This window comes from Oreochromis niloticus, linkage group LG16 (assembly GCF_001858045.2).
Source record: "Oreochromis niloticus isolate F11D_XX linkage group LG16, O_niloticus_UMD_NMBU, whole genome shotgun sequence".
In the NCBI taxonomy this organism is placed as follows: domain Eukaryota; kingdom Metazoa; phylum Chordata; class Actinopteri; order Cichliformes; family Cichlidae; genus Oreochromis; species Oreochromis niloticus.
Window position 1 is genome coordinate 3146089 of NC_031987.2, and position 118410 is coordinate 3264498.

Here is a 118410-nt window from a genome sequence, read left to right on the forward strand (position 1 = left end):
ACATCAAAAGCAGCCAGCTGAGGCGGTGTGGGCATCCGAACCATCCGTCCCAGACTCCCTGGAGTGATTAGGTGTCTGGGGAGAGGGAGGTCTGTACATTCCATTTAATTTTATTTATATAGTGCCAAATCCCAGTCACCTCAAGGTGCTTTATATTCTAAGTTAAAAGACCCAGAGTAATACAGAGAAAACAGAGAAAACTCAACAATCAGATGACCCCGTTTGAGCAAATGCTTTGGCGACAGTGGGAAGGAAAAACTCCCTTTTTACAGGAAGAACCCTCCAGCAGAACGAGGCTCAGGGAGGGGCGGGGCCATCTGCTGCAACCGGTTGGGTGAGGGGAGGGAGACAGGACAAAGACGAGTAATAAATCCTGATGGGTGTATGTGTTACTTTTCCTCACACTGTAAAACACAAAAGCTACTTTAGTTTGTGATGAAACTAAAACTGAGATGTGCCAGATTTTCAGACATTTCAAATTCAGACAGACGACTTTTGTTTAGATGTTTGTTTGTTTGATGATGAAACATCTTTAACGTGACTCACAAAGGAAATGATGCGTTTGACACCGGTGGGTCTTCTGTTCTTCGGTTCTGTTTTTTTTTCTTACTTTTTTAACTCAACTTGTACTCAACTTAAAATATGAATAAAAAGTGTGAGCTTATACAATCACTGATTCTTTTTATGGCAAAAAAGAACACACACATACACACACACACTTGTGCGGGTTTGCTATCCTTGTGGGGACATCCCATTGACATAATGCTTTCCCTAGCCGCTTACCCTAACCCTAACCATCAAAAATGAATGCCTAACCCTGACCCTTACCCTAAACCTAACCATAACCTAATTGTAACCCTGACACTAAAACCACATTTTGAGTGTGAAAATTGCTTTCAACCCCGTGGGGACCTGGACTTGGGTTCCCACGGTGCAGAAAGTCCCCACCAGTATAGTAAATGTCAGGTTGCGGTCCCCACCAGGATAGTAGAAACACACACACACACACACACACACACACACACACACGTAAATCAGATATAAAGACATTTCTTTCCCCCCTTCAAATCCAAATAAGTTCTTAGCCTCAAGACATTGTTTTGAGTTTCTTTATGAAGTGTTGCTGCCAGTTAAATATCATTAAGATCACCTGATGCTGCCTGTTCCTGTTTTCGGTAAACTTGCATTACAGATTTCAAATATTGATAATTTCTAAATACATATAAATACTACATACATGATTGTACAGAACACATAATTTGATGATAAATGTAGTGGTATGACTGCAGGGTTAGAACAAAGTATGTTTAAGGTTATCCCAGGACCTGATTTATCATTTATCACTGTAAATATGATGCGATCTAATTATAGATTAAGTTTTTAGTTTGTTTCCTCCCCACAGTCATGATTTATGTTGAACACACAAGGCTTGTCACACCGAACCCCTGCAGTTATCGTCGGGGTCAGTCTAGTACCAATTCCAAAAAAGTTGGCATGATGTGTAAAATTTAAATAATGATCTGCAATGATCTGCTCGCAATCCCGAGTTTTATTCACAGTGGAAAATGGAGAACACATCAAATATTTAAACTGAGAAAATGTGGTATTTTAAGGTCAGGGTTCAGGCTGATGACAGAATCATCAGTCGTGTCTTTGCGCACAGAGATTTCTCCAGATTTTCTGATATTACATACATTTTTAACATTTTTACACCGTGAACATTATTTTTGAAATTCTTTCATAATTTAGTAGCTGCCGATTAACCCTTTATTTTTCAGCCTTTCCTGGAAATTTGTTTGAGCTGTATTGCTGCGTGAAACTGAAAATGAGCTCATATTTTAAACGAAACAGTAAAATTTCTTCTTCTCGGTTCTAATATTGGTATTGTTTTCTGTGTTCTAATGTGAAAAAAATATGGATTTATAATATTTGCAAATGTTTTATTTACATTTTACACAGCATCACCATTTTTTGGATTTGGTGTGCGCGTCTGTAATATAAATAACGAGCCAAAAACGCATTATGACAATTTTGTATGATAGCAGTAAGTTATACTGAATTTATGGATTTTACATGGAGTGAACCATACATCAGTAGTATTTACATAATACATTATCTTACATGAGTACTTGTTTTAACCTAATGTCATTTTAACAGTTTTCCATATTTCTGCATTTTTGCAGAATTTAAGCTTTTTGACCAAATTCTGGCACAAAGTGACGCAGAGCATTCCCTGTTTAATGCTCGGTGTTTCCTGGGGGAGGATCTCAAGTTTGCCCGCCTAATGAATGCCCCCCAGTGTTGACACCAAACCCACGCCCTTGTAAGCAATCAGCGCCCTGCTCCTACCCAGGGCACTGAATCAGTGTGCGAGGAGAGGGAAAACATCTCCTTGCTGCGCGTGTTTACGACAGAGGATGTTTCAGAATGACACCACTTGTACATGAACCCCACCTCCCCCCCCCCCACGGCTCACATGTCGGGCGCTGCGTGTTGTGCTTGAGCGTCACATCACTGACTTAACGGGAATCTCGGGTGTCTGCACCGCTCCTCCGGGATTATGCCCGGGATGACTCCGTGGTGATTTCTGAGTCCTTTCTGGAAACATTCATGGGTGCGCGAAAGGATTTCCCGAGTGGGGAAACGTGGGATTTTGTCCACTACCGCTGTCGTTTCCACTGCGCGGACGGCTCAGGTTTTGACCACAACTTGGGTTAAACTTTCCCGAAATGCTCCGCTGTGAAGAAAGAAAACAGGATTTACAATTAACTATTTAAACCAGGTGTTGTCTTCACACTGCCGGGGATGAAGGCAGATCGACGAACTATGAATTTTCTCTTATGGATATTAGTCCCAAACTTTTTCCTGTGTTGGCTTGCGGTTGACGCACAGGTAAGAAACGTTATGCTCTGCACGCGCCACAGCACGCGGCATCTTTGTGCTGCTGAAGTCATATTTTTGAGCAATCGTTTCCCCCATTGAGCCCAAAGAAGCTCAACAGAAACATGAGAATATAAACTGTCATTATATAATGTTAGACCAGCACTATGCATCATTTCCCCTGTGTGCAGACACAGCAAGCAATCTAAAGAACACCAGCCATGCATGCAAGTATAGTGCATGTGCGCATTTTTCTGTTATATATATATATATGTGTATATAATGTCTGTGTGTGTGTGTCTGTGTCTGTGTGTGTGTATAGTAACTAACGATAGGAGTCAACAACGAGCGATAGATAGATAGATATAACAGTATAAGTGTATAAGTCATATATTTTGTTATTTTGTGCTGTAGACCTTTGCGACCACACACACACACACGCACGCACGCACGCGCACTCCCCATTTCATCATAAAATCAATATCAATACCAGCACAGCAGATAGACACTATGCATTTGTTATGAGCTTAACTTGCCAGGAGCAGTTTGTTCCACATCTGATAAGTTTTGTGTTCTAAAATAACCATCAGCTTGCCCACATCAGTTGCCTTTCAGATCACATTGTGATGGGTTTGTTAAGCATCACTTTTAAAGTAATGGAGCAAAACCAAACCGAATGCTTCCTAGGAACAAGAGCAGTATGTTGGAGTTTAGATTATTTGTCTTAAATTGGTTTTTTTTTGTTGTTTTTTTTTTAAAATAAGATGATGTATGTGAATAGAGTATTTTGCATGTAACTCGAAGCTGGGCTGAGTAAAAAATTGACACATGAATCACCAGACTTGATGTACTATTAGTCACTGATGAGTCTCAGTTGTTTATAGTGAAGCATAAGCTGCAGCATGTTGAGGGCAGGAGAGCGTTCCTGCATTAACAGCACCACGGACAGCGGCTCCAGCACTGGATCCTCTGTGATGATGAAGGATCTGAGTGTATGTAAAAACCAGAAATTAACATTTCTGATGCCAAGGCATCATTTCATAATATGAATATCAAATAGCAACAATGGAATAATGAATAGTGCCGGCCATATGGTAGATTCAAATGTTGTTTGTTTTCTGAACCTGAAATATGAATCAGTGAAAGTTGGGATTGTATGTTTTTGCTTCACTGACAGATGCTAATCCTTCTGTTATTTGTCAGATTAAAGCTGTTTTTTATACATTTTCCAGGTAAAGCTGTTGCCTGCTAATCAGACTCAAGTGTTTGCTTCAGTTTGCAAGTGAAGTGCAATCCTCCTCCTGCACAGCTGCTTTAATTTCATCCATGTCTGCCATCAGGTCGACATGCATTTTTTTTATGAAGAGAGATATTTAGCTGGCTAAGACAAAGATGTGTGAAGATAACACCTTTCACTCTTAATCCCACAGATTAACCTTTACTTAAACTTTCATCAGCGGGTTCAACATCAGATCTGTTGGTATTGTTGGACAAATTGCGGGGATTAATTCAGAGTCTGGAGTCGGATTAGGTAAAGCCCACCAAGGCTCACTGGCTGAACTCTGAGTCAGTGATGAACACGTCAGCCTGATTTGCAACATCAAATAATGCGTGCACATATTAAACAGCAGCTTCAGTTTACCTTAGTTTTAAAAATAACACACTGACACGCTGGGAAGTTTTAGGGTATGAAATAAAGAAGAGAGCTTCTTTCTGCATCTAACAAACGATCCACGAAGGAAGTTTCAGGGGTTTAAATATACTTAATGAATTGATTCTGATGCCTGGCACTATAATTATTTATCCCAAGACTGAAAGTCAAACATCTGCTGTGTACCAACCAACCACCCTCAGTGAGATGGCTGGGCTTAGGCTGGGTTGTTTGGCTCAGGAAGGCGTAAATCTGGAGTCCAATTAATGGAACAAGCCTTCAGGTGTGGGATACAGACACCTTCTATTTATAAATGGGAGCTGATTTAGTACTGTGGCTACCTTTGACAAAACCGGGGCCCAGTTAAGATGATTCAACTGCAACACAGGACATATTATTCTCTAAGGTGAAAAAAGAAGGGTTGGGTAAGGGCTTTAAGTATCAGGAGAGCTGCTTGTACAAGAAATAGAATAGATGTAGAGATACTGTCAAATGACGTCAAGAGAATAATCCCCACCTGAGCCTTGTTGAAGCAGTTATGGTCCTAAATGGCTCTAAAAGGTTTTGAAGGTATAAGCCGCTACAACCGGAAGTGCTTTTTTGAGGTTATTGCTGCTAGAAGAGTTTTAACCAGTTATTCATTGTAGGGATTCACTTTCTCCACCAACACTGTGATTATCTACACCTATGACTCAAGCGTTATTTGTAGCGCTGTTTATATCCGGCAGAGCAGGCAATTAATTTTCCCCAAGGTGCTGCATTAGAAACTGGGACAGCCGTGGCGGGCCGCAACCAGAAGGGAAAACTGAACACCCACCCTGACCGTAGAGCCTGATGGCATAGGATTTTTAAGAACAATACTGATCTCTGGTGATGTTAAATACACTTTTTTCTTTTCCAACAGATGTAACACACATTTTGTTATCATTTTGTGGTTCAAAATAGGTGTGCCCTCTGGTGGACAACATGTGCAACAGCAAAACAGCTGATAATGTCAGCCTGCTGATAAACTGGTCAGCTTTCAGCAGACATGTGCCATTTGGTCATCCACGTGTAGATACCAGAGGTGGGCTTTACCAGACACTGCATGATATGATATTATTGCAATTATTTAGCATTTTGTGATATGCCGAGTGTTGCAATAAAAAAATATATATAGTGATTTATCACCAAATTATGAACTCAAAGTTAAACTTTTTCAGTATCTGTTTTATCCAATAGTATCTGTAAGTTTTGTCTCTTCAGTTATTTTTTTTGCCGCAAAAAGAAGAAATGTGGCGAAAATGCCACAAATGCTGCTGTAAGATGGATTCTGTCTGCATCTGAATGGGTTCAATTTGGTAATTAAATGCAATATTTCTCTGAAAATACAGCAGTTAACTGTGATAAATCATTGTAAGTCACATGTTTCTGTCTACAGCAACCTTCCTGTTCTACTGGCATTGCTAAATTAGATAGCAATTATTTGCAAACCTTCACCAACCTCTCATAGAGTGGCTGCACTCAGTCCAAACCTGCAGAATGTTTTTTAATTTAACCTTTATTTATATAAATTTACCTTGATAAAAGTAATCCCATTGAGACTTAATGTGTTATTTATAAGAGAGACCTGTTTCGGTTGCCTCCTATCAGGCGACATGAGCTCTCTTGTTCATGGTATTTATGGTTCAAGTATTTCAGTTTTTTAAATTAAATTTGAATATTTCATGTTCCTGTATCGATACAATATTGGCGCACAACATATTGCAATACTATGCTGTATTGACCTCCCCATGTAGTTGCTTGTAATTTCTTCCTTTTCCAGCCTTTAAGTAAAAGTAACTGCTGCTGGATATAGTTCGACATGATTGGCTCAGTTTGTTGCACCAGTAGACAAATATAAATGCAAATGATCAATTATGTAGGCTCCAGATGCTCCAGATGCTTTAGATGACCAGTTACAGCTCGAGAGGTTTTTCTTGCAACTACATGTAATTTGATTTACAATAATGGTCTGGGAACAATGGCTGCAAAGTCAAGACTGTTGTTTAGGTTTTAAATATTCTAGCTTATAATTTTTAACCTGCCCCAATTTGTACTTAATGTACAAGTTGTTAAAATTTAGTAGATAAACATGGTGGGAATCCTTCTTAAGCTTCTACCAAATGCTTTGTGTTAACTCAGCATTATAACGCTGCTGAGAGTTGATTGGTTGGCTCCTCCAGTACCTTTAATTTATACATGCATATATCAAGAGTAAGTCCAAGTTTCCTACCACACTCCAGATGCAGCTGTAACATATTTCTGAAAGTATGTTAACTATAATTAACTCTACTGGGAAATGTTAAGGCTTCAAATCTGAAACACAGACATCTTAAACATGATCTACAAAGAATATTAACTCTGTTTGACTCTTCTGCTTAATGGTCTGTTGGATATATGATTGTACATGGGTCTGTAAGCTTGACATGGTACAATAACCACACTGTTATTTTCCTGGACAGGCTGTGAGATGGCTTAAAGCTGTAATGACGTCTTTTTTTCAGATTTTCAGTGAATGTCAGGCTTGGGTTTGGAAAACTGGAATAATCACATAAAAGGATGTTAAAAGTTTGAGGAGTACGTCTGAGAGGTCTTAGATTTCTGTAAGAAGTGAAGCAAATTATGAGAGTGGAAATGAGACATTAACTGGAAGTGAAATGTATGGAAATCAATGTGAAAAGAAGCCAACAGAAACAAACAAACAAAAAAAGAAAATCACTGAAATAATGTCTGGAACCCACTGATACAGGACCTTTTCTTACGTTTTGAGGAATAAAGCAAGCTGTTAATATAAAAGTAAATAAAGGCAAAAATCGATTTTTCTTTTTGCTCAGACTCGTATAAGAAGTCAATCAAAACTCATGTCAGGGTTTTAAAAGATGCTTTTAGGAAATATATGTGAGTGATATGCCTGTTTTAGTCATGTCAGAAGCATCACTTCAGAGACAGCTCTCTCTCTTTGGTCACTTCTTCACTTTGGTCCAAACTATAATACCACAGCCTCGACTGGATCGACTGAAGTAAAATTTGTAAGGACAGTTACGCACCCCAGGGACAAATATTAAGCCACTTCCAGACATGCACCCTGTTATGCAAATCTGATAGCAGTTTGACATGTGAGTGTGATGTCTGAATAACAATCCTGGTCACGTTTGGGGAAGAATCGTGACAGCAATCTTACCAGGTCACATGTATGTTTTCTGTATCAGTCTCAAAATGGAAAGCGTGTTGGATTTGCATAAAGAAAAAGTCTGTGGCGGAAAGAGAGCAAAAGAAAAGAAGAAGGAATGCAAATGTTTTACATTAAAAAACACTAATAAATTTGTTATCTCAGTCATTTTCACTTATACAGAAAGAAATCATTTAAATAAATTAGGAAAAGCAGTGTTAAAAAAGGGCGATTGAAGTGTAAGTCGTTCTCTCAGTGTAATAATCTCACCAGAACGTTCTTTATATATTTTTCATTTTCATTCATGCCAAGTGTTAAATGTATAAATATGCAAGGCCTAAACTTTTGGCAACGTGTGAGTAGCTGAAGAGTGAATCTGCATTACTGCTCGTCTCCAAGAATTTATGCACCACAAAAAATCTGCTTTAAATTCTTGATGAAAGTGAGGCTAAAATTGAATCGAGGACTCGCCATGAGAAGAGGAGATGTCACCCAAAAGTCTCCCCACACTAGGTCTGCAGGGTTGGGTCTCCTCTATCATCAGCACTAACTTGACCCACTGCTCACTAATCTTGTTAAACTGTCTCTGACCTCTTTTGGCTCTCGTACAGTATCAGTAATATTGTATATTCTTTCCTTATTGTTTGCTTTACTCTTAAAATATCTCCAATTTCAAAAACAAAACAAAACAGTTTTAGAATCTAGCAATCTAAATCATTTCAGACCGGTTTTGAATTTGCCTTTTTTATTCCACAATTCTTTAAAAAACTGTTGCTTTACGGGTTCATAAACACCTTACTGGACATAATTTATATGAACAGTTTCAGTCTAGTTTCTATTTGTTCCATAATAAAGACACAGCTCTTGTGAAAATGACAAATGATCTTTTGCTTGCAGATGATTTTGCTCTCATCACTGATCTAAGTTTTCTTGGTCTTATTGCAGCTTTCGATACATTCTCCCACCACACCGTCCGCTATAGATTAGTCTCTAATGGCATAAACAGTATAGCACTCACATGGTTTACCTCGTACCTCTCCAGCTCTTCAGTTTGTGCAACTAAATACACGTATTTATCAGTATAATTCAAATTATTGTGGTGTGCCTCGAAGCTCTGTCCCGGGGTCTTTGCTCTTCATTATTTTTCTCCTGCCTCTCTGCAATATTTGAATGAGATATAACGTTCAGTTTCACTGTTACGCAGATGACACTCAGTTCTATTTATCTTCCAAACCCACTGCTTTTCTCCCACCATGTCTCTTTCTGATTGTTTAGTTAAAATTAAAGTTTGGTTTACTCATAATTTCCTTTAACTTAATAATAATAAAAATATAATTTATTTTTATTTCCATAAAATCGATGCGGTTTAAAACTATTAGTTATTCATTAACTATTAATTAAGAACATTAAGAGCTGGATGGCCTGAAAGCCCTAATCTGCCATCTATGATCCAGTTCTGAGATCCTTCCCAGACGCCTTAACGCCCACTCACATCCTGGGCCATTTGACCTCAGAAAATCACATGATAGGGTGGGGCTAGTTTTCACAATGGCTGATTGTGACCCACACCTGTTTTCACACATTGGCTTGTGGCATTAGGTAGAGGACCAATAGGGGGTCCATGTCCATCCTGGGAGACACTCCCATAGGTTTAAAATCTGGGGCTCTTAGAACTAAAGAAGCTTCTAGGGTGAGAGGTGAAACGTCTTCAAGGAAACTTAAACAAGTCCAGACTCTTTTTTTTTCAAGCTCTATAGACTAATCTGCCCATTATTTTCTGCATCATTCCCATGTTAGAACATGTGGCCCATTATACTAGAGCTTCACTTGGTAAATGTAACAGCCGCCTTCATCCTTGATTTGCAGATCTGGTTAAAATATTGGTGACGCAATGCAGATGACAGGAAAGCCAAAGTAGATTGTTTTCTTCTTCTGATAAATAGAAATCTACTGTGGCAGAATATTTATAATTTCTTAAATTTGACGTAATTTTTTTTTTTTTTTAATATTGAAGTTAAATGGTTACAGCTGGCCAAATAACAATAACTGAAGTTCTTGCATGTTAAACTGTTTGTTGCCTTTGACTGGATCTCCAGTCAAACAAAACAATGTAAACCAGGGGAAACATGAGACTGAGAACATTGGACATATTCATTTTTTTTAGAAAAGGAGATTAAAATATTCTCCGAAAGGTTTTCGTTATACGTCTAGGTTCTGACCTTGTTTAAAGAGTAATTATGAACTTGAACTAAACAGCAGTAAAATACAATCAATACGCTAACGAGTATTTGGAGCCACTCTGGTTCACTTATTTTCATGGAGAACAACAACAACAACAAAAACCTGACTAACAAATAAAAAAAACTCCTATAAACAGCACCCTGCACATCACCCACATAATAATAATAATAATTCATTTGTATTCCTGTAGTTGATCTGTAATGAAAAAGTTCGGCAACTACACTCAGTATATAAGTATAATCGCTGTCCTGTCATCAATATGTTCTTAATGTTAAAATTCACATAATTTTACATATATTCAAATCAAGATTATCTTAAAATCAAAGACCTGGGGCAGAGCAGGTCTGGCCCAGAGCAGGCAGCAAGATGTTCCCAGTGTTGTTGAATTTTCAGGAAATGGTGACTTACAGTCATGTATGCACAGGGTCAAAGATCTGATCGTGTTTGCTGTGCTCCACAGATGGGGTTTGATGGGCCGCTCTCTGCACAGGAGCAGATGTACATCCTGTATGAAATCAAAATGCAGTGCTACCAGAATCTCTCCAACACTGAACCAGGAACCACAGGTACAAACCATACACGCAGATACGCACGCTGCAAAACAACACACAACTCTGCACATTTGAGCTTAGCTGAAACATCAACACTTTAAATTGTATGATGAGGGAAAAATTAGGACCATTCCAAAAATAATGGAATCAATACTTTTGATTAAACATATTTTTCCAACTGTCAGTAATCAGGGAAAATTAAAACAAAAGGAAATCAATATTTGATGTGACCACAAACTCTTCTGCACTCCTTATCTCAATTAAGGATGCTCAGTGCACTTAGAGCAGAAAGGAGGGAGTCGTATTTGTATATGGAGCTTCCACTTCTGCTTGCAAAAAATTGAAGTATCTAAAAGTGATTCTTACAACCTAAACCCAGGATTTAAAGCACAACCTGTGGCTTCTGTAACCGGGGTTGTGTTGGCAAACGGTAAAAAGGGGGATGTGCTCAAACAGTCCATAACATAAAATTTTTTGCTACATATGTGATAATCTGTTGTAAGATCTGTTTGCATTTAATTCAACTTTGCAGATCTGATAAGAAATAAAATTGGGAAAATCAAAGGATGTTTCAAGGACATTTGTCCTTTATTATATATAGATCAATTATTTATATAATCTTATGTTTTAAACGTGAAAATCTCATCTGTTCAACTTTCATAACCAGTGATTATGCAAGTATTTAACAGAATAATAGAGGCTAACATTTCTGTGCTCTTTAATGAGTAATTTCAATTAAAAGACCACATGTTTGGAATCAATTTGAAATCAGAGCTGCAGCAACAAATGAGCCAGCATGCTCCATCAGAAGTGGGTGCAGCTTACCCCACAGCCTTCAGCACTAGACCTGGGCAGAGTGCAGGGTGTAACTTTCTCTCTCTGGATGCTTTTGTGCTTTTTATCTCTTTATTTTCCAGGTGGCAGGTGCATAATCACTGATGGACAGTTGGTCTTGTCTTCCAGAATACATAAAATATTAAACAGCTGATTTTAAATAGTTTCTTGAAAGAACTCTTTTCTTTTTGTTAATGTCACCAACAGCAGCTGTGAGTGTGCCCCGAGTCTGTCCTATAGGTATCTCTCCTATAGGTCCTGTGGGCTGACATTGATTTATTGCCCCAGATGTTTAGCACTGGGCTCAGACTATTTCTGTTCCACAGAGCTGCTATTTCAATGAAACAGAAGAGTATGACTGTGTCTTTTAATATTGCACATTACAAGACACATACACAGGAAGTAAAGCTGCTGTGTAGGGAGCCTTTTTCAGTATTTCAGGCTCGTCTTCACCCTTTTGCACGGACATTGATCCAGAATGTAAATCAGAGGGCACAACAGTCTCAGATTGTGTTGAGGTGCACGCACACAGAGCTCTTCAACATCCCAAATCAACTTTCATATAGTTTTGCTTTTATATCTCGCGTCACCCGTATTACGTGACATCTTGAGATATGAGTGAAAATATAGTTTTCAATGCAGATGAGGCAGATCTGAAGGTGTTAGATTAATGCCTGACTCCTGTAATGTTATTTCAGCCAGTGTGATTTAGGCTCTAACAGAAACATCAGCAGACTTTCTGATGTCCTGGTTGATTCCCGCATCTGGCTTTGTGTCAAATTCTTCCCTTTGGCTTTAATTGATGTCGTTTATAATATGCACCATTATCCCCATATCTAAATGATTTCGTCTCACGCCTCCCTGTGATGTCAGGAGCTGCCATTAAACCTTTTGCCTTCTAACACATTCAGAAAGTGTTGTTCCATCTATTTCCTTTCAGATCTAAATAGCAATTAAACGTGTAAGTGGCTTTTATTGAAGGATGGTCAGTGAATGCGGTGTTCTGTTTTTTTGGCTACTCGCTGAATAAACAAGTCACAGATTTTGTTTCCTGTTGAAAGGATGTTTGGAAAAACTTAGTGTTCACATTTTGCCTGCTGAGGCAGTAATTAGATGTCATTAAAAAAGCAAGACTGAATAGTTTGAGTTGAATCCAGGCTCAGTGACTGTAATTGAAATTATACAGCTCAAAAATATTACAGGAACTCTTAAATCACACATCAGGTGATGACGACTGAAACGTTCGAGCTGCAAACCTCGACTCGTGTCTGTAATTTGATTAGAACAAAATGACACAACAGCAGTCAGTGGAAGCTGAAACCATCAACCCTTTGAGGTGTGGATTCAAAAATCACACCAACGTTAAAAGTTTAGATGATCAAGTGTTCATTTAATGGTTTTCTTTTGAGCCTTATGGCTACAATCAGCAGTCATTTCATTAGGTACACCCTGTTAGTACCAGGCTGGACCCACTTTTGCCTTTAGAACCACTTTACAGTTTTTCTCAGTTGCTTTGGTGCATTTCTCACAACAGAATTAAACTTTGCACAATAGTTAGTTCAACCTCCACAACATGTAGTCGTTTTGGCACAACCTTGTGGCGGTTTCATGTTCATTTCGTCCAAAGGCAAATGCAGTTGAGTAAGTACAAATATCTAAAGAATGGTCACTTGTGACTTGCTATTCATCACTATCTCCTTGCTTTTATCATGAATGTCACAATTATTTATACTTGTACCGGCTGAATAGTCATTGTCCATACAACTAATAGTCTTCATGTCATTGCTTGTGTCAGTGCACTCAAAATTGTTGAACATCTTGTCAAACAATTTGTACACCCATCTTGAAAACCCTATTTTTAAGGAGTTTCCATGAAAATCTCCATAAATTACTTTTCTCAGGTGAACCTTATCTCACACTAATGAAAATTGGTGCGTGTTACTCTTACTTGCAACCAATGAAAAGCCTCTTCTACCCAGTCACAGGTGAATCGCGTTACAGTATCCCCTACTCTACAAGTATATATATAATGTAAACCAACAGACAGGATTGGCATGAGGTGCATACTGAATCTACAAAAGCTTGTGATGACATCACAGCAGAGTCCTGCAGAGGGTGGATTCGACACTCCAGAAGATACTTTCCCCGATGCAACGATAGAGCTGACATTCGCTGTGATGTTGATGCAAATATGTGGGCAGACAGACGGGAGCGTCTAGATATCAATGATTGATATGCAGCAGTGTCTGTTTTTCAGGTTTTTTTTGTTTCATAACTACTGCAGTAAGGTTTACTGTCTAAGTTATGTTTGCTGTAAAATGTTTGATTTACTGTATTTCCCCAGTTGCACAATGCTGTGCACAGTTTCAATTGAATATTATCAAGAGTGCATATGAAGTGTCTTGAGTTTCCTTTACAATTTATGGTTTTCAACATGCCATGCATGCTGTCCAGACTTGACATGTCATTGGGAAGCACCTACAAAGAAATCCGTCACAATGAGAACATGTTCAAACCATTTGATTTTGTGACCAAAGCTGCTGGTGTACTGACGTGTAATTGTGACAGCCCTGACACTTTGATTGATATAAGTACTTGCTTTTGATGAATATATTATCTGTTTTGATTAAGGGACTTGCTTTTGACTACTTATTTTGAACAACTGACTTTTCTTTTTGATGAAGTGACTCACTTTTGCAAGTTATCCACCATGTTTTGCAGTTTGCACTAATTGTTTTCAGAAGAGCCTTAGTAGTGGTGCAGAGATCAATTCTGTTGTGAGAAATGCACCAAAGCAACTGAGAAAAACTGTAATTCATCATGGCTCAGATTCAACAAGCTGCTGGAAAGATTCTCGTCATATTAAGATGATTTTCCTGGCTGCACATTCCAATGTGGCTCTGCTGGATTGATTTACTACAGTGAACTCGTTTGACTTATTTATTAAGCACCTTTCACAGACAAAGAGAAAACAAAACAAATAAAATGATAAAACAGAAGCACGGACACCACAAAACAGGGTCAGACACATAATTACCCAAATGTCTGTTTGGATAGGAAGGTCTTTATCGGTTTTTAAAGCCTTCTCTGAATTCATAACAAAAGGATGAGGGCAATGAGGAAACTCATTCTGGAGTGTCCAAGTTGTCATCACCAGCAAAGGCCCGACTCTTTGTGGTGTCGGGCCTTTAAAACTGCTGTTTTAACCTCCTAGGACCTGGCATCCACATATGTGGAATCACTTTTTAGGTTGTCTAGACCAAAATACTAAGTTTTGCTCTACAACGGCCTGATATCCACTTACGGGGACATTATACTGCCACTGTTCTATTGAAATTTAAAACGAATGTCCTCATATGTGGATCTCATTTTTCTCAGAAACAAACATCAGGTAAAAAACACAACAACTGTTAATTCTTTGTTTTTACATTCATCAGGTCCCAATCAGCCCAAATAACAAAGAAATTAAAAGTGCACGCCATGAAAGAGTTTGGGTCTTAGGAGGTTAAAGGCACAGCAGTAATCTCTGCTCTGAAAACTAAAAAGGACCCGTGGGAAGAGGAGACCAATAATAAAAGCTCTGAGATCTACTGGGGAGAACTAATTTTCATGTTTCATAAACCAGTTTGAGATGATTTCATCTTTGTGACACGGAGCGTTATCCAGCCATCAGGTGATGGAAACGCTGTGGATGTAAATGGACGGACATGCTCAACAACGCTCAGGTAGGCTGTGGGATTCAAACAGTGGGTCCAAATAAACATCCGCCACATCGTTACACCACCAGCCTGAGCCGGTGACCTGGGATAGAGCCACACTTGTTTGTTTTTAAATTAAATTCTGAGTCTGAATATCGCAGCAGAAATCGATATTCAGATTCTATTTTCTTATTGTGGCGACACCAAGTTATAACCCGTTTCCTGTTCTTAGCTGTCAGGAGCGGCCCCGGTGTGGTTTTCTGCTTTAAGGTTGAGTGTATTATATTCAGAGACACTTTTCTGCATACCTCAGGTGAAAATAGGGGCTATTTGAGTTCCTGTTGCCTTCCTGTCAGCTTGAATCAGTCTGGCCATTCTCCTGACATCTGCGAGACATGTGTGCAAGAGAACTGCCGCTCACTGGATGTTTTCTACAGACCTTTGTGTAAATCCTTGAGATGCTTTTCTCAGGAAATGCCAGCAGATCAACAGTTTCTGAAATACTCCGACCAGCCTCTCTTGAACCAACAATCATGCCACATTCAAAGTCACTTAAATCCCCTTTCTTTGCTACTTCCATGTTCACTTTGAACAGCAGGTTGTTGTTACAAAGTCTACATGGCTAAATGATGTGCCGAGCAGACATTTGCATTAATGAGCAGCTGAACAGGTGCACCTAACAAAGTGGCCTGTGAGCATACAAGCCTATTCACAATGTGAATGGATATATATGATAGAAGTCCATATTCTTGGCATATAAAACAAACAAGCACACATAGAAAAAACAGCTGGGTATCATATCGGTGGCATGTTGACTTCTTCATCTTCTCACTGCAGATGAGGTGTGCCCTCCAGACTGGGACGGTCTGATCTGTTGGCCCCACGGCTCCCCCGGGCTCATCTCCAAGGTTCCCTGCCCATCGTACATCTATGACTTCAATCACCAAGGTTAACACTTTTCTTTTCCACCACTGAATTAGAACTTAACATGCAAAGAAAAACTCAAACTGTTCAGCGAACATGTAATACAAGCATTTTCAGCACGACCCGTTATATTCTCAGGTAGCACGTACAATCCGAAAAAGAGTTTTGAGGATTTTGAAGGTCTTGGACAAGATGAAAGTTTGCTTTTTGAGAAATTTTGCTCTGATGTGTTCTTCACAAAAACCGAACCACAAAAAAGTGGGACATCATACTGGGTGGATAATTAGTGAAACTGTGTGGTCCTTACAGCAGGATTCTTGAATAATTTCAGCTTCAAAATTAGGCCACAAAGAAAAAAAAATTAAAGAATTAAAGTGGAACAAACACGAGCATCAACATTACTGTTTTAAATTCAGTCATTAATAGTTTGATTTACATCTGTTCTTTCCCCGATGTGAAAGTCACAATGAATTGAAGGTAAAAAGGTTTTTTAAGGAATTAAACATGATTTTTTTCTCTTTTATACACGACGCAGAACTAAGAAGGTGTAATTTTTATTATTCATTGTGATTAATAATTTCAGATCACCTGTGTAAGAATAGATGTGTTTGGGCCATTCATGCATTAGTTACTTAAACCTTTTTAAAGGTGTTTTTGTTTGAGTGAAATTATTTTTATTTTTTATTTTTAAAATGGGCATTTTGTAGGACATGCTTACAGGAAGTGTGACAGCAACGGTTCCTGGGTCTTTGTGGAGCACTGGAACAAAACATGGACCAATTACTCAGAGTGTTTACGCTTTCTCCAGCCCTTCAGTGACGAAGATGGGAGAGTAAGTATCGCTATAAAATATTAAAGTTGCAGCTGTATTTGTTAAATATGTTTTCTATTGTGAGTATACAGTAAAAGTCATTTTGCTTCCAAGCAGCCAGACTTTCTCTTAACTTAAGCCCGACGACCTTTCCAGGGTGCATCCTGCACGATCACACCACCTCACCACCTTTTTTCTTTTCATTAAGGAACTTAACACTGGCTTTAAATCATTCAAACAAAACAAAAAAAGGGTCCTAAATCAAGAGATGAAACAACTAGATGTGTCTAAAACAGACAAGAGACAACAAAGAACCAAATTTAAATTGTATCTTTTGGCACTTTATTACAAGCAGCCTGTTGCAAAGAAACATTTCTTCCTGTTTCTTTAGCTGAAACCATGAAAAATGCCAAAGATAACACAGTTTGACAGGCATGAAATAGTATTTTTACACCTACACGCTGCAATAAGCTGAAAACTTGGCATTGATGCCTCTTAAAAATTTTAAGGACACTAGACAAGTGGAGAACAAAAGAAGAAGTGACAGGCCTAAAAATGATCCACGGCAGATGAACAGTGTCTGAGAGCCACAAAGACCCGACACAGGAGCTGAGAGATGCACCTGAACCTTCAGCTGATCCACCCGCTGTTCACCGAAGCCTCATCAGAAATGGAAGGGTGGCTGTCAAGAAGTCATTATTAAAGAAGGGAAACGGGAGAAACGGCTGATGTGTGCTAGATTAGACAAGAGACAACTGGGCTGGAAGTCAGCGGCAGGGTGGAGTGATGAATCTAAATTTGAAATTTTTGGTTCAGATCTTCATCGGTATGTCTGTAGGAGGTCTGGGGAGGTACACTGAGTGTCTACACTCGTCTGTAAAACACTCTGTGATGGGTAGGAGCTGGATTTCAGCCAGTGTTGCTGGAGAGCTTGTTAAAACGACGGAAATTATGAACACAGAAAAGTACCATTAGATTTAGATCTACAGTGTAATCCTATCTGGAAAGCATCTGACTTCAGCATTCAGGATGTGCTGAAGAAAAAAGCAGCCATACAATTTCTTTGACTTTTAAGCTCTTTTAAAATGTACAAACTGTGCTTTCACCTCACATACTGTTTCCATGTTCCAATAAATTGCGGCCCTATCTTCCATTTTCCTATCTAAATGTAAATAAACGAGGGGTGAATCAAGCCTCGCGCAGTGTTGCACACAGGTCAATGAACATACATAGAGCAGACCTCTGTGAATAAGCCTGGATGTTCTCTGCTCCATCTGCTCCATCTTACCCAAACATCTGTTTTGTGGTACAGAGCTTCATATTCTTACCTCGAGTGTCTAACAACCAAACAGCTCCTCATCCTCTGAAGCTCACGTTCCCACCTTTTTTTCCTTTTTACTTGTTATCCTTTAACACAAGGCAATGTCAGCTTTCAGGCTCTCATCACAGGCTGCATATCTAGCTGTTAGCTGTTCATGTGTTCCTTCTCAGGTTGTAGAAGAAAAATGATTAAAGGAAATCTGAAATACTGCTAACTTTTGTACAGCAGGATTATGACTGTCTTATTTTCTGCTCAGTAATCAGCTCCAAAAAGCATTTCTTACATCCTCTACGCTACCGTCTGCCCAGATATGCTCCCCCCCTCCTAATAAAATACAAAGCAACATTTGATAAAGAAACCAAACAAAGTGTTCTCAGAAGCTGGTGGCTAATCATATAGCAGAATTATTTCAGGACAAATAAGGACACTGTGCTCCAAGCAACCAAAAAAAAAAAAAAAATTTAAAATCATGTAATCATGCAGACAGTCTGCATCTCTTGAAGATCAAACATATTAATCAATAAAGCCTAGCATCAGCCATAGTGATTAGTGCACTGCTTGGTATGATTCATTATGAAAATATCAATTTTAACTGCAGATTTTGATATTTTAGCCATTTGAAGACAGAACAGGATACAAAATCGTAATAATTGGAGAAATTTCCATCTCTCCATCCGTCTCTTTACAGCTATTTAAATTCTCATATTTTATCTAAAAGTTACTTTCAGTTACTTTTCCCCTTTCCTTGTTTTGCCTGCTACACATATAAAGACCCAAAATGTTATTCAATTCAATTTTATTTATACAGCACCAAATCACAACAACAGTTGCAGCAAGGCACTTTATATAGTGAGGTAGAGCTTATAATAATACAAACAGAGAAAAACCCAACAATCATATGACCCCCTATGAGCAAGCACTTTGGCGACAGTGGGAAGGAAAAACTCCCTTTTAACAGGAAGAAACCTCCGGCAGAACCAGGCTCAGGGAGGGGCGGGGCCATCTGCTGTGATTGGTCGGGGTGAGAGAAGGAAGACAGGATAAAGACATGCTGTGGAAGAGAGACAGAGATGAATAATACATGGATTATCCACTACATTAGTGACATTAATATGCCTTCACGGCACCTTTTAAAGCAGCTTTTGTGGAAGTGTACTCACACAGCAGACAGAGAGATGGAGCATCATTAGAATTTGGACTTGGTACCATGTGGTTTTTTTGGTCTTTGTGTGTGTCTGTAACAGCCCCAGAGGGAAATGTTTGACTTTTTAGCTGCTAACTGCTGCTGTGTTCACCGGCTAATTGCCAACTTTGGATGCCTCGTGTCTGGAGTGGGTGTACTGTAGTAGGAAACAAACAAATAGTCGACGTGCTGCAGAGACTTTGCTTTACTGAGACACTCGAGTTTGGAGGAGTGACAAATGTGAAGAGTGAGCTTCATTTGCAGCCTGAGTGATAACAGATAACAAGCCATTCCATTCAGTGTTGAATTACATATTCATAAAGTTGGGCTGTTCCCTTAAAAAAAAAAAAAAAAATAGTGACTTTATAAATAAAAAAGTTTGTGTCTCCAACCTGCTAAACGCTCTGCAAAAACTTGCTTTAGATAGAAGAATCAAATCTGCCTGTAGAAGCAGTGCAAACATAAACTGGAGATCCTCCGAGTCCTTCATCCAGCTTGGCTCAATTGCAGCTTTTGTGAAATCACAATTGACTTTGAGAGACTGGTACAACTTTTTAACGATAAGCCTAACATGTGCTTAATATCTCAAATGTAGTTTCAGGCATGTTTTACAAAAAGACTTCCGGGTCTGTCGCTTTAAAAATGATGGATCAGCCCAATCGTAATTTCCCTCCATCATCATTTTTCTTTACAAAGAATTAAAATCTTGTCAAGAAAATTAATAATTCTCTTATAAAATTAGCATTTTAATTTCATTCCACACAGCTTTTCATATTCAACCTATTCATCTAAGCAACCATACTCCCCCTGGGGATGGAATCTGCTCTGAAAATAAAACATTACCAGGAAGAGAGACTTATGGCCATCTTTTGTTTTTGGTATCAGCTGGATCTTCTGGTTCTTTGAGCCTAAACAGTCCTCGAAGAGATTACATTATCTTAGATTTCTGGGGAATGGATTTGTCGCTAAAACTCCTGAAGTAATTTCTACTCTATCAAAGATTAGGGATGTAATGCTGACTCATTTTTCTGTTTTAATTAAACTCCATTCGTGATGGGCTTTCATGTTCTCATTGAAGCCCCGTTTTTTCCACCATACCATTGTGAGTCATGCTTGTGTAAATTGTACGAGTCTTGTTCAGGAGGAGTTGACTAAATAGCAAATGTCTCTCTTTCTTGTCACAGCAAGACTTCTTTGAGCGGCTGTACGTCATGTATACCATTGGCTATGCCGTGTCCTTCAGCTCTCTGCTAGTGGCCATCATGATCATTGGATACTTCCGGTAAGAGAGCAGTTTTTGTTTTTGCTTAAATCATAAATTTCAGTTTTGACAAACTGCAGTTTAAATCTGAGCTTCTGCAGATAGAAAACAAACATCAGTGGAATAACAGAGAGGGCCGGACTCCTGCTGCTTCTGCACATCCTACTTTGTATTCGGAAAATCGGCAGTGGCAGGAACTTAAAAATAACAGCAACATTTAATGCCTTACTGACTTGAACTTTACAGTTTATGAAAATTGTCCAGCAGCCGGGGATATTTATATTCTTGCGATGCCTCTGTCAGCTCCCTCGTCAGCTGGAATATTTGTGTCCTGTTGCCTCATGTACCGTTTCTAACCACATCTAGACGATGCAGAGTTGAGTATGCTTCAAATGGCAGAATGCTAATTAGTCGAATTTAGAGTGTGGTGTTCGGGGACGCTGCCGTCTCACACATCTGCATATGGAAATGTAAGATGTGCTCATTACAGATCTAAACTAAAACACATCCACTCTACTGGACATGTTAGAGATTAGCAGAATCAATAATGACTCATCTGTATGTCCACATCAGACAAGTAGAGATCATTTTATGTCCAGTGTTGACATTCAGCGGCAGTGCAGCAGTAGATGTAGCAAAACTGTCCTTCAGAAGCCAAGATTTTCCCTTAGCAATTATTTTAGAACCGCAGCCACATTTTTGAAAGAGTCGACAGTTGATGTAAAATTTTTACTTTGTCCTGTCGTATTGGAGCGTAGAGATGAGTACAGTATGCAGCTTTCAGAGGCAGAATGGACAGAACAAAAATGTGAGCCGTGTCTGAACAAAGCCCAAAAATAACAAATCCAAAAGAAAACAGAGTCCAAAATGCAAAGTAACTAAAGCCAAGAAGAGCAGAGAGGGAAACAAGCAGGGAGGCTGATGGGCACCAGAAGGAACAGGTGAGGGGGGACTACACAGGTGAGCTCAATCATGATAAACACAAGGTGGAAGTAAAACCCATCAAAGCCATGAAGGGAAATCAGGCTTCAAAATAAAACAGGAAATAGAAAACTACTAAACACAGATACTGACACATTAAGAGCATGGGCGAACCGAGAGGACAAATGTATAAGCGTAGGGAAATGAGACGAACGAAGGACCAAGAACGAAAGACTGAAGGAAGATAATGGAAAATTTTAAGACCGCTGCTTCTCCGTGTCAAGCTGACCGTGCCGAATGAAAGGCTCTGACATGCTGTCATATTCTGTCTCCATGTAATCTTTCAGAAATACCACGTGTTGATGTACGAGTTATCTTTTATTACACAGCGCTCGGACCATGGCAGAAGGATAGCTTGTCTATATAAATATTCTAGGCTTGCAGTCCCTCTTGGTCAAAAAGCAGGCTACTGTCATGTTGTTTGACCCCTTTGCAAAGGTAAATGAAACTCACAAAGACATCCTGGTTGTGTGCACCTCGATTTCCTCAACAGGAACGGTGCAAGAAAAACTCAAAATAGGAACTGACACTTATTATAAGCCAGGAATAAAAAACTGGACAAACACAAACCAACTAAGAACATGAAGAAATCAATCAGAAAATACCAAAAATATGAGAACATACTAAACAATATACACAAGGACACAGGGAGCCATTCTTATCTGGCTATGAGGTTAACATACAAGTCACATCCTGTGCAGTGTCATGCACACACATCCCTAATTACCAGATCCCAGGCTTCAAAACGAAGCAGTGCACACTTCCCCTCCAGTTCGTCATTCCCTGTATCGCCATCTGCACAGAGCTTGGATCCTGGTAAGCAGTCAATACCATGCCAACTGTTGCATACAGCCTGGCTGGAAAGACTGAGAATTAGATTTTGGTGGGACTGAGTGTGAAAGGGGCACTCTCTCTGTTGATACGGTGTACTGTTGAAGTTGTAAATACGCTGTGAACATCGACTGACTCTGACCAGAAGTACGGCATTTATCCGTGACTGCTACAGTTTTTTACATTTGTGATCCAAATAAAGAAAAAAAAAAAATCCGGCCGTGTAGATAAAACACAAATAAATAAGAAAGATGTCATCCAAAAGAAATTGTAAATGGTGGCTTTGTAGTAGTTTTTATTTGGATATGTTTCCAAGCTTCTTCTTTTTTTTAATTAATAAATTAAATTAATGTTGAAATGTTGAAAGTGGTGCCGGTGGAGCTTTTCCTCACCTGGACCACATGAAGGACTTTTTCCTGCTGTGCTTCTGCACTCGGGGAATAAAACTGGTTTGCTGAAAATCTGTGGAAACCAGTAAAGGAATGGTTACAGAATCTGATCTTCAAAATCACAATGGCCATCAAAGTTATCACTGTCCATCCCTGATTAGGGTAAATTAATTTTTTAACTGGTTCGATTTAAATTTATTAGTTTTAACAAATTGTATGATATTATTTTAAGTAACCTTGAAAAGGAAACTGCAGAATCATGGGCTCAGTTATTTTTAGTATTTTTGAAGGCAGGTTATATCCAAGCAACAGGAAGGTATCTCTAACGACCCGGTAGCTGGAGACGGAGCGGCCAACCACATTCTTCTGAAAAAGACTTTATGTCTCTGCAAATTATGTGACTTACTGTAACCACTTGCTTCCTTACATAAGAGGATTCAAACAAGTGTAAAGAAATATTTTAAATTATGAAAATAAAAGCTTTGATGTAGATGAAAGCCTCGTTTCACATGGACCTGAGAGAGATGCAAGTAAGCAGGAGGCTATCATTTCAAACTGCCTTTAATTTTGCAGTTCCACTGGCAGGGCTCTCCAGATTTATTATGGCGTGTTACGGTAGGTGTAATAATCCCATCAACACTTCAAAAACCTTTTGGAAATCCCTGCCCACCTGAAATTGTATATCACACAAAAACCCACTTAACTGAAGACGGCCTTTCTTAAGATTTAAAACTGGTCGTTTATGCAATACCAGTGTTACACGTTCCCATTTAAAAGCATCTCTCCTACCTTCTGCATAAAAATAATCCAGAACAATGAGCTCTGTGCCACCACTGATGGGTATCCTGTGTGTAGGTAAACTTCCTCCTGATTTTAATACCACCAAGTTTTGACTGGGTTGCTGGATTTGATTGCAAGAGATGGAAGCTGAAAGTTGAGTCAACATCATCTTACTCTTCAGATGCTAAAGTGCCCGAGGGGATCAGAGATGCATGTTTAAAAAGGGAAACTTCAAACAGAGCACATTTTCTGGATCATTTGGAGCTGAAATTTCAAAGAGCCATCAAGGCACCGTTTGACAAATACAGGCCTTAAATCCACTGTTTCTGACTTCTTAAGGTGCCGACAAATCTCTGATTCTGATTCTTTATCAGCCCTCAAAGCTCCCGCTGCTGTCTGCCTCTGTTTTTGTCTCTAGAGATAATGCAACCAATGTGCATAAGAAAATGTAAAGCGCCCTTTAAAATGCTGCAGTACATTAACCTATGCAAGCCACAGTCAGCTGTGCTGAGCAGTGCAGTGTTTTCCAGAGTAGGAAAAAACAAAAACACACGGAGATTAATTGTTTTGAAGTATCAGAAACTTCAAGTCATGGCCTTTACGTCCTGTTCAGGTCAGTTTTGGTGTTTGACAGCAGTAAAAAACACACATGGAAGGTTTCCCAGCACTGCTTTGAATGCAGAGACGAGTCTGCAGTCATTATTTTTAATGTTTCGTGGTCTGAGTGATGATGATAAAATAATATTGCCAATTATAGATGGCAGTATATAGGAGTGAGGACAGTGTTTAACTGATGTAAGGGTTAAACATGGTTATATAATAAATTGTCATTTACACTTTCATTAAAATAAATAAACAATGTTTGTATGGCTGTTGTGTTTTCATATCTTGGGTAAAACAGGACAGGATAATGTTCATCAAAAAGTGTCTTAATACCTTAACCCCCCCCCAAAAAAAAACAACAACACCCTCCCTGATCCCTTAAACATAAATTATGGAAAAAACATCCATTTAAATATCTGGTTATTTAAACTTTATACATTTGCAGTTCAAAATTAGGTGTAAACATTATGAATTCATCATACTGTGAAGGCATGAAATATAAACACTACACATGTTTGAAAGGTTCGTCCAAGCGCAGCTGCCTCGGTGGTCTCTACGACAGTTTACCACTTCTTAAAATCCAATTAAGGACGAATAAAACACAGAAGCTGAGCTTCAGTCACACGTTTGAACAAACCCTAACTGTTGAGTAAAATACATAAAACCGTCCCATCATCTTCCACCCTGAAGACAATGACTTGGCCACTCGTTTAACAGAAGTTTGCAAGGATTTGTTCTTAAACTCACTCCCCCCCTCTGCCTCATGTTCCCGTACTGCTCATGGTAATTATATGCAGGAACAACAGGAGCAGCGACAGCAACACTAATACTTAAATAGTGAATATTTGTTTGCAAGGCTTTACAGTTTTTAATGCTCTCTGTGTTTACTGCAGCAAAACAGAACAGAGATATAGAAGTGCTGCGCTGGCTTTAGCAGAGGCGTACTCTTATCCTTGCAGAATTTTGTAGCCAGAGACCCGTGCTTACAATGCGAGTTTGAAAATCCTTGACAATTTCTTTACCGGCCATACAGTGGAAAAACTCAGTACATCTGTGTGTCACAGTGCTCTGTACGTTGATGATTTACAGGGCAGGCATGTGCTGCATCGACAGTTTCACTCTTCTGACAGAAATAGACAGGATCACTGAGGATTCGTCCCCTCTGTCAGCTCTGTTTATCTACTATTCACCAGCTCCTCTTCCTGTTGAGGCTGAATGTTGCATAAAACTGGTGGATTATTTTCTGTTAAATGGAACATATATATACAGAAACACATTTCAACCCCTTTAGCTGATGTTACAGAGATGACACAGAAGAGAGCAGATCGTTTAAAGTCTCCGGCTTTTTACTGGTGTTTGTGATCACGAGATCATGTTTTAATACTTTTTTGCATTTCTACTCAACAGTGCCACAAGGGTAGCATTGGACTCATTTCATCATTTATCAGAAATGCTTTGCAGTTTTTTTTCTTAGCAGCTTTTATAACTTTGTCTTTGTTTGTGCGGCAGGCGTCTTCACTGCACCAGAAACTACATCCACATGCACCTCTTTGTTTCCTTCATGCTACGAGCAGTCAGCATCTTCGTGAAGGACAAAGTTGTGTATTCCAGGGCGGGATTGCAGGACTTTGACTCTGCTCTGCTCGACAACTTAAAAACTGTTAGCATAGCATCACTGGACAAGTCGCAGTATGTAAGTACCATGCACATTAAATAAGATCCAAATTAGAGATGTGGTACAGTGTTTGTTAGAATGAGTGACTTTAATCAGGCTCATCAGGCGTCATTACACAACAAAGCCAGATTTTGTTTCTGTGTATTTCTAAGAATAATAGATTTTACTCACTGGACATATAAAATTAATGCAAGTATTTTGCACATTAATATATTTCAGACTCGTCTAATCTAAATGCAGCCCTTCACACCAACCGTATAATTTCACAGGATGAATTTGCAGCATTTATTTTTTGAATTGAGCTCGATTTTTCAGATGCGAATAAAATTTTAAAAAAAATTGATTAAATTATGAAAATCCTCAAAAAGAAGCACAGTGGGGTAAAATGAATCCAAGAGAAATGACATAAACTCAATCACCAGAAATCGTGCCAAAGGAAGGGAAGCAGTGAGAACTGCTGAGGTGCTCGTAAACAAACAAGCTAACAAAAACAGACGGCAACACATGAATAAATATGCACACAGGGCTGATTGGCTGATGAGGATCAGGTGGAAACAATCATGAAATCACAACGAAAATGACCTAATCTCAGCGTCCACCCTCACATGCTTGAAGCATCATCCAGCTAAGTCTGTGAGGGCTTAGGGGTGTCCCACGGTCAATTTGTCAAGTGCGTGAGGACTCGTTGGCGGATATTTTGAGCCTTCATGCAAACTTTCTCCAAGTCCAATCTTCTGTAAACTTGCCTGAGGGAATGACTCACACAACACAGTGGTGGGACATTAAACATCGGTTGCTTCAGAAAAAATCCATTACAGGAAAAAAAAAGTTAAGAACACACAAGCTCTGGGCAAAGCAACCACCCCAAACTTTAAATAAAATCAGAACAATTGAAGAAAGAGTAACAGATTACTTGATAATGTCGCGGCTGTGCAGCAGCCAGGATTTAGACCCAAGACAAGATTAAGCTAAAAGACACAGCTTACTTACAAATTATAGACCGACTCACAACTGAGAATAAAATAAGAACAAACTAAGAAGAAAAACACAAAGGTGACACAAAGAAACAAACAGAACTCGAGACCAAAAAACCCAAAACACTGAGCAAAAGTCCCACGATCTAAGGTGAGGTCCTTAACATCAGACAGGAAGTCTTTAAGCGTGTTGACATCGAAGCTCTGCTGCTGACCAATCAGGTGACGTCACTGAAGTCAGCGAGGGTTTCGTTTTTTTTTGATTACTGGGTTGATGCTGAGACTGAGCCAATGAGACAAAGGAAGCAGAACGAGACACTTTCAAAATAAAACACGACACAGAGCACAGGCAGACACCATGACAACAAAAACATTAATGAAAAATCCCCACAAAATAAGCATGAACTGTATGTCGCAGGATATGTGGATCTGAATATGAGGAAGCGGAACAGGACACAGTGAACACAACGATTGGATGAATTTAGAGGATTTTCTACCAATACGAGAAATGTCTAATAAAATGCATTGAGTCTAATTCAGTTATAACCCCGAGCAGCTTGACGTAGACAGTGACGCCAAAACTTCTAATGGTTTGACGGTACTGGAGATGCATTTAACCTGTGTGACATTCAGAGGATGGGTTAACAATTTTACACTACACTGCACTTAAATTCTATTTATTTGTCCATTTATTTATTTTGCTTGAGCCCTCGTAGGTTAATTTGAATGTTGTAAACAGCTCTATTAGTCCTAATTATGATGTTAATAACAGGTGACTTGGGTGTTTATGTGTACTGATAACATGATGATGTGAAACAGAACTGCTGGCTGTGTTGCAGGTTTTTTCCTGTCCTTGAAAAGAAAGATGAGACATTGTTAAAGTGAGCAGATGAAAGGTTTTTGTCCCAATTTTTTTTCTTCCTTTCTTTGAAGCCACGTGAACACGTAAGCAACGAGAAAGGGCATTCACTTTAGACTTTTTTGTTTATTCTGGGTTTTCTTACATTTGTGTGTATTTAATTTGTGTAAGTCACCAGTTTTAGACTACATTATTATCCCAGTTACAGACCCCTTGTATTTGGTATTTAAATTTCATTTGTCTTGCTGTAGCAAACAAGCTTAGAGTCTTGTAAGCAGCATTGTTAGTATTAATTATTCTGTTTGCACTTACTGTACCAGCTCATTTGGTTATTTAAATGTATTCATATTATTCAGAGGTGCAATTCCACCCTCACAAGCTTGTTGATTTAAATGATTAAATACGATACTGTGGTAAGAAAATAGACTTATTTAAATTTGCAGAAGGAAATACAATGAATATTCATTGATGAGCAACATGTTTCAAGGTGAAACCTTTAGTTTGGAGTCCACTTACCTGTAGCTGTAGCATATTTGCCCCAGGAAACTGGGATAATAGCTTGAATACCCCGAGGCTTGACTCAGTCTTTGAGTCTGAGACAGTCGGAGCCACAACCTATACCATCACATACTGCCTGCGATGTATAATGAAGAGTCTACCGGCATGAGTTCTGCGAGATTGTGTATATATGGAAATGGGTGGAAACACATCATTCTCACCTTTGGCAGGACACTTCCACAGAAAATGTCCTATTTTCACATCCCAGACTGAAAATAAGAGGCAGTAACGTTTTAAGTGCGACTTCTCCTGCAATGCAGTCCTTTCCTGCTTTTTCCTTTAAACATTAATTCAGTGTGTGACTCTTCCCTGTGAGAAGGTTTCCCCACTGAATGTGAGAGCAGACTTCTAGTGTCAAACTCTTCTCCACACAGTGAAGGTAAACAAATCATATATGTGGCACACCTAGGAGTTGTTTGGTCCCCGAGTGAATGCACAGGCTGGACTAATGTGATTGGTACTCATGGCCATTGATCAGTGGTCATGACAATTTGCATAATTATGATGAAGGAAGTGACCTCACAGCCCATTGTTCCTTCGGTGGGCTGGTTTCAGTCATTATGCAAATGTACTGTTCATAAGGTTGGACACCTGCCTTCAGACTGAAGAAGTCACCTGGATGAGTGGCGAAACGTTTCTCCCACTGAAAACGTCCAGACGAACAGAATCAACTTTTGGATATTTAATTTGTTGTGCACAAATTACCAGGGTTATTATATATGTGTTGCATTAATTTTTAATTTTAAAGATTTGTTTTCAAGGAAATTAATTTTTTTTCAGTTTTAGGACTGGGTTTGCACACTTCGATATCGATTTTCCACAGTTTAAAAATGTTTTAATACTTAGAGTTAAACTGGGTGTCTAGAATACAATAATACGAGTTATTTTGGTTATTTTTGTCTCTTTTTGTCTCTTTTTTTTGAGATGTCATTCATCTATTTTTCCCCACACTTTCGTTAACTTAAAAAACCTTGTAAGTTAAACTTTTTGCATTTAAATAGTCTTGTAATAAAAAGTTTGTGGCCATATTTCTTAATCTTTAAATTCAGGTGCTTTCAGTCCCACTACTTTTATCTATATATTTTACGGTCGTTCTACTGTAGCAACTCAGTAGTGAGTTTAAGAGATGTTTATCATACGATTTTAATTTTCAGAGATGAAATATGACAAATAAAACAATCCAGTTTACATCTGAAAACCTTCACAGTATAAAATTTAGTGGGCGTGGCCTGTACATGTCATTAATCTTGGAATCATACACAAATAATGACGCACTTAGCAGAATCCTGTTTAGTCTGTGTTTATGTTGGAGTTAATAACATATGTACCCATCTTTGTGCCAATTTATACAGCAAGCTGCTTCTGATTATAATGAGATCATTTCCTCTCTTATGATCACCTGTGGTGTTTGAATACTTTGAAGTACTGTGATCATCACGTGTGTCAACACACAGACACGCAAAATAACTGCATAATAAGCTGCATAATACTAGTTTCAAATAGGATCTGATAAAACTGTTAATGCTTTCAGATTGGCTGCAAGGTGACTGTGCTGCTCTTCATCTACTTTCTGGCTACCAATTACTACTGGATTCTGGTAGAAGGCCTTTACCTCCACAGTCTCATCTTCATGGCCTTCCGATCAGATTCCAAATACCTCTGGGGTTTGATACTCATTGGATGGGGTAAGCACTAAAAGATTACATTACTCATGACGCAGTTATGATAAAGCGTGACTAAAGCATCAGTTCTGATTTAGGTAATGGAGTCAAACTTTTAAGTTTATGGCTTCATTGCACCTACAATAAGACACAATGTGTAAAACAGCGCTTAATGTTTTCCGAAATGCTTCAGAGAACAGACTCATTAATATAGTTTATGCTTGCTGTGTAGGGGAATTTCCAGACCTTTCGAGCAGAGTTAAGTGAGTGATTAACAGAAGCAAATTTTATATCTGCAGTTTATTGTTGTTTTGATGGCAGTTGTGTAATTCATCACATCAAAAGGAGCAAAAAAGACTTTTGGAATAAAATTATGTTGTTTCTTCTGAAACAGAACAGATTTGTTGTGTTTTTGTTCAAGTTTTTGTTCTGTCCTTGCAAAGGAGTGTGTGACATTGTTAAGAAAAGTAGATGAAAGGGTTTTTTTCCCCACAACAGATTTTTTGTTTCTTTCTTTGAAGCCGCATGAACATGTAAGCAAAGAGCAAAAGAGCATTCACTTTACTTCTCCATCTCCTCTGGTTTTCTTTACTTGTATTTACTTTAAATCACTAATTGTGGACTACATCAGCTGTAATAAAATAATAATAGACCTTTTATTGACTCCTCCATCAAAACCGCGTTGAAAGTTCCAATGTGATCAAAGGACTCTATGCAGTCCTGTGAAAACTACGTGCACCATTACTGCTTCCATAGGAATTATGAGGTTGTGCAGCAGCCAGGTGCTGCTAATCAGATGCACTTAATTGATTACTTGCAAGTGTGCGCGCCTCTGCAAAAGTAGAAGTTTGGCAGTTTGTCTTAATACTCAGCTGAATGCTTCAGACCAGTATTCTTCCCAGGAGTGGGCGTCGCAGCAAACTGTCTGCAAAGATCTACATCTCAGGCTCCACAGGCATCGGTTAGCATATGAAATGTCAAAGTTCGTGTCAGTATAATCAGAAAACGAAGTGTGGCAAGTATGGCTTGTTTGGAAGGATTGGCAGGAGAAAAATATTTTCTTTCTAAAAAGAACATCGCAGCACATCTTAGGTTTGCAAAACCTCATCTGAGCAAACCACAAGACTTCTGAAACAATGTCTTCTCCTCTTTGGTCTGGTGGCCAGAGTTTGAGGTGTTTGTACTGATGTTCTAGCACTGTGCTTTACAGCCAGAGTGGTGAACATAGGCACCTTGTAGTCACTGGGTCAACCATAAACTCCTCCATATAAAAAAATATTCTAAAATACGGCTTGGCCCAGCTGAAATAAAGAAAGAAGGTGCTGCAGCAGTTCAGTCAAAAGTTCAGACATAAACCTGTTTGAAATGCTGTGAAAGCACCAGAGAGCGATAAACATCAATGAACTGAAGCAGGGATGCAAAGTAGAGCAGGCCAGAATTCCTCCAACAATGTGAGAGAACAATAAAATCATACAGAAAATGAATACTTCTGTTACTGCTGCTAAAGGCGCTTCTATCATTTATCAGCACGGAGTCTACTGATCTCTTTACAGAACTCTGTGCTCCTAAAAAGATAAATATAGGCTTTCATTTTCACGTCTGTATGTTTACATCTCTGTTTGCTTTTTCAGTTGTTTATCCATGAACTAGTAAAGCTTCTGTGAATTTTTATATAATCTCCATATAATCATGTAGCTAAATATTTATAAATTTGAAGTTCTGCTTCTTTGTACATTTTTGCTTGAACTGTTCATCCATTATTTTCCAAATGTTTGTTAAAGTTCCTACTCAAACTTTATTATTTTAAACATATTTTAAATCAGAGATTTATTTAAAAAAAATTATGAGCTTTCATTTGCTTTTTGAATCATTTATGCACTATTTCTGTAAAATAAATAGGTAGCCCCAAAGGTTTAAGCTGATTCATTAACTGAAATTTTCTTTACAGACATGTTAAAACGTTCTCAAAAAGTTACTGCAAATTCCACCCATATACTATATAATACCTTTAAAAATGATGTTTTGTATATTAGGTTGTTATGACTGAGGAATGTAAAGAGCATATGATGCATTTTCTTAAGCCGATTTGTATATTTGCATATTTTCCGGTCATTCTTTGGCTCGTGTTTGTCTGCATCCCTCCTGTGAATGATCACATGGATTCATAAAGACAACAAACTACCGTTTTGCCCATAACCAGCTTTACCTCACATGTGATACATTTATGATTCAAACCGTTTCTCCACATAATGATGCAGCCACTCCCTGCCTTCTTTTAACACTAAGAAACTAATTATTTTTTCAGCACACATTTTTGAGCTGCTTTGGCTTGACAGCATGACGCCAGCGAGAGATAAGAGGGGGAAGCATTTCCCAGCAGGGAAAAACACTTTGCAGATATATCTGTTAGAGTTCACTATCAACCATTTTTAACTCGTCTTATTGGTAAAGTTGCCTTAAACACAGACTTTTAGCACATTTTAAATTTGTCATGTTTTAGATGAAAGCCCAACGGTTCCTGTCACAACCCAGTGTTTTGTTTCCATCTGCAGTTACCATCAAGCGCTCGCTGCAAAATATCTTTAAACCATTAGCTTTCCCAGTGAAGAAACTCTGTGACTAACACAAGATCATGATTACATCCCTGCTCTCTTCTCTGCTCTCACACTCCCTTTAAGCTCCGCCAACCTCTCTCTCTTTCTTCATTTTCTCTTTGGAGCTGCAGATAAGATACAGAATTCATTTCAAATGTCTAGTCCGCAGAATATACATACTGAAGGACGGGGACCGCTTATCACCCGATTAAAGTTCCAGTGATTAATTATACTAACAATACTGAAGCTGCCACATTTAGAGAAGGAGTTTATAGTGATGATTTCCTTTATGAAGAGCTGATCTCAGCCAATGACAGTCACAATCTTATCGTGTCTGTTTGTGAAGCCGGATGAACAGGAGACACCATCAGTAATTCCACATGCATCCAAATACAATTTAGAGTGTGTGACAGATTTGAGGAGTTGCTTAATGAGTTAAGTGGCAGTGGCAATAGAATATGTGCATTCTAAATGCTGCTGCTAATGATGTCAGAGGAAGAAAAAATAGTTCTGTCACATTTAATTTCTCTTTTTGTAAAAGTGGGTCTCACATTGTCACCTTAGCTTCTCACGCAGTGACAGTGTGGGTTGTTTCCTTTCCTGCCTCAGAGTATATTTGCTAGTATCTGTGTCTCTCAGATAGTTATGGTCTTTGGTGGAGTAATTCAAAATATTATCATCCCACAGCATCAAGAAGTGCAATTCTGTCACACGTTTGATGTTGGTGCCTTGATGCAGTGGCAAGCTGTTGAGCAGCAAAGCAACATTGGCTTTTTACATTTGCATTCACTCTGGTTAGCTTTAGGCACCGGAGTCCTGGGTAGGTTTGGGAACCCTGAGGCTTATCTAATGAATCAGAGGGGTCCTTTAAGGTCATGTTCAAATGGCTTCAAGTCTGGCTGTTTTTTTTTTTTAGTGGCTCACTGGAAGTCCCATTTTGTCAAATTGCACAGGTGCCTCTGTGATGTTCACTGGATCTCTGCCAGTCTGTAAGCACAGCAATCATTCAGCACCTTTTTCACTTTGTGAAAGTGCATAAAGTTGCAGACCATCAGAAAAAATAAAGTCCCTGTTTTCTGTGTGCAGAATGACAGCACTGTGGGTTGATGGCAGAAGCCCCAGTTCAAATCTTTTACTCCACATGTGCTTTCTCAGGCATCGGGGATAGCGTTCGGCTTAATTCACAGTGGAAAACTCTGAATGTGGGAAGAAACAGGACAAGTATGCTGCTGATTGCATTTCTGACCCAGTTCATTGCTTTCTGGGTTGGAAACTGGACTCTTTAATTGAAACTTGCTAAAAATTCAGAATCAGACATACATGGAGACTCAGTTTTAATGACCAATTAAAGCTGCAAACAGCGACGAGAGGGCCCTCGCACCCTGCCACACGTCCAGGCCAGCTTCAGCCGACCCGTGCTGAGCTCGAGCTGAGCTACGTCTCGGGCATGCTGCGGGTGACTAGACTCACACGGCCATGTGGCTGTTTTCAGTTTAGGAAGCTAATTGGCTGCTGCGTCACTTACTTACTGCACACCTTCTGTGCCCACTGTTTGTCAGTTGTCTAACGTATATCACACTGATGTATATCATGCGTGGAACAAACAATTTAAATTTCACGTAGATTAAATGATGATTATTACCTACTGTGTGACCTAATATTATGATGTCTCCCATCCAGCACGTGATGTTAGGGACAGACTGGACAAGGTGCGTCCTGTGATGAATCATTGAAATTTGTCATGCCACCATGACCTTTCATGAAAACTCAAAATCTTCGCAATTTAATATCACCAAGGAGTTCAGTTTGCACTTTGTCAGATTGCCATTGTTCATGTTGATCTGATGAAATGTTTAGGAGGAGTTTGTTAAAGTACAAAGCAATAAATTCTTAAATTCAGTATGGCTGACTTCCTGTTGGCTTTGGGATATGGCTCCAAGAGATTTTTTTGCTGCCAGGCTGCCAAATTTGAGACTCTTATATCAACGCACTATTTTTTTGCTTACAGTTTCACACTGAAGCATCATCACTATCTGATATTGATTCTGACCACTTTTGAGATGGATTCAGTCAACCTGGGAGGAGAAGTACATAAAAGTATAAATCACTGCATGTAAATAAAAGATAAATCCTTATCATACCTGAAAAGTTGGGTCGAGATTAGACAATGTGCGTGTAATGTAAGTTCAGCAATTTAATATCGCCCAAGTCTGTAGTTTAAACTGACTGAAGTTCAGTCAGAGTCAGAGTTCGAAAAAGCCATTTTCAGTTCAATATGAGGCCATAGACTTTGTTGTCCGTCTTCGCATGTTACACATATGTACCAAATTTCATTCATGTACCTCAAACTGTGTGTCCATAATACTCATTTATAGCCTGCAAAGGTGGCGCTTCTAGAAGCATTTTGAAAACCCCAAAACGATAAACATGTAATTTTTTTTCCCAGAATCGGAATCAGAATACTTTATTAATCCCTAAGGAAATTATGTTTACCAGACCTGATGTGTATGCTAAATTCTGTGATTTAGCTGTTGCATGTTAAGGCCTCCATAAAGCTAATTCATTTGATGAATTAGTAAACAGAGCAGATACAATAGAGCATTTGGACTTTTAGTGCTCGGGCTCTAACGATGATAGTCAACATGCAGGACTGAAACAAGTTTGAGGACAGTAGTGAAACTGCAGACTGCAAACACATGTAAAGGGAGTGATTTTGAAGTAGCACCCATTCAGACGCACAAGAACACTACTGTGAAGAGGGGCCATGGTTCCAGTAATGTCATCATCATCATCATCATCATCGTTTATTTATATAGCACTTTGGTCATCCTTGTGTGTTTTTAAAGTGCTGAACAATAGAAATACAAGAAATACAATAATGATAATAATAATAATAATAAATACGATAAAATAATAAGCATAGCAAAAACAATAAAATATAAGTAAATACAAGTCAGTTAACCACTGAGTCAAAAGCCAGGGAATAAAAATGCGTTTTCAATCTGGATTTAAAAACCAGCACTGATATCGATTGCCTAATGTGAAGAGGAAGATTATTCCAAAGCTTTGGAGCCACGATAGAGAACACTTGGTCTCCTCTCAGTTTGAGCCGTGATTTGGGGACTGAGAGCAACGACTGCTCAGCTGACCGGAGCAAACGAGTGGGGACATTCAGCAAATCAGACAAATATGCAGGTGCCAGACCATTTAAGGATTTAAAAACCAATAAAAGAACTTTAAAATGAATCCTAAATTCAATTGGAAGCCAGTGCAGGGAGGCCAGAACCGGAGTAATGTGCTCAAATTTCCTTCTACCAGATAAAAACCGTGCCGCAGCATTCTGTACTGGTTGCAGGCATGTCAGAGTGCCCAGTCCAACCCCTATTAAAAGGGAGTTGCAATAACCCAAGCGTGAGGTTATAAAAGTGTGGATAACAGTCTCCAAATCACGCCTTGAAAGAAAAGGTTTGACCTTCTACAGACGCCTGAGTTGATACAATGATGATTTCACCACCCCATTCACGTGGCCATCAAAAGTAAGTGCAGAGTCGATTTTTAACCCAAGATTGGTAATCGAGCTCTTCAGGTGAGGGGTCAGAGCAGCAAGGTCAACATCAGGGATATCAGAGGAACGATTCAGGCCATGAAGACCATGAAGAGTAGATGAGAAAATTCAAAGTTTTCTGAAACTTTAAACCTTGTAGTCACTGAAGTCGAAGGAGTCCTTGTGGATTTATGACTAAACAACTGATTTTAACACTCTGGGAATTAGAATGTGGAGTGTAACTTAATCTATAAAACCACTCTAAAGTTTAGGTTTAAAGCATATACTCCCCAAAGGTACCAAATCTTAGTCGAATAGTTAATGCATTTACTCTTGTTTTTACACTGGTACATTTAACCAAAGTGTTTTTAAATGGTTTAGAAACTGTGGAGTGGAAGGGAAATCAATAACAACCCACACAGTTTGAACAAAGTAACGATGCAGTTGGAAGTTTCTTTAGGAAGTCCCTGTATGTTTGATTGTGTACAGTTAAGTGCAACACATAATGGCCCTAAGAAAACACACAAAAGCTCTTTAGAGACCGAATAATGACTCCAGACAGGAGGCTGAATGTGCTGCTCTGAGGAGCGAACGTGAGACTCGACATGCATCATAGCTGCTGGGCAGGAGGGCGCTATACCATGAAGTATGAATGTGTAATTAAGTGTGTCTGTATGTCATCAGCCTGTGGGATTACTCCGATGTTTACATTCATGTCATGCTCTGTGTGCAATGCCTGCATTAGCTAACATGCCTGTGTCGGGTTTTATTTCTCCTACTTTGTGACCTTTGAGTAATGTGAACTTTTACAACACCTGTCACCAGGATCCACTCTGTTGTGACTGAATATTATTTTAAAATAACTGTTTTACACTTTTGTCAATAAAGCAAACAGGCTGCTTTTAAATTGTGACGATCTCCTCAGCTTGGTTCTCCTTATGTGATGTGTCAGAGATACAGCGACAAACAATGTGAAGTGCAGTCTGGGAAATAAATCAGGTAAACAGCACATATGACATCACCTGCAAAACATCTCATTTTGCATTATGTCTAATTTCAGGTGTTCCAGCTATTTTTGTGGCCATGTGGGCGATCGTCAGGGCAACAGTGGCAGATGCAAGGTAAGAGAGAGAGGACTCCGACTCTCACGAGATTAACCCTGTGAGGTGTAAGACGTCCTCCAGCCCTCCCACCAAGGCCTAACCCTGTGTTTTGGAGAAGTGTAAAAACTGTCTTCTGTGTTCAAAATGTAGATAATAGCCAGTCAGAAAGATTATTGTCTTTGTCCTCTGATTTCAAAGTCTTTAAGAAAATGATATAAATGGTAAATGGCCTGTATTTATATAGCGCTTTTCTGGTCCCTAAGGACCCCAAAGCGCTTTACATATCCAGTCATTCACCCATTCACGCACACATTCACACACTGGTGATGGCAAGCTACGTTGTAGCCACAGCTGCCCTGGGGCGCACTGACAGAGGCGAGGCTGCCGGACACTGGTGCCACCAGTAGGCACCAGTGTCATCTGACCGAGGAACCTCATCTTTAACGGAGAGTCCAGTGTCTCGGACTTGGATAGGCAAACCATACTCCAGGTCCAGCAGACATGTCTGACAAACATTTTTCATTTTACTGCAGGTCTGACAGACTTCTGTCTTCTTGAAACGCCCGCATAAACACTATTAGGACATATTGTGATACCACAGGGATTGTGTAAGCATTGGGCCCATCTCCACTGATAACTAAGACCTCACAGGGTCATAAAAACATCTGCCAAAAAATGTTTGGAAAAAATAAACTTCAAAATGAATAAGAAGAGAGGCACAAGGCGGGTCGTTGTAATCGCTGCTTAATTGTGGTGACATTTGAATCAGTGAAATACAGGATTTGATATGCAAAGAATCCTTGATTTGGTGTGCTTGATACCAAATCAAGCACCTTCAGATGTTGCCAATGTTTGAAGTACACAAGGCAAAATCTGGATAATGAAAAGAGTTGTTAGAGTTAAACATGAGACACCACAGGAATTATAAGTCAAAAAGGGAATAACGAATGCAGGCAGTCGGTCAATATACTGGTTTGTGCAACATGACAATATTCACCACAAACTACTGCAAGAAATACAAGCTGACGTTTTGGCAAGGACCCACACAGTCATTTTAAAATCCTTAATCAAAATATTTAAATGACATGACTTAAATTAGAAATTTAAGTTCAGGTTTAATTTAAATTAAACCTGAAATAATAAAAAACACCCCCAGATTAAAAAAAAGAGAGTAAATTTTAACATTTATAATCAAATGAAAAAAAACCCCCAAACATGTTCCTTTGAATTTAAAATGTATTAAAAAGTTAAATGGAAAAAATCCAATTTTCCTTTGCTGTTCTTCTTTAGCAGTATCTAAAGTAGGTCACACTTTGAATGTTTCTGACTTTATTCATACACCTTTTTATTTGCTCTGTGTGTCTAAAAGCATTGAGTGTAGAGCTTTGGACCCAAATGTAGGAAACCAGAGGCAGAGTTAAATAACAGAAACCTGCATTTAGGCCATAAATAAAGTCTAGAAACCAAGAAAACTCACAGGAGACCACTGTGAGCACCACACAGGGAAACAGATGCTTCGACAAAGCACAAAGAGGAGACAGGACTATTTATACACAAAGGGCTGATTAGACAACAAGAGACAGGTCGGAACAGGTTAGAACAGCCAGGGGAAGACAGACAGGAAGTAAAACCAACCAACGTAACCTGAAGGACGCACGAAACATGAAAACAGGAACAATAGAGGACGAGGACGTGAATACTTAAAGAGAGGAACAGATGCAATAGCACTGAGGCACCTCAGGCTACTGTTATACGAAACAAAGACAAAGAATAATTGAAATTCATCCCTACTTTAACTAAAAGGAAACAAAAACTCAAAGATGGCACAGAAAATAAATCAGTGCCATCTGAAATCCAGAAAATGAAAACTTAAAACACATAAAAACCTCCAAAAGAATCTCAAATTCAGTTATTGTCACAGGACATTCAGACCCAAAATAACGGAAACACTAGGATCATCACACCGTCACTGCTAATCTCGAGGGTTAGAGTATCTCAGAGTTCCACTTCTCTACTCAGTCTGCTTTTCTGAATAACACCATCACCTTTTGCTTCTGCCTCTCTCACTGAGAATCGTCTTCCTTCCTCTGCGTCACCTGCAGGTGCTGGGAGTTAAGCGCTGGAAACATCAAATGGATCTACCAGGTTCCCATCCTGACAGCGATTGGGGTAAGAGTGCTGTATTTGTTACTGCCTATGAATGCAGCTTGAAAATTCACAAGAATACACTTTTGTAAAAAGGGGCAGTCCTCTCTAATTTCACTTCAGGCTTTTGAATTTCTTGCTTGTAACCTGAAAGGTTTGAAGCGTCGATGGCTCATTCTATATGACTGTCATCTAAAACAGCAGAGTTTTCTTTCAATAACCTCTTAATTTCTAATATTTGCTTATCTAAAGTTATTAAACACGAGTTATGATTTTACAATGCTTTTTATGCTGTTACTACAAGATGCCATTCTCCAATTAGAGCCAATAAAATTAGCAGTTTTGTAACATAAGAGAAAAAATATTATAAATATTAACTAAATCTTTCAGAATCTGTTCCCTCAAGTCAAGATCTTGCTCGTAACCAGTTCACCAGGAGTGTGCCGCTCAGTATCCCTCACAGATCAGAAATAAATAAAGATTTGATTGAAAATTTGTCAGGGAGCAATCTAAAAATACCTCATACTGCAACCGGCGTTTTATTCTCTCTAGAGGCTTCAGTGTGCAGGAGTATGAAAAATAGTAAATAGACTGCATGATGTTGCAATACTTTTTTAAGTTCAGGTTTATTGACCACTGTGAAGTGCTTTCACGAGCCAGTTTCACCATTCACACATGAATAATATCAAACACACCGTTGTGGCACATCAAGAACTTAACCTGTGACCTGATTGGTGGATCCACCACGCGGCCTTCACTCTACCACCTTCTCTGTGCTTCATATTTAACAATCATGCAGCTCTGACTTGTGACTCTGACTGTTTATGTTGTGGTTTCACACTTGCACTTAACTTTTAGTGGTGTGTGTTTGTTATTGGACAGACGGAGGTGGTGGTGGCTGATGGGAGATATGTTGGATCTGAAACATGTTGAATCTAAGGAATAAATCTGAAGGAGCACACATGCGCAGGCACGCTCACCAACCACAAAAGGAAAACAGGCTGAAGGTGTACAGCAATTTCTTTTTGACCATGCTAACTTGTTTTTGCTTACAATTTCCACACTTATTCCTCTCGAGTGTCGGGAAGCCAAACACCACCTATGGAATTTAAATAGAGTTCACTCAGAAGGATTTGTTCTTTTACCAGTTGTTCACAGAAAATTGGTCTCAGGCTGGAAAAGCTATTCACTACCTTTACTACATTGCATTCATATGGTATAAAGTGCATGCAATGTCGTGTGCTGGTTGTGTGGTAGGCAGAGAGGACAGACGGGTTTAACAGAACTTAAAACAGCTTTATTGCTGCAGCTCGGGAAACAAAACATAAAACAATAAGAAACGCAGCCTAAACCAAAAACTAGAACTTATTTTGTAACAGAACAAACTGGGCACAATCGAGGAGGGAGGGACAATGACATGATAAAGAACAGAGAGAAACTGAGGACTTAAATAGACACGAGGTAATCAGGGAAAGAGACACAGCTGGGGACAACAAGGCTCAGGTGAACCGAATCAGTTAACGAGCACAAGGGAAGCAAACTGAACACAACACACACAGGACAAGAGACTATCACAAAAAAACCAAACTAAAACTAAGACTGAGACTAAAACACATGAAATTGACAGAACAATGTAAACAAAGACAAAGCTGACTAACAACAGAAAATATGACGGAAACACAGAGAGGTATCGGAGGGCTGGAAAAACAAAGAAAATGATGAATACAAAATCAGAATACAAACTTAACCAAAGCAAAAGTTATAACTAAACTGAAAAGTACAACAAAGTTAAACGGAAAGTATCAAACAGAAAACGCTGGAACCCAGGATGATGGCACGTCCTGCTTTTAACCCTTTAATGCCTGAACCATGAAATAATTACCAAAATATTCATTTTTGAAAATGTTTGCTGAACTTTCTGATCATTTATTTAAAAAAATAATTAAATAATAAATATTAATTTTTTATTATTAATTTTTATTATATCACTTAAAATGTATTGTGATATCTATTTATGTTTATTCAGGGGTAAAAAAAAAAATACATGTACAAGTCTGAAAAAGTCATGTCAATTATGATACAGTAGGAATGAAGGAGTTAAAGGAAGAATTAGGAAAAGATACCAAAGACTCCTGGGAATTGTACACCAAACAAACAAATGAACAAAAAAACAAACAAACAAACAAAACAAGTATCTTGAGCCAACTGCAGAAAAGCAGACCACATTCATCTCAGCAGTCGTCACAACCAAATGGTCTAATCTACGCTGTTGTCGCAGTGCTTGTACTCATATATAAAAATGACACTCCTCTTCAGTGAGGAGAGGACTAATGAACAGAACCCCAAACAAATAAACAACTCGGTTGACTTAACAATGCAGGCACAAAGACGACAAGTCAAGCAGCTAAACCACAAGGCAAACCAAAACAACGAGGAGCACGAAGAGGCAAAATAACACAAAGGAAGAGCAGCAATTATCCAGATCACGCTGCATACTGAGTTGTTGCAATCCTGTCGTTCTCCTTTGATTAAAATTATCACACAATAAGCTCATCGACACATCGAAACTGGAACAGAAAGCAAATGAGTAGGTGTAAAAATAGACAAAGGGTGACTTGTGCATTTTAAATAATTACTTTAAGAGATGCACCTGTAACAGCGGGTACTACCGACCAATAAAATGTGACGGATAGTGAGGGTGGCTTCTTTAGTCTTAGTCTGATCAGAGCATTATTCAAACTAAACCATCAGCTAATATCCAAAACCAACACCCGTTTTCGGTCCCTGATTGGTCCACTCTGCATGTCGAACTTGTACTTGGCCAAGATCCTGAATCCCAAACTGCCCCCAATACATTCATCAGTGTGTGATGCACAGGATTGTTTGTGATAGGTCAGAAACTTTTAAAAATAATCGAATGAAATTTGTATAAATGAGTGTGTGAATGTGGCTTGTAGTGCAAAAAGCTTTGAGTCCTCAGACTACAAAAACACGATATCAGGCAGTCTGTTTATCATATTAGGTACTTGCAGAGCTAGTGAGTTTCAGTGAGGCACAGAGAAGAACGAGTCACTGTGTGTGATAAGGTTGAAGATCTGTGTCCACAGACAGTGTGGCTCCGTGATGTAGTGGTTTGCACAATCGCTGAACACTTGAAGGTTTGAGACCAGGAGGAGACATAAACTCCTCTGGGATTGCAACAGGAAGGTCATCCGGCATAAGAATCTGCTGAATCGAGTATGCAGAACCACGAGTGAAGGTAACCTCTGATGAATGAGGGAGCAGCTGGAAGAAGCTTCTTCTTATCTGTGTCCACAGACAGCTATTTTTTGCCCGGTCGGCACCTGTGACCTCACTCTGTGCGTGCTCGGGGCGTTTTTGTGCTCAGCGACTTGTCAGGTTGTCAGTGGTGAGTGCCATAGGATTTGTATAGAAAGCAGACTCTGCCAGCACAAAGTTAAAACACTGCCAGTGGAATCAGATGCTTAGTCTACATTTTTCTCACAAATACGTGCCAGGTTACACTTAATGGGCTGCAGCCAGGAGAGACATCCAAGCACCGATGCCTCGCTCGTGTGTGCCATATTTCCTTAAATTGCAGCCAGGTATTTATTAACCTCAACTAGAAGAAAAACAAGGGTTTACTGTAATTAAAGCAGGCTGAATCTGCTCATACAGTCAGATTGAGTTAGAAATCCATCATGAAGCACTGGCAGCACTCCATTGTGGTCTGAATGTGTCGGGGTATCCTCACAGTGGGGCCTCGCTGGTGACAAATCTTTCACTTGCTTTTAAAATAGCTCAGCATTAGTTGTACAGCAGCTGAGTATCGATCCATTATACTTACAAGTGGTGGTCCTGAGGGCTGGTGTAAGTCGATGGGTTGGAGGTGGTGAAGTATCCGTGGGCTGGTGGGCTGCTCTCTGTAAAACATAAAAGAATAGAGTATGTGGGCTGGCTGTTTGTAATTCCAGTATTTATGTATTTATTTCAAATAGAATAATAAATAAAATATCTTCCATGTAATTCTGATTATTAAGCAATTGTTATTGTTATTATCCCAGCAGAGACACATTATATAATTTGGAGTCATTATGAATTATCAGCATGGCAAATTGTTACAGCAGGTAAAAGCCTGGTTAAGCGTAATGAGCCAGTTAAGATAATAATGGTCAGAATGTGTAGAATTAAATTAGCAACGTGTAAATAGAATATTTTCAGTTTTTGTTGAATGTGTAAAAGAAAACGTGTGCTGGGGGGAAAATAAGTAAATCCTTGGATTTAGTAAGTGGTGCCTGGCAGCAAAAACCTCACACAGGTGCACCTGGTAGCTGCAACGCAGCGCAGCGCAGTGCTCAGCAGGAAGTTTGATTGATTGATTTATTTTCCTCTGAACTGCTTCAGCTCAGCCGTACCCACAAGAGGAAGTAAAAAAAAAACACAGGAAATTTTTGTTTTTTTAAATATTTGATGTTGCTAATAAACTGTCTCAAACTATAATTGAGTCATGAAAGTAGCCACTTTTGTAATATTTACTCGTGGCATAATTATAAGAATTATGTGGGATACACACACACACACACACACACACACACACACACACACACACACACACACTTAATGACTGATAAAAATATTAAACATATAAATCATCATGACACATAAAAATAATTCTGGTCTTATTTATAAAATGTAAAAAATGCACTACTGAAGGAAATAGGAAAGGATTTTCCGTTCTCTTCCGTGTGGGCATGAAGCATTTCTTTATATGGACAGGTCTCCAGAGGTCATACACATACCTTTCTGACTCTGTGGGTGATCTTAAATCTTTGCTCCTATGCCTCCTACCTGGTGTTTCCTCAGGGCCATCCTGGAAGCTTATTATCTAATTTGGGCGACAGTACAAGACCTCGGTGTATTCCCGTTATCTCAAAGGAAAAGTCAAAGGTGCTAAAAAAAGACTTCAGAGCTGGCTCACTGTGCTTCTGGTCAATAGGTTGAGTCGTCTTTGTCCTCCTTGGTAAGAAATAACAATTATTATTTCTTTTCTCTCTCCCAAAAGAATTACCTGTAAGAGGAATAGTGTGTCTCATGTGATTTCCCTAACAGTGGGTACTGTTTGGATGTAATGGATAGAAGTGAAGGAGTTATTCCAGACTGTCTCTATGCTGTAGGTCATTCCAAAAGGCAGATTTCTTTGTTTTCTAGTAGATTACAGTGAGCTGGCTCTTGTGTTTCAGCTGAGCCCCACTCAGCACATTACCAGTAATGAAAACTGTGGAAAGATATGAAACTGAAACAAACACACCCGGGTACAAATGTGAAAGTTGTTCCGTCTGACTGAGCGCATCTGTGCCAGCACCCCATAACCAGCCTGTGTAAATGTGCATCTACTGAGCAATTTTAAAAGAAGTCAAAACAAATGGACAGCCACATCTGTTTCCTGAATAAAGGTTAAATACAAAGCTTAACTAAGGTTTTAGATGTTCCTTGCATCAATCCCCTTGTAGCACAGACAAAATGTCATAGCTATGATTGGTAACTACCTTAATCTTTTTTCATTTACATAAATCGATATTATAAGATCCTTTTGTGTAATTCTGAACTTCTGTAATAGTTTCACGGCTAGCGAGAGAAGCTGTGTGGGGTAAGAGAAGGACCCAAAGATGCAGGCAATGACTTAGATGAGAAGAGTGATCTTTATTGACATGGGGTGAAAATACAGAGTGACACGGAGGTGGCGAGGACAGGAACTGAGAAATAACCAAACTGGGAAGAACTAACTAAACAAACCTGAAAGCATGACTCGTGGGATGATGTTCAGGATAATGCTAGTGTGAGACACTATAAAGGGAAATGAGGAAACTGCACACAGGAGGGAGACATGGCTGAAGCTAATCGACATGACGAGACAGGGAGGACGCAAACTGAATGCACTGACATAAGACACAGACCTTCACAATAAGACAGGAAACTCAACACACGTGCAAAGACACAGATGCAGAGACCTGACTAACCTAGAACAGAGGGAACACACAGGCAGGGATGACTAGACACAGAAACAGAGGGAGCACAGAGTAACATGAGGGGCTAGGGGACCAAAACCTAGCATCTGGAAATACAAAACCAAAACACAGACAGCAATAATGCAACAAATAAATAATAAACTACTCAACACACTGGGTCACAGACTGTGACAAATAGTTTGTATATTTGGACATCAAAGTGTTACAATCCCCTTTTCATTATTTTAACATGTGGTGGGTTATGATTGTGATATAAGACTATGAAAAGCTCAAAACACTGCAATGACAAAGTTTTCTGGGGTTACATGTAAGGCCAGCGTGTAGCGAGCTAGTTTACACTGTACACTAAAGCCCTTACTAGGGGCTAAAATGCTAAATTAAAATAAGGCGGGGAAATATTTTGGTCACTGAAAATAAATCACTGGATGAGAACAGCCCCACGTTTGTTACATGCTCATCCTACAATCCAGTGAAATCAGGTTGTGCTTGTCCCTTTAAATACTCATGTGTGAAACTGACCGCTGTACAGACTGTTTGTTTGTTCGGATGAAGAACAGGTGGTTTTGGTATCCTCTGGTTCCTTGTGTCCTTTAAAATGCTGTAGAGAGAAAAAGCAATGTTGGGTCATTTTTATAACTGATGCACTGGTGAGAACGGGCTGACCATCCCTACAAATTTAGATCACCGAATAGGAAACTTCTTTCAAAGATGATACCGCTGATGTACAAATAATAGATTCCACAGGAGATAAAATTATGCTGCACACGCGCACGTAGGTGTGTGTGTGTGCATGAATTTACCAAGACATAAGAATCTCAGGCAGATACATCTGAGCACAATTAACCCTAAGAGAAAATGACCTCAGGACGGTTTTAATGAACTCTCTGTGTTTCTAAAAAGAAAAACCTGCATAGATAATCAGAGCTGTGATACTTTTATAAAGGCACTGAGAAGGCCAAGGTCTACAAATCATTAAAAAGGCTCTAACTTTCCCTGTCTCACACTGGTAACGATGTAGTGCTCCATGTTTCACATAAACTACATGTACAGGTAATACATCTACCCTGTATTCAATATTTAGTCGTAAAATACTTGGAAGTATTTTTGGATTATAGTTCTCCAATAGAAAACTGATTGAATATCATGGTCATTTTGTGGAATATCACTCCTCTATGGACTGAGGGCTTTTAATATCAAACTTGCTTTAACATTACAATTTAAAAAAAAGAAGAGTGAGTCTATTCATGCAGTGTTTTTCTGTGAGAGGCACTTATGCAAAACCTCTGAATTAATGAACAAGCTACTTAAAACTGCACGTTTCTTCAAAGATATCTTCCGAGCTGTGCATCTGTGTGTGCGTGCTGTGAGTTTACACCAGGCTGCAACTGGTAAAATCACCTACTGACTCTAATCAGAGGCAGCGTTGTTTCATCAGGACAAATGCACTGCTGGTTATAGAAAATTACTGAATGAAGACTTAATGTGTGTACATTTATTGGACTCTAATACCAGGTTGGATCAACTTTTCTTTCACTAATTCTTTGTGGCACAGATTCAGCAAAGTACTGGAAACATTCCTCAGAAATTCAGGTCCATATCGACACGACAGCATCACACAGCTGCACATCCGCGACGCAAATCTCTTTCCCAAAGGTGCGCTATTGAATCTGGTGTATGTGGAGGCCATTTGAGTGCAGTGTACACTGTGGTTGGTCATGAAGGGATGGACAAAGTCAGCAGCAATACTCAGGTAGACATTTAAATGATGCTCAGTTGGTACCAAGGAGCTCAAGGTGTGCCAAGAAAATATCCCCTACACCTGCAGCCTGAATCGCTGATACAGAGCATGATAGATCTATGCTTTCACGTTCTGACACTGCCTTCTGAATGACACAGCAGAAACTGAAACTCATCAGACCAGGCAGTGTTTGTCCAATCTCCTGTTGTCCACTTTGGGTGAGCCGCATGAATTGTAGCTTCAGTTTCCTGTTCTCAGCTGACACCTGGTGTGGTCTTCTGCTGCTGTAGACCACCTGCTTCAAGGTTCAGAGATGCTCTTCTGCAAACTGGTTGTAATGATTGTTTTTTTGAATCACTGTTGCCACCTTCCATGTGATTGGATGTTTGTGTTAGCAGTTGGCTGCACAGGTGTACCTAATGAAATGTCCAGTGAATGTTTACAGAGTTGAAGTCATTTTGCTACATTGTTAAGTGATTAATGGTAAAATGGTAAAAGCCTGATTTTTACAAACAGCTCAGCCAACATCGTTTGGTACTTTGGGGATTTTGAGTATTGTCTTTCTGTCTGCACACAGATTTACCTGCTGGTTATGTCAGTGGAAACTATAGTTATAGAATTGTGCAGATCTGTGTATGTATTCAAATAAATGTTTTTTTGACTCTGGGTTATTTTTAAACACTACGACTGCATAAAAAAATAGTCTCTAATTTCGACTATGCTTTTTTTCTGGTTACAACAAAAACATTTAATTCCTTAATTCCTCTGTTTAATGAGCTGCTAAACACAAACGTTCATATCTGAACTGGCAGACTGGTGTCTGCAGGACTACAGTGCTGTTAAAATTGCAGCCTCACAGCTTGTAATGATACAGTCAGCTAATTATTTACTGAAAATGTTGGACACATAATTGGTATACAACATTATTTTTTATGTTTCTTGGTAAGTTTATTAGTAAACGAGTATGCTTACAGACACACAGGCCATTATAGTAGATTGCATACAGTTGGTGTAAAACAAAGAGACATCTCATTTCTGTGTTTTTCATTGCTTATAGTGCACAGATGATAGCATTCATAGTTAGCACAGTCAATAAGCAGTATTTCTGGAAATGTGATAATATGGCTGTTTGTTGTTTTAGAGCTGAAATTCATCACATGGTCTCATTTTGTGGGTTAAATTAAACTTTGGCACATGTACACCAATTACAATTAGCATAGTCACATTTGTATCAGTCTTTGGCTGTGTACATGTTTTTGTACTAAAAAGGAAATATGCAGAAGATAAAGAGTGAACACAAACACTGTAAAATGTATGAGCTCACAGGAGGTGTGGATTTAAGTAAAACGCTTTGACTCACTGTTTAACGTCTGGATTATGTCTACATGTGCAGCGCTGCTGGTCTCAAAGTGTTTTATATGGATTCTAAAGCTTATTCAGGCTCATTCAGGTGGTGCATAGTGTGAGACTGAAAGTATTGCTAAGTCATTGGTGGCATAAAGCATAAGCCTCAATTTGCATGTTTTAAATTACTTTGCTCAAGTCTCATTAAAGCCTCGTAGAGGAAATGACAAAAGTTCCAAAGGAGAGCTTTAGTAAGCCTCTAAATGTATTTTGCTATGATTAATAGACCTGCTTCCACACCGTACTTACCTTATGATATACAAAGTCAAATTGTATAACAAGTGTACAGGTGACAGAGCACTATTAGAAACACACTCGTGCAGCGTACCGAAAGGCAGTGAATCAAATCGTGAGTCTGGCTGACGTTCTGCACGTTCCAGCCCTTTGTGTCCTGATTAGAATTAATCACCACTGTAAAAGGTTTCATTTATTTTATGTATATGATACAGTTTCAGAATGTCAGTTTATGAAGAGTCTTCTCTTTTCTTCTGTTCCAGCTCAACTTTATTTTGTTTGTGAACATCGTGCGAGTTCTGGCCACTAAAATACGAGAGACGAACGCAGGGAGATACGACACCAGGAAACAGTACAGGTTTGAAATGACTTTTTCTGTAACGCCACTCATTCATCCTGTGCTCAGGGTTGGAGTTTGCTCTAAATGCCTCTGTATGTCACTACTCGTGAATGCCAGCAGTGCTGATAACTCACTGTTTCACTCCCCAGCTGCATCAGTCAGGTGCTGCGTCAGGCTTCTGTCTTGTTTCTAGGACATAACTTTCAGATACTGTCAGTCTGCTTTGGATCGTTATTATTTTAGGCCTGCCACTTTTTCATTTGTCCTCCATTTGTCCAGTTTTCTCATTTCTTTTAAGGAAACTGCACACCATGATGAGATATGGATATAACTGAGCTTTCAGTTAATAGCTCTTTGGGAATCACTTTATTTGTCAAAAAAATAATTTTACGCCTGTCAAACTGTGTTATCTTTTGTATTTCTCATGAATTCAGCTAAAGAAATGCGAAGAATTTATGCATTTTTGCAACAGGCTGCTAGTGACAAAGAGCCTAAAGATACAATTTGCAACAAGTTGCCTGCTGTGTGTCGACACAACACTGGTTCACTGGTTCATCCCCAGAGTTAGAAATATCTTTGAAAACGGTGCAGATACAAGGACTGGACTACCTGAGTGTATGACTACAGTGTGTATGACATGAAGTTAAATGAAAAACATCAGTGCCTTTTTGCTTTTTTGATAGCCTTCTGATTGATTATGAAGTGAGGACGAAAGATTTGAAGATTTTGCAGCCAGACAATATTTACAGTGTTAGGTCGTTACAGCACTCTAAACCCCAGCTCAATAGAGCAACAAGTGAAGGATTCACTAATGGAGCATCAAATATTTACTGTTTAATTCTCACTGAGCCAAAATACTACAGACTCCCACAGACCAAAGATGGGCACATTAGTTTATGATGATTGGCCACAGATATGAGGGTTGTAGAGAGCGCTCTGTGAATGTGTGGATGAATGAATATGATGCTTTATCTACATTAGGGGAAATGTTCATTGTTCAGTAGCTTTCTAACAGACTTGAGACGGAAGTAAGGGTGGTTCAGACCAAAAACCTTCTAATTAGAAGAAGTTCTAGTCTATGTTTTGAGCCACAGCTGACCAACTTATAGAATCTTATCTGCTGACGGCTGTAAAAAAGTGCTAAATATCTTTGCTGGCAAACTCAATTCTTTCAGATCAAAATTCGAGTCTTTATCATATCAACATGACCACTTTATTCACTTTGTTCTGGCATCTGAGTTTTCTCTCATTTCCATGACAGATCTCCTGGACATAGTTTCTCATTTGTCTCTTTTCTCTTTCTAACTAAAGTGAATCCTGCCAAATCCCATATAAAAGTTCTGCCTGTCACTTTCCCTCCATGCTGCTCTCGGTTATCAATCTGTCTCTTTTATCCGGGTGCATTAAATGATTGCTTTAAGACAGCTAGTGTCTTCCCTCTCCACAAAAACACTCCAGATACAGCTGTTTTACATAATTACACTGCATGTTCAAACTTTCCTTCATTTCTGAAATTCTTGAGGAAACCATTGCTCATCAGGCTCGCCAGCCAGTTGACAAGAATATCTGACAAGCTCCAGTTTGGTTTCCATCAAGACCAGAGCAGTAGTGAAAATGACTAATGACATTATTATACGCTTATACATGCAGCTGTGCTTCTCTGTTTAGACCTAATAATGTCAAAAATCTCCCCTACCTCAGTGAATGTTATTACCCTGAATTTCCCGCCTCTCAGTTCTGGTAAAAAGTTTGACTAAAGACATCAAACTGGTCTCTCCCTCACAATATCAAGTCATCTGCTGAAAACCTTTGTATTATTTTTGAACAGCATTTGAACTTTGAACCTCGCATCCTTGAGCTCATCTGGTTTTATTTCTTTCATCTAAAAAAAACTGCAAAAAAAAAAAAAAATTGTGTTAACCAAAAACATTTAGTTTAGTACTCACTTTAATGCTCTATCATCTCGATTATTTTAACGGTGGGTTCGCAGAATTATCTACAAAGTCTATGAAATGAGATGAAGTGACAGAAATTCACACCATGTGATGTAAATAAAGACAAAAGTGTTTATCCAAGTTAAAATATTGTTGGTAAAATATTTGTTTCATGCTGCAACACAATAACACATCAGGTGCTTTTCTCCTAAAGTCACCAACAAGCTTATCGATGCTGTTGTGAAGACAGCTGGAGCTGTTTGGTTCAAATTAATTTTTTATAAAGCGATGAGGAAATGTGGAGAAAAGTGACAGAAATTGTAAGATTTTTGCGCAAAATATGTAACAGCAGCTTGATTCTAGCGGTGTTCCTCATCCTGGTGGCTGTCAGTGGAAAATATTTATGGGGATTCCAACACTCTCTAACACCCGTGTTTGACAAAGTTTGACCACTTTTCTCCAAGATGGTCAACCCATTAGCAGCTGGGTAAGGGCTAGACTTGGTGTTCCTAACCTTACTGTCACCAGTGTTCCTCTGATAACCTCAAATGCTCAGCTTCAACCACTAGCAAACAGCTAAACAAACACAAGCTCACTTAGCTTGATAAGCGTGAGTCTGCAATGACGCGGCAACTGCTTACCAGAAAAACCTATTCTTGCAACGAAGATATAATTACAGTGCAATAAAAATGGATCCTGAAACCATAAAAACATGTGGGGACTGCCTTGGCCGCTGATCTTCATGGAAAAGAAGGCGATAATGCTTAATGTGGGGCCAGGGGCTGTTATAGAGGGGGTTGGGGTGCCCCCGTGTCCACAAAGATGATAGTGATCCAGTAAACTGGAAGCTGAATACACGTCATACACACTCGTTTTATTTGAATTTTTTTAAACTTTTAAAATGAAAAATACAAACATGAGAACACAAATCAATAAATTAAACATTAGATATCACATTAAAACACCTCACTTACACATCCTGTGGTCAAGTGTTTTTCCCCCATTCAGAGTTTCTTATTTAGTTTATCCAGATCTGAGTCATTATTATAGTTACAGTCTAATTTTTAATGTTTAGTCTCCTAGTTTAGTATTTCCACTGTTTGCTAGTTTATTCATATTTCTTAGTTCTTTGTTTAATTTGATTCCCTTTCATGTCCACTCTGTCTCTGTGTGTCCTTCCCAGTGTCCCACGTGTGAAGTCAGTTTTGTCTTCATGTTGTTTCCCTTTCTGTTTCGAGTCTGCACTCTCTGCGTGTCCTGTATTTAGTCTCACCGTGTCTCCTTCCTCCTCTGTCAGTTCCTTGTATTTAGTCTATTCATGTGTTTGTTTGTTATCTTTCCATTTAGCTATTGCCTATCCTGTTTCCTTTCTCTCTACCCCTGTCTCCACTTCTCCTAATCACCTTCCCTTATTGTCTCAGTCTCGGTTTGTCCCTTGTTGGAACCTGACGTTATTTTCCCTTCGTGTTTCCCAGTTCCTGTGTTTTCCAGCCTTAGTATTATTGCCACTTTAGGTTCCAGTCAGTTTATGTTTCCAGTTTTCCTTTTGTATTTTGTGTTTTACTTATCATTGTATCCCAGTCTTCAGTCAGAATAAACGTCTCTCTTTCATTCTACCATCCTGTGCGCATTTGCAGTCATCTCCACTGAACCTGACACCTGTTCTCTACATTTGATTCACATCATTAGAAAAGGTATAAAAACCTGCATTAAAAAAATGAAATCACTTCTATTGTTGTGAAAGAAAACAAGAGCACTTCTTCGTTTTTGACACACAAAAAAAAACTCATCAAAAAGTAAATTACTTTCAACTTCCATCTTCTGGTTCCCGTTTTCTGTCATCCTCCTCACCTCTTTCTTTGTTTCCTTTTTACTCACTTAACCTTTCTGTTTTTCATTCTCGCTATTTTCTCTAAGTTTTTCCCGTTTCTTTCTGTTGCCCATTAATTTTTCCTTTTTAATCTTTTTAGTAGATTTCTTTCTATTAGCTTATTTCTCAGAATCAGACCATTCACATGCTCGCACAAAATCAATGAGATAAAAAAGCTAATGGACCACAAGGACTTTGTTTACACCTTATTTTTCCAGCTCCAAAAAAAAGGGGAGATGAGAACCACACGGCCAAAATCGAAGAATCAAGTAAAAATTTGATTTGATTCTTAGATTTTGACAAAAACAAGTCCATTAAACTTTGTGTCAGTCATCTTTCTGCTCTTCTGTTCCAGCAGTTACAAAAATGGAAATATAAAAGGGATCTGATGAGAGATTCACATACTGAGATCAACAGTAACATTTTAACTAATTAGAACCAAGCTGTGCACTGGTTTCCTCTGCTTTAAATTAAGTGAGCTAATTTTTCCATGGCTCCCTCTGCTTGTCCTGGACAGCGAGGTATTCCCAATCCAGCTGAGAGATATAATCTCTCCAGCAGGTCCTGGATCCATCACGACGCCTCCTCTCAGTAGAAAGTGCCTGAAACACATCATGTAGGAGGGATCCAGGAGGCATCCAAGTCAGATGCCCAGACCGCCTCAAATGGCTCCTTTCATCGGTGTGGAGGAGCAGCAACGCTCACTCCAAAGTTTAGTCGAGGCACCCTTCAGAGGAAGCCCTTTTCCAGTGCTTGTATCCGCGATGTCATTTTCGTGACCATAGTTGAGAACAGGAACAGAATCTATATCGACCAGTAAATTGACACCTTTGTGTTCAGGCTCAGCGCTCTCGCCACAGCAACATAATTTATTTCCAAACTCTGATGATCAGATCATGTTTCTGGCCTGCTGAGCCAGTCTTGAGTGATACTGCCACAGCAGTTGTTTAGGTTGGTACAACTCTGATGTAACTGATGGCTCTGAAAGGCACTTTACATCAGTCAGTGAACACATATCACAGCCAGGCTCGTCAGCTGTATGTGCCCCATGGTTTGAAAGCACAGAGTCTAATGCACAGAACTGACAGGGCGAGTGAAACAGTTACATTAACATGTCTGTATCTGTGTATTTAAATAAATATTAGTGCAGTCTAACTGTAGTTTATAAAGTTGAATGAATACATTTAGTGACCATAATTGTAGAACTTCAAAGGATGGCTATGAGGCTGCACGTGGAATGAATCAGTTTATTTGATTGGAACAAACCATGCCAAATATGTGCTGATGAATTTTGAACAAAAGCCTGTGGTGTCTTCCTGTGAATGCTGTGGGTGGACTAATGAGATGAAACATGAAAAACAAATCTGTTTCATTTTTTTTCAGGGTCACGCAGTCGTTATTAAAAAATGATTAAACTGGCTGCAGATTATGTCTTTGATCACGCCAAATCTGCCTTTTTCCTCCATGAATAAAGGTTCAGTCTTTGTTTTCACGTGTCTGGTGCATCGATGTTTTCATGCAGAATATTATGAGATTTGTTTTTCATTTGCGTGATTTAAATGCATACACATGTTTAGCCTTGTGCCTTAGTCAAATTAAAGTTTTGATTTCAATTTATGCAGCGAAATTGGAAATTTAAGAGACAAACACTGACAAGTTGATTTTTAAAGGGTAATTTTAAAACATTCACAGTAAAACGTTCTTCAGAGACAGAGCATCAGTACTCATTCAGCTCCTTAGTAATTACATTTGGTCCAACCATTTCTATTCTTTGGTCACATTAAAGGAAACGACTGTCTGCTGTTGGGATGTATGCACACGAAATGCAAAGCAGAGTTTCGCCGTGTTAGTCGTGTGAAAACAGTCGTTGGAGTTCTTTTGAACTCTGGCTTTTAACAGCCAATGTTATCCTGAAAACACAACCTTATCCTTGGAATTAAGTAACAGGAACATATTTTAAGAACCACCTCTAAGCCCTTTCCTTTTTTTTCTGATACTCAGTAAAAGTTGAATCATACAGCTTTGGCTGCCCACAACTGGAAACCATAAGCTCGTCCTTGGTTGCGTTAAGAAAGAGTTTATGAAAGAATATAGACTGAGAGGCTTCATGACCCAGTGTCAACTGAATGTCTCTCCAAAGTTGAAATATTTTAAACTAATAACAGGTATTCACATTCTTATTCACATTCTCATGTGCTTCCCCTTCTTAACCCTTAGTCAACCACATTTAAAGATCTCATTAATTACAGGACAATATAGGAACACCCACTCTAGTTCTGCAGGGATGTTAGCTTGCTCTTAGCTTGCTAGCTTTACTGTTTTTTTTTTTTTTGTTTTGTGTTTTTTTTTGTACAGGAAATTCAAAATGATGTTCATGTGACAACTTAGACTACTGCATAATATTTCTGTCACAGATGAAAAGAGAAGTGTTATAACTGTGATCCTGACATGAGCCACATGCTACAGCACATTAGGAGAAATCCTCAAAGCTCAAGGATTTCTCCTGTATTTCCAGCCTTTTATGCATCTTGTCAGAAAGTTTTAAATTCATTGCATGTTCTAATTTACTGTGACTTTCAAACTGCTCCTCTGTTGCAGACTGTAGCAATCTTTTGCTGGAGTTGTTGTTCCCATTTCCCCGGGGGCGTACAAGGGACAGCAGAAATTTAATAGGCTGCAAACTTGCTCCTCACTTTCCAGGATGAGTCATTACATGAAGTTCTCATCTGAGCTTAAAGGCAGTTTAGACATTTCAGTGTGTTTTTCAGACCAAAGGCAATCCAATCCAAAACAACCCAGATGGTCTCATAAATTAAAAGCATGGAACTGATCCCTGAGCAGTATATTCCTTGGAGGCCCGTACTGTTTAATGAGCGTGTGCACTGGCACTGCATTTGTGTGTGCACATGTATTCTGGTGCATGTTTTTTCAGCTTGCTGGCATAAGTCAACTTTAACACAGTATTTGTTTTAATGCTCATTTACTTTATTAAATGCTTGAGAGTGAAACTGTGCACACTTCCTTCAGTGCCGTTGTTGATGGACAACGGCACTGGATGTGGATGCGTAGATGATGGACTGCAGTTAGCTGTCTGCAGTGACTGGAACGTGTATTTGTTCATATTGTTAAGACTAGGAGGTACTTCCCACTTTTATAATGCATTCATAAAGCTGTCAGTTTGATTTCTAGTCAGTGAGCTCAAAAACAACAGGTCGAATACATCCCCACCAGGAAATAGTCCCAACAGAACAGAAGTAATTTCATCTGATGCATTCAAACATCTGTCACTTTTTGATTTAGACGAACGGTAACTAACGGGATTTTCACTGAAGCCAGAAGTGGAGGCTGAAGCTTGTTATATGCTCTGGGAAACGGAGACCCAGAGTTTGTTTAAAATCATTTATTATGCACGTTCTCCCAAGACTGAGCCTAAATGATAAACTGAAAAAGTATACTTTAGTTCTGCAGTCTAGTTACTTTGCTGAGGAAAAATATTTTCTTCAAATTAATATTCCCCGAGCAACAAGTTTGAAAACCTGTCCTGTACTTTTGTATTCGAGCCAGGAGAATTAGCTTAGCTTGTGTGAAGAATAGATGCTTGGCAATAAAAAAAAATCATAACCAATTCTGCATCCAGAGAAAGTATTAACCTGGCAAACAGCAAACTAATTTGCTGCTAGTTAAGCTGTACACTGTAACGATGGCTGCTTTCAGTCACTTCAATATGAAAACTAGAACCTCTGTCTTGTGTGTGTCCCCGCAGGAAACTGGCAAAGTCCACTCTTGTGCTCGTGCTGGTGTTCGGCATCCACTACATCATCTTCGTTGGGATGCCTCATACATATCAGGGACCAAGCTGGGAAATCCGAATGTACTGTGAGCTGTTTTTCAACTCGTTTCAGGTACTTTCTGTGTTACGCAACATGTAATGAGCGCTTCACGTCCGCTTCTTCCTGTGAAAAATGCACCGAGCAGCAAACACACCTGCACCAGGTCATTTTGCTCAGACTTTTGGCGATCCATGAAGGGAGTGCAATTTTGGTGCACAGAGCAAATGCATTTTTCATGGCCACTTGGACTTCCTTAGCGTTGGACATGTTCCATAATATTTTGGCCACTTTTAACTGAAAAACAAAAACATTTTATTTTCCTAATTTTGCACTTTTTTCTTGTTTGTGGAAACTTTCAGCCGGTCAGTCCAAGCATTATTTGGCAAGTTAATGAGAGACTATTTACAACTGTGCAGTCCCCGACAACTAGAGGGGATCTACAATGAACATCGTTTATTTACACTGGTACACACAAGCTCTTTACATCTATTCCAAGGTCACAGGCATCTGTTCCATCTGCTGTCTAAATAAACACGTGTAAAACCACAATTGCACACTGCACAGCGAGTAGGGAAAGCATCAAGCAAGCGACTTTACTCATGAGCATATCCAGCTTGGCAGTTTTTAATAATGATTCCATTCTTTCTAAGCCAAATCAGCAGGTGTCTTGGGTACTGACACATTTCAAACGACTCGCCACAAATCCATTAGAAACCAATCAATTAACAGTATCACCAGTGCTCCTGCATTTTTAATTACAGTACTGTTAGACCTGTCTCGGCAGTAACGATGTGAGTGACAGAGATTTTACGGTGCTCCCTGAATCAAGAGGCTTGTACCGCCACAGCGGCTCTAAAGATTTAGCATTTAGAAAAGCCTTTAATTACTGCTGTCGCACTGCAGTAGCATTTAAAAGCAGATCATTATAGATTTTTCTCCGGCCAAATAAAAATAAGCACTGTTACACACACACAGAAGAGTAGATTTCTTTAAGCTCTCTGACACCTTCAAAGAAAATTCAAAAGTGAATTCATCTTATTTGCCTCTGGTAGTGTAAAGAAAGTGTAATCAAACTGCTGTGTTCATGTTTTGGATGTAATCTGAGTAACAATAGCTTACTGAGAATCTTCTAGAGAGGTGGTGCCCAATCCCAGTCCTCGGGAGCTACCGTCCTGCAGCTTTTAGATGCATCCTTGTTCCGACACACCTGAATCAAATGAATGGCTTGTAATCAGGCCTTTGGCAAACTTGATGGCATGCTGAAGAAGTAATCAAACCATTTGATTCAGCTGTGTTGGAGTAGGGATGCATCTAAAAGCTGCAGGACGGTAGTTCTCGAGGACTGGGATTGGGCACCGCTGTTCTAGAGGACTCTCAAACTGTTGGCTGCCTACAGCTCAACTTAAGTTTTAAATGTTTTTGTTGCATAAAAAGTAAAAAAACTGGTTAGAGAAGAGTTTGACTTTCAAAGTGAAAATAAAATAAACATAAATAAATAAATTTATGTCCAGTTTCATTATGATTGGAGCGTACAAGGATTCATAATTCACATGTCAGTTATTATTTTGAAAGTGACTGACTCGTGGATATTTGATCACTTACACGTCCACTAGTCAGCTCACTTTTTACATTTTTCATGTCATGGATCGGGATGGCCCACAATTATCTTCTCTAAATGACTCTGGATGACTGTCAGCGGCAAGAACGCAGTTCATTATTCAGTGAAGCACCTTCATAATGACTCTGAGTGCTGCCTACATTTAAATGAGCAGTTTATAATTATATGTAAGTGGGGTTGAGCCCTTTCCTGGGTGTGAACTAGATTAACTAACATACATGAACAGAGTTTATTTTCAGCTTGACATGAATAATCAGCAAACATGTTACCAAAATGTTCATGTCATAAATGTCGAAGCTACTGTTTGAAACAGCTGAAACTTAATGCTTCAGTGTAATAAATAAATAAATGAATAAACAAATAAATAAAGGAATAAATGAGGACTTTCATGGGAAAAATGTAAAATGCACGAAATGTAATGTGTAATTTTTACTGTCCGAGTTCTTTATAGTCAAATGTACTCTAAAAGTAATTATAGAAAAGAAAACATGGTAATTAAGATTTATGATCTTTTCCTACAGTTGGTTTTCGCTGGTCGTCTTCGCTGAGATCATGCCGTTTTCATAATTCGTAGTTTCTTTTAACTAGTTTCAATTAAGTTTACATGCAAGTGTTTCGCAAATTATCCACTGTGTTTTAAGTATTTTATAATAACTGACCGAGCCTTCAGGCACATTTACTTACGTTTTTTATTAACCAGTCAACCATTTATTACGATGAACAGTCAATACTTCTGAACTTCTGAAAGTCGTGTAATAAAAGGTCTTTGTGGTAAAGGTACTTGGACTTCTCGCTGAGGCCACTGATTGCTGAGCAGTGTCACAGGAAATTATATAGCAGACACAATGTGCAATTAATAAGAACTTAAAAATGAAAAAAGGGAAAGAAATAAGTCATTTATAACTTTAGGCTTTTGGATACAATATCTGAGGAATGCCTTGAGGGAATTTCTTAGTATTTGGCACAAACTTTGACTTGGCCTCCAGGATGACATGGTTAAAATTTAATTTGACTGCAACTTCTGTGGTTGGCAGTCATACAACCGCAATGCGGCATTTCTAATTTCCAGAATAAAGGATATGCGTGTAGAGCAGGTTTTAAAGGATAAAGAGACAGGAAGTGTGTGGAACATTGTATCAGCTTCAAAATCCACAAAAGGTCATGTACCTGTTTTGTTAGCTGCCTGTAGGAAGATTGTTCTACCTTATTAATAAATGGACCCAAAAAGCTCTGATCCATGTTTGATAATGTGCAGCTACATCCTTAAATTATGCTATCAGGGGGGCCATATTCAACCAACCAGTACAACCAAGACATTTAATGATTTCTTTTAAATTAGGCTGATGTGTGCACCTATGCCAGCTGAAGCCAAAGCAAAACACCATGCTTGAGTTTGTGATGGGATCCAGAGATGCAACAAAAACACAATTTTCTGCCAAAATGAGCACAAAAATTACGCACTGCCCCCCCGATGAGCCAAATAACCCTCAGCTGCATCACTCCATCCACCTCAGCATCCACCTCAGCATCCACCTCAGCATGAGCACATTTATTTGAAACCACAATATTATCATGGAGACAAAAATTGCCCTGAATGTGTAAATTATACACATTCACTCGCAAACATTACTTGTTATTGCATTTATCCATGTAAATACATGTAAAAAAGTAAACCCTTAGATAAAAAATAAAGTTAAGCTATATGCAGATGTAAAGACAGATGCTAAGTATCATTTGTATTTAAGTGAAGTCTGGACAGGTGCTAAGCAACCCACAGGCCTAGATTAACCTGCTGGGAGGCCCTGGGGCGGAAATTATCTGCCAGGCTCTTACTCACCTCAGTTCCTCCAATTCTCTTTTGCATGGATGAGTGCTCCCAGACTCCAGGTTTGGTATGATTGGTTTTGCAAGTGACAATTAATTTAAAAAATGCATTTACAAAGATGCACTCAAACACATTAGTGTAGTGATAAAGGCCTGAAGTGTAATGGATTTTTTGGAGTTAACCCATTGCCCTTGTGGGGTGTCACTGGATCAGAGGGCCTGGGAAAGGTTTAGTCACAGTAAGGAGAGTATGATGACCTCTGTTTGCTGATAGTGCTGAGCTTTCTGGCTTTACGGTCACAAGGACACCCCAGCTGCTTTTAGATATTTAATTACAATATGGATAAAAGTAAAGCTCTTAATCTTTGATTTCAGGTGTTTTCAGTCTCATTCCTACAGGTGTATGCAGCACCTAGCCATGCTGTCTGCCTTTGCATACATTGTTCTAAAGAGCTCATTAAATTACAGGCGTGCTGTAATAGGATGCCACTGTTTCAATAACTCCTACATTATTTATGTGAGATATTGCAGAAATTGCAAACTTGAAGCATTTAGGAACCACAGCAAATATCGCTGTTCCAAACCTTCTCTGGCATTAACATTAGCACAAAAACTGTCCACCCGGAGCTTCATGGCTTCTGTGGCCGAGTAGCAGTGCATTGCATAGGTGGCGCCGTACTTTAGTCCATGCAGTCTGTCAGGAAGGGTGTGGTAGAAGGGCATTTATGAAATTATGCGATGGAACGTCCTAATTGGACAACCACACCTGCTGGCACGCATCTTCACTCATTCTCCTTGAGATTATTGATATTACCCCCGGTTTCATTTTGAGACAACATCAACTGATCTCCTGTAGCATCACATTTCCATAATATTATATATGTATCCATCCATCCATTCGCTTCCGCTTATCCTTTTCAGGGTCACGGGGGGCACTGGAGCCTATCCCAGCTGTCATAGGGCGAGAGGCAGGGTACACCCTGGACAGGTCGCCAGTCTGTCGCAGGGCTAAGTGTGAACGGTCATCTGTCTGTCTGATAGACTGTCCAGGATGTTCTCCCCGTGTTTGCGTGGGTTCCCTCCGGGTACTCCGGCTTCCTCCCACCGTCCAAAGACATGCAGCTTGTGGGGATAGGTTAATTGGATAATCCAAATTATCACTAGGTGTGAATGTGAGTGTGAATGGTTGTCTGTCCCTGTGTAGCCTGATGTAGAATCACCAGTTAACCTAACAAGCATGTTTCTGGAGTGTGGGAGGAAACACAGAGAAAGCCCCAGCTAGTCAGTAGATTCAAACCATTCAGCTATGGAAACTTCCTCATTCCTCCAAGTTATTCCTAGATGTAAACTGATTTATTTAGATCCTTGCTGTTGGTACATTTGTATGTCAGCACAGCAGATTTTACACTGAAATAGCAGATGCTCTCACTCATTGGTGTGTCAGGGTCTTGGAGTGCAGTGTAGTGTAGTAACACTAGTAGCTGCACTATGTTATTTTCTGGCTTAATATTTCTACTTCTGTTACGTGCTTCTTTTGATATTGGATAAATGTCTCTGATTCTCTGAATCCTTTTTTTTTTTTTAAATTAAGTTATTATTTTCTCTCCTATTTTTGAAATGCAGGACCTGAAGCTCATCATTGTAGAATATATATTTCTTTACTCTTTGGTAACATTTTTACGAACAAAGACTGTGAAATAGGTAACCTTGTATACTGATTTCAGGGGCAATGATTGTGTAAAGAGATTAAATGAGTAATTTTTCATATTAAGAGAATTTGTTACAGTATGAGCCTCAAAGGAACATTTCTTAAATGAGAGGTTGTCAACCTGACATTCAGGAAACAATGCTGAGCTGCAGGTCTTCTTATAGAACAGTTCAGATCCAAGCTGCCAAAATCAAAATTAGAGACGTTGGTGTCTGTACATTATTAACGTTCCTGTTTTCCACAGCTTGGCAGAGTATATTCTTCTTCAGTTACTGTCATGATGAAATGTTTAGTAAAATCAAAAACTAAAAATCTCTCCAGAGAACTTTGGTTTGACTTTTCAGAGATTTACTACCAAGATGTCTCTCACTAGTTGTGCATCACGACATGCACACACACAAACACACATGAGCATGCAAACACAGATTGTCTGTAGACACCTTCATAATTCATAACTGTGTTAAAAACTTTCTGGTTCAGTGAACAGAAGGAGCCAGAGACATCCTTTCTTTATTTTAATTAGATAAACACTACAGTAAGAAAAATCTTCTACATCCTCGATAAACATGAAGCCATAATTGTGAACTGAAATATATAAAATCAAACGTCTGTTTATTCAAGTAATTAATCGTTGAGGAAAATGTGCTTGGTGTTGTTACGCCCCAGTCTAGGGGTACAGGAACGCAACATAAGAGTTGAAAAGATTGCCCCGCCCTGGTCCCCAAAACCATACACAGAGGGAAAACCAATTTCTTAGTGAACGGTGGTTTATTTTTCTACACTGAAAAATGAAGCTCGGGGGTGAACAAAGGCCAAAATAACAAACAAAACAAACTAAGTCAGGAGGAGGTGCTATCTAAAACCCTGTGTGAAATCAAAAACCAAACAAAAGACAAGCGCTACACCTAACTCCCTAACTGAGATAAACAGGAGAAAACAGTGCAAGGAAAAACAATAAGGCAGCTCACCCCTTCTGTTCCAGTGCTATTTACAATGAAAACTAATGTACACACTATATACAGAACTCAGAAAGTCGCAGAAGTCACAGGCACAAATGTCACAGGTTTTGGAGGCCAGGGTCAGGTCTGCTGCTGCTGTCAGTGGCTGCTCCGGGACAACTGCTGGTGAGGGATTTTGAATACGACCACATGATCAGGGGACCAATCAGCAGCCGCCAGCTCATCCAATTAGGGACCTGCAAAGACTTAAAGACACATACAAAGAAAACAGCCACCAACACAGATTATGGCCAGGGTCATAACAGTGTAAACTGGATCTATCCGAATCAAGTACATTTAATGTGACCAGATTCCTGTCCTGTATGCCGGTGACTTTTATAAACACACCCAAAAGCAGACACTGGAGCCAGGGACTGCAGTTTTAAACCAAAAGCGAGCCTTTATTGAGGCTGGTAAACATGTACATCAAACAGGAGCGACAACTAAACAAAAACCTAAACTGGGAAAAACAAAAAGACTATGAAAACTGTGACAAGACTGTAGAATGAAACGACTATGATGAGACGTGGAAGGAAAACAGACGACCTGACAGTGAACAGGGGAAGACAGAGGACTTGAATACACACAGGAGGCGATCAGGGGAAGTGGAAACACATGAGGAAACAGCTGACTAGAATGAACATAATGGCGTCACAGGGGAAGTCAAACTAAACACAGTGACACACAAGACTCTTTCAAAATAAACCAGGAAACACTGAGAAAATAACAATAATCAAAGAATAAAACTAAAACAAGCAAAACACTGGGTCGCAGAGCCACTATCCTGACAATTTCATTAAATTAAACTATTTATACTGTAAGTATCCAACAAAATTACATGGAAAATTTTAATTTTTTAAATGTATTTAAAGCAAAGTGATATTAACTGGTTACCTGCAGCATCACTATCATCTTAATAGTCATTCTTTGTATTGCAATTAAATCAAAGTGGTATAGAATGTGATCATCACACTAAATGTCTGAAACAGTTCATAACTTGTATTTCTGTTTTTCTTTTCAGGGCTTCTTTGTGTCAATTATCTATTGCTACTGCAATGGAGAGGTGAGTAGGCAGTGATTTAATCACACTTGATAGAAGTATTTTGACAGTATAACCAGAGAGCATGGCTGCTGTCCCTGTCAACATGTTGTTGATGCTCCAGATATACTCAGTTTTTACTGCATTGTTGTATAATTACATGGGAACTCGGTACTAATGGGTCTGACTTGAAGTTAGGTTTTTTGATCACAACTACACAGCTGCAGAGTTGTGTGACTGCATCTTTCATAACACATTGTTGTGTCCACAGACAGACTGTCAGGTTTTTGTACGCCTGTCTAAGTGCTCAAAGCTGCCTTTGTGGTAGTTCCTCCCACAGCTGGTGTCGGGATCACATTTTGCCGTGATGACACACTCGGAGTCACGCAAACAGACTGACAACATGAAAACAATTCCAGCCCCGCTGATGCAGCTGCTGATATCTCCTACAAAGGGTTTAATTACTCCGGTGGTACATGTAATCTGTGGTCAGGCTGATGAAGCCTGTTTTTCTCCGTTCATCTGTGCTGCCATATTATCTGACTCTTTATTATCTCATTCTGCACTGAGAGTGCAGCGCTCAGCAGTCTCAGTGCAGAATTAAAGTTTCCATTTCTGCCACTTTGATCTTTACAAAAAACTTCTCCCTTTTTTTATGTTGTCGTTCACGTTCCCTTCGTGATCCTCATTATCCTTCGGAGCTCTCCTTTTTATTCTCCGGAGCCTTCCAGAGTCACCAAAAACCAAACAACGCCAAATTAAACTGAAGGTTTTTATATTCTGTTGAATAAAAGCGCCATAAAGCAATTTGTTATTTTGTTATTAACACTGAGCCAAATGACTCATGTAACGTAAAAGGGTCTCAGCCAACACTTGGAATTAACACCCTACTCTGCTGCTCCGTGGAGCTTTAAGCTGCTCCTAATGCTCCGTTTTAGTCATTCAGCCCACGCGCTGCATGCACAGTTGAATCTTTTTCATCCGCCTGCATATAGGAAAGTGTAGGCTGCCGTGGCCAGCAAACAATCTCAAGTGTTTGATACCATAAAACAGTAAATTCACATGTAGGACTGTGCGTACACACAAAGGCAGAGATCTGCATACACGCTCTAGTCGTCAGATTTATAAATTCACGCGTACTCCGGGTCCTCTTTTTGAGATTTCAGTCATCATGAAATGATATACATGTGCTCGGGCTTCATTTCCACTATGATTCTCCGCCATGACTGGGTGCAGACACGCGCCTATTTCATCACTTGATGCCTTGAGGCGACTTTTGTTGTGATTGGCGCTATATAAATAAAATTGAATTGAAATTGAATTGAATTGAATCACTTCTGTATTTGGTGCATAGCATTCGTACTATAAGTTATTAGACATGGCGATTAGGAATGCATCAAGGAAGGAAGTTTATTTTCTTCGTAGTTAGGAGTGGAGAAATCTTTTTTTTGTTTTAGGTTTAGTGATGGAATAAAGAATGAGCTGTGACATGTAGGAGCAAAGAACTTGGGCAAAACCCCCTCCAAAAACAAAGCGAGTCAGCTTTGTTGTGTATGCAATTCATGCACAATTATTATTATTTTTTATTTATATGGCTAAAGTACGTGTGTGGCATTCATTAAACCTTATTTAGGAGCATTATTCATGTATTCAAAGGGTTAGAAACAATTGCTGCATGTACATAAATGTCATGAAGAAATAATGTCATGACACAAAATGGCAGTAACAGCACTACATAGCATCATTATGACTTTGATCTTTAGATAGTATATTGACCTTGAAGGAAAGGTCAAAAGTCAAATGTGAGATGATATTTTAAATCTTTTTACAGTGCTTTTTATATGTTGACAATACACACCACACTTCTCTAAACCCTCACAAAGTTTTATCAGAATTTGTTCAAAACTTTATATTTACAGACAGAAAACATGTCTGCCAGAGCTCGCAAAACATAACTTCCTCATCAGAGATAAAAATGATGTCTTCTTTTCAGGCTTTGCTTTCTGTGTGTCCCTGTGCTACCTGTGCGAGGGTCACACAGTTTTACTGGACATCATTCCTTTAAAAATACCTTCATGAGTGGGAAAAGGTGATTTCTGTGTTTGCAAATGGTGTATATAGGAGGAAGTGACACAATTAAACGATTCAATTAGCTGTTTGTTTGATGGATGAACTGCTTGTTCAGGTTAGGTTTGCACAGATGATCCCGCTTGCCTCCTCGACAGTTTGCTTGACGGTCACAGAGAGGCAGCTTGCCACATTGACACTCACACCTGCACCTTATTTACAACCACCAGTTAAACTAAAAAGCATGTCTTTGGAGGACTACCTGGAGAAAACTGTGATAAAACATGTAATTTCCACACGGGAATGTAAGCAGCAATAAGATCTGAAACAGGGATGTTCATGCAGTCTGGCTGCTCTGATAGTTTAAACAAAATGAAACAGGAACAAGGAACCACTGGTTAAAAAACATTCTGGACCTCAAAATATTTCTTCTGCACTCTGATCTTTGAAAAAAACCTCAGCTTTATGTATTTACGGGCTTTGTTTCCCCCACACCCCCACAGGTCCAGACAGAGATAAAGAAAACATGGACACGGTGGAACCTTTCGTTTGAGTGGGAGGGTCCAGTTGTGTGCGGCCGCTACCGTTATGGGTCTGTGGTCGTAGGTCTGAACAACAACAGCACCAGCAGCCAGTCCCACCTGGCTGGTGCTGGGCCTTCCACGCGCTCCACCACGCTCGTTTCCAGCCGCGTTTACCGGAGCACAGGTCCACCCGTGATCAGCATGCATGCCACCCTGCCAGGATACGTAATCAGTAACTCGGATCCATCCATACCCGAGGAGCCTGAGGACAGCGGTCCCAAGCGGGTGGATGATATCTCACTGAGGGAAAATCTGCCTGTTCTAAATATGAGTGGAACAGCTGACGACGAGGAGGAAACGCTGTAGCAGACATCTGATGTCAGAGCGGGCCGTCGTATCCGGGCCAAACTTTTTACTCTTGTGTTATTTAAACTCTGAAGAGGGATGCAAAGACAAAGCAAAAGTGTGACTCTGCAGGCAAGAAGAGGAAAAAAATGTCCCACACATTCGTAAGAAGAAGAACTAACGTGAACTTTTTTTTACAGTACTGTAAATTGTGAAGCAATGTTAACTGTTGTCATTGCCATACTGTTTTTGCTGCCAACGATCACCAAAATGCTCACTTTTAAACTTCTACACACAGAGCCTTTAACAACGCACACAGGTCACGGTGAAAAATGAAGAAACATCAACACTGAATCAGTTTGACGGAGCCAGAGTCACAGCCCCACACATCACAGTACAGCCGGCACTGGCAGCAAAAGCTGTTGATGGCAGACTGTTTACTTATGAACATCATTTGTTGGAGCGTAAGCAGGCGGGCTGATAAGTGGTACAAGTTGGCAACACTGCTGCTGCTCCAGCCCCTTGATCTGACAGTGGTTTATTACCTTCAGACATTTCCAAATGACAGGAGGTGAAAAGCTTTTGAGCACCTAGTTTTAAAAAAGGACTAAAATAATTGAGTAAAAAATAAAACAGGTTTTTTCCTCAGGGAGGGCAACACCACAGTGCCCTCTATTGCCTCACAGCCACTGGAGGTTAGCTTGGAAATACGCTGTAGCGTGTTTAACAGTCTGACGTTATGGAAATTTCAGCATCTCTCTAGACTGTACTTTTCCAGCCATCACCTTGATTGTACAGTATATCACATGAGTGCCACATCCAAGGATAATGATAAGCTACAGTAGACTCGCACAGTAACGCAAAAATAGGCGTTATGGATTGGATGGTAAGGTAAAAATACAGCATGAGCAGCATGATAGCTAACGAGAGATAAAAAACCCATAATCTCAAAGCAAACTGAGCATTGTTGAATCTTTGTTCTGGCAGACATGTTCTCTAAATTTGAGATGTTTTCATACAGTAGATGTTTTCTTTAAATAGCTACAAGCTTCATCGAATAGACAATGGGCTCTATTTTCCTGCAGCTGCTGCAGAAATGTGTGACGTCACAGACATGCACACCTGCCAGCTAAAGCTATAACTATGCTTGTAATCACTTGTCTGAGTTGCAACATCAATCTTTTCTCTACCTCAAACTAACACATGTTTTAAAAAGAATGTATATAACAAAATACAGCGTTTTTTTCATCTATGGCATAATTTCGTTTTTGTTTGTTTTTTGAGAAAACAAATATTTGACCCTACTTGGGTTTAGAGCCTGGGTTTGTTGCTATATCAACACATTTTTAAAAACTTGAATACTAATTTGCATATATGAGTTTTTTGGGCAACAACACACTGATCATGTAGAAGTCTCAAAAACTGTATGATTCAAATATCATACACTAGCCGTTAGGGGGTTAAGGGACCCTGTAATAATGAGGTTTTTTGAGGGCAATACCATGCCATAGAGGGCGATCCTTATTTCCCTAAAGTTGACCCCCTCAAAGGGTCAGCTTGTTTGCCATTTAACCAGGAGGTGGCTTCAGTGAATTTATACATGACCTTGAACCATTTTTTCTTTCATCTACCTCATGCTGATGTGTCAAAATACAGTAAGTTTGACGGAGCTTTTTACCAACTCACATCTCCGCCACAGTTTCAGCTGTGAGGGGTCCATGGACAGTGTAAAAGGTGGAAGGACAAAGCTGCTATGGCATCACTGGTTTGTGAAGTCTTGTTATCCGGTGTTTTCACCATCTTTTTTTTTTTAAACACAATGTGATGACCAAGGAGTTGATCTGCCTGGCTGCACGCTCGTTGGCTCATTGTTAGCCAATCCCTGGCTAATCCTTAAACCACCAAAATTCACTCACATTCATTTTTACCCGCTATGAATGTGAGTGATAGTCGATTAGTACATGAAGAAACGTTAACAGAACTCAGGGCCTAGTTCCATTTTTCTTACATTTCTGTAGATAAGATTAATCTTTATTGTCATTGCACAGATATTAATCAATGAAATTTCAGAGCGCTATAAAGACAAGATAAGAACAGATGTAATGAAAAGAGGAAGGAGGAAACATGTTACCACAATCACTCACAAACCAGCTTATTACACCTGAGATGTATGCTCAGTGTTGGCAGTGTTAAGTTTAAGTGTATTTAAAGTCTTTACCACCCATGGAAAGAAGCTCTTTCCTAACATTGTTCTGCTTTTAATGCCTCTGTTCCTCCTTCAAGAGGGCAGTTGGCTGAACAAGTGGTGCCCAGGATGATTCTCTTTGCTCTGGAGAGACATCAAGAGCTTTGAGTCACATCCAAAGAGGTTAAAGGAGATCCTATGGTCTTTTCAGCTGACCTCATCACCTCTGCAGTTTTCCCTGTCAGCTACTGTACAGCCAGCGTGCTGCACAGTAACGGCAGTGTCAGAGCACTCCCAGCTGTAGAGCAGTGGTCACCAGCAGTCTGTCCTGCAGAGGGAACAGAAATCGGCTTGCAGCCATATGTACTTGGTCTTTAAAGGATTGGAGAGACTGACCATGTGAGTGCAAAGTTGTATAAAAGCATAAATAGTGAAAAAAAAGTCTTGTTGACTTTGGCCAAAGTAAGATTCAAATCGGGATTGGGAAGTGTCCCGGTGACCAGGAAAAGAAGAATGTGAAGTTATGGCTCTGTCCATATTCATTTAGATAGGGGATTAAAAATAACTGCCCACATGTGTTGGCACTGTGGCTGCTGAGTGGCAAGACTTGGACAGTCTGTGAAATGCAGTATAGTTTCTGTGTAATTTATTACATACCTGTAGCCATCAAATTCAGCAGGAATGATGAATGAGTCCAAATCTGAGCAGACAAACTCTGAATTATGTCAGGATGATTATTACAGCTATTTTTCATTTTGCCACTTCCAATTATCTTTATAAATACTTGCAGTTGTAGCTCAGGTGCATTCAAGTAGAGGCGTATAATGAGCGGCAACACAAACGATCTATCCAGTGTTCCCTGAACAAATGATACATGCTGTTAAAACATATTTCTTTTTAAACAATTTCACACATGAGAAGGCATCACACGATAAAAAGTACCCTTTATTGGTGAATTATGGACATATGGCTTCTACTCAGAAGCATCTTGGAGGATGGAAGATGACTCGTAACTTAAATCCTGCTTACTTTACTTAGAACTGACACCCAGCTGACAGCTGACAGAAAAGGATCCTGGGACTCGGCAATACCTGGAAAATGAGAGGCTGAATGCCTCATGCGAATAATATACTCACTCTTTTCTCCTCATTGCATTAGACTGTACCTCGCTGTGCTTGGGTAGTGAATGTCGTCTCAAAACTGCAAACATTTGCTTGTCACGCTGTCATGTTTGCACAAAGAGATTTTGCTTCCATTTGCATTCTCACTGTTTCAGGACAATAGAGCCCAATGTCACCATTCACAGGAGTTTCTAACTTGCTGTTGGCTTATTTCCAGAAGATGACATCATATAAGAGGAGGATGAATTGTGATGTGCACAAGCTGCTCATGGTGAATTACTATAATGTGTGCTCTTGTGCAGTCTGTCCCCTTATAAAAAAAAAGAAAAGTGATGTATTTTGTGAAAACAAACTTACCGTGGAGCGAAACTGAATGTATCCAGAATTATTTTTGTGTCTTTAGACTGAAGTTGAACTCAGATTTTCACTATTGATTACACATGCATAGAACATTTCTGTGCATATGTTTACCATTTGTAAAAACAAAGCCAGTAGCACAGACAGATTTTTAGGGCACATCAGAAATTGATGCAACATTAAAAACTTATATTTTTTTGGGACAATCAACCAATGTGCTAAATTTGGTGGCAGCTTAACTGTTTTGTGTCTTCTTTGTGCATGCATTGCATGTTTGTCAGCATTAGATGCAGTCATTGGACACAAAAACTAGAATATGTATTGTGCTCGTGCCTCCCTTGCTCTTGCAGAAGGTCTTAAAAATTTACTTGAAAGGATTCTTTTAATTCTTGTCTGTAAATGTGCTAAATGCATTTGACTGTTTTTCTCTGTGATTTTTTGGGTCTCCCTGCTCTTCTGCTCTACTTCAATCCCAACTGCCTTCTCTCTGTTAACTGCTAATAAATGCTCAATGCTTTCAGCAGCAACATCTTTATGTTCTTGATATTCCTGCAGTCTTACACATGCACATCACAAACGTTTAGTATGCTCGGTCATGTAGGAGTGCTGATATTACCGTGTTAGCAAATTATCAGACAGGATTGTTTTGGTTTAGTTGGTGTTAGCGTGTTGGTTTTAGCAAGAGATTAAGAGATTATTGGAAGTTGTGAATTCACGCCATGCTAGATAGCTTCAAAAGTCTTCAGTTGGACATTCAGGGTCAGGGATGTCAAACTCATTTTTGCATTGTGGGCCGCATACATGTTAAGTAGGCTGGACCGAAGATTAAAAAAAGTAGTTTTTTAATCTCATTACTTTGTTGTACCATGAACAGCCATGAGGGAGGTAGAACTTTTCTACTCCCCTTTCTGTCTGAGCATTCAAATCACTTTACTCAACTTGCCGTAAGGTTTTCCAAAGCAAGTGTGCTGGACTGAACGGATTCTGGCCCCCAAGCCTTATTTTTGACACCCTTGTTCTGGGTAGAGAGCTAATGTTAACCAGTGGTAATCAAAGGGAGGATGTGTGAATCTAGCAGTTTGCCTGTGGATAGTGACTTACGAGTGCTGTATGGAGTCTTTTGGGCAAAACATCTGTTGCCCTATCCTTCTACATCAGTCGGCACAGGCTTGCTACTTGCTTTAGAGGGCCTTGCTTTAGTGCTCCACTTTTAATGGAGCTGTTCTAAGTAATGAAGTTCAGATTACTCGTTTTGGGCAGGAAAAAAAAAGGAAAAACATAAAACTATCTAACACTGCTTAAAACCCATCGCACTGTGAAGTAGCATGGCCTAAACAACCTCCTGCCTTGCTTTACAAGTGCATTATATACTCAAATAGTCATTATCTAGAGGACAAGGTTATAATTAGCCTTGTGTCGCTCGAGTACAGTGTATGGGTTATGCTTTGCACTCAATGCTCTGTGAGTGGACCATTATAAAATATGAAATATTAATGCATTAGCTCAGATGTACCAAATTATCCTCAGACATCATATTTCGAGAGTCAAGTCAGGCATATTTTGCAAGGGGAGCAGAACCATCACCCCTCTTAAATGACATGCTGAGATGAATGCTTTAAGGACAATGCACCTGCCTCCATTTGTGTACGTATGAGAGATTTTTAGTAATCTCTTCAAAATTCATTAAGTGAAATGCATCATTTGGACAATTATTTGTTTTTTGTCTTCTCACCATGTCTCCACAATTAGGACTCAGCAGTAATAGAGATGCTACTCTATAATTGGATGCTGGTTGAAGAAACAAAATTTTTAAGTGGCCTGGTAATACAGCCAAGTGTCACGGTCACAGCAGGTTGGTGATCGTGTCACAAATGGATTCATCTGTTTATTTGTGAAGACGTTTAAACCATCCAGTGACACTTTTTTTCACAGCTCACTTTTTAGCTTGTGCATCTTTCTCCATCTCAGCTAAGATTGAGCCTTTGGGTCACAGAGGCAGCAGACTTTACCTCACCTAGGCAGGAACCGTCTCAGAGTGACACTGAAAAACTAGTTCATGCATTTATTACTTCCAGGCTGGACTACTGTAATTCATTATTATCAGGATGTCCTAAAAACTCCCTGAAAAGCCTTCAGCTGATCCAAAATGCTGCAGCAAGAGTCCTGACAGGGACTAGAAAGAGAGAGCAGATTTCTCCTGTTTTGGCTTCCCTTCATTGGCTTCCTGTTAAATCCAGAATTCAAAATCCTGCTCCTCACATACAAGGTCTTAAATAATCAGGCCCCATCTTATCTTAATGACCTTGTAGTACCATATCACCCTATTAGAGCACTTCGCTCTCGCACTGCAGGCTTACTTGCTGTCCCTAGAGTGTTTAAAAGTAGAATGGGAGGCAGAGCCTTCAGTTTTCAGGCCCCTCTTCTGTGGAACCAGCTTCCAGTTTGGATTCAGGAGACAGACACTATCTCTACTTTCAAGATTAGGCTTAAAACTTTCCGTTTTGCTAAAGCATATAGTTAGGGCTGGACCAGGTGACCCTGAATCCTCCCTTAGTTATGCTGAAATAGACGTAGGCTGCCGGGGATTCCCATGATGCATTGAGTTTTTCCCTTCCAGTCACCTTTCTCACTCACTATGTGTTAATAGATCTCTCTGCATCGAATCATATCTGTTATTAATCTCTGTCTCTCTTCCACAGCATGTCTTTCATCCTGTTTTCCTTCTTTCACCCCAACCGGTCGCAGCAGATGGCCCCGCCCCTCCCTGAGCCTGGTTCTGCCAGAGGTTTCTTCCTGTTAAAAGGGAGTTTTTCCTTCCCACTGTCGCCAAAGTGCTTGCTCATAGGGGGTCATATGATTGTTGGGTTTTTCTCTGTTTTTATTATTGTGCTATCTACTGTACAATATAAAGCGCCTTGAGGCGACTTTTGTTGTGATTTGGCGCTATATAAATTAGAGATGGACCGATCCGATATTAGGTATCGGTATCGGTCCGATACTGACGTAAATTGCTGGATCGGATATCGGTGAGAAATAAAAAATGTAATCCGATCCATTAAATATCAAAAAAGCACCTCACAAAACTTGCGACACGGCGTAACTCGGCTCATAACCGTAGCACATCGGAGCAGTGTGCTCACGTGATAGAGCGGCTGTGTGTATTTGTAGCCTCGCTAGCAATCCAGCATTTCATCTCCGAGGAAGTTATCCCAGAGAGAAGTAAAGCAAGTGTGTAAGTTCATCTCTGAATGTTTGTAAAGCGTACCTACGTTAAGCTTAACAACCGATATATGGAGCGACGGCCTCTCTCTCTCCCTCTCCTGCCGCTACTTCAATCGTGAAACTGCTTAATGATCAGCTGATCGGCTTTTCTGTCGCGAGTCCGTCTCTCTTGTTTGTTTTTGGCCCACTTTGCACCAGAAAGAGGAAACCAGCGGCTGAACAACAGCAGCACGTTTAAGCTTCACAAGCTGTTGTTAGAATTTATTTAATATTACTTTCTAGACCAGGATCCTTTTCTACGTACCTGACGGCTGGTAACTGTGCAGGGGCGGATCTAGCAAAGTGTAGCCAGGGGGGCCGATAGGGCATGAACAGGGAAAAAGGGGCACAAAGACATACTTTTCTTTCTTATTCTCATTTAAAATGTCTAGCTTTTAATAAATAATTATCTGAATCTTACACCCAAAGTTTTAATCTGATGTAAAATGTATAGAAGTCCATTACTGTATATAGTAACTGTTAAGTCTAATATACCCTAGTAAGCTATAGTACTTTTTCCTTTGGGAAGGTACCGTCTGTGCAGTCTGCAATTCTGTAGAAGAAAGATGTTGAATCTATTTAATTATTCTTGAAAAATAATTTAATTCTGTGCATTTTTTTTCACACTGCATCAAATTAAAGTTGATTACGTTGATTAAGCATCATGAGGTGGAGGGTGGGGGGTGGTTCCCTATTTTTTTTTTGCTGGGAGTTTGCAACCCTATTAGTTAGGTTGCTTAATATTTCTGCTAAGTACTCTTTAAAATACCAGAATAGGGAGGATGGAGTAGGTTTAAGTTTATTAGATTGATCAGTGTTGCTGAACTATGAAATATTTTGGGTGCAGTGTGTTTTTTACATACAGGTATAACAGAATAGCTTTAGTGTTGTTGTTTATTTAAACTTGAGTATGAACTTATACAAAATGCAGCAAGATATTAAAAAAACAGTTTTATTGATTAAAAAACACACTATATCGGATTAATATCGGTATCGGCAGATATCCACATTTATGATATCGGTATCGGTATCGGACATAAAAAAGTGGTATCGTGCCATCTCTAATATAAATAAAATTGAATTGAATTGAATTGAATTGAACCTCAGCTGGCATCACTAGGATGCCTTGTGGAGGTGTCCTAGTCACCTCAACAACTACATTTACAATTGTCAAGTAAATGTATCTGCTTGAAGTTTTGCAACACTTCTAACATCATGTGACTTTTCATTATTTGTCTGTCTGTGAGGGCTCTCAGTCATCCAGGGCATCATAGTCTAAGGAGCTTGGAAAGAAAACCGTCTGGACTTGAAGCTTCTCGGATTAGAGGTGAAACATCTTCAACCAACTTAAAGAAATGCAGACGCTTTTCTTTCCAAGCTCCGTAGACTTCATTATTTGTCAGAAAACTAATAATATCCATTTTTATCATAACTTTCTCCAAAAAATACACTCAAATACATTATTTTGAAAGTGCCGACACTCAAAAATGTAGAAAATTGTAACCATTTTATGACACGACACAATGACTGTATGCGTGCATGTGTGATCCAACATACGTGCACTTCTGTTTGTATAATTATCCCTTTTCATCTACTTTGTTTTCCACTTCATTTCAGCCATGCTGCTTTCATATTTTGGTGTGTCACACAGCTGCGCTTAAGCTGCAGCGACAGCCACAGAAAAAGAAACGGAGAGCACCCACACTCAAACAAAGAGGCATTCAAACAAAATAATAACAACCCACCACAGTGATTAGCCAGCAGCGGTGCAGTATGTGAACCTTGTTAGCAAAGATGTGCTTCATTTTAAAACTAAACAGCTGAAACCTGTCATCGTGACAGTGTGGGCCTTTCAGGTAGAATTCACAGCATCTTTTCCTGCTGCTAATTTAATGTGCACTGTATGCATCGTGACAACGCAGCACACCAGAGCTGTTCAGAATAAGCTTCCATTTCCTTTCTTTCACATATTCTTTGATGCTGTGGTTTTACAAGAACAATATTATTTATATATTTTAGACAAATAACAAATTACACATAAAATGCTGGTGCTCAGGTTTACTCACCTGTTGGACTCACCTGGTCTCTATTCTGGTTACTCCCTCTCCTCAGTTCGTGTCTGAACCAGCAAATTCCTCTAAGGAATTACTCACTCCAGTTTGCAAGTATCACTAGTGTACATATATTTATATTTATAGATACATATATATTTAGTCATCTTTTCTCTTTTACCATGTCTCTCTAATATTTTGTTCTTTACTATTTTTCTATTTGTTATTTTATTTTATTATATTATATTTTATTATATTTTTTCCTACTGTATCATGCTGCTGAGAGACCGCTGCTCGTCAAACACATTTCATTGCGATGTTGACCCTGTGCTAACTTGCATATGACAAATAAAACTGAAAACTGAAAACTGAAACTGAAGTAAGCAACCACTTTGTCAGATTCTCTTGCATTTGTTCAGATCACTGGAACATTCCTCCCCAGATCAATGAAAATGACTGGGTTTTTTTTCCTCTAGTGTGTTTACTGGTTGCTACAATTCACCTTTGCCAATAAAGTCTTTGTATTAATTCAGATTGTCTAGTTTGAGTTCAAAATTTTGTGACGGCCCCCCAAAAATCATGTTGTGATTTGGTCATCAGAATTCCACAGAATGATAAAATTAACATGAGTTAATTTCACAGGTCAGCGTGCTGTTTGCTGCCTGATGTTCAGTTCTGACAATTTTAACTCCACAACCCAGTGAAAGAAGCTTGTAAACCACTTTGTCACCAGAACAAAGTGAATTTAATTTGATTCATTCATTGTTTAAAGCACTTTCAGAGCTCTGGTAGAGCAGAAAAGCACTATTTTATTTATTTACTTATTTAAATTAACCTTTATTTAACCAGGAAGATCTCACTTAAATTTAAAAACCTCTTTTTCAAGGGAGACCTGGCCAACATAGGCAGCAGTAAGTGTCTCACAGTTACAAAAATTACACAATTAAACACAGGCGGCAACAACACATATGCAAAGATGAAAAGAAAAAAAAAAAATTCAATTAATTAAAAACTAACTCAGTTAAATGAAACAGTTGCATGTTATGGACTTGGCTTCAAGGATTCTTAGTTTAGATTTAAAAGCACTTAATGAAATTAATTCAGTTATTTTCCAGTTGTTCTGCAAGCTGAGGGTGCTAAATGGACAAAAGCTCTTTTGCCAAGTTCAATTCAGGCAAATGGAACAGAAAGCAACAAGTAACCATGCGGACGAAGAGAATACCGACCAGCATGTTTCACTGCAAGCAGGGATCATATATTACGGAAGGAAGCAATCCCAGTATTGCCTTATATATAAAACTGTATAAATGAGAGTTCCTCTGACTGGCCAAAGCAGGCCATCATACCTGAGAGTATAACTCACAGTGGTGAGTCTCAAATTTATGGTTAGTGATGAACCTCCAAGAAGCATGATATACAGTATCAACCATTCGAAGACATATAGCAGAAACATTCATATATAGAATATCTCCAGAAATCCAGCACAGATAGAAATGTTGCAGCAACAAGCCGCTTCTTTGTATTAAAAGAAAAACCTATTTTGAAAATAAAAACTCAGTTCAGCATGAACATCTGTCTGATCTCTGTTCATCCATCCATTTTCATCCATCTATCCAGTTTGGAGGTGTCGTTTGCAGGAGCCTATCCCAGCTGCCAAAGGACGAGCGGCGGGGTACACCCTGGACAGGTCATTAATGTGTCACAGGAATAACAGACAGGGACAGACAACCAGTCACATTCACATCTATAGCCAATTCAGTATCACCGGTTAACCTGACCCCACCAGCTGCAAACCTGTGGACTGTGTGAGGACGCCAGAGGACCTGGAGAGAACTTGTTAGGACACGGGGAGAACATGCAAACTCCCCACAGAAAAGCACAGAAAGACGTTGGATTCACACCCACGGCCCTCTTGCTGTGAGGTGGCAGCGCTAACCACTGCATCACTGCGCTGCCAGTGACCTCTCTGTTCAGCAAATATGACATTCATCAGCTGCTTTATACTGAAACATAACTCTGTACTTAAATCAGTCAATCAATAACATGTCGAGAAGTTACTTAACGTGTCATTATTAATAGTTATACATAAGTGAAACGTGTTATAATGCTTAAAGTAGAAAACCTATGTTGTCAGGAGATATAGATATAGAAATAGAGAGCGTCAGAGCCACAATCCAGGATGAAACATGGAGACACAGATCCGGAGGATTGAGCTGAAGCTGACAGCTGAAGATGGACAGTGATGAGCATCAGGAAGAGGAGCTATCATGGACGACCTGCACAGACTCCAGCATCAAAAGAAAGAGGAAGTGGCCGACATCAAGAAATCCTACACTGTAAACACATCACTGTAAACTCTACAGAAACTTCTGGCAGCTGGATGCCAGTAAACTTACTGTAAAAAAGCTTTAGTTTAAAGGCTTCAGTAATTTGATGTAATTTTTTACTTTTTAGGTCAAGAGTGACCTCACCATTGTTACCTACAGATACGTACCGGAACATTTTCACGTCTGTACCTTGCAATAAAAGCGGCTTAAGGCAACTCTTGTTGTGATTTGGTACCATATAAATAAAACTGGGCTCAACACAAAGTGATAAACAAGTACACCTGTGGCCAATTAAGAATCACCAATCAAGATAACAAACTGTGGGAGGAAGCCCACGCAGGTACAGTGAGAACCCTCCAAAATCTACACTGAGGCTTCAGCTGACCAAAGACATGAAACAAAGCCCTTCTTGCTGGGAGGTGACAGTACCAGCCACTGGAGCACTACCAATTACTTTGACAACTGAAGCCATAGTTTTCTTGAGCTCAGTGTAACCTTAGTACAGTACCTGAGGGTTCAAGTCAGCACAGCGCTATAAACTCATACATGTTGTAATTGGAAAATTGAAAATAAATACCGGATCTCAAGGTTTTAGACACATCAGTGAATAATCATGTCAAATGCTGCTTTGCTTGGATATATTTGTGGAATTGTATTCAAATCATTATTTGAATAGTTCATCTTTACACAACAGGTAACAAGAATAGACTGCTGTGTCCCAATCAGTGTTGCCTTCCAAAAACACTGCAGCTAATTACCTTTACTGTTTGTCAGAACAGTGTAATGCAGCCTGGCCCATTAAAGTGTGACAGCCACAGTGGAGTCAGATTTGTTATCTATACTGGACAAATATAATAAGGTTAAAATATAAAAACTTTGTTTCAAATAAACACAGCTTTCTTGCATTGGTGCAATACACATTCCCTTTTACATAATTCTAGTTAAGACGTATTTTTTCTAAACACTGCGTCTCCGTGGCTTTTAAACCCCAAAACACGCTGCACCGAGGATGGGGTCCCCCGACAGAAACAGAGTAATATAGTGTACGCTGTTAAGTGCCAGGAGGATTGCCAGGATTTATACTTTGGGGAAACCAAACAACCTTTGGCGAAGCAGATGGCACAACACAGAAGAGCCACCTCGTCAGGCCAGGACTCTGGAGTCTATTTAATGACCTTGTAGTACCATATCACCCTATTAGAGCACTTCGCTCTCGCTCTGCAGGCCTACTTGCTGTCCCTAGAGTATTTAAAAGTAGAATGGGAGGGAGAGCCTTCAGTTTTCAGGCCCCTCTTCTGTGGAACCAGCTTCCAGTTTGGATTCGGGAGACAGACACTATCTCTACTTTCAAGATTAGGCTTCAAACTTTCCTTTTTGCTAAAGCATATAGTTAGGGCTGGACCAGGTGACCCTGAATCCTCCCTTAGTTATGCTGCAATAGACGTAGGTTGCCGGGGATTCCCATGATGCATTGAGTTTTTCCTTTCCAGTCACCTTTCTCACTCACTATGTGTTAATAGACCTCTCTGCATCGAATCATATCTGTTATTAATCTCTGTCTCTCTTCTCCAAAAGTTGAATCTGTTCATCTGGACGTAGCGTTTTGTGGGAGAAACGTTTCATCACTCATCCAAGTGACTTCTTCAGTCTCACCTGACTGCAGGTTTCCTCAATCTTATAAACAGGACATTTGCATAATGACTGAAACCAGCCCACTGAAGGAACAATGGGCTGTGAGGTCAGTTCCTTAATCATAATTATGCAAATTCTCATGACCATTGATCAACAATCACTGACCAAAACCCACTGATCAAAGAACACTGATCAATGGCCATGAGTACCATTCACAGAGAGTTGGGGAATGGCTGCAATCACAGCATTGTAAGATGGTGACAGATGTACCCTTAGGCCCCCTCTTCGATTCAGAGATGGTCTTTCCGTTTTCACGTAAATGGCCTCCTTGACTCCGCGCTCAAACCAGCGTTCTTCCCTGTCCAGGATGTGTACATCCTCATCGTTGAAAGAGTGTCCACTGGCCTGTAGGTGTAAATAGACTGCAGAGTCCTGGCCTGACGAGGTTGCTCTTCTGTGTTGTGCCATCCGCTTCGCTAGAGGTTGTTTGGTTTCCCTGATGTATAAATCCTGACAATCCTCCTGGCACTTAACAGCGTACACTATGTTACTCCTTGGGGATCCTTGGGGTGGACCAGTTTTTGGCGCAGCGTATTTTGGGGTTTAAAAGCCACAGAGACCCGGTGTTTAGAAAAAATGCGTCTCAACTGCTCCGATACTCCTGACACATATGGGATCACTACAGGTTTTCGCCTGGGCAGCGGTTGTCCTTCTCTCCTGGATCGGCTGGAGCTTTCTTTAGGTGCCTTCCCAGCTTTGACAAAAGTCCAGCTGGGATAACCACATTTACTCAGGGCCTTCTTGATGTGCTGTTCTTCTGCCTCCCTGGCCGCTGTGTCAGTGGGGATGGTGTTCGCTCTGTGTTGTAGCATCCTGATGACACCCAGTTTGTGCTCCAGTGGATGATGAGAGTCAAACCTTAGATACTGATCCGTATGCGTAGGTTTACGGTACACGTCAGCTTTTAGATGTCCCCCATTACTGATGGAAATCTCACAGTCTAAGAAGGCTAACCTGACACTTTTCATATCCTCCCTGGTGAATTTGATGTGTCGGTCCACCGAGTTAATGTGATCCATGAAATGTGGTACGTCCTGAGATTTGATTTTCACCCAGGTGTCATCACATATCTGAACCAATGGCTTGGTGGTGTTCCAGGGTAGGATAGCAAAGCCCTCTTTTCCACTTCTTCCATGTACAAATTGGCCACGATGGGTGAAACTGGGGAGCCCATGGCACACCCATGTTTCTGCCTGTAGAACTGACCCTTGTATGTGAAGTAGGTGGAATGAAGAGGGGGGCTAAGGGTACATCTTTCGCCATCTTACAATGCTGTGATTGCAGCCATTCCCCAACTCTCTGTGAATGGTACTCATGGCCATTGATCAGTGTGATCAATGGCTATGGTGATCATAGACAAAATGGCGGCGCGTACACACGCAGCGGCTTCTCTCTCTCCCAAACAAACTACTTTTTTGTGTTTTCCGTCCTGTAAGTTGCAGTGTTTTTGTAAGTCTTTGTCGCGTCTATCTGTGTGCAAGCGAGGATATGCCCGAACTCTTCTTCTCGACATCGGCAGAAACAAACTTTTTAAGTTAAACTCTGTGGACACCGAGAAGCTGAAAGATCTGGGTCTGCTCCGAAGGCCTACTCAATCACCGACCCCCACTCCTGCACTTCGCCCACAATGGATGCGCCTCAAGCGGTGTGAGAGGAAGCAGAAGAGGGGTAAGCGCGGTGGCATCCGAGCTAGGCTAGCGGCTAGCCCACACAAACCCGCCATCCCCTCTATCGTTCTGGCCAACGTACGCTCGCTAGAAAATAAACTGGACGACATCCGACTGCTACGTTCATCTCAAAGGAATGTAAAGGACTGCTGTGCTTTTGTGTTCACGGAAACATGGCTCAGCGACAGTGTCCCGGACCACGCCATTCAGCTCGACCAGCTAACATGCTACCGTGCTGACAGAGTCATCGTCGCGGGAGGTAAGACCCGCGGGGGAGGACTTTGTGTTTACATCAATGATGCCTGGTGTCGCGATGCTGTTGCGGTCTGCAAACACTGCTCACCAGTGCTGGAGTTTATGGTTATTAAGTGCCGGCCATTCTATCTACCGAGGGAATATACAGCCATACTACTGTGCGCTGTGTACATCCCTCCCTCCTCCAATGTCAACAACAGGAATGAGGCACTGAATGAACTGTACCAGCACATCAGTGAGCAGCAGACAGCCCATCCTGATGCTTTTCTCATCCTGGCTGGGGATTTCAATCATGCAGACTTAAAGTGCGTGTTTCCAAAAATACAACAACACATAGACTTTCCAACAAGGGGAAATAACACACTGGACTTTGTTTACACCACCCAGAGAGGAGCTTACAAAGCTTTTCCCCTCCCCTACCTCGGCGCCTCAGACCATATTACTGTCATGCTAATGCCTGCTTACAGACCGCTCGTTAAAGTCACCAAACCGGTTCGTAAGCAGATACAAGTGTGGCCAGAAGGGTCTTCAGAGGCTTTACAGGACTGTTTTAACACCACAGACTGGAACATGTTTAAGCAGGCTGCCACCTATAACAACACCACTGACCTCCAGGAGTACGCAGAGACTGTTACTGCCTACATCAACAAGTGTATTGAGGATGTAACAGTCACGAAAACCATAACTGTCCGGGCCAATCAAAAACCATGGATGACAGGAGAGGTCTACAGGCTGCTGAAAGCTCGAAATGTTGCCTTCAGAGATGGAGACGAGGCGAGCCTGAGGACAGCTAGGGCCAACCTTTCCCGTGGCATCAGAGAGGCTAAGAGACAGTACTCCAGGAAAATATCTCATCACTTCAAAGACAGCAGAGACTCACGGAGCCTGTGGCGGGGCATTCAGACCATCACAGATTACAAGTCCCCACCACAGACCTGTGATAGCACTATCCCCCTGCTGAATGAGCTGAACACTTTCTTTGCTCGCTTTGAAGTCCAAAACAGCACCACTGCACAGAAGACCCCACCCCCTCCTGGTGACCAGGTGATGACTCTGTCCCCGGACAGCGTGAGGAGATCCCTCAGCAGGATCAATGCACGTAAAGCCCCGGGTCCTGACAACATTCCTGGTCGTGTACTGAGAGACTGTGCAGTGGAACTCACTGATGTCTTCACAGACATCTTCAATATATCACTTATCCAGGCTGTCGTCCCCACATGTTTTAAAGCCACCACAATCATTCCGGTTCCAAAAAAGTCATCTCCCTCCTGCTTTAATGACTACCGTCCTGTTGCACTTACTCCCATCCTGATGAAGTGCTTCGAACGACTAGTCATGCAACACATCAAGACTGTCCTGCCCCCCTCCCTGGATCCCTTCCAGTTTGCGTATCGGCCCAACCGCTCAACCGATGATGCCATCTCCACTGCACTCCACTCAGCACTCACACACCTGGACAAAAAAGACTCATATGTTCGAATGCTGTTCATAGATTTCAGTTCAGCATTCAACACTATAATCCCCCAACAGCTCACTCAAAAACTGGTCCAGTTGGGGCTCAACACCTCTCTGTGCAACTGGCTGTTGGATTTCCTCACCGGAAGACCTCAAGCAGTACGGGTCGGCAGTAATACATCCAGCACCATCATTTTAAACACGGGGGCCCCGCAGGGATGTGTGCTGAGCCCCCTCCTCTTCACTCTGCTGACCCATGACTGCACTCCATTATACAGCTCCAACCTCTTCATCAAGTTTGCGGACGACACAACGGTGGTGGGTCTCATTAGCAACAGGGATGAGACCGACTACAGAAGTGAGGTGAGACGCCTGGCCACGTGGTGTGTTGACAACAATCTCTCTCTGAATGTGGAGAAGACGAAGGAGATTGTTGTGGACTTCAGGAGAATGCACACCCAACATGCTCCTCTGACCATTGACGGAGCGTCTGTGGAGAGAGTGAGCAGCACTAAGTTCTTGGGTGTGCACATCACAGAGGATCTCTCCTGGACGTACAACACCACAGCACTGGCCAAGAAATCACAGCAGCGTCTCTTCTTTCTCCGCAAACTAAGAAGAGCAGGAGCACCAGCCCCCATCATGTACACTTTCTACAGAGGCACCATCGAGAGCATCCTGTCGAGCTGCATCACTGTGTGGTTTGGAGCCTGCAATGCGTCCTGTCATAGAACCCTCCAACGCATAGTGAGAGCTGCAGAGAGGATCATTGGTGTCTCTCTCCCCTCCCTCCAGGACATTTACAGCACCCGTCTCACTAAAAAAGCCCTTTGCATAGCGGCTGATCCCACGCACCCAATGCAAAGCTTCTTCAAGCTGCTGCCGTCAGGGAGGAGACTGCGGAGTCTCCAGGCCAGGACCAGCAGACCGAAGGACAGCTTCATCCATCAGGCTGTCAGGAAGCTTAACTCCCTCCCGATTCTGCCCCCTCTCCCCTCTCTCCTCCACGGTCTCACTGAACACACACACACACACACACACACACTCTCTGACTCACTCACTGGCCTGCACCAGTTATTAGTCACTTTGTGGAGCATTGGACTGCCATTACCTCATAAGACTTTGTTGTTACACTATTTCCTACCGTACATTACTAAATCTCCATTTGCACTATTTGCCTATTTGCACTACTTTGCCTGGTTTACACTCAATGTCATTTACCCTTACTTGAATATTGTATATTGTATATTGTATAGCTTTTTTTGTTATACGTAAAATTGTATTGTATTTATTTAAATTTTTACTTTTTAATTATTTTACTTGCATTTTTTAATCACTCTCTTATATTTAAATGTTCATTTGTTATTTCATCTAGGGTTTGAGAGAAACGAAATTTCTATTCTCTGTATGTCCTGTACATGTGGCAGAATTGACAAATAAAGCTGACTTTGACTTTGACTTGACTTTGACTTCTTTGATCAGTGGGTTTTGGTCAGTGATTGCTGATCAATGGTCATGGGAATTTGCATAATTATGATTAAGGAACTGACCTCACAGCCCATTGTTCCTTCAGTGGGCTGGTTTCAGTCATTATGCAAATGTACTGTTTATAAGGTTTGGGGAAACCTGCAGTCAGCTGAGACTGAAGAAGTCACTTGGATGAGTGACGAAACGTTTCTCCCACAAAACGCTACGTCCAGATGAACAGATTCAACTTTTGGAGATTTACTTTCCTGGATGATTGAGAATGCATCAAGACGCTCTGTCTCTCTTCCACAGCATGTCTTTATCCTGTCTTCCTTCTCTCACCCCAACCGGTCGCAGCAGATGGCCCCTCCCCTCCCTGAGCCTGGTTCTGCCGGAGGTTTCTTCCTGTTAAAAGGGAGTTTTTCCTTCCCACTGTCGCCAAAGTGCTTGCTCATAGGGGGTCATATGATTGTTGTGTTTTTCTCTGTACGTATGAAGTGTCTTGAGGCGACTTTTGTTGTGATTTGGCGCTATATAAATAAATTGAATTGAATTGAATATTTACACCTACAGGCCAGTGGACACGTTCAGTGATGAGGATGTACACATCCTGGACAGGGAGGAACGCTGGTTTGAGCGCAGAGTCAAGGAGGCCATTTACGTGAAAAGGGAAAGACCATCTCTGAATCGAGGAGGGGGCCTAAGGGTACATCTTTCGCCATCTTACAATGCTGTGATTGCAGCCATTCCCCAACTCTCTGTGAATGGTACTCATGGCCATGGATCAGTGGTCTTTGATTAGTGGTCATGACAATTTGCATATTAATGATCCTCCCACCGGGAGGAGGCCCCGGGGCAGACCCAGGACACGCTGGAGAGATTATATCTCTCGGCTGGCCTGGGAACGCCTTGGTGTTCCCCCAGATAAGCTGGAGGAGGTGGCTGGGGAGAGGGAGGTCTGGGCTTCTCTGCTTAGGCTGCTGCCCCCGCGACCCGGCCTCGGATAAAGCGGATGAAGATGGATAGATGGATGGATGATCAAGGAAGTGACCTCCCAGCCCACTGTTCATTCAGTGGTGCTAGTTTCAGACATTGTACAAATGTACTGTTTATAAGGTTGGAAACCTGCAGTCAGCTGAGACTGAAGAACTCACTTGGATGAGTGACGAAACGTTTCTCGCACTGAAAACGTCCAGATGAACACAATCAACGTTTGGGATAACTGTAAGCGGCATTATCCGTAATGGTTGCTGACAAACCCAGCTAATCATGTCTGGATTTAAAATGGGATGTTATAGAAACTCCTGTGGATATAATGTGTATACTTTCATCCATATAGGATATTATAACATACGTATAAACGGGTGATCGTGGCTCAAGAGTTGGGGGTTCGCCTTGTAATTGGAAGGTTGCCGGTTCGAGCCCCAGCTTGGACAGTCTCGGTTGTTGTGTCCTTGGGCAAGACACTTCACCCGTTGCCTGCTGGTGGTGGTCAGAGGGCCCGGTGGCGCCAGTGTCCGGCGCCTCTGTCAGTGCGCCCCAGGGTGTCTGTGGCTACAATGTGGCTTGCCATCACCAGTGTGTGAATGGGTGGATGACTGGTTGTGTAAAGCGCTTTGGGGTCCTTAGGGACTAGAAGAGCGCTATACAGATACAGGCCCTTTACCATTTTGGGTCAGTTTGTCGTTGAAAGGATTAGCACATTTCTCTTTATGCTCTCATATAACATTTGTTTTAGCTTTTTGTTTATTAGAAATGTTGCAAACGGCATTTGATAACTGACAGAATCATTCATGAATTACTGATTATTTTTAATGAAATCACTGCATGCACAGACAGATTTTCAGCATTCATCACTCTTATGTTGCCAAATGAAAGTTGTTCTTGTTAACAGGTGTTAAGGTTCATTTTGAGGAGAGAGAGATGGTGGAGATCGGAATAACACCCTGACCCAGTCAGTTGGAGTCAACGAATGATTTAATGACACATGTGGAGAGATAAACCCTGTACGCAGACAGCATTGATCTCTATCTCCAAAACTTCAGAACACAGTTTTATACATCGGGGTATTAGAACGCCCCCTCTTGCGTAAATTACATGGATATGTCAACTCAAAACCACAAATGTTCTGTTTGACAACTTGTGACACAATTAAAAGAACACTGGCTTCCATCTTCTCCCCGGTGGTTTCCCGCAAGCCCGCTCAGCTCTCGCCTCGTGCACCTGCTTCTTCATCAAACAGTCACGTAGACCAACATAAAACTGCAACCCTAGCAAAACATGCTTAAACTTTCACCTACAAATAATTCCCTCTAACTAAGTGTGTGTGTGTGTGGTTACGTGTGTGTCTATGTGCTAACCACAATCGCACCCCATTTCACCTCGCCGACTAGCTCCTGACCCCTCCCCAGACAGAGAGACAGAAGCCGCTCTCGTGTATGTAATAACCGAACCGAAACTATGTATGTGTACTCTACTGAATAAATGTTTTAATCAAGAACCTCTACTGAAAGCTTAATCAAAAGATATAAAAGTATAAAAGATAATAGCATCATCGAAACTGCTCCTCAGACTAACTTTCACTCAGACTCTGGTTTCGGTTTCACTTCCTGCAAAGCATGTAACTTCAAAAACATGTAACTTCCTGTCTTATTGTGGCACAGAGTTACTCAACGTTAGGGCCTTTCTTTTCCAATGCAGTCTGCATATAAACATTTAAGATTATAAATTCAACTCAACAGTTTAAAGTGGTTATAACTGGACCTGTAATAAAGGCTGATATGATACCAGTATGTTTGAACATCTGAATGCAATATCACTATTAATAAATGCGTCAATGCAAATGCTTGTTATATGATTATGATGCAATAGCAATAACAAAATAATGAAACTAGAAATAGTAAACTGAAATAATAAAAATGGCAGAAAAATAACACCTCATTTCCTCACAATTCCCTCTCTTGGTGACCCTTAAAGAGGGTCACCACACTTCACTTGTGTCATTTCTCTGACCCTCTCTAGCCGTCCTCTGGCTCAGCAAATCAGACAACAACCTCATGTCGTAGTTGGTCCAGTAATAAAACGCCAGCTCCCACTTCAGAACACTCCATGCGTAAGATTAGGTTTTTTCCTCGGTCCCTCTCTTGTGGTCCATCAGGCCTCCTGCAAAGGAAACAAAACACCTTTTCCTCCTACGGCTCGCTAACTTACTCTGTTCCTCAATTGTTCTCTTTATTCAAACTTGGGTCAAGCTATCATTTTTAGGACTCTCTACTCACAAGCATGAACCTAATTATGTTTTGACTTTCTGACTTTTGTTCATATATAGTCTTAAACTTCACTCATCTCAATCTACAGCATTTTAACAGTCTTAAAGCGCTGGTTTCACACGTTTCCTGTTGTTCACTCTATTCAACATCCTGTACTGCCTCAGCTGCACGTAGCTCTGACCTAAAGTCACCTCTCATAAGAAAAATCATAAACACTTATTCTACTAAAGCAGAGGTTCCCAAAGTGTGGGGCCCGCCCCCTAGGGGGGCGCAGAGCCATTGCAGGGGGGGCGCGGTATGAAAAGAAAAAAAAAAGAGCGCTTGGACACTGTGGACAGGTTTTTGACGGGGCTCCCACACAAAGGCAAAGCAGGAGATGAAGCATCGCCAAATATGTTTCCAAACCAACTTCCTTCCAAGCCAAAGACTAGAAAATATGGTGAAGCATATCTTCCCTTTGGCTTCACCTGCACAAGTGCCGAGGTAGGTCTCCCCTGCAAAATTAGTTTCCCTGCGTCGGGAGCAGCGCTGGGCTCTCCAAATCACGGACAAACAGTATCCCACATTCTTGATTTTTAGTTCACAAACACTTCTTGTAATAACTAACTACTCCTGACATTTTGGACATGTTAGCTCTTTATGCAGTAAAGTTACAGTGGGATACAAATAATATCAGGCTGATCCTGCCGTACTTTGTTCCCCCGGTTCAAATCACGGACAAACAGTATCCCACAGCTGTTTATGTGTTTAAACCCATTTTGCACAGAGAGACATTTTTTGAAAAATGTATTGACAGCAATGTTGAATATTATTACACAGGAAAAAAACAACTACACGTAAAATAATCACACCGTGACGCCTCTGCCTTTCTAAATGGAGGGACAGTAACTGCGTGTATATGTAAGCGTGTAAAACCTGAAGATAGTCAGATTAACAGTAACAGTATTTTGTCTCTATCTGCCATTCTGCAATTCATCTCATGTAAACAATAACGTGGCGCACAGCGTGACGTGAAAAGAGGCACATACCTTTGGCGTTGCCTGACGAACTCTGTATTCCTCGTCCACACATAAACGCAAAAAAGGAGTTTTAAATAATCTCCGTTTTCGGTGAATCGCAACGCCGTTTACGTGTTGACGAAAAGCCCAAACGCACAGAAACAGCTGCGTTTTCAAAAATACCCGTGTAGGTGTGGACGTAGCGTAAAAGAGTTAGTAGTATATTTTATTACTACCTGTAATTTATTACCGTTTACTTGTATTTGCTTAATTGTTTACTACATGTTTGAGGTGTGAAATAAACCGCAATGGAGCAAAATATGGGTGTGTGTGTTTGGAGGATGTGTTTGTGCGCGGGGGGTTAGGTGGGGGGCGAACATTTTTCTCGTAAAAAAGGGGGGCCTGGCAAAAAAAGTTTGGGAACCACTGTACTAAAGGATCAAAGAAAAACAACCATTTTAATCAACTAAGTTTAAGCATACAATCAATCACTCCTGAACAAATTTCATCATAGCTAAGAGCTGCCTAGAAACAACTTCTGTGTGTTGACATTAACTTCATTTTAGAACTCACATTTCCTGTGTTATAACCTGTTTTAATATATCATTTTATTTCATTTTGCTGCTCTTAATGTAATGGTACATTCTAATTATATTTTATCAGTCTTAACCAAAATATATAAGCTTTCCCCCTTTGCTCCTGGTTTAAAGCAAAAAAGAAAAATCTTGGTCACTTCAACAAGCATTCGTTATTCTGTAACTGCATTTTATATAATAAGACTCATGTGGAGCTGCATGTGTTATCTCAATATTTTACATGTCACACAGTTTAGTTACAAGCGAAACTCCTATTCAGCTAGAAGCTAAATGGATTTGAGGCCTTTGACCTGGAATCAATACTATCATGTGTGTTTATGCCTCTTAAGAAACTCTCTCCTCTTCCCTAACAATAAGTTTATGTAATGTCTGTATGTGTAGGCCTACATTATAACCACTTATCCTAAAATAAAAAGAAACCAAACATTTTCTACTCCTAAAATCTTCACTATTTTCCCCAAAGCATATCCTTTATTCCCACAGTTTCCCTTTAAGTTTTGTATACAGCTTCTTATGAACACAGCATTTTATCCTCTAAGCAGGAATCAATTCATTTCAATCCTTTAACTTAAACATGAAAATAACAATTCCTGCCTCAGTTTTACCATATCTAAATTATCAAACAACCCCAAAATGTCATTAAATGATCCTAAAACCCATTTCAATCCCCCTTTTTTATTTGGACTTCACATGTGTGTCCAAATAAAACTCAAAATGCGTCACCCGGGCTTAAGAAATTAAAGGGAAAAAAGGTTAGTCATATCATCTCTCCAAACACTTCAGCAATCCTCCTGTCAGGCATTTTGCTCTGGCCCTGAAAACCTGTGTTTAAGGAATAAAATCAATTTAATCATCATGTCACATCTCCTCGAACTCCTGCTCCCTTCAAAGTCTGGATCCTTGGAACTTCCTGGAAACAAAACCTATACTAATATGAACTTCACATATAAAAACACCCTTTTTTTCTTTTTTTTTAAATTCCCCCTGGTTTTCCCTCACTGACCACATCAGGGGAATCTATGTCTTTATTCAGCCATTAATCCAGCTCACCTGATTCATCACTGAGCCCAACCGTCACTGGCATCTGATAGTGTGGCACTGCATATTCCTCTCTTAGTGTCACTGTTTTCAATCTGTTAATTACAGTTCTTCAACATGAACTAGACTGTGTCTATAACAAGTCAGTACAGCTGTAAACGTGGCCAATTATCAATCAATTAACATTCAATACTAAAATGATAGCTTTTGATTTATACATGTTTAAGTTAACCACTTACCCAGAGGATCCTCAATCCCAGAAAATTTCTTCTCCTTTAATAATGTCTATCATCCTTCCATGCCCTGGTAACTGGGCTATCCAGAGCTGTATCATTTTGAAATATACATAACCATACCTTGGTCACTCCAACCTCTCTCCACCCTTAGCATGTCCAACGCCATCCTAGTCTGGACTGTGAAAGGTGACTTTAACGCCGACTGTTTCGACAATCCTGTTTTACTGCATTCTCTGGTCAGATTAGCCAATGTCTGCACACTAGTATAAACATACTCCACATGGTCCACATTTTACTGCGTGTTATTTTACCATATTATAGGTTCTAACGCTCCATCCTTCTGTGGTTCGCTAAATTATGTTTATCTAGATCTCCACTCTGTCTCTACATTTTGGAAAATTTTATGCTTGTTGTCAAGATTTGAAGAATCTTGAGTTGTTAAGTTCTCCCAATTCTTTCAGTCTTTGGGCTAAAGCAAGGACAACACTTTTGAGCATAAACCATCGTAAAAGCCTAAACATGCACATTCTCTCTCTCACACGGCGCCTATGTAGCGGCCCTGGCTCCCGTTTTATCTCCTCCTGATGACATGAGCCAGAAAACCTCTCCGGTATATTCTGCTCTCTTCTAGTACAACAGTATTTCCACTTAAATCTAAGGCCCTCGGTCCCCCCTTTAACGAGTGGACCACATGTATAATAACTTCTATGTTTGCGCAGTTCAGATGCAAGACAAACTACATTTACAACAACAACAGAGTTTTGGAGAAGTTTTATGTTTGGTGTCAAATTATAAGAATTTAAATGAAAGCTATGGTGTTATCACCCCCATCGGGGCTTACCTTTCCCACTACTGATAATATTTCTCCCTCGAATATTCGCAATTACCCTCCTTTTTGTTGGCGAAAAGCTGTTGGTGTGGTCAAGTGGGCGCTATAGGAAACAAAAGCTCAGGACAGAACAGTCATCAGTCATGTACTTCATACAGAATTTGCATATATCATGTTTTCATATTGATCCTCTGAGTCTAGTGGTACCATTTAATTTGAATTTCTAAAATACACGAAACACAATAGGTTTTCTTTCTTCACTTTGCTCTTGTCCTTTTCCAGTACCACATCCTATCATATGCCCCTGTCGGCTATATTCTACTTTTTAAATTCCTGACCGTTTCAAGAAAGAACCTAATTCACATGGACCAGTGTGTGTTATTACATATCTCCATTTAAATGTTAAGTCTTCAATTTCCCTGTTATTCATAGATATTGTTAAAGTTTTTTGCTTTTTCACTATAAACGTTAATTGACTTTTTTACCGTGGCCTGCTATGGTTAATAATAACATGTTCAGTCATTAGTAAAATCAAACCTTTTCTCCACTGTAGCATTTAACATTCCCAACAACATAATGTGATACATTAATCGAAACACAGCTAATACACAGTTCTTGCTGATCGGAGCTGGCCTGGCCCTGGTTTATCGGAGAAATAAGAAAGCGGAACCAGCTGTTCAAACCGCCCCAAGGCTGCCCGCTGGATTCGAAGCGATCGGACGAGGCGCGACCTCTCACAACGAACGGAGCATGGTCAACACCTTGGAGACGCTTACAGCTGCTGTGAAGGCTCAAAGCAACACCATTGAGCGGATGGGGGGATACATCAAAGAGAGGCCTGCTCAAAATGAGACCCTTGAGCGACAGTTGGATCACATCGCGGAACGGATCACTGCAGCTGTGAGGTCTCAGAATCAAAAGAATGACAACAACACGGAAAAGAAGTTTGATACCATCATGGGGAGGCTCGCGGCTCTCCAACGGGAGATTGAGGGACCAGCGTCGGAGTGTTAAAGAGCAGCTTGACATTCTCCTGGCCTGCTCGCATGAAAAATCAACAAAACCAATATCGAAATGCGGACATCACCACGGCGCCAGCTGCAGGCCCAAGGCTGGAGCCGAACACTTACTCCCTGATAACGACTGTGATGACTATTCTTCCCATCCCAAGGCCACCTGGATCGGCTGGAGGACTGTTTACTTAGCCTGATAGGGCGAAGGACAGTGTCTCTGCTGAACTATGGACACGCAGACACATACACTTACACTGATAAGCACTCACTGATCCCCCCTCCCCTCCCAACGTCTTCGATGCTTCCCTCCCCCATGATGTGGACACCGGGTTAGCTGGCGGCGCAGTCGAAAGGTTGCAGCAGTCCCAGATCAGATGTGCACACTGTGTTTATTGTGTCATGATATCCCCCTACCCCTACCCTGTGGCTTGTCGTGTCTTTCATAATGTTGTGCTGTGGTTATTCATGTGCTTTTTTTGTGCAGAGGAGTTTTTTTGTTTCCTGCTCCCGTGCTGTCCTGCCATGGAAGCACAGCATGAGAGGAGGTCTCTTTTTTTCCTCTTGTACCGTCCCTTTGTTGTGTGTACATTTTCAGTGTTCTTTCTGCAACGCTACCGATCTCCGACTTGTAACCCCATGTGATGTCTGTGTAATGTGTGTAAGGTCGGGGGGGGTCCCATCTCACTGCAGGGCAACCTGCTTGTGGCAAATAAAGCTGATTCTGATTCTGATACAACACAATTTTCTTAATGCAACCATCAGTAACTCAAAATTAGCAACCAAAGCAGCTCCACACTCTCATGTTAAGCTACATTCTCACCCTCCAGTCTCTGTTATTTTCCTACAAAAACAAGGCAAGACAAAACATCCACTCTTCTCTTACCGCCTGGGTGAATTGTCTGTCGACATTTATTAATCCTCACCTTGGTCCAGTCACACACATTTGCTCCCATGCATTCACACAAGATTTTTTGCTAATCGCGGAGCGTCCTGTGCAAAATCAGATGCTCCACAATAGCAAATTGAGCTCATTCATTTGTTTTATTTTGCTTTTTCCTTCTAAGAAAATAGTTCTTTATGCTTTTGACTGGATTGAATCGCTACAATCCTTTTAGACAGAGACTCACAGCCAATCCGGTCTCCTCCTCAGCCAATTATAATCTGTAAAGCCCACCTTATGTTTGTTCTCCCAAGAATTTTGTCAGCGCTGTTAGTTCACTCTCTTCCAGGCCTGCTTAGAACAAAAATGAGAAAAAGAGAGCTGATTATTAGCTCATCAAAGTACAAAACAAAATCACCTGACAGGTTCTTTAAGTGCACTGTTACAAAAATAATGGGCCCCTCTCCGACATGTCCATGTTTAATCAAACTCCCTCTATTAAAGTAAAAAACAACAGCCTCAAAGATCTGAAACAATCTTAAATTTCACCCGTTCAATGCACCCTGTACCTCATCAAAAGCTGCACCGTTCTGCACACAACAATGTCCCCCTTTAGCACTGTGCCATACTTAGACTCAGCCTAAGATATAAGCCCATTACAACAACGTATCATCACTAAATTATAAATTTCCTGTCCAAATCTGCACCTCTGACCAGTCCTGACCACCGTAATCAATTATCCTGTTACGTTACCATTATATTTGTCGCCCAATAATCCTCCTCAGTCACTGCTCTGTTTCCTCAACTGAAAGCCTCAGTCACACACGCACACAGGAAGCTTCATCGTCACCACTCACTCCAGCTAATTTGCATACTGAGTCATATCTCAACAAGTTAACTTGACAAGAGAAATACATGTTTAAACCTTATCACATTATTCAATTATTTTCATTTTCTTTCTATACTAATCACTTGCTTTGATCAATCAGTGCAAGAGCACTCCTAAGTCACTCTTATAAAAACTACTTTAATCACTTTTCTTTTGTTTTTTCCATAACTCACTCCCCTGTCATACAGCTTCTTTTGAGTTATTCCTCAACTCTATTTTATCCAAGGGTATTTTCTTCAACATTCACACCATTTTAACACTCATGAAATTAGCAAGCTGATTTAATTACATGTGTTTGTGTTCTTAGCCAAGTTTAATCACTATCTATGCATTAATCTTCCTGAGCTTGTCTCTGTAAGGTTAGTGCATTTTCTGTTTGTGTGGGTGGTTTTTTCAAATGTTTCTTTTCCAGTGTTTCAGACTCCTTTTAGACAGGGTGTGTTTTCTCTCTTTGGCTCATCACTGGTCATTGTTAATGACATTTCCCCTCCGCCTCTGCCCAGCGGCTTTACCCTTGAAGTCCCGTCTCCACCAGTGAGTCCGAGCTCACACGGACTTAGGTCAAGTAGTCGTGACTGTGCCTGCCTTAGGTTGTCCCAGGATTTTCAGGTGGGATCTTACCCGTCATGAGCTATCCAGCCTTCCATACTCGCCTGATACAGGGGCCAAATGGGCAAGAGTGTCATTAGGTCTAGGGGACACACTGGTTCTGGAAATTAAAGGAGTGTAAACTGCTTTCTTTATTTCATGTGTGTATTAAACTTTCCAACAATAATTTCACATGTAACAATTTGTGTACGTGCGTTTTCAATTCATTAATGTAATTGTTAGTTCTTCTATTTATTTTCTCGGTCTTTCTCTTTTCTAAAACATATAATTAATATAATTTTATTACTTTCTCTTAAGACATTCATTTGCTTCATCTTCTTAGAGTTTAACTCGTCTGTTTCTCTCTGTCAGCTGTCTTGACACAGTCAGCTCTTTTTTATGGGCATGCAAAGTTCCTCTCACAACCACCACTTCCTCTCACACACAGCAGGACAGTATTTTCTGTCTCTCTTTCCTGTTTCTACAGATTAATCAAACTCTTGTTTTCTATATTTACAGTCTATAAACCCTTTTTAGTTCTACTAAATCTTCGTCTAAAAACAATACACCCTTATTTCATGCACACTTTTAAATATTCTAACCTCTTTCAGACATCATGAATCATCTCACACACACTGCCTTTTCTCTCAAACTTCCACCTTTTCACTCACTCTACTATCAACCTTCGTGTTAATATTACCTACTTATTATTTGGCACAAATCACACAGAGTTACTCAAATCAAATACTGACAGCATTCCCACAGTTAAAGTCTACGGTGGCCCCTAGAGACAAAGCACGTACAAACTCCAAAACACATGCAAACTCCAAAACACTTGCAAAATCCAAAACACTTGCAAACTCCAAAACACTTGCAAAATCCAAAACACTTGCAAACTCCAAAACACTTGCAAAATCCAAAACACTTGCAAACTCCAAAACACTTGCAAAATCCAAAACACTTGCAAACTCCAAAACACTTGCAAACTCCAAAACACATGCAAACTCCAAATCACAACGGAAGTGCTCCAGGACGCTAGGGGCAGTGTTGAGCTCAATTTGCAAAATAAACGGCAAGTTTGTCTGTATGGGACGGTCTAGTCTCCGTCGCGCTTCCCAGGTTGCCTAGCAACCATGATACTAACCGCTGGAAACGTGTCATACAACTTTGTTTGACAGAAATGAAGGAGAACATATTTTGTTCATTTGTTTGTTTGTTTCTACAAGAGCTTTGTGTGATTTGATAAGTATCTGAGGCTGAGACCACAGGACAGTAAAACATGATTTTTGGGCTTCATTTCTGTAATGAACAGTCATTTAAGATTAGTTAGTAAATAACAATTAGCTAATGTTGTTCATGAGACTAAAGTCATATCACTTTGGTAATGTAAATATAATATGGCCAATATTATAGTTATTATATTAATCATTATTAGCTATTACAGCAGTGAACATGAACTCTGTGTCAAATACTGAGCCTCAGTACAGATTCAAGTTGCAGTTATCTATATGTCTTATCACCTTAAATCTTCACTCAAAGAGAAGTATCTTTGACAGTGCATATATAGGTGTATCATATATAAGAGACAAATGTTGTTCCTTCAGTATGTTGGCATTGCTAAATTTGGCTCATTGCTTACATATATTTATAAAAAGAAAATGTACAAACTGTGATAACTGTTTCTGATAAAATGAAGAGTAGACTGATATATTAAATATTCCTTTATTGGGTGAGAAAATCAGAGCATGTCATAACTGCTTTAAGTCATACAGAATAGATATCAGAGCCTTAAACAGGCTGACTTCTGCTAAATGGGTCAAACTGGGCAGAAAGTCTACAAACACATAACATCCTTATAGAATATGATGTAACACTATAGATCAACTTACCTCAGAATATATAAAGCATATAAACAGTTACAGCAATATGATGCAACAAACACAGCAGTGCTACTAATCCAAAATACTCAAAGCTTCATAGAACTGAAACAAACATTTATTTTCAGCTCCATTCTGCTGCTGATACATACTTTAGGTTTCTGAATATTAAACTTGTTGCTGCCTTTCATAGTGTGTAACTTGAAGGCCCTGAGTACTTTCTCCCACACTGAAAACACTGGGATGATAACATTATTTGAACATTACCTAATAAGACTGATTCAGGACAGACAATTAGTTATGTTAAACTTTCCTAGCAGTCCTTCACAAACAGGGAACAGTCTGTCTATTCTCTCCATCTGTCAGCTGCTGCTGGCTCTTCCTCCTCCTCTTCCTCACACACTGCTGAGTTTGTCCTGGTGGATCATCAGGGGTGCAAAGCCTCACAGATGATGTGCAGCAGTGGCTCCCTCAGTCTGTCCTCACTCTGGACACTTGCAGTTGTCACACATGGAAATCAAATGTGTGATAAGCTGCAGGACTCAAACACAAGTGTAACTTATAAATACATGTTCATACTTTTATTCCGCAATCAGAGAGAAAGAAAAAGAGAGAGAGTGCAGGACAGACAGACAGGTGACAGTCTCAGGTGTACACACTGCTACAAAACAGCACAAGAGAAGGAGGATTTAGTGTTTGTGTTATTACGAGTGCTAAACAAGAAGAGTTCCCAGATGGTACAGTGGACACATGTGTGACTCCTGTGATTAAAGCATCTTTCTTTCAGCTTAACGAGTGAACCGTCAGCTCGTTCAAACACACGTTAAAGTCCGTTTGGCTCGACACCACCGAACAGAGGCAGCAATATAACATAGCTAACATTAACAGTGCAGTGAATCCTGCTTGTGCCGTCATATTCAGGACTGCAAACCGAGCAGCATCACTGACTTTCAGCTTGTTGTGTTTGTGGATATATGACTGACTTTAATTATCCATAAAATCATCACATTCTCTGTAAGATTAAAGTCAACTATTGAACGGCATATATTTTGAAGTAAAGGCTTTAAAACCAAGTTAGTACAAACATCACTAATGTCACTTAACTTTGCTGACATGTGGCCAACAGTAATGTTTTAATGTTCTTCATTATAAAAACATTTGCGCATAAATAAGTGACATAATATTCAGTACTTACTTCTGAAAGTTTACTCTTTGGCGGCTCCGCTTCCGCGTTTTTTTCGGCAAAATTATCCACACCACGGCCGCGCTATGAAATCTGGGATATGTTGGGCCATGAAGGCTACACCGACCCATCCTTAAAATTCAGGGAAATTAAGGACGCATTTGAGGGCCGCATTTCGAGCAGCCTTTGAATTGGGACAGCCTTCGTCGTGTCCCTGTGACATAATCGTCCTTAAAATGTGGCCTTTAAGGCTGCAGACCCTGAATTGGGATAGAGCCCAAATCCGGTCATTGGTACTTCCTGGCTTGTGTAGTTACTAGGTAACGAAAGCTCAACACTGCCCCTAGCGTCCTGGAGCACTTCCGTTGTGTTTTGAAATTTGCAAGTGTTTTGGGGTTTGCATGTGTTTTGGAGTTTGCAAGTGTTTTGAATTTTGCAAGTGTTTTGGATTTTGCAAGTGTTTTGGAGTTTGCATGTGTTTTGGAGTTTGCAAGTGTTTTGAATTTTGCAAGTGTTTTGGAGTTTGCATATGTTTTGGAGTTTGCAAGTGTTTTGGATTTTGCAAGTGTTTTGGAGTTTGCATGTGTTTTGGAGTTTGCAAGTGTTTTGGATTTTGCAAGTGTTTTGGAGTTTGCAAGTGTTTTGGATTTTGCAAGTGTTTTGGATTTTGCAAGTGTTTTGGAGTTTGCATGTGTTTTGGAGTTTGCATGTGCTTTGGAGTTTGTACGTGCTTTGTCTCTAGGGGCCACCGTAAAAGTCACTCAAAATATGCTTTCATACGAGTATTTTGGACATGCTTTTCATAATCAGAAAAAGCAAGTCAAAGAAAAACAACTGAAACCTCTAATCATCCTCACAGCTTCTCACAGCACACACATAACTGAAAAAAAACTAAAACACACCAGCATTTATGGCTCAAGAGAGGTTACTACAGGAAAATATATAGTGGTCTTAGGTACTGTACAATGCACTCAATATATATATTAAAACACAGTGAATTACTATACATCCACAGTAATGAATTCAAACTCTATTTATACAATTCTAGTGAGCAAAACCAGCATCTCAGTCACAAGCATTTGAGAACATCTACAAACAATAGTTATCAAGCTAGATAACACACGAAACCGAAAGCAACAATCCTCTCATGCGCTCCGCAGCAGCTGCCTCATTTGCATGAACACACACCGTCTAAAAATAGAAGTCAACAGGCAGTGCACTGCTGACACAGAAACTCCCTTCACACAAAGATTTCTTATTTTATATTACACAGACGTCTTTTAATTACAACTGCACAGATTTTAGGCCTCTTAACACCTACACAATTTTGACAAATTTAAGTTAACGGTCCAACCGATAAAGTCCAACTTTTTTGTAGTCAATTAAGCAGTATCTGTCCAACAGTTTCTGCCCCGATTTCTAAAATCCCTAACTCAATTTAAAAGTGTCCAACACCCAAGGTCCAACCTTTGCTGCCCAAAAAAGCGCAGATACCGTTCCAAACGGTAAAGTGGTCCAACCACTAGCTTATTCCAGGATACCCTATTCGCCGATAGGTCAACGATGCGCGTCCACATCGAGGAGGGATTGCAAAATCCGGGCTATGCGCTTCTTAGCAGCCCAGCTGCCGTTCTTGAAAAATTTATGATACTTTGAAACAACAGTTAACCCCCCAGAAAAGGGTATGACTGAAGCAGGTCCAACCTGTCTAACCAATTGGGACTCTAACCCACAAAATGACCAAATTCCCTACCACACTAAATTAGCAGTCCAACTGCTTTAACTCTCTCAGCAGTCCAACTGCTTTAAAACCTCAGTACTGTACTTTATCACTTTCATTATCATTAACGTTATTTCAACTTTAATTCTCATGAGATTTTCACCAAAATCAAAACAGACATCTACCAGTAATTTCAGTGAGTAGACTTTTAATTTTGTAATATCCAATCTGGCACAGTTCAGAAATAATTCAACAGGTAGTGCCTTACCTCTAGATGTATGCCGGCTTGTCACTCACTTTCGACCACTGACCAATGCCTGCCCGTCCGACGCCGTCTACACCTCCAAACACATCCTCTCCCCCTCCAACACCGGACGAGGCCCCCAAATGTTAAGGTTCATTTTGAGGAGAGAGAGATGGTGGAGATCGGAATAACACCCTGACCCAGTCAGTTGGAGTCAACGAATGATTTAATGACACATGTGGAGAGATAAACCCTGTACGCAGACAGCATTGATCTCTATCTCCAAAACTTCAGAACACAGTTTTATACATCGGGGTATTAGAACGCCCCCTCTTGCGTAAATTACATGGATACGTCAACTCAAAACCACAAATGTTCTGTTTGACAACTTGTGACACAATTAAAAGAACACTGGCTTCCATCTTCTCCCCGGTGGTTTCCCGCAAGCCCGCTCAGCTCTCGCCTCGTGCACCTGCTTCTTCATCAAACAGTCACGTACACCAACATAAAACTGCAACCCTAGCAAAACATGCTTAAACTTTCACCTACAAATAATTCCCTCTAACTAAGTGTGTGTGTGTGTGGTTACGTGTGTGTCTATGTGCTAACCACAATCGCACCCCATTTCACCTCGCCGACTAGCTCCTGACCCCTCCCCAGACAGAGAGACAGAAGCCGCTCTCGTGTATGTAATAACCGAACCGAAACTATGTATGTGTACTCTACTGAATAAATGTTTTAATCAAGAACCTCTACTGAAAGCTTAATCAAAAGATATAAAAGTATAAAAGATAATAGCATCATCGAAACTGCTCCTCAGACTAACTTTCACTCAGACTCTGGTTTCGGTTTCACTTCCTGCAAAGCATGTAACTTCAAAAACATGTAACTTCCTGTCTTATTGTGGCACAGAGTTACTCAACGTTAGGGCCTTTCTTTTCCAATGCAGTCTGCATATAAACATTTAAGATTATAAATTCAACTCAACAGTTTAAAGTGGTTATAACTGGACCTGTAATAAAGGCTGATATGATACCAGTATGTTTGAACATCTGAATGCAATATCACTATTAATAAATGCGTCAATGCAAATGCTTGTTATATGATTATGATGCAATAGCAATAACAAAATAATGAAACTAGAAATAGTAAACTGAAATAATAAAAATGGCAGAAAAATAACACCTCATTTCCTCACACAGGCTAACCGTTATCAATAAAACCCTTTTACAGTTATCTTGGCACAGATGAAAACCACAGTGCTGATTAAGGAATTAATACATTTCACTAGTTGAAATGCATAAAAATTAGATTTTCCTTCTAAAACTCCAGAAATGGAAGACAAAGACTACAACAAGAGAGAATTATGCACACAAATGATAAACAATAACACAAACAGTTGTGGTGAAACAGACAAAAGGAGAAAGTCAAAGGAAGCAAAGAAACACAAAAACACAGAAAGCTTGTTACAAAGAAATGTGACCATGAAATCAGCAGTGAGATCAGCGTCGTCTTGACCTCGTGGCCAAATTAAATTCTGCTGAATCTCAAGTGAATCTTTGTGTCCCTCCATGACTTCTTTAAGCACCAAAATAAATGAGCTATCCATATTAGCTACATATGTAAACTAAAGGTAAGATGGAACTAAGGAAAACCTTGATTAAAAATATTTCTTGTCATGTTCAGCTCAGTGTTACAATTAATAAAAGTAAAGTTGTTTAGCTGAGTCCCATGCTGTACTCAAAATTGGATTTTCATGATGTTGGACAAAATTCATCAAGCTGGAGGTTTCTAATTAACTAATGCCAAAATATTTCTTCAAATTATGTCTGAATTTGACTTCTTTGAGGATATTATAGCAGGGAAGACATATATATACACATGTATAATATATATATCTAACGTGCTTTAATAAATGCACTAATCAACCTAATATTCCTGTACTTAGACTGTAGGTGGTACCAACCACCTACAAGATGATGTTATTGTCGTATTATCGAAAGTAAGTAAGTGGAGGAATCTCTGCTGGTCCTCAGGCAGCACTGCTTTAAAAACCAGGCATGATTTCATCCAAATCACTGCATGGGCTCGGGAACACTTGCAGAAATAATTTTTCATCATGCTATCCATAATTGCAGGTTACAGCCTATTTCATGAACAGAAAAAGCCAAATGTAAACAAAAGCAAAAATGCTGCTGTCTTCTCTGACAGCTGATTTAAACTGGACTGGGGCAGGGTGAAAAAGTATTCTGTGACAAGGAGAAATAGAACTTTTTTTGAAAAACATGGGCACTACATACTGGCCTGGGTCCTAAGCTGGCCTGCATGTAGTCCAAACCTTTCACAAACTGATCTTCATGAAATGAAAACTATGATAACAAAGTGTCAGGACCACTGAGCAGCTTCAATCCTGTGTCAGAGAAGAACGTGACAACAGAAGTCCGGGAGCTGCTCTCCTCAGTAGAGGGGAGGCTACACAATGACCAATGGTTAAATGACAATCTCCTCCAGTTAAATGCAGATAAAACAGAAACCTTGATTATTGCACCTGATCACATGCTCTCAGAAATCCAGCAGCATATCAGTTTTTTAGACCCTTCATTTCAGTCGAGTCTCAGAAACTTAGGTGTTATATTTGACAGTTCAATGTCTCTTGAGAAACACTCTAAACAACTTGTCTGGAACTGTTTTTATCATTTAAGACACATTTCTAAACTCAGACTACTGGTGTCAAAGACAGAACTTGAGATGATTATTCATGCTTTTATCACTTTTATTATGTAACGGTCTTTTTACGTGTCTCAACAAATCAGCTCTGGATCGCCTTCAGTCTGTACAGAATGCAGCGGCAAGACTTTTAACTGGTACAAACAAGAGGTCACACATTACTCCAGTTTTGGCTTCTCTTCATTGGTTGCCAGTAAATTTTAGGGTTCATTTTAAAATTTTAGTTGTAACTTTTAGAGCTCTGCACGGTGAAGCTCCCCAGTATATTTCTGACCTGTTGAAACCTCATGCTTCATCCCGAGCACTTAGGTCTTCAGGTCAGGTTTAAAACACGTGGGGATCGGGCTTTTCAGGCACTGGCACCTAGGCTGTGGAACTCCCTGCCGTTGTCTTTACGCTGTCTAGACTCTACTGACTCCTTTAAAAAGCAGCTGAAGACATTTTTATACAAACAGGCTTTTAATTAATTTTTACTTCTATGTCTGATCTTATTTTTAAGCACTTTGTAATTTTTATCTGTGAAATGTGCTATATAAATAAATTTTACTTACTTACTTACTTACCTGCTCCCAAATCTTTTTAAGATGTTTTTTTTTTAATGTTCTATTTATGAGATTTGCAAAGCATTGCATTCATTTATTTCTGGAACTGAGGTTCTGAAACCAAGCAACTTTCACCTGTTTATTTTATCCAATGTGTGTCAGTCAAAAACTAAAATAATGTCATTGATGTTAAATGACTGAAGAATGACTGAAAGTCATTTCAGGCTCATCTTCAAATATTTACACCATCTTCAACCAGCTGTGACACATTTTTATCCATCGCTGTGACTGATTCCAATCATTGATCAGAGTGTCTACAGCTTCATAAAGACACAGAAGCTTTAATCAAACAGTGATTGCTACAGTAATGTAAACCAAATATTTCAGTATCAGGGAAGGGAGGAGTGTGCACATTTAGCTTTCTTTCTGGAATAGAAAATCTGGAGTTTCCTTCATTTCAAGGTTAACAAACTCAGAGTTTCAGTAAACTTTCTGGAAGTTAGCCCTCATCTAATAGGCCATCGTTGGCTCATTGATATTTTTTAGTAAATCACTTTTTTTGGTCTTAATAATCAAACCCTGCAGCTGAATTGGAAACAACAAAAATTTAAATTAAATTATATTCACAGTAGCATGTGGAACAGTGTGTACATGGCAAACACAAAGAACTGAAAGTAGTTTTTATTATACAGCCAAAACTGGTGAATATGAAGATTAAAACTGACACATGCTCAAAGACGGCGTAACAACAAACCCTGTTCTTCAGGGCTCCTAAAAAAGAAGCAGGAAAGTTTGATGGTTTTTTTTAGAAAAGTTGTTGTGAAGGCGTCATCCTTTGCATAGGTCACGTGACACACAAGGGCAGAAAGAGAAGCAACAGCATGACTCAGCAAAGAAGACATGCAAACTGAGGCTTTTAATAAACACGCGAGGTAATCAGGGCGAGTGGAAAAAAAAGCAGGTTAACAGGCTACAGCTGAAGCTAATTAAGAAAATAACAAATGGATAAAAACCAAGAGAGAGACAAGAGTACCAACAAAACAAAACAGGAAGTAACCAAATAGGGAATCGCCCAATAGAGGCAAAGAGGTGGTACGAAGACACCAAGAGGCTGAAGATCAAGCAGAAACCACACACAACAGAAACGCTTTCACTTCTGTGGCATCAGTGTGATTTACTTTCCCCCTGAAAAAAGCTCAAATAAATCCAGAATACATTTGTAAGGAATGAATTGCAAAAAAATTGCTGGATGTAGCAAATTTGACACAAATTAACACTCATATACGTTAATAAATTAATTAGTTTTTTGATTTCAATAAACCCATTTCCAAAAAATACAATTTTCTTCAGTTATTTCATGGTTTAGGCTTGAAGGCCTGAGAAGTCCCCAACTCAACAAACCAAGAAAGTGTGAGACTACGGCAGTGTGAGTATGAATGTATATCACCTTCAACTTTAAAATTGGTGCAGAGTTATAGAAAAGGGTACGTCTACTTGGTATTGTTGTTATAACACAAAAACAAAGGACAAAGAGATTAAAATGGTTATGGCAGTAACAAGAGTTTTATCAATAAATTAAAAAAGAAAGACAATTAAATTCAAATTGATATTCCACCATTGTTCCTTTTGTTCACATCATTACTTGTGTCAGTGTGAGAGGCGTTAAATAGTGTCAGGGAAATTGCTGATCAGGTTATTAGCTAGAGTCTGTCAGGGTAACAAATGTGCAATAACCTGTATGTCGATCAGTTTTTGGAAGCTCAGCTCACAGATCTGAAAATAGGAAACACCTGGAGAACATGAAAAGATGAGGCAAACCAGAATACAGGCAACAAGGAGGCTGAGTAGATTATAGCTTAAATACACAAAGTGAGAAAATCAGATTAAGGATAATGTTTGTCACATATGCAGGTTTATTCAAGCTGCTTTCACGAGAGATAAATTAGTATGTAGATGAATACAGTGGTAGAAGAATGGACTTTAAACACAGCATATTTGAGACGTTAGACGGGGCAAAATTAGCATCTGGGGTCCCTCGAGCTTTAAGTCAAAAAGTCAGTGTCAAATTATTTTTTTAAGCACGTAAGCACAACAGCTGTTGACCAAAGTGCTGCAGAGCTAAAAGAATAAATTAACATAAAATAGCGAAACAATAAATCAGATTCAATAATTATTTAATATGGCTTACAACAAGTTTTTTTTTAATCACTTTTTATTCAAGGGCGTATAATATTTAATCCTTTCTGTGCAGCCGTCAGAAAGAAATCTTTTAAATGAAAGGCAATGGTTCAATTGCAGTTTTTTAAATTAATTAATTAGTTCTAATTCTATCTATTCTAATTCTATTGTATTGTACTATCTGTGGTTGCAAAACACAACACATGCTGTTCTAAACTCATGCCTTAACATCATAATGTTTCTGCTGCTTTTCCAGCCCCCAAACTAAATACGTGTGACCAGAATAGTGAAGCATTGCCTCTGGTCCCCCACAGCTGGAAAGGCTGCAGCACTCAGCGTTATGCACGTCTAAATCAGATTCAGAATAGATGAATAAAGAGCACATTCTTCTTCATTAAAGGGCACATGTGCGATATAATGTATCCCCTGGTGCTAAAATCATAAATCAAAACCTTAATTACGGGAGCAAGGGCAACACGTTTCCCCTTTTCTCCTTCCCAATGACCACGTAGATGAAGAATTCATCCCCCATCCCCAGGGAAGTGATGATGACCCAGAAAGGCTAATGTTGCCTCAAACATTACCAAAATCTCACAATTTTTGCAATTAAAGTGATGAATTGTGTCTGAGGTAGTTCATAGCTTAATAAGGTTAGTGACCATAAGAAATTAGTATGCTTATCTGTCCCTGCAGTGGCAGCACTGTCAACAAACCCGACAACACTGATGTGGTTTCAAGGCTGCTCCAGTGTCCTGAAACTGTTTTATATTCATATCTTCATGTTGTGAGTGAGTCAGTAGAAGAAATGCAAAACTCATCTGCAAGAAAACATTTTTATGCAGTTTTGATTTCATCAAAATGATGAAAATTTGCACATAAACGACAGCTAAATCTTTCAGGTGTCTCTTGCTTACCTGTGGGGGTGGGACAGCCCACAGAGAACACGCTGCTCTCACTGTGTCTGAGACTTCACTGTTGTCTTGTTGTTTTGGGTTTTCTGTATAGGAACAAAAGCAGGATGGAGATCACAGGTGAATAAATTATTGCTAAATAATATCTCTATATAGGATTTATTACTGAATTCCACGCAAGTGTGTTAGTTTCTTGTACAAGTTTCGTATACAAGCATCAATGAAGTAATAGTCATCTTTGTGTCTTTCTGACAACACTGTAACTATTTGGAAGTGAGAAGAAGAGTGGTGTGTACAAGGACATGACCAACAGGAGAGCACAAATAGATTTTTCTTTGGGTGGTGTCACTATAAAGCCTTTAAGGAAGCAAAGATGAAAAGCCATTACCTGACCCGCAGGGACGCCTGTTGTCATTGTTGCTACAGGCCGAGCTGAAGCGAGTTAAAGAAGGAGAATATCTTGACTGAAAGACAGACAGACAGCCATCAACTCTGATAACAATAGCAGCTGAGGAAAGCTCCAATGCAGCATAATCATCGGGCACTTTGGTCTCAGTCGGCTTCGAGGCTGTGACAATTGGAGTGCACTCAGATTCTGGCATGTGTGTACATGCAGTATGGCACGTATTCACACGTTCTCTCTTTAACGTCACCGTTTCACTTTGAGTCAATAAAGCTGTGACTACGTGTCTGTTTTTATCCTGTGGCTCAGTTTCCTACAAATAATCATTTGTCTCTCATCGCTTTTCACCTGGCACCATTTTGCTTGAATTTTTTTCTTTTTTTGTTTTGGACGAATGACAGAGGCGAGAAACTGCCCAAAGATTTTTCTGATGAAACTTCAAAGCATTTTCGTTATTGGCTTGAACGACAGCCTTATGATTGTCCTGCACTACAAACAGTTGCTGATTTTCTTTTAGTTACAAGTACTCTGCACTTTAGAAACTTCACAGAGAGAGTCTGATGTGGAAACATGCATATACAGAAATAAAAAATACAAAAAGATTGAAATACCGAATGTGATTGCTTTATTTTTTTTTTTCTGGTCCAAAGCAATGTCACATAGATTCACTGTTTTCAGAAACAGAAAAAAGAAAGTGATGTAGAATGTGAAAATTGTAAGACTGTTGGGGAGAAATGTGTCACTGCTCATATTTATATACACTGAGGACATTTCTCACTAATTTATAAATTTTGCTTGAAAAATAGGGAAATATAGCATATAAGGCAAACACAGAGTTTGCACATTTGGATTGAGCTTTGAAGACAATATTTGGTGTTCTTCAGCACAGGCTGAGGTCTCTTAGGCAGCTTTCTTTCATTTCTTAAAGTTGTCTTGAGGAACAGTGAGGAACAGTGAGGAACAGAGAGGAACAGTGAGGAACAGAGAGGAACAGTGAGGAACAGTGAGGAACAGTGAGGAACAGAGAGGAACAGTGAGGAACAGAGAGGAACAGTGAGGAACAGTGAGGAACAGTGAGGAACAGAGAGGAACAGTGAGGAACAGTGAGGAACAGAGAGGAACAGTGAGGAACAGAGAGGAACAGAGAGGAACAGCGAGGAACAGAGAGGAACAGTTCTCCAGGCTCTTTGAAGGAGATTCAGATGTGTTTTTTGGATGTTGGCTGTCTTTTGGTCATTTTTTTCTGTCCAGATAATCTCATACCGCTTCAATAATGTTGAGGTCCGAGCTCTGGGGAGACCAATCCATGACTCAGTATGCTTTCACTGCACTGGCAGTTTTTGGCCACTAACAACCAGATGCATTCCAGATGGTATCGACGAATGAAATCTGACATGCTGTAAATCCGTCAGTTTTGACAAAGATTCCCAACACCACTGGCTGAAATGCATCTCAACACCTTTAAAATGTTTTACAAATGTCTTTGGCTATACACACTCACCACTCCTCTCCTGATTTCTTTTGATCATATTGACAAAGAGTTCAACTTTTGGATTCATCATCCCATCATAAATGAATACTCAATCATCCAGGTGAGGAGCAGTCTGCAGTCTCTTTACCTGGAGATCAGTCCATGTGCTGTTCTTGAGTAATTTGGCAAACCTCAGCATTTTCTCCCTTATTTCCTTCCTTCTTTACAGCCTTAACACTGTTTCTAACAAGGCTTCAGTGAACAGTGCATGGATCGACTGAAGGACGTCTTTGCTGGATTTTTTCCTAATATCTGAAGGACATGACTTTAGTGTTCATAGATTCACCAAAGTATATTTGTGAGATGCTGCTAGTAACAAAATGATAAAAGATATAATTTAAATTAGTACTTTACTAAGTTTTCTGATATCTGTAGACCAAGCACTGATTCATCCATTGAGGCAGGATCCTTTTTGATGTTTGAATTATTCAAGATATTCTATTTACAAGATGACCAGACTGGTAGCCATCATCTAGTTTCTGGTATAATTCTGGTTGGATATTTGATCAGTGTTCTTGGTAGAATCAGTAGAGTTTATTTAAATTGGTTGTGCCAGTACCAATATAGTCCACAAATTTTCAATACATTTTCAGAAGTGTTAAGCTCTGGATTTTAAGATGGCCATTCCTTAATGGTTCCCTGCATTATCCACTCAAAAAACCAGTTCTCATGTGTGTTTGGGATCATTGTTAGAAACCAAGTTCTGTCCAAGTTCCAACCATCTAGTTGAAGAATTTAGAGGCAGCCCTCGTCCTTCAATATACAATACTTACATTATGTATTATATCACTTTCTGCAATGTACCAGTACCACTGGTGGCTAAACCGCCTATAGCGCGATGCTACCACCACCATGCTTGACAGCTTCAGTAGTGAGAGTAAAGATTTGAAAGCCTCACCTTTACTCCTAAAAACATACATCTTATCATTGTGACCAAATATTTCATCTGACCATAAAACCTTTCTCCAGAAAGGAGAAGTTTGTGTGTGTGGGAAGCTTCAAATTTCAGCTGACCTTGAATGCTCCAGTTTTGGAGCATACGCACCATATCAGTCCATGGAGATGAACTTACAGTGGACAGTGACCCTGCTGTTCCAGCAGTTTCCAGTTCATGGCAGACCTAAGTCTTATTGGTTCCTGGGTTCTTCCTGATAATCCTATCCAGTTATCTCATATCTGATGGTGACAGTTTGGGCCGTCTTCCACCTCTTGGCAAAGGGATCACACATACATGACAAATACATTCTTTTATGCTGGCAAAGAGAAACTACTAGTTGCAATCAGTGTCATGTTAAAGCTCATCGTAGAACCTTCAGCACTTAGGCCTCACTTAAATCTTTTACTATTTCCCCTCACCACACTCCCTGCCAGTGGCTGATGCCCTCAGACGTTGGTGTGTTGGCGGTTCTTGGTGTCTGGGGCTGGGCGCTCATGTATGTACCGGCTCACTCCCGGTGGCCGATTGGCGGGGCCTGGCGCCTGTGGTCCGGCTAGGCCCCTTCCTGGGGTGGGGTCCCCTCAGGCCTCTGGCCTCTGGGCCTGAGGCCCGGTCCTCTCTGGCACAGCTGTCTGCCGGCAGAGCCCGGGGGCATGTCACTGCAACCCCATCTCTTCTCCCCTCTATTTTTCTTTCTTTCTTTCTTTCTCTCCCTCTCTTTCTTTCATTTTTTCTCCCTGTCCTATCCCCCACTCATGTCTGTCCCGTCTGTAACAACCGAAAAATCAAATCAAATAAATACATAATTATAATAAAGGTCAATCAAATGGATCAATATGGCAAGGCCATGATGATCCAATAGGTAAAGTAAATCTTTCTTGGCCTTCAGACAACAATTCTGATGGCTAAAGATCCAAACGGGACAGGCAAAAAAAGAAAGAAAAAAAAGAGTGAGTTTAAGTGAGTTTATGAATATATCTGTGTAGTTTAGAGAAAATAAAAATGTAATTAATAGCAATTCTTAATCTTTAAAAAGCATTAAAGATGTAAAGACAGTGTACAATCATTTGATCCTGAAAATGAAATCATTAAAATCCTCACATTACCATGAAATTTGTGCCTGTGGTGAGTGTATGTAAATCGTTTTTTCAATATCATTAAATGTGAGCATTTAGTTCTTTCCACCCTTTTGTTTTTTGCTTCACTGCTCTTATTCCAACAATCCTGAATGAGTATTTCCCATCTTGACCAAGACTAGTAGCAGGTTTCCCTAATAAAATATGTTCTGCCTTTCTACCACAACATGATTAAATGGAACTATTTATAGAACAGCAACATGGGAGCCCCATGACAGGCACTCTGTCTGCTCACGCCCCAACAATATAAACAACAATCACCTAGAATATATCTCAAGAGTAGATCCCATTTGTTGACTTTGTAGGAGTATGCTGATTATGCTTCCCACAGCTGAAAGAGAAATAGCATGAGTGGCACAGAATGCTGACATAAGGAGCAACGTTCTAGTATATATATTTCTGTTCTCTTTGAATAATTAGATCATGCTTTGGTGTCACTTCTACCTTGAAATAAATGCAGGAGGTGTCAGGTTGTTTTATGGGCTTGATGAGGCATCACACTGCCCTTAATATATCTGTACTGTGTATCCTGCAAGAAATATGTTGTTTAGCACTTCTAATCTAATAGTTTTTATTTCAGATAAAAGACAATAGAAACAAAAGAACTCATAAATGACTGCAGCAACACAGTGTGGTGTTCTGAAAAAGATCCTGCTGTCTTTCTGTCTGTCTCAAGAGCACCTATTCAATAATCAGTCATAAAAGGAAAAAGCTTAATTATGACTTTCACCTCTTGTAGCAAATCCAGTTTAATTTGAAGAAAATGTTATGAGCATTGGTCAGAATGAGACGAGACAAAGACAAACTCGGGATGAACTCTGGTAAATATGACTTTTCATCTCACTTGGTCAGAAATAAAGTGTTTACAGTCTTTTGGTTTATGAACACTAAATGCATTCACTGCAGCCTCAGGATTACTTTGTGTTTTATGCTAATTAGCAATTAGCAAAACATGTACTTAACATCAATATGATAGGATCATCACTGTGAGTATGTTTGCTTTTAGCTTCAGTGTGACATGCACAGCACAGCACAGTCTTACAAAAGACTTTAGGGATCCCAGTCCTGTGTCAGATATGTAAATATCCAAACCAGCGGGTTGTTTCTTGGCTTCCTGTAGTGATTAGCCTGATAAATGTTCAATTCTATAACCAGTGCCTAAAGAAACAGGCATTCTGTCACAGTCTGGCAGAAGCTGACTGTGTGGAGTGAAGTGGACCCAAGTGCAGACATGCAAGAACATGACAACACGAGCTTGACAGCATAAGACACGCAGACATGAAACACAGGGGTGAAGACACAAAGCGAATCTAATAAACAAAGAACAAACATAGCAAAACAGAATGAGCTTTAGATAACTGAATGAGACTTAAACATAAACAATGAATATCAAAATATATTAAAACACAAAACGCTGGTTCAAATGACCCAGGATCGCGACACATTCGGCCTAAAAAATATGTTGTCTCATCGTTCCCTGCACCCTTTGCTTTACTTTTTTCTTAAAAATTACATTCGATGAAATGTAGTCGTCTGGATTAGTCAATATTTCAGCCCACCGGCTCAATCCTCTGACAATTTCTTGAACTTAAAAGCTCAAAATTACTGAAAAGAAAAATCCAATCATGTGGAACTGCTTTACGGTTTCAGGGCAAGTTGGATTTATACATAACATCCCCCCAGATTTGCATAATGAGCATATGTAAAGTCACTGAAAAACATATCAGCAGGAGCAATGGAAAAAGCCAACCTGCTTTCCCCCCCTCCATTACAAAACAAAGTAAAACTTGGCAACAACAGATTTTACATTTAACAACCAGCTATAATGCACCACACACTAAAGACGTTCATGGCTGTGCAATTGTGGAGGATCTCATAGATGCTATTTTCTCTGCAGGGTAAGAGAACAGAAATTGCTTCTGATTGCATCTTTAAAATGAAACACGCCTTTTGTCAGCGACTGCTTGTATAAGCCAAAGTGCCATTTAGCAGGTGAAAAAACACATTTGTGAGAGAATTGCTGGGGAAAGAGGTGCATAAATCTCTACTGGATGGACAGGAACATGTGACACCGCCTGAAAATCAGTTTGGGCACAGAAGATATGCACTCACGGGTCACAATGGACTGAATTTCAAATTTCAAATCCATCAATTCAAAGTGTCAGAATAAACCCAAAGAAAGCCGTCTAGACTTTTTTATTTCCCCCAGAGAGTTAGATGAAAAGATCAAAGTCATTCTAATGTCTGTGTGAAGAGATCTAATCTGTTTGTGTTTTGGAGGCAGATAGTTTGCTCTTTCAGACACTGGAAAGCACTCCTTCCAGAACAAAATGTAACCCATTAACAAAAATATGAAAGCACAATGCTGCGATTTTATCTTCAGCTTGAGAGGCATTGTTCAAGGCACTTATCAAACTGAAACAGATGTTTGAACTCAAGTGTCTTGAGGTCTTTCCAAAAGATTCTCTAAAAGCACTGTACAGTGTACATTCATAGTCATAAATCTATAACAAATGGGAGGAGAGGCTGTGGTAGTTCAGCCTGGTTGTGCAACTTGGCAGTTGACACAGACCATAAAATACAGAAGGCACAGTGAAGATGAGAGAGGCCTTTCTCTCTCAGATGGCCCTTTCAAACTTCTTTTCTTAGACTGAATGATTTTTGCCTTTCTGTATGGACTGAAGCCTCATTCCCAGATTGTACATGAACACACAAAGAATGAGAGAAAGAAAGGGAATGCATTATGTGTGACAAATGCAAGGAAACATATGCACAGTGCAGTAAATATTCAATTTGAACAGGCTTCAGAAATGGTAGTAAGAACTGGGAGTGTTAGAAGACAGAAATCCTCTTTGCTTTTCAGATTAGGCTTCAGACGTTCCTTTCTGAAAAGCTTAATGAACTACCCGTGAGTTATGCTGCTGTAGACTCAGGGAGGAGTTCCTGTGATGAACTGAGCATCTATTCTCCATTCACCTGTTTTCACTCCGCGGCTCTTTTCCTAAGTGAAAACTAACTTCATTCTATCTTAGAGTACCTTTTCCCATTCCGAAGTTTTAATTCATAACACCCTTTTCCCTGTGACATCATGTCTGGAATGAAAATAAATAACAAAAATTAGAAAATAGATGAAAAATAGACACTGTTACTTTCAGGATCAGGAAGGCATGGAGAGCAGCGAGGAGGGAGAGACTGTTTCTGCTGGCCAAGTATTTTTGGTAGAAAAAAAAAAATTCATTTTACAAAGAGAGGAAGGAAAATGAAATCCTGGTCATGATAAGAAAAAGGTCTTTTTGTTTGTGGATCCTGAATGAAAACTGAGTAACTACACTATTTTTATTCCTTTAATATCTGTTTTCTGAAAAACTGTCTTTTAATGTTTTCATTCTTTTTTTGTGTATTAGGATTATGAATAATATAATTAAGAGAAGACATAAAACATCCTCCTGTGTAAAATAAATAATCCTGCACCTTCAAACCGCTTTTAAATTATTAACGTGGAGGTTCATTGTATATCTATTTTCTCTATTTTTATTTTATTTTTTTACAAAGGCAAGAAGGAAAGTCAGCCTCTTGGAAAAAAAACATCAAGCATGTTGGTATCCTTATTAAATGAATTAGTGATGAATCACACTTATGCATGGATAATAGATCAATAACAGCCTAATTTATATATCCATGATAATGATGAAGATACCGAGAAAAGAAAAGAAATACATTGTAAAAATAGCATTTGTCAGTACTATAGTCCTCACCTCCCTCAAACTTTCACAAATCATGTGTCCAAGGGAGTCCGTGTCTTATTAAGAGGAGCGAAGCTCCCCCTGGATTCAGCCTTAGGTTGGTTCACACCCATGATTCCTGTGAAAACAGAGCTAAAATATGTACTCGTATGCTCATGATGTATGTGATATTCCTGTTTTACACTTTTCTAACATGCTACCCAAAAATGGGGATTGTGAGGAAGAAGAAGGCTGTGGAGCCAGAGACTAAACTACATTTAACTTTGATACATGGTACTGTAGAAGTTTTGAATATAAATCTTTGGGAGGATTCAAAGAAGAAAATAACAGCGGATTTGAAAAACAGGATAAAGAGCTTTTCACCTCAAGCCATCAGATTCCTAAAGAAGACCACTATCCTATCCACCACGACCCCAGAGTGTCTCCTACTTAGTGCAGACAGGAGGGAAAAGAAAGGGGATGAGGTGCACAGTTCTTTTTTTTTTCTTTTAAAAATTCAGAACAGTTTTAAGTGGAGGCAAGCTCATCATAGTAAAAGGTGAAGATAGGAATAATTATTTTATTTTATAAAACTGAAACTCAAAATATTAAAGAATGCACGAGGATGAAAATGTAACAACAACAAGCTGACTGGGGATGAGGAGAACAACAATAGTAAGAGCCAGGAAAAGAAAGAAGACAAACATAGTAGTGTATATATATAATATCCATTTATTACAAAGCTCCCAACAAAAAAAGAGGCCTTTGCTACTATATCAGCTAAAGAAAAGGACAATCACAGATGCAAATATTCATGAAAAGAAAACGATGGATAAACAAAAGAAAACCGTCTTTTGGTGGCTGATTGCTGAGTGCGGCCAGGTGCAGGCTGGCCAGTGATGGGCAAAGCGAGCCAGTGTTGGGAAACACAGACACATTCAAAGCATTTGTGCCAAAATTATATTGTAACATTTGTAACAATTGTATCAATGCGACACCCTTCTCCACAGTGACACCTAAAGGCCACTTTCGCTATTGTTTCATCTTGATAATGACAATCTGTGAAACAATGACAGACAAAGCTATTTTTTTTAATATATACACAGAATGTGGGTAACCAGTTAACCTGAGGGCAAAGTCAATATTATTCATACATTTTCTTTTCTTTTTTTTTTTTTCTTTTTTTCTTTTTTTTTTCTTTTTAACCTGTCCCGTTTGGTTCTTTTGCCATCAGAATTATTGTCTAAAGGCGAAGAAAGATGCCCAACGGATTTACTTTACCAAATTGACCATCCCAGCCTTGCCGTAATGGTCCATTTGATTCACCTTTTATTGTTTATTTTATTTTCACTTGCTGAATACGGGACAGACTTAACTGGGGGAAAGAAAGGGGAGAAAGAAAGAGGGAAAGAAAAACAGCGGGGAAGAGGGACGGGGAAAAGGGGCAAAAAACCAAAAACCAACAGAATAAGCAGACAAAAAAATACATATATCGATCACCTGGATCACCTGTTGAGAAAGAAAGAGAAAGCAAGCAGAAGAAAACGAGAGTAATAAACAACATCACAATGATCTATGGGAATATGACAGTAAATACTAAATATTAAACATTATTGTGCAGCACGTAAGATCGACAGCGCACAGTGTGCTTTGAGGTAAGAGCCAAAAAGGGTGTAGTTTGTGTGTGATCACCTGTGTGTACACCTGTGAGCATGAACGCGCTTGTTTTTAAAAGGTTCCTTCATGTAATGATCTGCTAGAGGGTGTGGGGGGCCACTGCCCCGTCCTCCAGGGCATGAAGCAGGTATGGAGGAGATCAAAACTCCAGACATCCAGAGGCCCCCAGAACACAAGAGACCAAGGAAGACCAACAGAGGGGCAGCCGCGTCACTATCCCAGAAAGAGCTGAGGAGAGTCCCAGATGAGGGGTCACTCAGCAGCCGCGGAGCAGAAGCCAAGGGGGGTTGCAGTGACGTGCCCGTGAGCTCCGCCGGCAGCCAGCTGTGCCTGAGTGACCGAGCCCCGGGCCGAGAGGCCGAGGGCACCCCGCCTCCGAAGTGGCCCGAGCGAGCCCCAGGCTCCAGGCCCTGATAAGCAGCCGCCAAGGAGTGAGCCGGTGTGTACCTGGGCGCCCACCCCCGGACACAGAGAACCACCAACGCACCGATGTCTGAGGGCGTCCACCACCGGCAGGGAAGTGGTGGGGGAGATAGGCCTCCAAACCTTGGAGGGCCTGAGATATCCCCAGAGAGGTGGCGTCTGATACCCAACCTGACATATAGACACAGACATACAGGCACACACAGATACAAACATCCATTCCCACCCTCATGCTCTCATAGGCAATTATTCCACACTCAACCAACGCGGAGACAGACATAAAGAGACGCTGTACACACAATCACTCTCCCCAAGCGTACTCTAAGAACCGGGTCTGGGTACCCTTGCCCCTGGAGGGGGAAACTGCACCCAGACCCAGGTGGTGTTACCCTTTTCCCTGCGGTGGGGAGAACCAGACCGCCCCGACTCCGCAGCAGCAGGGAGGCCCCCACATTCCATATTCATACATTTTCTACTGGAAGTGGAAAAGGCATTAGACCTGAAACTATTTGCCTGTTTTATTTTCCTCTCTGAAAGCAGAGGCGATTTCTCTTGAGATAAATTAATGAATTTACAGCGCAGTGCCACTTTATCTCTACAGAAATGAGTCAGAGGAGCTCATCATCAGTCTGTTTTTTTTCCACTCCTTATATCTTCTCTATAATCATCACTGAAAAAGTCCATATTTATTTAATTATACTTTGGATTCTGGTGTTTAAGTGAATGAATAATCTATATTGGTTTTCACAATCCATGGCAAAAATAATAATGAGACATCAGGTATTTCTTTTTATATATATGCATATGTTCCTATGTAATAAATTGAAACGGTAGTTTCATTAACTTCTAATTACAATGCTTATGTGTGCAACCATGTTTTCTGGGGATTTGTATATTTGATAGTAGTTTAACTGGAAGGGAAATAAAACATCTTTGGGAAAAATCAGCAAACATTTTAGTTATTTTTGTCATGGGAGTGACAGGACTTGGTTTTAAAAGTACCATCACACAGTTGCAACAGATTTTTGAGCTACTTGAATCAGGCATCAAAACATGGGTACACTGAGGTTTATGAAGGGACACGGTCAGAATGTTCACCTCTTTATGACAATTAAATAATGCTCAGCGTTGTTTAAACACCTGGTACTAAACGGGTCCAAAGTGTCAGATTGTGCCATAGATTGGAAAGGCAACAGCTTCAGACTCTAAAGCAGGACTCAAGATCATTAAACTTTATAGTTCAAAGGGAATCACAATGAGGGAAATTGTCAGATATCTTGAGAAGGCACCTAAGAGAATTAGTCAAGTCGAAGTTTGGTGTTCACAATTGCTTAATGGTGCAGATTAGTATCATTACTTGGAAGGATATTAATGGTGGATTGATGGAGGGTGGACAGGCAGGTGATTCAGAGGTGACTCACCTGCCTGTTGGTCAGAATCTTCCAGAGGAGACACCAGGCTTGATAGAAACAGGTAAGTGGGCCTTGCATGGAGTGTGCTCTTCAGCCATACAGCAATCACTACAAACCAGTAGGAATGTTAGCACTGAGCAAACTTGGGCAAGGATGAAGGACCCTGATTACACCTCCACCTGCAGGCAAATTCAAAATTATTAGACAAAGAGCAGGACTTGTCAGTGTGTCCACGTACAAAAGTGAGGCAACTTTTACAAACAAAACAGTATTGTTGTAAAACCTCTGGGAAACCATACCATTGCATTGACTGGTTTGCAAGAAGCTGTCTTCAAACTGAGAGCTGATGAGTTCGATTGTATCTCTTGGTGGGTTATTTTCCCACTAGATGCATACTCTTCCAAATTTTAGTTTGCATTATTGTCTTCTAATTGAGAAAAGGATAATGTACAATGATTTGTATACGCAAACGTTTTTTTTTGCTGGAAAGTGTAGTAAGGTATCTTTGCAGCACTGTAAAAGGACTTCAAACAGTTGTTGATGTAAGTAACGGCAATTGCCAAAAAAAAGTTTCTAAAAAGATTAAAAAGGCTAAATTGTTGTTAGTGTGTGCTCATTGCATACAATACTGAAAAACAAAACAATGACCTACCCATCCATAAGTTTTCTTCCGCTTATCCAATTCAGGGTTGCAGGAAGGCTGGAGTGTAGTCTAGATGTTATAGGATGAGAGGCTGGGCACACCTGGGCTAACACAAAGAGACAGAGAACTGCACATGCTCACAATCACACCTACAGTCAGTTTAGAAACTCCATTTTATCTACCATAACACATCCAGTCGGGGGAAAACATACAAACTGCACACAAAGTG

General features: G+C 39.9%; 1 protein-coding gene across 2 annotated transcripts; it reads left to right on the forward strand.

Moving 5' to 3' along the window:
* Nucleotides 1–2304: 2304 nt before the first annotated feature.
* Nucleotides 2305–72501, forward strand: pth2ra (parathyroid hormone 2 receptor a). Of its 2 annotated transcripts, none has more exons than XM_025903969.1 (14): nt 2305–2892; nt 10423–10528; nt 15883–15993; nt 16677–16801; nt 20469–20566; nt 25639–25822; nt 29727–29880; nt 37055–37115; nt 39200–39266; nt 48908–49002; nt 56552–56690; nt 63788–63829; nt 66376–66791; nt 66848–72501. In XM_025903969.1, the coding sequence occupies exons 1-13, from the start codon at nt 2806–2808 to the stop codon at nt 66760–66762; spliced, it is 1656 nt and encodes a 551-aa protein (XP_025759754.1). In that variant the 5' UTR covers nt 2305–2805; the 3' UTR covers nt 66763–66791; nt 66848–72501. The 2 variants fall into 2 exon arrangements, with proteins under 2 accessions (XP_025759754.1, XP_019208982.1); XM_019353437.2 differs by having other exon boundaries at nt 66376–66790; nt 66839–72501.
* Nucleotides 72502–118410: the final 45909 nt, after the last annotated feature.

What these genes read in the sequence shown, in the direction of transcription:
- pth2ra (XM_025903969.1), top strand. Translation starts at nt 2,806, where the DNA reads ATGAAGGCAGATCGACGAACTATGAATTTTCTCTTATGGATATTAGTC. An exon ending in CTATGACTTCAATCACCAAG is followed by an intron (nt 15,994 to 16,676) that starts GTTAACACTTTT and finishes GGCATTTTGTAG; the next exon opens with GACATGCTTACAGGAAGTGT. An exon ending in TGTTTTTCAACTCGTTTCAG is followed by an intron (nt 56,691 to 63,787) that starts GTACTTTCTGTG and finishes TTTTCTTTTCAG; the next exon opens with GGCTTCTTTGTGTCAATTAT.